Genomic DNA, 144,179 nt, shown 5'->3' on the forward strand with positions numbered 1-144,179 from the left:
AGAAGCCCCAGATAAGCAAAGCACTACTGAAAAAGAAGAAGAAAGTGGGAGGCCTCACTTTACCTGACTTCAGAACCTATTATACAGCCACAGTAGTCAAAACAGCCTGGTATTGGTACAACAGACACATAGACCAATGGAACAGAATTGAGAACCCAGACATAGATCCATCCACGTATGAGCAGCTGATATTTGACAAAGGACCAGTGTCAATTAACTGGGGAAAAGATAGCCTTTTTAACAAATGGTGCTGGCATAACTGGATATCCATTTGCAAAAAAATGAAACAGGACCCATACCTCACACCATGCACAAAAACTAACTCCAAGTGGATCAAAGACCTAAACATAAAGACTAAAACGATAAAGATCATGGAAGAAAAAATTGGGACAACCCTAGGAGCCCTAATACAAGGTATAAACAGAATACAAAACATTACCAAAAATGATGAAGAGAAACCAGATAACTGGGAGCTCCTAAAAATCAAACACCTATGCTCATCTAAAGACTTCACCAAAAGAGTAAAAAGACCACCTACAGATTGGGAAAGAATTTTCAGCTATGACATCTCCGACCAGCGCCTGATCTCTAAAATCTACATGATTCTGTCAAAACTCAACCACAAAAAGACAAACAACCCAATCAAGAAGTGGGCGAAGGATATGAACACACATTTCACTAAAGAAGATATTCAGGCAGCCAACAGATACATGAGAAAATGCTCTCGATCATTAGCCATTAGAGAAATGCAAATTAAAACTACGATGAGATTCCATCTCACACCAGCAAGGCTGGCATTAATCCAAAAAACACAAAATAATAAATGCTGGAGAGGCTGCGGAGAGATTGGAACTCTCATACACTGCTGGTGGGAATGTAAAATGGTACAACCACTTTGGAAATCTATCTGGCGTTATCTTAAACAGTTAGAAATAGAACTACCATACAACCCAGAAATCCCACTCCTAGGAATATACCCTAGAGATACAAGAGCCTTCATACAAACAGATATATGCACACCCATGTTTATTGCAGCTCTGTTTGCAATAGCAAAAAGTTGGAAGCAACCAAGGTGTCCATCAACGGATGAATGGGTAAATAAATTGTGGTATATTCACACAATGGAATACTACGCATCGATAAAGAACAGTGACGAATCTCTGAAACATTTCATAACATGGAGGAACCTGGAAGGCATTATGCTGAGCGAAATTAGTCAGAGGCAAAAGGACAAATATTGTATAAGACCACTATTATAAGATCTTGAGAAATAGTAAACCTGAGAAGAACACATACTTTTGTGGTTACGAGGAGGGGAGGGAGGGAGGGTGGGAGAGGGTTTTTTATTGATTAATCAGTAGATAAGAACTGCTTTAGGTGAAGGGAAAGACAACACTCAATACATGGAAGGTCAGCTCAATTGGACTGGACCAAAAGCAAAGAAGTTTCTGGGATAAAATGAATGCTTCAAAGGTCAGCGGAGCAAGCGCGGGGGTCTGGGGAACATGGTTTGAGGGGACTTCTAAGTCAATTGGCAAAATAATTCTATTATGAAATCATTCTGCATCCCGCTTTGAAATGTGGCATCTGGGGTCTTAAATGCTAACAAGCGGCCATCTAAGATGCATCAATTGGTCTCAACCCACCTGGAGCAAAGGAAAATGAAGAACACCAAGGCCACACGACAACTAAGAGCCCAAGAGACAGAAAGGGCCACATGAACCAGAGACCTACATCATCCTGAGACCAGAAGAACTAGTTGGTGCCCGGCCACAATCAATGACTGCCCTGACAGGGAGCACAGCAGAGGACCCCTGAGGGAGCAGGAGATCAGTGGGATGCAGACCCCAAATTCTCATAAAAAGACCAAACTTAATGGTCTGACTGAGACTGGAGGAATCCCGGCGGCCATGCTCCCCAGACCTTCTGTTGACACAGGACAGGAACCATCCCCGAAGACAACTCATCAAAAATGAAAGGGACTGGTCAGCAGGTGGGAGAGAGATGCTGATGAAGAGTGAGCTAATTATATCAGGTGGACACTTGAGATTGTGTTGGCAACTCTTGTCTGGAGGGGGGATGGGAGGATAGAGAGAGAGGGAAGCAGGCAAAATTGTCAAGAAAGGAGAGACTGAAAGGGCTGACTCAAGAGGGGGAGAGTAAGTGGGAGTAGGGAGTGAGATGTATGTAAACTTATATGTGACAGACTGGATTTGTAAACGTTCACTTGAAGCTTAATAAAAGTTATTAAAAAAAAAAAAAAAAAAAGAAGCAAGAAGTCATTAAAAAGACCAGAGATAAAGTAGAGACCCAGATGGATGTTAGAAGAGACTCTGAAATTTGTTTTGGAATGTCGAGTAGCCAAAGCAAAAGGAAGAAATGGTGGACTAAAATTGCTGAACAGAAGATTTCAAAGGACAGTGCAAGAAAACTAAGGTATTATAATAACATGTGAAAAGAGCTGGAGATAGAAAACCAAAAGGGAACATGTTCAGCATTTCTCAAGCTAAAAGAATTGAAGAAAAAATTCAAGTCTGGAGTTACAATAGTGAAGGATTCCATGGAGAAAATATTGAATGATGCAGGAAGAATCAAAAGAAGATGGAAGGAATACACGCAATCTCTACACGAAAAAGAACTGATTGATGTTCAACCATTTCAGGAGGTAGCATATGATCAGAAACCAACGGTACTGAAGAAGAAAGTCCAAGCTGCACTGAAGGCACTGGCAAAAAATAATGCTCTGGGAATGGAGAGAATACCAATTGAGATGTTCCAACGAAAGGATGCAGCACTGGAGGTGCTCACTCATCTATGCCAAGAAATTTGGAAGACAGCTACCTGGTCAACTGACTGGAAATGATCCATATTTATGCCTATTCCCAAGAAAGATGATCCAAAGGAATGCAGAAATTATCAAACGATGTCATTAGTATCACACCAAGTACAATTCTGCTGAGATCATTCAAAAGTGGCCACAGCAGTACATCAACAGGGAACTGCTGGAAATTCATTCCGGAAGCAGGGGAAGACGTGTAACCAGGAATATCATTGCTGATGTCAGATGGATCCTGGCTGAAAGAATACCAGAAAGATGTTTGCCTATGTTGACTGACTACGCAAAGGCATTTACCGTGTGGATCATAACAAATTATGGATAACATTGCACAGAATGGGAATTCCAGAACACTTAATTGTGCTCAAGAGGAACCTATACATAATTCAAGAGACAGTTGTTCAAACAGAACAAAGGGATACTTTGTAGTTTAAAGTCAGGAAAGGTGTGCATCAAGTTTGTATCCTTTCACCATATTCAATCTGTATGCTAAGCAAATAATTCAAGAGCTGGACTCTGTGAAGAACAGGGCATCAATATTGGATTGGAGGTTGGGTAATCATTGTTATCTATTTACTACATTTCATTCATCTGTTCTTGAATATTTTATGGTGTTTCCATTTTTTTGCTATTGTGAATATGCTGCAATGCACACTGGTGTAAAAGACTCTGTATTCGTGTTTTCAATTCTTTTGGGTACAGAGCTAAAAATAGGCGGAGTTATATGTGGTTCTGTTTAGCTTTTTGAGTAACTAGCCAACCTGTTTTCCACAGAGGCTATACCATTTTGCATTCCTACCAGCAATGGATGAGGGTTCTAGTTTGTTCATATCCTTGCCAACATTTGTTTTCTTTCTCTCTCTCTCCCCTCCCTCTCCCTTTTTCTTCATTCTGGGGTGAAGTATCTCAATGTGGTTTTGATTTGCATCTTCCTAATAACATTGAGCATCTTTTCATGTGCTTGTTGGCCATTTGTATATCTTCTTGGTGAAATGTCAGTTCAAGTCTTTGCCTATTTTTGAGTTGTGTCCTTTTATTGCTGTGATGTAGTTCATATAGTTTAGATACTAAACCCTTATGAGGCACTAAGTTACAAATAATTTGTGTTTTCACTTTTTTTGATGAATCCTATTGATGGAAAGAAGTTTTTAATTTTGATGAAGTCCAGTATATCCACTTCTTTCTTCCGCTGCTTGTGGTTTTGGTGTCATATCTCAGAATCTATTGTGAAAAAACAAGTACTGACAGGAAGCCAAGATGGCTGACCAGGTAGAAGCTGCCATGGATCCCTCTTGCAACAAAGACTCAGAAAAACAAGTGAATCAATCACATACATGACAATCTACGAACCCTGACCAACAAACACAGATTTAAAGAGTTGACCTGAGTGACAGACCGAGAACGAACAACTATGGGGAAGCAGCGACTGTTTTCGGAGTCTTGAGCCAGTGTCCCAGCCGAGGAACCTTGGCGTGGGGCTTTGGACTGAGCGCAGGGGAGCTGAGCACTGCATCCCGTGAGGGCGCTAACACAGGGCACAGCCCTGCCCCCCTGAACTGACCTCGGGAGGGGGCCCAGCCGGTCCGTGCAGACGGCGCGGCGACGTGGCTGGTGGGAGAAGTCGCCGGGAGGCAGCGACTGGTATTGGAGCCGGGAGTGCAGCATCCCAGCCGGGGAACCTTGGCGCTGGGATTTGGACTGGGTGCAGGGGAGTTGAGCTCAACATCCTGTGACAGTGCAAACACGGGGCGCAGCCCCAGCCCCCTGAACTGACCTAGGGGGGCCAGCAGTCCGCGCAAACGGCGCAGCAATGCGCCTGGCAGGAGGAGAAGTCAGCGGGAGGCAGCGACTGGTTTTGGAGCCGGGAGTGCAGCATCCCAGCCGGGGAACCTTGATGCTGGGCTTTGGACTGGCAGCGGAGGAACTGACCGCGGCTTCTGCGGGCCTGACTCTCGGGGGCAGTCTCTACCCAGCCTGCACACACAGTCGACACGCCCCTCCGGAATCTAAGATAAAACAGTCATCCCAAGCAAGATAAGTAACTGTCTATATTCCAGGGTGCTACTCTGTCCTGTTTTTCTGAACTCTACCCTCCCCTTCCCAGGAGGCTTCATTAACATTGGAATTTCCTGAGCCAGAGGGAGAACTGCTCCGCAGTTTTTCTTTTCCTCCTTTTTTTTTTCTTTTTGGTCTTTTCCTAACCCATTCTTCTGGCCTGAGAGAAGCAACCACAAAAAACCCAGGGACCAAAAATCCTTCCCTAATTGGACTAAAAACACAGAACCGGCCAAGCATATGTGATCCACAGTCTTGGGCTTTCATCCCTACAGGGAACAAGGTGGCTATTATAATGCAAAGGCATTTCTGATAGGGATCTGACTGCAATTGTTTTAGCGGATTTACTGGAAAGACAAGTTTCCCAGGTCTGATATCTCTGCATATTCAACAGAGCCCTCACTGATCCACAACAGGGAACTGAGGGCTGAAGCTCCCCCCAGACCACCTAGCCTCCTGCCTTAGGGGTCTAAGGAGGGTGACACCTACCAATCTGTAGAGGTACTTGCATTGGGGGCCTAAGGTATAGCTGGAGAGCCCCACCACCAAGGTGCTTTAGGAATAGAGACACACCTACCTCACTGACATTTGGGGGAAGCCTGTCAGCATCCTGCCGCCTCTGGAGTGTGAACTCCAGCTGCTACTAGAATATGGTGCACACAATTATCACCACTACTTCTCAAGGTGGATAGGTGACAGTGTGCATCACACACTTGATGACCCAAAATCAGATTCTACTCAAGAATAGTGAATGGGCTCAGGCTTATATATCTGGTAACAGCCCAAACCAGCTGGTAATAGGTCATAAGCAAGTCAAGGGCTACAACAATCAAGACAACGCAATCTAGTAGCCCATCCACGTATATTGAAAGAAAACAAAACAAGTTAAGACTCAGTGAGCAAATCAAGAATAAATCACTACAATATCTTAGTGATGGCTCGGAGCAGCAGTCGATATCAAACCACATAAAGAAGCAGACCATTACTGCTTCTACAACCCCCCAAACAAAAGAATCAAAATCTTTCCCAAATGAAGATACAATCCTGGAATTAACAGATACAGAATATAGGAAACTAATTTACAGAATGCTTCAAGACATCAGGGATGACCTCAGAGATGAAATAAGGCAATCTGCAGAAAAAAGCCAAGGAACACACTGATAAAGCAGTTACAGAACTCAAAAAGATTATTCAAGAACATAGTGGAAAAATTAATAAGTTCCAGGAATTCACAGAGAGACAGCATTCATAAATCCAAAAGATTAACAATAAAATTACAGAATTAGACAATGCAATAGGAAGTCAGAGGAGCAGACTTGAGCAATTAGAATGCAGACTGGGAAATCTGGAGGACCAAGGAATTAACACCAATATAGCTGAAAAAAAATCAGATAAAAGAATTAAAAAAAAAGAAGAAACCCTAAGAATCATGTGGGACTCTATCAAGAAGGATAACTTGTGTGTGATTGGAGTCCCAGAAGGGGAGGGACAACAGAAAACACAGAGAGAATAGTTGAAGATCTGCTGACAGAAAACTTCTCTGACATCATGAAAGACCAAAGGATATCTATCCAAGATGCTCATCGAACCCCATTTAAGATTGACCCAAAAAGAAAAACACGAAGACATATTACCATCAAACTTGCCCAAACCAAAGATAAACAGAAAATTTTAAAAGCAACCAGGAATAAAAGAAAGGTCTCCTACAAGGGAGAATCAATAAGTTCAGACTACTCAGGAGAAACCATGCAGGCAAGAAGGCAATGGGATGACATACACAGAGCACTGAAGGAGAAAAACTGCCCGCCAAGGATCATATACCCAGCAAAACTCTCTCTGAAATATGAAGGCAAAATTAAGATATTTACAGATAAACACAACCTTAGAGAATTTGCAAAAACCAAACCAAAGCTACAAAAATTACTAAAGGAAATTGGTCAGAAAACCAATACCAGATACCAACACAACACAAGGTCACAGAACAGAACATCCTGACATCAACTCAAATAGGGAAATCAGAAAAACAAATTAAGATTAATTTAAAAAAAAGCTCAAAACAGGGAATCATTAAAGTCAATATGTAAAAGACCACAATAATCAAAAAGAGGGACTAAATACAGGTGGCATAGAACTGCCATATGGAGAGGGATACAAGGCGATATAGGACAATACAAGTTAGGTTTTTACTTAGAAAAAAGGGGTATATATTAAGGTAACCACAAAGAGGTATAACAACTCCATAACTCAAAATAAAAACCAAGAAAAACATAATGACTCAGCAAACATAAAGTCAAATACTATGAAAATGAGGAACACAGAATTTACAAAGAAAAACGTCTCAGCAAAAAAAGTGGAAAAATGAAATTGTCAACAACACACACAAAAAGGCATCAAAATGACAACACTAAACACATACTTATCTGTAATTACGCTGAACGTAAATAGACTAAATGCACCAATAAAGAGACAGAGAGTCTCAGACGATAAAGAAACACGATCCATCTATATGCTGCCTACAAGAGACACACCTTAGACTTAGGAACACAAACAAACTAAAACTCAAAGGATGGACAAAAATATATCGAGCAAACAATAAGCAAAAAAGAGCAGGAGTAGCAATATTAATTTCTGACAAAATAGACTTTAAAGTTAAATCCACCACAAAGGATAAAGAAGGACACTGCATAATGATAAAAGGGACAATTGACCAGGAAGATATAACCATATTAAATATTGATGCACCCAATGACAGGGCTGCAACATACATAAAACAAATTTTAACAGAACTGAAAAGTGAGATAGACACCTCCACAATTATAGTAGGAGACTTCAACACACCACCTTCAGAGAAGGACAGGACTTCCAGTAAGAAGCTCAATAGAGACACGGAAGACCTAATTACTACAATCAACCAACTTGACCTCACTGACTTATACAGAACTCTCCACCCAACTGCTGCAAAGTATACTTTTTTTTCTAGCGCACATGGAACATTCTCTAGAATAGACCACATATTAGGTCATAAAACAAACCTTTGCAGAATCCAAAACATCAAAATATTACAAAGCATCTTCTCAGACCACAAGGCCATAAAAGTGGAAATCAATAACAGAAAAATTAGGGAAAAGAAATCAAATACTTGGAAACTGAACAATACCCTCCTGAAAAAAGACTGGGTTATAGAAGACATTAAGGAGGGAATAAAGAAATCCATAGAATGCAACGAGAATGAAAACACTTCCTATCAAAACCTCTGGGACACAGAAAAAGCGGTGCTCAGACGCCAATTTATATCGATAAATGCACACATACACAAAGAAGAAAGAGCAAAAATCAGAGAACTGTCTCTACAACTTGAACAAATAGAAAGTGAGCAACAAAAGAATCCATCAGGCACCAGAAGAAAACAAATAATAAAAATTAGAGCTGAACGAAATGAGTGAGAGAACAGAAAAACAATTGAAAGAATTAAAGCCAAAAGTTGGTTCTTTGAAAAAATTAACAAAATTGATAAACCATTGGCCAGACTAACTAAAGAAATACAGGAAAGGAAATAACCCGAATAAGAAACGAGATGGGCCACATCACAACAGACCCAACTGAAATTAAAAGAATCATATCAGATTATTACGAAAAATTGTACTCTAACAAATTTACAAACCTAGAAGAAATGATGAATTCCTGGAAAAACACTACCTACCTAAACGAACACAATCAGAAGTAGAACAACTAAACAGACCCATAACAAAAAAAGAGATTGAAACGGTAATCAAAAAACTCCCAACAAAAAAAAAGCCCTGGCCCAGATGGCTTTACTGCAGAGTTCTACCAAACTTTCAGAGAAGAGTTAACACCACTACTACTAAAGGTATTTCAAAACATAGAAAATGACAGAATACTATCTAACTCCTTCTATGAAGCCAGCATTTCCCTGATACCAAAACCAGGTAAAGACATCACAAAAAAAGAAAATTACAGACCTATATCCCTCATGAACATAAATGCAAAAATCCTCAACAAAATTCTAGCCAATAGAATTCAACAACATATCAAAAAAAATAATCCACCATGACCAAGTGGGATTTATACCAGGTATGCAAGGCTGGTTTAATATTAGAAAAACCACTAATGTAATCCACCATATAAATAAAACAAAAGACAAAAACCACATGATCTTATCAATTGATGCAGAAAAGGCATTTGACAAAGTCCAACACCCATTTATGATAAAAACTCTCACCAAAATAGGAATTGAAGGAAAATTCCTCAACGTAATAAAGGGCATCTATACAAAGCCAACAGCCAACATCACTCTAAACGGAGAGAGACTGAAAGCATTTCCCTTGAGAACGGGAACCAGACAAGGATGCCCTTTATCACCGCTCTTATTCAACATTGTGCTAGAGGTCCTAGCCAGAGCAATCAGGCTAGACAAAGAAATAAAGGGCATCCGGATTGGCAAGGAAGAAGTAAAAGTATCTCTGTTTGCAGATGACATGATCTTATACACAGAAAACCCTAAGGAATCCTCCAGAAAACTACTGAAACTAATAGAAGAGTTTGGCAGAGTCTTAGGTTATAAGATAAACATACAAAAATCACTTGGATTCCTCTACATCAACAAAAAGAACAGCGAAGAGGAAATAACCAAATCAATACCATTCACAGTAGCCCCCAAGAAGATAAAATACTTAGGAATAAATCTTACCAAAGATGTAGAAGACCTATACAAAGAAAACTACAAAGTACTACTACAAGAAACTAAAAAGGACCTACATAAGTGGAAAAACATACCTTGCTCATGAATAGGAAGACTTAACATAGTAAAAATGTCTATTCTACCAAACGCCATCTATACATACAATGCACTTCCGATCCAAATTCCAATGTCATTTTTTAATGTGATGGAGAAACAAATCACCAACTTCACATGGAAGGGAAAGAAGCCTCGGATAAGTAAAGCATTATTGAAAAAGAAGAAGAAAGTGGGAGGCCTCACTCTACCTGATTTCAGAAGCTGTTATACAGCCACAGTAGTCAAAACAGCCTGGTAATGGTACAACAACAGGCACATAGACCAATGGAACAGAATTGAGAACCCAGATATAAATCCATCCACGTATGAGCAGCGGATATTTGACAAAGGTCCAGTGTCAGTTAACTGGGGAAAAGATAGTCTTTCTATCAAGTGGTGCTGGCATAACTGGATATCCATTTGCAAAAAAATGAAACAGGACCTCACACCATGCACAAAAACTAACTCCAAGTGGATCAAAGACCTAAACATAAAGACTAAAACGATAAAGATCATGGAAGAAAAAATTGGGACAACCCTAGGGGCCCTAATACAAGGCATAAACAGAATACAAAACATTACCAAAAATGACGAAGAGAAACCAGATAACTGGGAGCTCCTAAAAATCAAACACCTATGCTCATCTAAAGACTTCACCAAAAAAGACCATCTACAGACTGGGAAAGAATTTTCAGCTATGACATCCACAAAAAGACAACCCAATGAAGACGTGGGCAAAGGATATGAACACGCACTTCACTAAAGAAGATATTCAGGCAGCTAACAGATACATGAGAAAATACTCTCAATCATTAGCCATTAGAGAAATGCAAATTAAAACTACGATGAGATTCCATCTCACTCCAGCAAGGCTGGCATTAATCCAAAAAACACAAAATAGTAAGTGTTGGAGAGGCTGCGGAGACATTGGAACTCTTATACACTGCTGGTGGGAATGTAAAATGGTACAACCACTTTGGAAATCTATCTGGCGTTATCTTAAAAAGTTAGAACTACCATACAATCCAGAAATCCCACTCCTCGGAATATACCCTAGAGAAATAAGAGCCTTCACACAAACAGATATATGCACACCCATGTTTATTGCAGCTGTTTACAAAAACAAAAAGCTGGAAGCAACCAAGGTGTCCATCAACGGAAGAATGGGTAAATAAATTGTGGTATATTCACACAATGGAATGCTACGTATCGATAAAGAACAGTGACGAATCTGTGAAACATTTCATAACATGGAGGAACCTGGAAGGCATTATGGTGAGTGAAATTAGTCAGACGCAAAAGGACAAATATTGTATAAGACCAGTGTTATAAGATCTCGAGAAACAGTATAAACTGAGAAGAACACATACTTTTGTGGTTACGAGGTGGGGAGGGAGTGAGGGTGGGAGAGGGTTTTTTACTGATTAGTTAGTAGATAAGAACTGCTTTAGGTGAAGGGAAGGACAATACTCAATACATGGAAAGTCAGCTCAACTGGACTGGACCAAAAGCAAAGAAGTTTCTGGGATCAACTGAATGCTTCAAAGGGCAGCAGAGCAAGGGCACGGGTTTGGGAACCATGGTTTAAGGGGACTTCTAAGTCAACTGGCAAAATAATTCTATTATGAAAGCATTCTGCATCCCACTTTGAACTGTGGCATCTGGGGTCTTAAATGCTAACAAGCGGCCATCTAAGATGCATCAATTGGTCTCAGCCCACCTGGATCAAAAGAGAATGAAGAACAACAAAGGTCACACGATAAGTAAGAGCCCAAGAGACAGAAAGGGCCACATGAACCAGAGACCTACATCATCCTGAGACCAGAAGAAGTAGTTGGTGCCCGGCTACAACCGATGACTGCCCTGACAGGGAGCACAACAGAGAACCCCTGAGGGAGCAGGAGATCAGTGGAATGCAGACCCCAAATTCTCACAGGAAGACCATACTTAATGGTCTGACTGAGACTAAGGGAATCCTGGCAGTCATGGTCCCCAAACCTTCTGTTGGCACAGGACAGGAACCATTCCCGAAGACAACTCATCAGACATGGAAAGGACTGGACAGTGGCTAGGAGAGAGATGCTAATGAAGAGTGAGCTATTTGTATCAGGTGGACACTTGAGACTGTGTTGGCATCTCTTGTCTGGAGGGGGGATTGGAAGATAGAGAGAGTTGGAAGCTGGCAAAATCGTCACGGAAGGAGAGACTGAAAGGGCTGACTCATTAGGGGGAGAGCAAGTGGGAGGATGGAGTAAGGTGTATATAAACATATATGTGACAGTCTGACTTGATTTGTAAACGTTCACTTGAAGCTCAATAAAAGTTAAAAAAAAAACAAGTACTGTCATTTTACCATGTTTTTATGGTTTTATTTCTTATATTGAGGTCATTGATCCAATTTTAGTTATCTCTTCATATATGATGTGAGGTACAAATCCAACTTCACACTACGCGAAGATTCTGTTGAAGAGATTATTTCTGTATTGAAGAGACTATTCTTTCCCCACTAAATGGACCTGGTACCCTTGTCAAAAATCAACTGACCATAGCTAGGTTTCTGGACTCTTGGGTCTATCCCATTGGTCTTCATGTCTGTGCTTATATCCGTATATTTTTTACTACTATAGCTTTGTAGTACATTTTGAAATCAAATAGTGAGAGTTCTCCTAATAATCTGTTCTTTTTCAAGACTGCTTTTGGTATTCAGGTGCTTGGTAATTACATTATGAATCAGGATATTTTCCATTTCTGCAAGAAAACTTTACTGGAATATTGATAAGAGCTATTTAGAATCTGTAGATAACGCTGGAAAGAACTATCATTTTTAACAAGAATGTTTTGTTTAATCCACATAGATGTCTTTCCATTTTTTATTTCTTTTGGTAATAATCTGTAACGTTCAGTAAACACCCTTGTTTAAATTTATTCTTAAGTAATGCTATTGTAAATGAATTGTTTACTGTTTTAACATACTTTTTCAATTGATTATTGGGTATAGACATACATCTGATTGTTTGTATCCTGCAATGTTGGTGATGTTTATTAGCTCTATCAGTTTGTATGTGTATATTTAGGGTTTTCTAGATGTGATCCGCAAATCCTTCTGATTTGAATGCTTTTAATATTTTTTTTGCTTATCTAATTCCTCTGGCTAAAATTTCCAGCATTCTGTTACAAAGAAGCGGTAAAAGCAGGCTTGTTCCCGATATTAAGCGGAAAGCTTTGTTTTGCTCCGTTGAGTATGACGTTGGGTTTGGGTTTTCACTAATGCCTTTTATCATGTTGAGGAATTTCCCTGGTATTCCCTGTTGTGAAGTGTTTTTTTATCACAAAACAGTTCAGATTTTGTCAAACGCCCTTCCTGCATCAATTGAGATGATCATGTGGTTCTCTTCCTTCATTCTATTAATGTGGTATATTCTAAGACGATTAGCCTCCAAAACTAAAAACCAATCCCACGGCTGTCCATTCCAGCTCATGGTGACCACTTGTGTTACAAAGTAGAGCTGCTTCATAGGCTTTGTTTGGGTGTAATCTTTATGGAAGCAGATCGCCAGGCCTTTCTCCTGCAGCACCACTGGGTGGGTTTGAACTGCCATGGTTTAGATTAGTAGTCAACTGGCAACTGTTTGCACCACCCAGAGATCTTTGATTGGCTTCCACGGTTAAAAAAAAAAAGGTTATTCCATGTTTTTGCTACTCTACGGTTGTTTCAGTGGAGAAAGAGGTTCTTGAATCTCTCTCTTTGCCATATTCTATAACCCTCAAACTCTACTTTGAGTCTTACCTGAACAGTTTTAACAACTAGTTTTCTCTCAAGCTGTTTTTCTAGAGAGTAAGAGCCTGCTTGGTAAGACTGAGTAAGCCTGAAGTTCTTTTATTCATCAACCAGTAATAAAAAGATGAATCATATGAACAAGTATCCCTTGATTTCAATACCTACTCAGTTCTTAGGTTCATATTGTTAGCATATGTAGGTAGGCCTACATATGCTAAGGCTAGCTGAGATTGGAAATATTCTTTGTAGTTTTTCAAAGCCTTGCCAGAAGCTACACTGTAGAAATATTCTAGAAAAATCCACATAAAGGAAGAAAAATGTATTAACAACTCTGGCCTAATAAAATGAAAATTTTATTCCCCAATAAGTGAGTATATCCCCACCCTGCTTAAATTGTGCAATAATTAACATTTTAAGACCTGAGAAACCAGCTATCTATAAAAAAAAAACTTTGAACTTGATGGTTATCATAAATTTAAGTTACCCTATTTATAAAAAATACACAGAGGCTGTTAAATTAATCAAATATGTATTTATTTAACCCTAACAAAACTGAGTAGATAAAACCAGATTTCCGTTACTGAAAAATCTGTACAAATTGTCTTTGAAGAACAAAACAAGATTTGCCTCTTATCAATCTGTCTTTATGAAACATGTGGGCTGTAAAAATAAAGCAGTGTGTTTAACACTGTAAACTTTTTCAGTTATTTTCATTTACAGTCTGTAAGAGGTAGGTTTTTCTGCAACACCTGAGAATTGAACTGTAATAACCAGGTGTACTAAGATAGTTGCATTAAAAAAAAAAAAAAACTAGAAACTGCTGGTATGAAGATCAAGCAACTTATCACTGCAAGTCTGATAATAAAATGGTTTGCTATCTAAGGCCCAAGCTTTTTGTATACCTCAGAGTCACTGCCAGTATAGATACTACAACTCCAGAAGATTCCATGATGATGCAACAAACACAGTTTAAATAAATTAAAAATTTAAATTTTTCCTATGCCAGCTACAATGTTCTCAGTCAGGCTATGACAAACTTAAAGGGACAGAAAGTATTTTACATTTACGTAGTTGTAGTACAAAAGCAGTCACAGACAATACGTAAATGATTCAAAAATAATAGGCTTGGTTGTGTTCCAACAAAGTTATTTTGCAAAAGTGGCTAGCCTGGGCTGTAGTTTGCTAACCCTGTTGTAGTAAATAGCATAGACTGGGCATGCCACAAAGCTACAACACTGGTCTGCTCAAGTAACTGCTGATTAGGAGGAAAGCCTTCTAAAAGGGGTCTGCTTTTTTTTTTTTCTCATTTTTCACTTGGTAACACAGGAAAAAATCTGAAAGAAAACTAAGTGTATGTCTAACAAAATAAATATCCCTTTAATATATTATTCCACACAGTAATATCTAACACAGTATGCCAAAAACAGGAGGCTAAGAATGCCATGTACAGCAGCCCAACACTTATCTTCCATACACAAGTACCACAAAGTAACATGGTGGGCCACACAAATGTCTTAATAAAATGCTAAGTGCTTACATCCACAGAGCTTTTGTGAAATATACTCACTAGGAATATAGAGTCCAATATTTCATTTAGTAGCTAAAGATGATGTTTCTAAAAGGCTGTTTAGGGAGACATTCAGTTTTACTTTGCTTATTCTGGCATAGTAATTAAATTTTTCAAATTTCATATGAATTTCTTTTCTTCCACTGTCTGGGACCCGGTATATATTATCCTATACTACTTTGAGAGATTCAAGAGTTGTGGTCATCTCAACTGTCAAGGGGAATAAGTATTATCAAAAAGTTAACCTAATTCAAATACCTTATACATGTTTCTGATCCAAGACTAGATTTTATTTTTTACTTGGCATTTAAATGGGCTACTGGGCAAAACTAATCATCTTTATATTTTTTTCTTTTTGAATTATGTTAATAAGCTAGAGCATTTAGTATTTCTTTTTGCACCAAGGGACCATTTTCAAAGTCTCATTTTATGATAACTATCTACAAGGAGCAAGACAATGAAATGAACACATTGAAAGAACAAAGCAATGCACATATACCTGAATTCCAAGAAAGAGGGAAATAAGGAAAATGTGCAACACAGACAAAGATTAAAACAACCCAAAACTGCTAAACAGCCTCTTATACCATTTAAGTCCAGTAGTTCTAAGAAAATACAGATATGGTAGAAAAAGTAAGGAAAATTTCATAACAAAACCAACAGTTACTATTAACAGAGAAAGTTATACACAAAATACATCTTCTAACACAGTGATCATACTTTGTTTTAGTCAAATGATTCAGTGCTTAGAAGAAATCCTGTGGAAAGGGTCTTTTAAACAACGTTTTGTTGTATTTGATGCTTTGGGTCCCATGTCCAGCTGGTCTCCTGGATCTCTTTCAGAGCAAGTTCTCAGTTCCTTTGCAAGAACCAACAACAACACAGGAGTGTAACACAGGCACTGCTGGATCCACATGTGCTGCTTTTACAGAGACCTGATCTTTAAGGACTTCCATCTTTTCACTGAGCTCATTTCTTTCCATTTGAAGAGCTCTACACAGCTTCTCTAGCCTTTCTAGTTTTATTTGAAAGGCATTATACTCTTTATCACAAATAGCTTTCTGTTGGAAAAAAACAGCAAAATTTATGTAATCTCATTAAATATAAATTAGGTTTTTGTATATAAAGTTAGTAAGTCAAAATGAAAACTACTTGTTTTATCATCTCTTGAACAATACCAATTAATATTTAAAAATTTAAATTATTCTAGAGCAATGCCACAAAATTGTCATTCTTTAAGCAAAATCAATTTCTTGACTTTAAGAAACATTTCATACATATAATATTGAAGAATTCAGGATCTGAACCTAAAATGACAGTAATAAGAATTAAAGACAGAGAAGTTTGTACTTCCACATGAATTTCTATTTCCTTCTACCAGTTCGGAGAAGAGAGTACTACATGTGCTCCAACATCTTCTCTTCTGAAATATTACAAACAACTCTTATTAAAGTTTCTGAAAGTGAGGAATCTAATAATTGCAAATAGAATATGTCTTATTTGTATTTATAGCAAACCTGGCAAAAAGAACTTTTGTTGTCTTTTGGAAAAGAATAAGTTAAGGTAACAAAGCAACTGAATTTCTGGTTTGTGTACTCTCCACTGGAAAATCAGAATAAAATTATCTTTCCTGTGGAGCAGCGGGTCTCAAAGTTGTGGTTCTTGAACCAGCAGCATCAGCATGACCTAGATATAAAAATACAAACTGAGGGGAGTGAGGGTAGGAAAGCATACCAATTTTAACAAGCCTGATTCTGTGCAAGCTCTAGTTACAAAATAAAATCTAGAAACTTTATACCTGTTCACAACACAAACCTGGGCTAATAAATTGGGAGAAAATAAATTCAAATGAATACCCATTATTTAGTCAAGTAAAACCATCTCACCTCTTCAGCCATTTGGAGAAGTATTTTATTATTATTTTCCCATTTGGTACGCCATATTATGGTTTCTTTTTCCAGTTTTTTAATTTTCTTTGTCATCTGTGAATAAACACAACTGCAAACTTAAACTCTAAGTTCCACTTACTATCCCATGACAAAAACAAAAACATCTGCTTAATGTTCCTGCCTCACTCCCCCTGCCTCAACCAGTTGACAAGACACAAACATCTACGCCACCACCTAAGATACAACCATTGGTCTCATCTGGCCAATGCCAAAGAGAAACTAGTGTACAGGACTAACCACAGCCTCACTTTACCTTAAGAACAGAAGAAACAGACATGCCTGGCTACTAGTACCAACCTTTCAAATTAGGGCCACAATAGAGGAACCCTGATAGAAGGAGAGAAAAATGTGGAACAGAACTCAAATTATTAAAAAGTCCAGACTTAAATGGACTGGGTGAGACTAGAGGACTCCTTGAGATACTCCATAAACTTTGAACTGTAAATACTCTGAGGGTACCTTTCAGCTAAAAAACACTTAATTATAATTACAGCAATTATACCAGTGAGTACTGTACACCTTTAAGATATCATGTATGTGAGACCAAATTGTCAACAGTTAGACAAAAGCAAAGACGAAAAGGTAAGTAATGTAGATGCAAGGCAAGCAGAAAGGAATTAATAAGAATGTTAACAGATTGTGAAAAATGGAACCCATGTCTCTGAACAATATATGCAGTAACAGTTAAATGGAAATTTGGTACATAAACTTTCACTGAAAACACAATAAAATTAAAAAAAAAAAAATAGCTATGCCTAAGTCTTAGTAACAGAGCTTATCTCAGAAACCACTAAGGTAGCAGTAGCAGCAAATAAAGCTGGGGCTTCATTTAAGAGAAAAATAAATTTGATCCTCTCAATTTCAAATTACAAACTATAGATAACACTGTGAAGAATGGGAATTCCAGAACCCTTAATTGTGCTCATGAGGAACCTTTACATAGATCAAGAGGCAGTTGTTCAGACAGAACAAGGGGATACTGATTGGTTTAAAGTCAGGAAAGGTGTGTGTCAGGGTTGTATTCCTTCACCATACCTGTTCAATCTGTATGCTGAGCAAATAATCCGAGAAGCTGGACAATATGAAGAAGAACAGGGCATCAGGATTGGAGGAAGACTCATTAACAACCTGCGTTATGCAGACGACACAACCCTGCTTGCTGAAAGTGAAGAGGACCTGAAGGACTTACTGATAAAGATCAGAGACCACAGCCTTCAGTATGGATTGCACCTTAACATAATTATGGCACTGGTGAAGAATACTGAGTGTACCATGAACTGCCAGAAGAACGAACAAGTCTGTACTGGAAGAAATACACCCAGAGTGCTCCTTCAAAGACAGTGGACATGTCACCAGGAGGTGCTGTGAGTCAGAAGCAACTCCGTGGCATCTAACAACCACCACCCACCTTGACATAAAACAAAAATCCTCACAACTGGACCAATAGAGAACATCATGATAAACATACTTTTGACATGTTACCAGGAGGGACAGGTCCCTAGAGAAGAACATCATGCTTGGTAAAGTAGAGGGTCAGTGAAAAAGAGGAAGAGCCTCAAGTAGATAGACTGACACAGTGGCTACAAAAATGGGCTCAAGCACAGCAACAATTTTGATGCTGGCACAGGAGAACGCAGTGTTTCACTCTGTTGTACAGAGGGGTCATTATGAGTCAAGCCCAACTTGATGGCAATTTCTAAGGAAGTATGTTATGGAGGAAGCTCTCAGATACCATACTGTGAATTCTCTCAGTTAAGGCTGTAGTACAGTCGTTTATTACAATTGGCAGTAGCAAGAAATTAAAGCTCTTTTCTCTAAATTCTATGAAAACATGTCCCTGTTTCTGAGTTTTCTAAAGAAATAGCCCATTCAACGAATTTTACCAGATTCTTAAGATGGGGATTTGTGGCCCCGAAAGAGAATAAGATTCTGAGGCCTCAACAGTTTCAGAACTACAGGGAGCATAATATAAGATTCTAGTCCTTGTGAGTTTGCATAACTGCACACAATACTATAATACAAAACTAACTGAAACAAAGATCCTAGGGAAGAGGTCATGAAAGATCTAGGTTGTGTGTTGGCTGACAGTGATCTCTACAGAGATGACGGCAGAGAGAATATGTTCCAATCCAGAGAATTCTCCAGAAGGAAGGCTATTTTGTCTTCACCTGGTGTCACTAGCTGGTGCAAGCAGCTAAGCACTTAGTTACTAACCAAAAGGCTGTAGGTTCAAATCCTTCCAGAAGCATTTTGGAAGAAAGACCTGGTGATCTAATTCCAAAAACTCAGCCAATGAAAGTCCTATGCATCACAGTCCTACTCTGACATACATGTAGTTGCCCTGAGTCAGAACCGGCTCAACAGCAACAGGTTAATTATAGTAAACTGGAATCTCACATGAAATGATTAAAAGAAAGAACTAATCTGCTGCTCACTGAATTTCAGAATACTGGGTCTAAAGATAAAAGGAAGTAGTAATTTGAACACTTAAAAATGTGCCAAACACTGTTTGAAACATTATTTTATGAAGGGTAGGTATTTTTGTTATCCTCTTTTTAACATGAAGGAAAAGAAATGCACAGAAGAGTTAAACTTTCCACAATCACACATTACATGACTGACAAGAAATTAGCCCAGGATATTTAACTAAATAAAGAGCACACACTCTTTTCACCAAAAACCTATTGTCAGTTCTGACTCATAGCAACCCTATAGAACACATAACTGCCCCACAGAGTTTCCAAGGCTGTAGATCTTTACGGAAGCAGACATCTTTCTCCCACTGAGTGGCTGGTGGGTTCACACTGCCAACCTTTCAGGTAGCAGCCAAGCACTTTAACCAGTGAGGTACCAGGGGTCCTAATACTCTCTCAACCACTACATAAAATCTAGTAATAATCGTAATTTACATCTACTAAATGCTTACAAAGTGCCAGGCACTACTGAATTTACCCCCAGCTTGCTCTATTTTTTAAAATCACCTATTTTAAGGGGGAGATGTAAGATAAATAACTTGCTCCAAGAAAGTGATACAAATAACAGAGCTCTGTTCCAGAGTCCATGCTCCAAACCAATGCATTATTTTTTATCCTGCGTTAACCTGAAGACCCTGAATATTTTTCTACTTCTAATTTTAGTGACTGATATTTAAATTTTATACACTGTATGGTATATAAAGTTCAAATTTAAAAGAGTAAAAATATTTCGGTCATTAGATAGACCTCAGAAATAATCTATTCAACCAAAGTATATCACTTTTCCTGGCTTGGATTTTTGAAAAGCACTTTATGTAAGACTTTCTGGGTAAAACTGGGGAGCAGTTTACTTCCAGTGGTTTTGGGGAGAAAAAACATCTATTTCTAACAAATTGTCTTTTAAATAGAGGCACCACCATTAATAATAATAAACTTTTAAGGATAATAAGACAGGGGTACTCTAAGGGGAAAAGGCCAGATTGTGACAATGTCAATCATAAAAGATAAAATTAAAATACTACCAGAGTGAATGAACTCATCCAAGTATTAATCCTGCTTAAAATAACTTCTCATGTGATTTCCTTTTTATGTAATACTTTACTAAAAATATGTAAATACCTTTTCCGTTTCCTGCCTGAAGGTTGTAAAAAGTTCATTGCTTTTTGCCATGGTAGTCCGGAATTCTTCAAACTTATCCATATACACAGAAAGCTAGAGAAAAATGTATTAAATATTCTGAGTTTTGGGTAAGCAATTCAAAATTCTGAAGACTTTAAAAGAACATAACATGGTTAAACATTAATTACTACTAATTACTTGAAATAAGAACAAATGCACATCCAATCCTTAAACAAGAGACATGAATAGCTGAAATTCTTATGGCTCACTGAAATGCATTAAACTTTGAAATTCTGTTGACTTCATCATCTTTAAATGAGTTAAAAATGTACACTCACTCCATTCCATCGATTCTAATTTTACAGATATTATAGTAGTATAAATAAAAATTTTATACTTTAATGCTTCATGAGGTATTTCTCTACTTATATTTTAAAATTGTTCTAGGATAAATATCTTTATTTAGAGTATCACCTACATACTTCTTAGCTTGATATCAAGGATATCTCTTCCCTTAACACAGGCTAGAAAATGAAACAGAAGCCAAAGAAATGATTTGTCTGGTGCAAAAACAATCAACAGGAGTACAGTTAAGAGAAAAAGAAAAGCTAAAAGAGGTAGAAACACCAGAGGTAGGGTTTTAAATCCTTCCCGTCAAGAACTTTCATCCTAATATTTAAAGTAATGCTAAGCAGAATACAGAATGCTGAGTCTGTTTTTTAGGAGCTGAGAAAAGTAGGAACAGGAGAGCAGAGAAGGTTTCAGATTAATAAGCCTGAAGTAGGTCTCAAGGATGAGATGAACAATTTTAGACCAATAGGGAATCGGAAATCATTTAATGCAGTCAGGATGAGGAAACAGAGGTTCAGAGGAACAAACCTGAAGATTATAGAATATGTATTAAAACAAAACAAAAAAACTAAAGAAAACAAAAGAAAATCAGAAGCCAAGAAACAGTATAAACAATGCCATAACTTTTAAGCATGATGTATCACAAATACTGAACATCACCTGAACAGGGCAGGGACAAATGACAGAACTAGCCTACCCACAAGTTGTCTGGTGAGACAGGCCACACAGGAAGTGCTTAGAAGAAAGTTCTGCTTCACGTAGGAGGAGAAAACAGATGGAGAGTAGCATTGCTAATGATGTTCGCTATCCTACAAGAAAGGACTGCAAGACAGTCAAATCACATCTGCAGAAAGGTGAGGGCACAGACTAGGATACCAGCAGGAAGAGAAATTTAGGATTAAATTTTATGAGAATGCATAGGGTGGAACAAGAGGCACCTGTTGAGAGTACCTCTAAGGCTACTGGCCCAGAGTTGAGAACAATGGTGATGGCTCAAGCAGTATTAATAATGGGGTGCTCTTGTAGCAGTTGAGGGAGATTAGAATTATAGGCTTTTAGCATTATACATTTTCACTGAAGATGGAACATTCATGTAGAGACTATCCACCTGACAGGTCAACAGTAACCCACATCTACCATCATACCTGGAAATATGTGGCTGGTCAACTAACTAGTCAGGCAATAGTGGATATGACTAACAAATAATGAAAAAGGACATGGTAAGAGCAAAGAATGGAAGTAAGTCTTGGGAAGGAAAACCACTTAAAATAGGAAAAAGACCAGTTGATGACAGCAAAGGAAATGAAATAACACATAGGCAAACTCAGGCTTATGAAACAGGCGATAGGCAACAAAATTACACAGTACAACAGAATCTGTGATGGATTGTAAGCTTGGCAAAAGGCCCTTCTGTTGATTTCTACTGAACATATTATGAATGAAAATGAAAAAACATCTTCTAAAAGCCTTATGAGCATCTTCACATTGATTCTCTTGTCCATTCTCATGGGCAAATGAATTTATAAAGATCATAAGAAGAGATTCAAATTTCCAGAAGCATTTTCTTGAAGCATGATCGTTAACTTATGGCAGATGATTCAAAAGATTTCTGGTTTTTGACATCTATTAAATTTTCACTATAAATTAGGCTTCCTTTATAGAAACATTTTAAAATAGATTACATGCTCATAAAACAAAATTACAAAGGTATTAAAGAAAACATATGGCATAGTGGGAAGAGACACAAGGAAAGCTCTAGGCAAAGTCAGGATAAGTTGGTCTCCTGAAATGAGGAGGAAAGTATGATGGTGGAGATATAATCTATTTCAGTTCTGGCTGGCTCTAGCTGACTCTGGCTAAAAGAAAGCAGAACTACTTATACAAGATTCAAGGTATGTATCTACAAATTCTACTATCCCACATAGTAAAATTACCTGATGTTTTAGCTGTGCTTCTTGCTGTTTCATTTGTTCATATTTGTGTCTTGATTCTGTTGCTTCCCTTAATAACTAGAAAACAGAAACATTCTGGCAAAATACTAATAATAATTATACACATAACTAAAATGTCAAAAGACCATATACTTAGCCTTAGCTCATCCACTAAAGTCCTTCCATGCACTACTTTAGCAAGAATCACAAGTCTTAGAATAGGATTAAACATTTTATTAATTACTAATTACCTATATCCTTCATCTGTTCCACTTTTTTGTACTTAAAAACGTAGAAATAGTTTTATTACTGGTTAAGTATGAGAAGCACCCTGGAGGCCCAGGTTTGTAGAACTCGGGGTTAAATTGCTATGTTTCATGTTACTTAGATTTCTGGATTTATGAGCAGAAAACATGACTAGGAATACTAACGTCATCTGAATAGTTGAGAAAACCTTTCTATTCCATGACAGGCATGATATTCAAGTTCAAAGTATATGCCTTATGCAAACCAGTGATTCATCTACGCATGTATCTAGAGAGAGAGAGACACTGTATCAAGCATATGGCTCATGCGGGTGTATAGCCTGGCAAGTCCCAAGTCTATGAGTCAGGCTGGAGGCTTCTCCTAACTCATGTAGCTGCCAGGACTGGCAAACCTAAAATTATCAGGTCAGACAAGAGGACTCTGGCTCACAGACTGCGGAGACTGAAAAATACCAAGATCAACAGATTAACTGGGAAGCCCCTGGCTCATACGCTGTGAAGGCTGACAAATCCCAAGATAGGTAAGCTGGCAGACTGCTAGCTCAAGTCCTAAGAACCAGAAGTCAGACAAAGAGGAGCTAGCTGCAGGATCCACAAGCAAAAGCCCAAAAGCCTTGACAGAAAGTCCACCTATACTGGATGCAGATCATACCTGCCAATGAAATTCCATTTGAACTGACTGGCTGCTCGTAGCAGATTCCATCATGGAGGTGATCACATTATAGTAGATCTCATCAGCCGATTGCCACACTATGTCATAACTGCCAAACCACTGAGAATCATGGCCCAACCAGTTGACACACAACCTTAAAAATCACAATCCCCTGTACACATGTCCTTCAAACCATAATCTCTGAATAAAGAGAATTATAAAGTCCCACTTCTGCCTAACATGATACCACTGCCACGTGTATAACTGAAAACACACTAGTTCTGTTTAAAATTTATGTTTTGTAAGTGAAGAAAACAAAAATATTTGATGTATGCATACAAGGAAGAAATTCTCATAACAACTAATGTTTCTGCAACTGGACATCTGGTCACAGATGGTATTTAGAACTACCTACTTCCACCACCCACTGTGTACTCTCCTTGCCCTCAGCAAGCACTTCAGCTGGTCATGGTTCTTTACCTGGTATGGTGACCCAAAACTTCATTCCTGAAGAGTCCAGGTCTCTTAGTAGTCAGGTCAGAATTAGGTTGCTCACCAAGGGGCTCAAGCATCATAATGACTGTGAGGATGACACAGGCTTGGGCAGTGTTTCATTCTATTGTACACAAGGTCAGTATGAGTTGGAACCAACTCAACGGCGCCTAACAACAGTTTTCCATTGACTTTAATCACAGGGCACAGTAGTACTAAGAGATGCCCTAAGGATATCAGGATCATTTACACCTGCCAATATGGTATGCTGATGCAGAGGCATGCGGAGTCCAAAGCTGGCAGTTAAACGGAATCAGTGGTGTCTCCTGGTGGGAGCATTTCTCCCTTTGGAACCAAGGCCTCTCAACCCACAAACCCGTGTTGCACGGACAGGAAGCAAAATTTTGCAATGGATCACTAGGAGTAATAGCGAATGATGCAACTCCCGTTTCCACTCCTTGATTCTTGGGCCCATGAATCCTGGCTGTGAGAGATGCAGCATCATAAATGAACACTGGTTTAGGGCATATACAGCCTCCTGGAGAACAATGTGCTAGCCCTGCAAGGTACTGCCACCTAGCTGGTGCCATAATTGTGTCTTCTGAAGGCCATTCCATTATTCCATCAAGCTAGCTACTTTGGAATGATGGGGAACATGGGAAGACCAGTGAATTCCATGAGCATGGGCCCACTGCCGTGAAATGAGTCCTCTGATTCCACACAATGCTATGTGGGATACCATGACAGTAGATATGGCATTCTGTAAGTCCATGGATGGTAGTTTTGGCAGAAGTATTCCACACAAGGAAGGCAAACCCACATCCAAAGTTAAGTATCTATTCCAGCACGAACAAGTGCTACCCTTTTCATGATGGAAGTGTTCCAATGTAATCAACTTGCCACCAAGTTGCTGGCTGATCACCTCAAGGGACAGTGCCATATTGGGGACTCAGTGTTGGTCTCTGCTGCTGGCAGACTGGGTAGAACCACTCCCCAGTCTGCCAGCAGCCAGGTCACTCTGTTCATAAGCCATCTGGGAAAGACAGAAGTGTCTGGGGAAAGAGGATGACTGTTTTCCACAGAATGCACCATCCTATCCATTTCACTTTTGAAATCCTCCTCAGCTGAGGTCACACTTTGATAAATGTTTCACAAATGTCCTCACTTCTTTGATCCATTCAGAAAGGTTTATCCACATGCCTATTCCCCATCACTCCTTATTACCAATCTTCCTTACAAATCCTGACCATCCAGCCAAATCAGTGGCCACAGCCCAAGAATCAGTATATTATCGCACATCTGGCCATTTCACCTTCCAAGCAAGGTGAACAACTAGGTGCACTGCCTGATGTTCTACCTGCTGGGAGGATTTCCCTTCACCACCATCATTCAGGGAGGTCCCAGGAAGGGGCTGTACTTCTGCTGTTGTCCACTTTCAAGTTGTGCCTGCGTATCATGCAGAACCATCTGGAAATCAGGCATGAGTTTTCTCTTCCTCAGTCAACTGGTGATAAGGAACTCATTAGGCCATAGGTACAGACTGGGAGATGGAAGGTAATGTGACAAAAATGGAGACCATGAGCATTTATTTGTGGCACTACTGCATGCATTTTACTTATGCTTTCAGGTCCTACTTGGGCTCAACCATTTAATGATGGAGTGCTGCTGTGCACATCAGCATACAATACCCAGTTCATGATGGGCAAGCTGCATGGTGACTTGGTGCCCGATGGTTAAGCATTCAGTCTCTACTAAAGGCCAGTAACAAGCAAAAAATTGTTTTTCAAAAGGAGAGTAGTTATCTGCAGAGGACAGCTGGGCTTTGCTCCAAATCCTAAGGGTCTGCTCTGTGATTCAACAAGTTCCCACCAAAGACTCCAAACAGCATCTCTATCTGCCATGGACACTTCAAGAAGCACTGGGCCAAGTAGCAGAGTTGCTTGTACAACTGCCTGCTGCAAAGCCTTTTCTTCTGTGAACCCACTCAAAACCAGCAGCTTTTCCAGGCACTTGATAAACAGATAGAAACCCTGGTAGAATAGTGGTTAAGAGCTACGGCTGCTAACCGAAGAGTCAGCAGTTCAAATCTGCCAGGCGCTCCTTGGAAACTCTATGGGGTAGTTAGTTCTACTTTGTCCTACAGGGTTGCGATGAGTCGGAATTGACTCGGCAGCACTGGATTTGGTTTCTGGTTGATAAATAGGCCAGAGTAACATGCCCAAATAAGTAATATGTTGCCTCCAAAACCCAAAAACACCACTAGGTGTTATGCCTCCTCTCAAGTTGTGGGGAGGGCCAGACACAATAACTTGTCTTTCCCTTTAGAAGGACTATTTCAACATGCAAATGCCACGGGACCACTAGAAATTTCACCCAGATGGAATATGCCTGAATTTTTGTTGGATTATTTTTCCACTTTCTAGCATGCACATGTTTTACCAGTAAGTCCAAAGTCACTGATGCTTTTTCCTTACTAGGTCCAATGTCATCAATGCAGTGGAAGTGTAGCTTCCCGTGAAATGGAAAGGTGATCAAGGTCCCTGCAGATTAAATTACAACCTAGGGCTGAAGAGTTGATACACCCCTGAGGTAGGGCACTGAAGGTATACTGCTAACCTCGTCAGCTGAAGACAAACTGCTTCTGGGATTCCTCTGAATCCAAAGTCAAGAATAAGGCATTAGCCACATCAATAGCTACATACTAGATACCAGGAAATGTATTAATTTTCTCAAGAGATGAAACCACATCTGGAACAGCAGCTGCAATTGGAGTCACCACCTGATTAAGTTTTTCATAATCCACTGTCTTTCTCCAAGATCCATCTGTTTTTTTGCACAGGTCAAACAGGTAAGTTAAATGGGGAGGTGATGGGAATTACCACTTAGCATCCTTCAAGTCCTTGGTTATGGCATTAATCTCTGTAATCCCTCCAGAAATGCAGTATTGCTTTTGATTTACTATTTTCCTAAGTAGGGGCAATTCTAATGGCTTCCACTTGACTTTGCCTACCATAGTGACCCTTACTCCACATGTCAAGGATCCATTGTGGGGATTCTGCAAGTTGCTGAGTATATTTATTTCAATTATGCATTCTGGAATTGAGGAAATCACTACAGGGTGAGATATGGGACCCACTGTACCCACTGTGAGACAAAGCTGGGCTAAGACTCCATTAATAACCTGAGCTCCAGACACCTCCACTCTGACTAAGCAGGCCACAGTGACACTTTGGGTTTCCTGGAATTAGTGTCAGTTCAGAGCCAGTATGCAGTATTCCCTGAAATGTCTGATTATTTCCTTTTCACCAATGAACACTCACTCTCGTAAAAGGCCATAAATCCCTATTGGGAAGCCTGGGAGAAAGATTAATGGTATAAATTTTTGGCAGTGTAGTGGAGTCCTTCTTTAAGGAGGCCCAGCCTCCCCTTCCATCAAGGGATTGTTGGTTTGTAAACTCATTTAAGTCTGGGAACTGACTGAGAGGCCATGACTCTATACTGATGATTCAAGTTTGACTGCTGCTCACTTGACCTGAAATTCTTCCGATCATACAGACCAAATAAATAGTAAGTTTCCCATCTGTTTAACTGCTAGGAACACCATGACTAAGTTGCCAGTGCCATAAGTCCCTATGAGTCAGACTATTCTGCATACTGCTCAGACTTCGCTGTCCATTACAGTAACCATGCCCACCTTGTCTTTGTTGATTGAGTTCAGCCCCTTGGCCCCTACTACCATGGGGTTCCATCAGCCCCATTGTAGTCAGGTGTCTTAATTCAGTTAGGGTAGGTTACCACTGTCAAATATGATTTACATAAAACAGTAATCACAGCAGTCTTCAAGTATGCTGGAGTATATGCACATGTAGATGTATGTACTCCAAGTTGGAAATGGCAACTATTTCTTCAGTTAGGCACTGGATACCACTGTCTGTTTGCAGTGAAGGCCCTGCTGTTTAAAAAATGCATCTCTCTAAATACTAACCTCATAGTTAGCATGATGATCACACCTTGAGGATCACTCAGGAACTGAGTTTTCCATGCCATGCTCATCTTAAAGTCTAGGCTATTTGAATGAAATGATGAATGGAACAGTCCTCATTATTACTACCATTCTATTACTTCGCCTATTTCCTTTTTTATAACACATATGGTTGAGATTATATATGTTAAATACACATATTAAATGAGATTCCACTGCATTCACAATTATCGACAGGCAAAATTACTTGATCTTGTATTCTAGGAAGTATCCTGAAGAGATGTGGGTATAGACATAACACATATGGTTGAGATTATATATGTTAAATACACATATTAAATGAGATTCCACTGCATTCACAATTATCGACAGGCAAAATTACTTGATCTTGTATTCTAGAAAGTATCCTGAAGAGATGTGGGTATAGACAATTGTCAAAAATTTTTATTAGGAAATTATCTCACAGTAAGTAAACAAATAGTTTTTATATTTTCAATTTACCTTTTTCAAAATGAAATGGAATAGTATGTAAGAGACCTGTGTTTAGCAAATCTGATGTTAAATAATTGGTTCAATTTTTGCATCCGGTGAAAAATGAAATAATTATCTAAGTATTAAAAAAAAATGAGTGCAGATGTTTCCATTAACTTTGTCTAGCATCTCAAGTACGTTGTTTATATAAAAAAGGGATTAGAAATAAATCAAATATTTTCTAACACATATACACATCCCCACATAGAGAGTAAAAAAATCAAATAGCATGCCTTACAGCTACAACAAATATAGATTAAGTTTAAATATATTCAGTACTTTGGTTGCAAATTTTGCTAATAATTTCATTTTTAGGAAACAGGACTTACAAACTCTCTCTCTCTCTGATGTTTTTCATCAGCTTCCTTTATGAGCTGTGTCGTCTGCTGAAGTCTGGCATCCAAGAGCTGTTGTTGAAGTTCCTTATGTTTGAACAATTTGTTGATATGCTACAGGAAAAGGCAAATGTCTTCCATTATTACTCCATTATTTCCATTGAGGGCACATAACAAAAGTTAAAACATCTTACTTATCTTGTTTTCTCTGTTAGTACCACCACAGCTAATGTAGTTGGCTATGTTCACACTCTTGCAGAAGAGCCTACTTTACACTAACCTGCATCCATGCTGCACTTATAGTGAACAACAATACCCTCTCACTACCCTATGCCTATCCCTGTTGGAGGTAGGCTATTCCCACCAATGCTTTGTGAGCCACAAGCTCTGTATTTACTATTTCAGCCTTACACCAAAAATAAGGCTCAAATTATATCAAGATTAAGATAAGTAGATCAAACTATTAAACCCATTTACCATATACATAATTCCTGATTATTTTTTCTCCATTAAATTTCCCCAAATTTCTTAGTTGTAGGCAGTATGGTAGGAATGGCCAGGGTTTAGTCCTGGCTCAATGTCGTCACGGGTAAATTCTCTGAATCTCAGTTCTCTTTATGTTAAACAGGATAATTACACATAATATGCAGAGTTGTTACTGTTGAACTATGCAATGTGCTTGGTGCCTCGCATGTATTAACATTTAATAAGAGATCAGTATTATCTCCAAAATAAATTTTCAGTGGTTATTTTTGTAAAGTCGTAACTGAATTTCTTCTCAGACGGAGAAACAGTAAACCTTCTAGTTACAATATCCTATATGAGAGAAAAAATGCTATGTGATAATAGGTTGATCTAACTAAATATTATGGAAAGCACAACAGATAGTCTCCCTTTAACTGCAAATAATTTCAATATAGTTAAATTACACTGACCTTCCAAAAAAAAAAAAAAATCCAGACTTTCTGGAGCCATGGATGCTGGATGAACACTCAAAACTATTGCCCTGAGATAATCTTTAAACCAAAAATATCCCTGAAGTCTTCTTAAAACCAAACAGTTTAGCTTAACTAGTAAAGAATGTTTGCCTTCAACATTGTGCTCCTTTAACATCTGTCTATGTAGAGTCAAACTGACAACCAAAACCAAACCCGTTACTATCGGAGTCAATTCTGACTCATAGCAACCCTACAGGACAGAGTAGAACTGCCCCACAAAAAATAAACATTTCAAGCCTTGTAGGCCACATACTGTCACATATTCTTTTTCTTTTTAAATATAACATTGATGTAGACCCCTAATCTAGATAGTGGGATACTATAGCAAATAAAACGGGCCCTGGTAGCACAGTGGTTAAAGCGGTCAGCATCTAACTGAAACTTCAGCAGTTTGAATCCAGTAGCTGCTCCATGGAATAAAGATGTGGCACGAAGACTTACACTACTGGAAATCCTATGGGGCAGTTCTACTCTGACCTATAGGATCACTATGGGTCACAACTGACTTGGCTACAGTAGGTTCTTACAGCCAATCAAACATCAACCTGTAAGTGCTGCAAAAAAGATGATTCACTGCACAGGCCAAATAAAGTGTCTTCAATAAATATTACACAGAGAAAAACGGAGAGGGAAACCTATATGTTACAAAGGCTTGAGTCATACCAATCAAAGAAATTATTATAATTAGGCATCGTGTAGTCAGTTCTGATTCACAGTGACCTTATGTACAAAGAAGGAGACACTGCCCAGTCCTGTGTCATCCTCACAATCATGGTTATGCTCGGGTCCATTGCTGCAGTCACCAAAGAAACAGATCTTATTTGGATCTTGACTCAATCTTAAAAGAGAGAGACAAGAAGACAGGACTCTGAAAAGGACTTGCTATTTGATTAAGTAGTTACTGTTAAATGTTTTAGGTAAAAATGGTGTTGTGGTTATGCTTTAAGAGAAGTCCTTGCAATGCAGACAAAATGGTGGCATAAGCAGCTACACACTCACATCCCCCCACAATATAAAAAATATCAAACAAAAATAGGTTGATGGATCTCTGGTCTTAGAATTTTGTAAACACTCAAAGAATTACCACACTGAAGTGAATGTCAAACTAAGAAAAACCTCCTTTCAGACACAGATGATGTCTCCCACCTCCCCTACCACTGTTGTACTGTACACTGTGGCAGAGGCTGGTGCTGTGGTGCTGTGATGACTGCCAGGTAAGGCCATACTTCCTTGCTCAGGAGTATGTGGAACAGACCTTACTTTGACCAATGGAATGTTGTGTTTGCTGTTCATATCTGTCTGGGGCTGCCTAAAGGACAGAGGAAGCAATCTTCTTGGGTAAGACAGCATCTGCACTCTGGTGGAACTTGGGGTCCAACATCAAATATACCTCAGGAAGAAGTGCCTACACTAATCACACAGTATAATTACTGTTCATGAAACATACCAAAGTACAAACTTGGCTTCTAAAGGCTGAAAGAGAAGAGTTAGTATGAGAGTGTCCTGCAGAATCTAGAATTGATGGACTAGGGAGTGCTAGAACAGCATTCCTCAACTTAAGTAACAATAGCACTGAAAAGATAAATTGGAATTAACTATTTTGGGTTTTTGAGAATCAATCTGTCACTTCAACCAAGTGCTGGATGAAGAGACAAGCTACTCTCTGGGAACAATATAACTGATAAGGGTCTAATATCTAAAAAATACAGAAAATTTCTACAACTTAACAACAAAAAGACAAATAACGCAATCTGAAACTGGGCAAAGGACATTAACAGGTTATCAAATACCCAAGAGACACATGAAAACATGCTCAACATCATTAGCCATTAGAGAAATGTATATCAAAACCACAATGAGATACAATTTCACTCCCACTATGATGGCCAATATAAAAAAGAAAACAGAAAATAACAAGTGTTAGAGGGGATGTATACACATTGCAACCCTCATCCACTGCTGTTGGGAATCCAAAATGGTACAGTCATTGTGGAAAACAGTCTGGTGGCTCCTTAAAAACTAGAAGTAGAGACTGCCATACAACCCAGCAAATCCACACCTAGGTATATATTCTAGGGATCTAACAGAACTGAGACGAACAGGTGTATCTACACACATTTTCTTGCAGCATTATTCACAAAAGCAACAGGATGTAATAACCTCAATGACCATCAACAGATGAATGGAGAAGTAAAATGTGATACATACATACGAGAGAATACTACAGAATCATAAAGAACAATGGTTAAGTCCTTGAAATACGTAATAACAGGGATAAAAGAATATAAGTTCCAAAACATCTTATAACGTGGATGGACCTGGATGACATTATGTTGAGTGATATAAGTCAATCACAAAATACAAATATTGTACATTGTCTCACTTTTATGAAATGACATTAACAAGCATATACATATACAGAAACTAAAGCTCGTTAGTGGTTACCAGGTAAGGGGTAGAATCAGGGAATTTAGTGTCTAGATAGCAGACACCTGTTATTTTTGGTGATATAAAAGGTAACATTGAATAAGGGTGCAGTGTACACACCTTGATGAATGTAAAACATGTCACTAAAAAGGACACAAAAAAAATGACACACGCCCAACTGGCTATGGCATATATAATTGTAAACCAACAGCAAAACATACATGTGGACAAATATGTATGAACACAGGCATATATGTATAGGTTAAGTGCATAGGTGTGTAGAATACAGATACATGCATGTGTATATACATCTGTGTGACTGTACACACAGGGGACACAGTTGTGGCAACTGCTTGGATATCATGGGATTAGGTCGCTGGGTGTGAAGGATTAGGACCATAGTGTTGTGGGACGTCTTGGTCAACTGGCATAATATAATTAGGTTCTACATCATAGTCCAGTGAGTAGTGTCTAGGGTCCTAAAAGCTTGTGAGCACCCACCTAAGTAGACTAAGTAAACTATTGATCTCTACTCATCCAAAGTAGACACTAAGCAAGAAACTAGGGCTAAGACTAAGAAGGAAGCCAAGGATTCAAAAAGACTACTCCATAGGACTAACACTCTACATGAACTATATAGCTTGAGACTAGAAGAGGTACATGGTGCCTAACTGCCACTACTGACCATTCTCATCAGGACCACAATAAATGGACCCCAATAGAATGGGATAAAAACATGGAACAGAATCTGAACTTAAACTAAACAAAAAAAGACCTTGGACCAAAACTAACTCATGAAGTCACCTTGTAGCTAAATAACAAACTGGCTCACAAAATTTAAAAATTTCACCCTGAGTAATGTGCTAATTAAAAAGATCATCTACATAAGACCAAACGGTCAATAATCACTTTAAAACAAAGATGAGAATGTAAGGGGACAGAGAAACTAGATCAATGGAAACAGAACATCCAGAATGGAAATTACAGGAATATTCACATGCTGTGAAGAATGTAACCCATGTCACTGAACACTCTGTGTAGAAACAGAATGGGAACCTAAACTTCCATGTAAACCATCACCAAAAACACAATTAAAAAAAAAAAAAAAGACAAGGCTACTAATCGCCCCTATGTGAACCATGTGCACCAACCAACCAGCTGCCATCCTACACTTCTCAGCCCCTTCATAGTGTAAGAGTTGGTGATTACTGTTCCAAGGATTATTAGCTGGTGCCAGGGGTTGGGTAGCCTTTTTCTCCAAGAATCTGAGGTTACACACTGTGAACAGTTGGGATTGTCTGGTAGTGCCCTGAGCGACAGGTACGGACCGCAGGAGCCGTAGCAGCTGCGGTATTCTCTCAGCCTATTCCCAAGAACGGTGATCCAACCGAATGTGGAAATTATAGAACAATATCATTACTACCACATGCAAGCAAAATTTTGCTGAAGATCTTTCAAAAACAGCTGCAGCGGTATATTGACAGGGAACTGCCAGAAATTCAGGCCAGATTCAGAAGAGGATGTAGAACCACGGATATCATTTCTGATGTCAGATGGATCCTGGCTGAAAGCTGGGAATACCAGAAGGATGTCTACCTGTGTTTTATTGTCTATGCAAAGGCATTCCACTGTGTGGATCACAACAAACTATGGATAACACTGTGAAGAATGGGAATTCCAGAACTCTTAATTGTGCTCATGAGAAACGTTTACATAGATCAAGAGGCAGTTGTTCAGAGAGAACAAGGGGATACTGATCGGTTTAAAGTCAGGAAAGGTGTGCTGTCAGGGTTGTATCCTTTCACCATACCTCTTCAATCTGTATGCTGAGCAAATAATCTGAGAAGCTGGACTATATGAAGAGGAACAGGCCATCAGGATTGGAGGAAGACTCATTAACAACCTGCATTTTGCAGATGACACAACCTTGCTTGCTGAAAGTGATAAGGACTTGAAGCAATGAAGATCAAAGACCACAGCCTTCAGTATGGATTGCACCTCAATGTAAAGATAAAGAATTTCATTTTACTTGGATCCAGGATCAACAACCATGGAAGCAGCAGTCGAGAAATCAAAACACGTACGAAAAAAAAGTACTGCACTGCATAAATCTGCTGCAAAGGACCTCTTTAAAGTGTTGAAGAGCAAAGATGTCACCCTGAAGACTAAGCTGTGCCTGACCTAAGCCATGGAATTTTCAGTCACATCATATGCATGTGAAAGCTGGACAATGAATATCGAAGACCGAAGAAGAACTGACACCTTTGAGTTGTGGTGTTGGGGGAAAACATTGAATATACCACGGACTACCAAAACAACGAACAAATCTGTCTTAGAAGAAGTACTACCAGAACGCTCCTTAGAAGCAAGGATGGCAAGACTGTGTCCCACGTACTTTGGACATGTTGCCAGGCGAGATCAGTCCCTGGACAAGGACATCATGCTTGGCAGAGTACAGGGACAGCGGAAAAGAGGGAGACCTTCAACGAGGTGGATTGACACAGTGGCTGCAACAATGAGCTCAAGCATAACAATGATTGTAAGGATGGCGCAGGACGGGGCAGTGTTTCGTTCTGCTGTGCACAGGGTTGCTATTGAGTTGGCACCTAACAACAACATTTTCTTAAACCAAGTACAACCAATGGTGAACTGAACTAACTTATGATGAAAATGGGATGCCACGTAGAGACCAAAGTGTATGAATGCACGAAGAGCCAAAAACTACTAAGTAAGGAATGATTTTAGGCCTAAAACTATAAGAACAAGATACTGTTTGTATTTTATTTCATAAATCTTAAATTGAAACACAATGTTTGATAATCAATGTCTGAAAAAAAAGTCACAGAAGAAATTGGATTTTCATCTTAAAATGGGCCATTTTAGTTTATTCATTCATCAGTGGTTCTTACTGTCATGGAAAGGCCATTTCTTTTCATGATTTTAAAAATCCATATGAAACCCACCCTGAAAGCTGGGATTCCTCTTTCAGTTGCCATAATGTTCACTTTGATCTGAATTGCAACAGTAGAGATAGCTTGATTTTGTTTCCTTCAAGAAATAATACACTTAGTCCTTCTCCAACTCAGGTCATTTCGTTTTGAGTCCACAACATGTATGTTTTTGCAGAGCCCTTTTTCCAGCTCCATTCAGATGGATGACCTTCCCATCTCAAATTCTCTCGCTGCCAATCTGTTGCTTGTTTCTACAGCCCTAGACTTCCAGTTTGAAGTTGGCACATAGGACCTCAGTTAATTCCTGCCATGATCCTAAAGGGTTCTATGATTTAGATTTAAACTCCAAAACTATGCACAATACAATCAATGACTGGCTGGTTCTAGTAAAGAGGTTGCAAAGTTTAAATATGAGGTGTACAAGAAGCAATGATCTTTTTGTATGCTCAAAATCATGATTAAAGTGACTTATCATTATTGATCAAAGACACTGTCCTTCATGAGACAAAATTAGAATATAAAATAAGCAGACCTATCATAGCTTAAGGAAACCCTGGTGGCCTAATGGTTAAGAGCTTGGCAGCTAACCAAAAGGTTGTCAGTTCAAATCCTTGGAAACTCTAGGGGCAGTTCTACTCTGTCTTACAGTGTCACTATGAGTCAGAACGACTCGACAGCAACGGGTCTTTTTTTTTAAATGCAGCTTAATGGTTTCACTTAAAATGGGCTGTTAAGGTTTTCACATTCGACTTCTGAGTCAAGAACGACTGTGTATCAGTTTTGTTTTGTTTACTCCTACAAATAAAAGACAGGGTCAGAAGATGACTGAACAGAGATTGCTATCAATAGGTACTTGATGCCATTAATCCAGTGCAGGCTTCTCTTTGTTTAGACTTCCAACGAACAACTCAAACAGAAAAAACACAGGTTCAATTGTTTACTTTCCAATTACTGGAATACTATCAAACTCAAATCATGACTTCTCGACTATGGCTTGTACATTTATTATATAAATATGATCAAAAGTAACATTTTAACGCTGTTGAATGAGAGTCAATGTCATGGATTAAACTGTGCCCCCCAAATATGTGTATAAACTTGGCTAGGCCATGATTCCCAGTACTGTGTAACTGTCCATCATTTCTGTCATCTGATGTGATTTTCGTACATGTTGTAAATCCTACCTCTATGATGTAGGATTAGAGACAGTTATGTTAATGAGGAAGGACTCAATCTACAAGATTAGGTTGTGTCTTAACTGAATCTCTTTTGAAATGTAAAAGGCAGAAACCAGCAGAGAGATATGGGGACCTCAAACCAGAAAGTACCAGGAACATAGCACATGCCTTGGACCTGCGGTCCCTGCAATGAGAAGTTCCTCAATCACGGGAAGATTGATGACAAGGACCTTCCCCCAGAACCTGGTGCCCTGAATTCATATCTCTAGCCTCCTGGAATGTGACAGAAAAAATTTCTCTTGTTCAAGTCACCCACTTGTGGTATTTCTGTTATAGCAGCACTAGATAACTAAGACAGCGAATGAGGCTGAAATTCATTTGCTTCTGGAAATGTCACAAGGCATGCTATACTGGAACATTTTTACACAATTTCGCTATTTCCACACGTTATGTGTGTGTGCATGTTATTTATGTGGGTGCGCTATTTGAGAAAAAATACAGTAATCTGTTAAGTAAAACAAAAAATTCATTGGAAAGTGTTAACAATGGATATGAGCTGCCAGAAGAAAAAGACGGTGAATGAGAGGAAAAGATGTTTAAATTACTGACACAGAAGAACAACAGAAGAGAAAGTTAAAGAAGATGAAGAAAACTCTAATGGAATTGCAAATTAAAATATGTATAATGGGAAACCCGGGCGGGGAAGGGACAAAAAAAAAATTTGAAGAAATGATGGCAGAAAACTTTCCAAATCTGAGTAACAACATGAATCTAAACATGTGAGATGTGTAAAATCCCAGTAGGGTAGGCTCAAAAATATGGAAGCCAAGACATATTAAAATCAGGCTCTCAAAAACAAAATATAAACAAAGGATCCTGAAAACATCGAGAGAGAAACCAATAGTCAAATACAAACCCGAAACCAAACCCGGTGCCATAAAGTCAAATCTGACTCATAGTGACTATATACAAAAGACACTCAAAAAGATTAAATGTTGATTTCTCTTTAGAAACTTTGTAGGTCACTGGCAATGGAATTACATACTAAAAAAAAAAAAGACCTGTTGCCATCAAGTCGATTCCAGCTCAGCAACCATACAGGACAGCCCCGTACAGTTTCCAAGAAGCAGCTGGTTGGGAGATTCAAACTGCTGACATTTTAGTTACCAGGTGCACTGTTAACCACTGCATCACCATGACTCCAAACATATACGTGCTGAACAACAAACTGTCAACCAAGAACAGGCTATCCAGCAAAACTGTCCTTGAAGAATACAGGCAAAATTAAGACAAAAGCCAAGCAGTTCATAACCATTGGACCACCCCTAAAAGAAATGCTACAGGGAGTCCTTCAGGCTATTACAGAATATTAAAGGATATTACAAAAGAACCCAAAGTCATACACAGAAAGGTCTCCACTAAACATGCAGGTAGCTTTGCTTGATGATTCTAATTTTCTATGTTCTTTGTGTTTTATAATGATAAATGCAAAAAAAGTAAGTACAAATTTACTTTACAAGCCACACAGTATATAAAGAGATAACTAAAACAAACAAACAAACCCTGTTGCCATCGAGTCAATTTCAACTCATAGTGACCCTGTGGAACAGAGCAGAACTGCCCCACTGGGTTTCCATGCAAGCGGCTGCTGGATTTCAACTTCCAACCTTTTGGTTAGCAGCTGTAGCTCACCATAGCTCTTAGCCACTATGGCACCAGCGTTCCAAAGACATAATAGGTAACAAAATAGGGGGTGGGCAGGGTAGCATAGGAATTGATTTTTGTACGTTACTGAAATGAAGTTGGTATCACTTTAAACCAGGTGATTATAAACGGAAATGTTAAATATAATTACCATGGTGCCACACTAAAAATTAAGAATTTAAGAAACACACTGAGAATAAGAATATCCAAATTGGTCCCCACGAAAAAAAAAAAAAAAAAAACACCTTAAAATACAAAAGGAGGCACTATTGGAGGAAATAGGGGACAAAGAAGATATAAAAATACACAGAAAATCAAATAGAAAAGCAGCAGAAGGAAGACTCTCCTTGACTATTATGAACGTAAACAAACCAAATGCCTCAATTAAGAGGCAGAGACTGCCAGAGTTTTTAAATAAACAAGATTCAAACATATGCTGTCAAGAAGAGACCCATCATATATACAAGGACAAAATAAGTTGGAAAAAAAAAATGGAAAAAATGTTCCATGCAAATAGTAACCCAAAGAACTGAGGTGGAAACTTTAATGAGACAAAAGATACCTTAATCCCAAATCTGTTAAAAGAGACAAAGATTGACATTATATAAAAAGGACAATTCATCAAGATATAACAATTATAACTATAAATCACCCAGCATCGGAGCCCCAAAACATATAAGCACTACCAGAACTGAAGAGGAAAATAGACAGTTCTGCAATAATCGTTGGAGACTTCTAAACTAATTTCAGTGACAGATAGGAAACCTAGAAAAAGATCAATAAAAACACAGAGGGCACAAGCAATATCATGAAACAACTAGACCAAATACTATACACAAAAATTTAACTCAAAAACATTTCCAGACCTAAAACCATAAAACTTTTAGAAGAAAACACAGGGGCAATGCTTTGGGACTCAGTATTTAAGAACAGATTCTTAGATATGACAACTAAAACACAAGTAACAAAAGTTAAGACATAAATGAGGTCTCAGCAAAAAGGAAAACTTTTGTTTCACGAATGGCTTTATAAACAAAGAGGCAAGCTACAGACAGAAAATTCTGAGAGACATATGTTGGGCAAATAATCAGAATATGTAAAAAGAATTCCTTCAACTTAAGAACAATCAAGAAATGTGCAAAGAACTTGCATAGACATTTCACCAGAAGAAAATTAAAAAATGGCCAACAACCACATGATACGTTGCTCAATGTCATCAATCATTAAATCTGATGTGGTCCAGTTCATTCTGACTCACAGCAACCCTAGACGACAGAACTGCCCCATAGGGATTCCAAAACCATAATCTTTACCATAATCATCCTTTTTTTAAAAATTGTTGATTGGAAAAGTTGGAACCAAAGAAAAAGGAACAGTAGTTAGAAAATGTGGCCTTGCTGATAAAAATGGTGTCAAATATCACAGGATAGCATTTTGCAAGACCAACAACTTTTTCACCACACTTTTTTTAACCAACATATACAGTGACTATACACATGGACCTTGTGAGGTGGCATACACAGGAATCAAATCGACTACATCTGTAGAAAAAGATGATGACATTTGTGGAAACAGATGATGGAAAAGCTCAAAATCATCACAAAACCACCAAGTGCTCATATGCAAGTTCCAGATGAAGCTGAAGAAATCACAAGAGCTAAAATATTACCTTGAGTATATTACACCTGAATTCAGAGACCATTTCAAGGACAGAATGGAAGAGGTCATTAAAAAGATAAGAAAGAAAAGACCAAAATGGATGACAGAAGATACTCTGAAATTTGCTCTTGAACGTCAAGTACCTAAAGCGAACGGAACAAATGATGAAATAAAAGAAACAGAAGATACCAAAGGGCGGCTCAAGAAGACAAGGTAAAGTATTATACTGAAGTGTGCAAAGACCTGGAGATAAAAACCAAAAGGGAAGAATATGCTGAGCATTTCTCAAGCTGAAACAACTCAAGAAAAAATTCAGGCTTCAAGTTGCAATACTGAAGGATTCCACAGGGAAAATACACTACGCAGGAAGCACCAAAAAAAGATGGAAGGAATAGAGAGTCACTGTTACCAAACACAAATGGTCAGGATCCAATCATTTCATATAATCAAGAACCAATGGTACTGAAAAAAGAAGTTCCAGCTGCACTGAAAGCACTGCTGAAAAACAAGGCTCCAGGAATTGATGGAATACCAGTCGAGATGTTCAACAAACGAATGCAGAGCTGAAGGTGCTCTATGCCAAGAAATCGAGAAGACAGCCACTGAGCTGAAGAGATCCATATTTGTGCCCACTGCAAAGAAAAGTGATCCAACAAAATGCAGTAATTACCAAGCAATAACATGAATATCACACAGAAGTAAAATTTTGCTCAATATTGGCTGAAGCAATATGTTGACAAGGAACTGTCAGAAATTTAAGCCAGATTCAGAAGAAGATATGGAATGAGGGATATCACTGCTGATGTCAGATGGATCCTGGCTGAAAGCAGAGAATACTAGAAAGACGTTTACCTGTGTTTTACTGATCCTGCAAAGACATTCAGCTGCGTGGACTATAACAAATTATGGATAACATTATGAAGAATGAGAATTCCAGAACAATTCATCGTATTCATAAGTAGCCTGTACAGACACCAAGAGATAGCTGTTTGAATAGGACAAGGGGATAATGAATGTTTTAAAGTTAGGGTTGTATCCTTTCACCATGCTTATTCAACCTGCATGCTGAGCAAATAATTCAAGAAGCTGGACAATATAAAGAACAGGTCATCAGAATTGGAGAAAGACTGATTAAAAACCTGCAATGTGCAGATGACAAAAACTTGCTTACCAGAAGTGAAAAAGACCTGAGATACTTACTGACGAAGATCAAAGACCATAGCCTTCAGTATGGATTACCCCTCAACATAAAGAAAACAAAAATCCTCACAACATAAAGAAAACAAAAATCCTCACAACTGGAACAATGAGCAATGTTACGATAAACACAGAAAAGACTGAAGTTGTGAAAGATTTCATTTTACACGGACCCATAATCAACACCCGTGGAAGCAGCGGTCAAGAAGGAATATCACTGACTCTCCTACTCTACTGACAACCCTCATTAAAATGTGTTTTTAACACAGAATGGTTTGTGATGCATACAGTAACACTGTAATATTACTTAATAAAATACTTTATGAAGCTCCAAAAAATCATCACTTCAACTCACTACTCTCTTGCTCCCTCTAAAAATATTATTCATTAATATGAAGAGATTCTTTATAAGCCTGCATGTTGCTACGGTGAATAAAGAATAAACTCCTCTATTTTATCTCTACAGTTTGTGTGACTTAGAGAATAGGAGCTAATGATGCAATGATTTACCTTTGATTTTGTCCACCTGTTTCCTGAGAGCAGCAAGTTGCTTGCATAGAAGAAGCAGTGTGGTGTTCAGCTGAACTCCCTTAGCTTTCTGGGAGACTAACAGCACTTCAAAATTTAAAATGGAGGGAATCTTCTTTGCACGGCTTTGGTCACTCTGCATCTCAGTCAAGTGCTGCTGCAGACACAGGCACACCAGGCCACTCTTTTTCCATAGGGAAACATGGTAAAGCCAACAACCACTGGCCCAGGAGTTGGCAGATCAGCAATCAGGAGGGAAGCCCTTCAAATCTCTTGTGCTTAAGGCCACCTCCACCTGCAAATATTTCAGATGAAATGCCAGGCTTAAAGTGCTACTGATTCTCTTCATGCACAGGGAACAAGGCCCTTGGGAAGGTCTTCAGAAGAGTTCCTGAAATGAGCCTATCTGGGCATTCCACATACATGGCCTATTTTTTTGTTTTGTTTTGTTATTTTTATAATCAGAACTACCCTGTGGGAAATCAAATGACATACTGCAAATCTGCTGCAAAAGATCTCTTTAATGTTAAAAAGCAAATATGCCACTTTAAGGACTAAGATACGCCTGACTCAAGCCATGGGGTTTTCAATCACCCATTCCCACGTGAAATCTGAACAATGAATAAAGAAGACCTAAGAATGATGTCTTTGAATTATGGTGCTGGGGAAGAATACTGAATATACCATGGACTGCCAAATGGGGGAACAAATGTGTCTTAGAAGAAGTGCAACCAGAATGTTCCTTCGAAGCGAGGATGGCAAGACTTCGTCTCACATACTTTGGACATGTTGTCAGGAGAGATCAGTCCCTGGAAAAGGACATCATGCTTTGAAAGGCAGAGAATCAGCAAAAAAGAGCAAGACCTTCAACGAGATAGACTGACACAGTGGTTGCAACGATAGGCTCAAACGTAACAGCGACTGTGAGGCTAGCACAGCTCTGGGCAGTGTTTCGTTCTGTTGTACACAGGAGTCAGAAAGGACCTGATGGCATCTAAAAACAATGCCCAGAAGAACAAATCTGTCTTGGGAGAGGTACAGCCAGAATGCTCCTTAGAAGCAAGGACAGTGAGACTGTCTCACATATTTTGGACATGTTTTCAGGTGCAGTCAATCCCTGGGGAAGAACATCATGCTTGGTAAAGAAGTAGATGGTCAGTGAAAGAGAAGAAAACCCTCAACAAGATAAACTGACACAGTGGCAACAACTATAGGCTCAAGCACAGCAATGATTGTGAGGATGGCGCAGGGCTGGGCAGTGTTTCATTCTGTTGTACACAGGGTCACTATGAGCCGGAAACTATCAACAGCAATCTTTACTGAAGCAGACTGCCGCATCTTTCTCCCGTGGAGCACCTGGTGGGTTTGAACTGCTGATCCTTCAGTTAGCAGCGGAGCACTTAACCAATGTGCCATCAGGGGTTCACCATATGTCATTACGAAATGTAAGTCAAACTGACAATCAGGTATACTTCATATCCACTAATATAAATATGGCTAAAAAGAAGAACAACAATAAAAACTAAAAACAAATGTTGGCAAGGGTTTGGTGGTAAAAAACCAAACCAAACTCATTGCTGTTGAGTCAATTTCAACTCATAGGGACCCTACAGGTCAGAGTAGAACTGCCCCACAGAGTTTCCAAGAAGCACCTGGTGAACGTGATCTGCTGACGTTTTGGTTAGCAGCTGTAGCTTTTAACTACTATACCACCAGGTTTTCCTAGGAGTATAAAAAATATAAAGATGCTACAAAAAACATTTTTGCAGTTCCTCAAAAAGCTAACCACTAAATTACCATACAATCCAGAAATTCCACTTCTAAGCATAAACCCAAAAGAATTGAAAGCAGAAACAAAAACAGATACATGTATACCAATGTTCACTGCAGAAGTATATACAATAGCCAAAAGGTGAAAAACAAGTGTATTTCCATAACTGAATGGATAAACAAAATCAGCTATACACAGCCAAAGAAATATTATTCACCCAATAAGAGTAACGAAGTTCTGACACATGCTGTAACATGGAGGAAATCTGGAACTATCATGATGAGTGAAGTAAATCATCACAAAGGAAAAATGTGTAATCCCACATAAGAAATATATAGACTAGGTGTCTTAGTTATCTTGTGCTGTTGTGACAGAAATACAAGTGGGTAGCTCTACTGTATTTAAGAGGCTAGAAGTTTGAATTCAGTGTGCCAGCTCAAGGAGAAGGCTTTCTCTCTTTGTCAGATCTAAGGAAAAATCCTTATTCCCTGTTGCCTTGGTGTTCTTCATGTTACTTGGCATCTTTCTTCCTCCATGTCTGCTTGCCCAATCCACTCTTTTCTTCACTTGTAAGAGATTAACTCAAGACACATCCTACACTAATCCTGCCTCATTAATATAACAGAAAACTCATTCCCAAATGGGATTATAACTACAGGCATAGAGGTTAGGATTTATCAACACGTACTTTTGGGAGACACAATGCCATACATATCACCAGGCTAATGTTTAGAAGCCAAAGTTTGTTTTTGGTACAAGAAGAAGGGGAATTTGTGAGCCACTGCTTAGGGGGGCTTTTACCTTCTGTTAAAGGAAATGAAAAAATATAAAAATGAGTGGCTGCACATCACTATGAATATAACTAATGTCACCGAACTGTATATGTAAAAAAAAAAGTTAAAATGGCAAATACACATTTACTACTGCAAAAAAAAGAAAAAACTATCACTCAACATAATAAAGGGCATTTATACAAAACCAATGGCCAACATAATTCTTAATGGAAACAGGCTAAAAACATTCCCCAAACATTCCCCTTGAGAACAAGACCAAGACGACGACATCCTTTATCACCACTCCTATTTAATACTGTGCTGGAAATTCTAGATAGAGCAATAGGCAAGAAAAAGAAATAAAAGGCATCCAAATTGGTAAGGAAGAAGTAAAACTGTCCCTGTTTGCAGAAGACACGATGCTATACATAGAAAATTACCAGAGCCGACAGAAAGATTCACCAGAGCAGCAGGGATTCAAGATAAATATACAAACGTAAGATAGATTCCTACATGCCAATAAAAAAAACGATGACAGCAAATCAGAAAAACAATACCATTTATATAAGCCCCTAAAAAAAATAAAATATTTAGGAATAAATCTAACCAGGGATGCAAAAAACCTATCCAAAGAAAACTACAACACACTACTGCAAGAAGCCAGAGATCCGCATGAATGGAAACATACTTCACTCCATACACAAAAACTAATTCAAAATGGATCAAAGACTTAAATATAAAACTAAAGACTATAAAGATCACAGAAGAAAAAAATGGGTCAGCCCTAGTACATGGCATTAACAAGACACAAACTATAACGAGCAATACAGAAACTCTAAAAGAAAAGCTAGATAATTGGGATCTTCTAAAAATTAAAACACTTAACGTTCATCAAAAGACTTCACCAAAAGAGTAAAAAAAGAAACTACAGACTGGGGGAAAAAAATGTGGCTATGACAAATCTGACAACGGTCTAATCTCTAAAATCTACAGGAAAATCCAACATTTCTACAACAAGACAACAAATAATCCATTTAAAAAATGAGCAAAGGAAATGAACAGACACTTCTCCAAGAAAGGCATTCAAGAGGCCAACAAACGCATGAGCAAATGCTTGCAGTTGCTAGCCATTAGAGAAATGCAAATCAAAATCACAGTCAGACACTATCTCACCCCAGCATTACTAGAATGAATCAAAGAAACAGAAAATAACAAATACTGGAGAGGCTACGGGGAGGCTGGAACTCTTATGCACTGCTGGTGGGAATGCAAAATGGTTTGACAGTTTTGGAAAAACGATACAGTGCTTCCCTAAAAATCAAGAAATACAAATACCATAGGATCTAGCAATCCCACTCCTAGGAATATATCCTAGAGAAATAAGAGCCCTCACATTAACAGACATATGCATGCTCATGTTCATTACAGCATTGTCCACAACAGTAAAAAGATGGAAACAACCTAGACGAATGGATAAACAAACTATGGTACATAGTCAAAATGGAGAACCACGCAACAACAAAGAACAATGAAGAATGTACTAAGCATAACATAACCTGGATGAATCCGGAGGGCATTACGCTGAGTCAAATAAGTCAACCACAAAAGGGCAAATATTGTATGAGACCACTAACAAAAAATTCACAAAAAGGTTTACACACCAAAAGAAACAACCTTTAACGGTTACAAGGGAGTAGGTAGGTGGAGATGGAAAAACACTAAATAGACAATAGATAAACTGTAACTCTGATGACGCATAAGAGAGTACACAATACTGGGGAAGCCGGCACGACTTGTGTAAGGCAAGGTCATGACAGCTCCATAAACACATCCAAAGTCCCTGAGGGACTGAACTGCTAGACTGAGGGCTATGGGGGCCATGCTCTCAGCAAACGTCTAGCTCAACTGACATAACATAACTGATAAAAAAAAATGTTCTACATTCTACTTTGGTAAGTAGTGTCTGGGGTCTTACGAGCTTGGGAGCAGTCATCTAAGATACTCCACTGGTCTCATCCCTTTGGCGACAAGGGAGAATGAAGAAAACCAAAGACACAAGGAAAATATTAGTTCACAGGACTAATAGACCACATCTACCACATTCTCCACCAGACTGAGTCCAGCACAACTAGATGGTGCCCAGCTACCACCACTGACTTCTATGACAGGGATCACAATAAAAGAAGGTCCCCAACAGAGCTAGAGAAAAACACAGTACAAAATTCTAACTTGTAAGAAAAGACCAGACTTACTGGCCTGACAGTGACTGAAGAAACTGGGAGCATATGGCCCCCAGAAACCCTTTTCTCTCAGTAATGAAGTTATTACTTAGGCTCAACCTTCAGCCAAAGATTAGACAAGCCCTTAAGTGAAAACAAGACCAATCCAGGCACAAGGACTAGAAGGCAGAAGGGGACAGGAAAGCTGGTGATAGGGAACCCAGGGTAGAGAAAGGAGAATGTTGACATGCGGCATTGGTAACCAATGTCACAAAAAAATGTGTATTACTTATTTAGTGAGAAGCTAGTTTGTTCTGTAAACCTTAATCTAAGTTAAAATTTTTTTAAGAAAAAAAAAAACTCAATAATGATAGAGTTCTCATTGTTCTGAGATACAAATTCAAATAGTGATAAAATAATATGATGTCTTGATTTGCTTAAAAATAAAGGAAACAAGATGTTACTAAAAACAAGAGTACGTAACTGGTGAAGACAAGAGATATATTTTACCTCTTAATTTTCAATTTTGTATAATAAAAAGTAAAAAGCATCCACCAACAGATGAATGGATACACAAAATTTGATATCCACAAGCATACCTCCTTTTATTGCATTTTGCTTTACTATGCTTTGCAGGCACTGTGTTTTTTACAAACTGAAGGTTTGTGGCAACCCTACATGAGCAAGCACCATTTTTCCAAGAGCATGTGCTCACTCTGTGTTTCTTTGTCGTATTCTGGTAACTTTCTCAGTATTTCAAACTTTTTCATCATTATCTATCTGTTGAAGTGATCAGTGATCTCTGATGTTACTACTCTAATTTTTTGGGGTGCCATGGACCACGCCCACATAAGACAGTGAACTTAATCCATAAATGTTGTGTGAGTTCTGACTGCTCCACTGACTAGCCATTCCCCTGTCTCTCTCCCTCTCCTCAGGACTCCCTATTCGCTAAGACAGGACAATATTCAAATTGGGCCAATTAATAACCATACAATGGCCCCTAAGTGTTCAAGTGAAAGGAAGAGTTGCACGTCTCTTACTTTAAATCAAAAACTAGAAATGGCTCAAGCTTAGCGAGGACTGTTTGTCAAGAGTAAAGATAGCCAAAAGCTAGGCCTCTTGTGCCAAACAGCTAAGTTGTAAATGCAAAGGAAAAGCTCTTGAACACAATTCAAAGTCCTACTCTACTGATAAACTCAAGAATGATAAGAAAGCATAACAGCCCTATTACTATTACGGAGAAAGTTTTAGTGGTCTGGAAAGAGGATGGAAGCAGCTACATTTCCCCCAGCCAAAGCCTAATCCATAGCAAGGATTCAAATTCTATGATGACTGTGGGAGAAGGAAGCTACAGAAGAAGAGTGTGAAGCTAGCATCAAAGGCTAGGCTGACCCTCTTGCTAGGGGCTAATGCGGCTGGTGAATTTTAGTTGAAGCCCCTAAGAATTATGCTGACTCTACTCTCCTGTGTTCTATAAATGGAACAAAGCCTGGATGATAGCACATCTGTTTACAACATGGCTTACTGAATGTTTTAAGTCCACTTTTGAGTTGATTCTCAGAAAAATAAAAGAGATAAATGTTGTTTTCATGCCTACTAACACAACATCCATTCTGCATCCCATGGATCAATCTTACTATTTAAGAAACACATTTTGTAAGGCTATAACTACCACTGATAGTGATTCCTTTGATAGATCTGGGCAAAGTAAACTGAAAACCTCTGGAAAGGATTCATCAGTTCACATGCCATTAAGGACGTTCATGATTCACAGAAGGAGGTCAAAACATCAACATTAACAGGAGTTTGGAAGAAGTGGATTCCAGCCCTCACAGGTGATTTTGAGGAGTTCAAGACTTCAGGGGAGGAAGTAATGGCAGATATAGTGGATATAACAAGAGAACATGAACTAGAAGTAGAGCCTAAAGATGTGACTGAACTGCGGCAACCTCATTACAAAACTTTTACAGATGTGAGCTGCTTCTTATAGATGAGCAAAGAAAGTGGTTTCTTGAGATGGAATACACTCCTGGTGAAGATGCTGTGAACCTTGCCGAAATGACAACAATGGATTTAGAAAATTACATAAACTTAGTTTATGAAGCAGTGGCAGAGTATCTTAGTTATCTAAATGCTGCTATAACGGAAATACAAGTGGATGGCTTTAACAAAGAGGAATTTATTTTCTCACAGCCTAGGAGCCTGAAAGTCTGACTTCAGGGTGCCAGCTTCAGGGGAAGGCTTTCTTCCTCTGTTGGCTCTTGGGTAAAGTCCTTGTCATCAATCTTCCCTTCTTCTCAGAGCAGGAATACTGGAACCAAAGAACATGCTATTCTCCTGGCTCTTGTTTCTTGGTGGTATGAGGTCCCCCTGTCTCTCTGCTTGCATCTCTCTTTTATATCTCAACAGAGATTGATTTAAGACACAGCCTAATCTTGTAGATTGAGTCCTGACTCATTAAGATAACTGCCTCTAGTCCTGCCTTATTAACATCACCGACGTAGGATTTACAATACAGGGAAATCTAATCAGATGACAAAATGGTGGACAATCATGCAATGGTGGGAATCATGGCCTGGCCAAACTGATACACCCTTTTGGCTGACACAAGTCAAACCATGACAGTGTTTGAGAAAAGTGACTCCAATTTTTAAAGAAGTTCCAGTGTGGGCAGAATGTTATCAAACAGCACCACATGCTACAGAAAAATCTTTCAGGGAGAGTCAATCACGCAGCAAACTTCCTTGTTGTCTTATTTTATGAAATTGCTACAGCGATCCTAACCTTCAGCAACCACTGCCTTGATCAGTCAGCAGCCATATACATCGAGCCAAGATCCTCCACCAGCAAAGAATTAGAACTCACTGAAGGCACAGGTGATGGTCAGCATTTTTTAGCAGTACAGAATTTTTAAATTAACACATACGTACCTTTTTTTGGACATACTACTGCTGAACACTTAACAGACTATAGTATAGTGCAAACGTAAATCTGAGTTATACCTGTACATACAGTGGAATACTACTCAGTTGTAAAAAGAAGTATGATACATGCTATAACATGGCTATGACATGAAAACGTTGTGCTGAGTGAAGTCATACAGAAATGACCAAATAGTGTATGATCCTACTTATATTAAATATCTAGAATAGGCAAACTATGGGGAAATGGGTTCCTTTATTTGGCCTTTTTCCTTGGTTCCTTGGAAAAACAGCTTGAGAAGACTGTCCCCCTAAGTCATGAGTAGTTACCTTTGCCCTAGTTTTCTAGCCTGGACAGTTTGTTACTTTTGTCCAGGATGACTGACATTTCCTGGGAAGCTGTAAACAACTTGTGGTTTGCTACTTTTTGTCTGGTCTTGGGCTGCAGCCTGTCCTGTGATTAGTATGCACATGGCAGGGAATGGTCAAAAGACTATCCAAGTGAGGTGATTATGGACTATGCAAATGAAGTGACTACAGCCTGCTATGTGAAGGAAGTGTCTGTGGCTGGCTGAAAGGAAAGTGGGCAGTTTGTGGGTCCCCCAGTGGAAAGGGCCATGTCTTGAAACTGACAAGGAACTGCATATATATGCAGGCAATTCCAAGAGGTTTTTCATAAAGAAAGAAGCTGGAAAAAGCAGAAAGGAAAGACAAAAGAGAAGAAGCACAGAGAAAGGAGGTAAGTAACTTCCTACAAGTTGTAATACTGCTCAAGGACTGTAATGCTGAAGACAGTGATGGGCCCAGAATGGGCCCTGTGGCAGAGTGGGTAATGAAACAAAGCATGGTCAACAGGAGCCTTTCCTCAGGGGGCCAGGAAAAGTCTATCTTGATGAGGCTGAGAAGATGTCTGCCCTGAGGGGGCCAAAAGGAGCTTGTCCTGATGGGGCTGAGGAGTCTGTCCTTATGAGACTGACGGGGAACCTGTCTCCACGGGGCCTGCATGACCTAGAGTAGCTTAGAGAGCTGTCATGCACTGATGGAAAATTGTGCCTGTGCACTTCCTGATCCTGAGTTTGTACCCTGTTGCTTCCAATGGATTATGGAACCCAGCAGAGAAGTAGAGTGCTGTGGGAGGGATGGCTGGTGTCAGAACTGGTAAAAAGGGTGGAGGGTGGAGATATGTCTGACCTCTATCTCATGGGAATCAGCCTTGTACTGATCTTGATTTTTATTACCACCCCTGAAGACAGAAAGGTTCTGACAGTACTACTCCCACCACTACCCACACACTCACAGAGACAAAAGTTTGTTTGTGTTGGGGTAGTGGTTGTGGAGACTTATCACTTCGGAAGTTTCTGTTTAAGAAAATGAAACTCATTTTGAAACGGACCGTGGTGATGGTGGCACAACATGGTAATATAATTAACATCACCGAATTGTTCGATTAAAAATGGTGAAAATGGCAATTTTTTATTACATACATTTCACAATATATTTTAATTTTCAAAGATTTAAGAAGAATGGCTTAGAAAATGCTCAGAATCTTTAAAAAAAAAATGAAGTGCTGAAAGAGCTGTATGTAAAACCACAAATAATGATCAGTTTGAAAAACTGAACTCGAAACTGCAAATGCCACAATCTTTTTTTCTTTTTGTCACTTTTGTTGTAAAATAAACATATAATAATATTGACCTTTTTAACCATTTTTAAGTGTCCACAATCTTTTTTAACCACCATTTTAATACGTTTATAGACCACAACATATCTGCTGTGGATTGACTTATGTGTACCCCAGCCCCAACTGTGTCAGAATCCTAAACCCCATACCTGTGGATATAAACCCATTACGAAATAAGACTCCTTTTTTATGCTACTGAGGTTCCATCAAGTGTAGGGTGTGTCCCAAAACTATCACTGCTGAGTGATACAAACAGCAGCATAGACTCAGACAGTGGCAAGCTCTAACTGGGAAGACAGCTGCGAGGAACCAAGGGACTGAGGAAAACTGGGGCTAGAGAAGCTGAGACAAGGATTTTTTCCCCCTGAATTCAAACTTCTAGCCTCTCAAACTGTGAGAAAATAAGTTTCTATCCTTTAAAACTACCCCTTTGTATTTATTTCTGTTACAGCAGTACTAAGAAACTAAAACAACACCTAAAAGCATAACATTTTACTAGCTTAAAGCATTATAAATGCAGGAGATGTACCCTTTCAAAAAGCCAAAGCTTCTAACATGACTCATTTGACTTCTAGAAGTGAAGAAACAAACAGGTTACCACTTACGTTATTGTTTTTTATTGTGGTGAAAACATATATAACAAAACATAAAGCCAACTCCACATAATATGGTTTTAATCTTGATACCATCTCTAAACTTCCAGACTAACTTGACTAGCTTCTAATAACTGCAACAGCCTAGATCTTACTCCCAATGACCAAAGGTCAGTAAGCACAGATTCTTCCAGTAAATATTTTACATCTGTGGGTGTGTAACTAGGTTCTTCTCCCAAATAGTATAAAATCCCTATTTTTATAGTAGCTATAATGTAATAGACATAACACAATGGTACTATACATGTACAGGTTATCACAGAAGTCTAAGATACAGAGGCCAAATACCTATTATTAGTCTGGAAGAGGAAAATTCATTTGTATGCTAAAAATATGTTACTGCTATGTTAAAAATTATCATCTTTTAGTATCAAATGACAGACATGTGGTACTTATGTCCACTAAAAATCCCTTCCCTAATGCCACCAAATTAACAAACTCCTGGACCACTGGATGAAGGTCACATGGTATCTTATACAAAAGCTCCAGAATGTCCTGTAACAATAGTTACAAATTACTAATAAACAGCAAAAAGTGTTTGCTAATAACTGTGGCTGTCTAAATAAACAAACGACATGTCTTTACCTCTTCCCTCAGTGCATACTGTTCAATAAGCTTCTTCAGTTTCTCCCCCAGTTCAATGTTTTCCTGGCGAAGTCTGGTATTATGTACATCACGCTGTTGCAGCTGTGTCTCAATTTCATTTAAACTAATTTGGAAATGTGCCACTGCTTCTTTACGACTTTCTTCTTCTTCTTGAGCTTGGTGCATATTTTCTTCCTTATTAACCAAAATAATTTCTGTTAACAGTGTAAACCCACAGATAGGATGTTCCCCCAAAAAATGTTTCCAATGTGTGGGTTTACTTCTAAACTAAAATTTTTCCTCCTTATTTGTAAGTAGAAGGTAAGTTGCTTTTCTTAAGGATAGAATGCAATCAGAGATATAAAGTACACTGGTTTAAAACGAGTATTCTGTGATCAACTACTAGTTCACTGCGCTAAATTAAAATTAACTGGCTTCTCCATATTATTTCCACAAGTACTTTCTTCAATGGTAAAGCAGAACATTATGTTAGATCAGCCTAAAGAGATGTAACTCCAGCTTACTTTGTGAGTCACATCTCCCATTCCCCTGAGGGAAAGGGATGTATGGAATCCTTATTTTAAAAAGTGTATTTTGAAATTTTTGTAGGATACAAGTGTCACAATATTTTTACATAAACAGTAATCAGTCCAATCATAATGTTAGGTTGCTATGGAAAAAAATACTACCTCTTTTATTATACCTAAGTCCAACGTTCAAGAGAAAAATAACCCCTTGCATTAGGTAAGGACCTATTTTACAGATAAATGGTCCTATATTTTAGGGCCTTGGCTGAGGTAGGATATTTGATCAGAGGCCCTGTTTAGTCAAAATCATAGTGTAACTGTACACCTGCTCAGTTATAACACAAAGGTAGGAACACTCCTGTTATAGGTAGGGTAGGCAGATGGTTTCCAGTGTCTTTGATCTTTTTACTGTTTTCCCAATGATACTAATTAATCTTTGGTACCTGCTCTCTGTCTGTTTATAATTGGTTATGGCTTAAGTACTATTACATAAGCACTTAGCAAATGAATAGCTAAAGATGGACTTGGGAAGTTTGGTAATCTAGCCCATTAACATCCACAGAGGGGAGCCCTGGTGGTACAGTAGTTAAAGTGGTTGGCTGCTAATGGAAACATCAGTGGCTGGAACCCACCGGTACTTCTGCAGGAGTAAGATGTGGCAGTCTGTTGGAATCAACTCAAGGTCAGTGGTTTGTTTATTCTATTTTTTGTAACATCCACAGAAGAACTGAACAGCTTGTTGTTCCTTGTCAAACTCACTATGATTCAAGATTGCTACTACTAGTTTCTAATTTTACCTCAGCTTTCCATCCTTTACCTGAGGGAGACCTGTAAATCAAGTACGTCAGTGGCTGGCACAAAATGTACTTCCTTTTAGCTTCCTTTCAGCAGGAAAGCTTGAATATAAACATCAATTTCATTCCCTATAATCATATATGAGGCTATTCCTTGAATAAAAACCGAACTTATACAGCAAAAAATGGTCTAAGATTTACAGTGCATTCATACATGCCTTCAAAAAATACAAAGCAAAGTATTATTTCCCTCATCAAGGATACTACGAATGTACCTGTGATTTATCAACCAGAATCCATCCTTACAACTGATTTCCATAAAACAAGAAGAGACAAGGATTTACTTCAAATAGATAAAAGCTGATCATAAAACTTTGTTAAACACAGCGTATGAACTAACAAACCTTTAATGTCTTATTGTGACGCTGAAGTTCCCTACAAAGAGACTCCAGTTTGCCCCTTGTCAAGACAGCCTTGCTGTGTTCACTCTGCAAACGAACTTTCTCTTTCACAATCTCAGCTTGCTTCTTCTGCAGAATCCTCATTTGCTTCTGATTATTCCTGCTTTCCTCCAACTAAAATTAACAAAGATTTTAAATTTAGGAAGAAAATAAGAACTTTTGGGTTGTAACTTAAAGAATACAATAACAGCCAAGGAAACTTTTCTACTTCTTTATTTTCCAGTTGTGATATGCAAAACAATTCTAATGTCTTATTTGCTTACTGAAAACAAGAACATATTTTTCTGCAAAGTTTCTTAGGAATCAACATTATCTAGTTTTACTTTTCTAAAAGAATACACAAAATCCATTAAACAGCCATTGAAGTTAGAACTTGGTAAGTAGCACTCAGAATTCTTTGTTAGTAAGGAAGGGAGGTTCAGATTTACAGCAAATTATTCTATTTTAAGGTTAACTCAACACAAAAAGACAATATAGCAACCTTACTGAGACTACAATAAAATTTTTATGAGCAATAAAATGTTGACCAGTAAAACATTTCAAGAATAACAGTGATACAACAAAAAACCTACCAAGCATCATTACAGGTATTATGTTTACAGCTATGAAAAACATTTTAATTGAAATTCTTTCAGGAAAAAAAATTTTGTTTTTGAAATTTTGCTTTTGTATCTTACTATAGGCTATATATTAAAAAAACACTGCCATCAACTTCATTATGACAAACTACAAGTCTTTGAGACAAATGTATTAAACATGCTCAAAAAATTAAAGGAAAACATGAACAATAAACTAGAGGAAATACGAAAACGATGCATGAATGAAACAACAATACCAATTAAAAAATAAAAAAAAGACACTATAAAAATGAACCAGACTAAAGGACTGGAACTGAAAACAACAATAATTGAAATAAAAACTTCCTGGAGGAAATCACATATGAAAAACTAATGAAGAAAAGTTAATACACTGTAAGGGAACATACAATATCACAGGAATCCCAAAGGAGGACATACAGAGAAAGAGAAAAGAAATGTAACTAAAGCTAAATGGGAATGAAATGACAAATTTAAAGTGCTAATGCTAACCAAGAGTACTGTAACTGGCAAAACTGTCTTTTGACAATGGGGTAAAATTAAGACATTTTAAGATAAACAGAGCTGAGGAAGTTTGTCAGACTACACCTGCCCTAAAAGAAAGCATAAAGGAAATACTATAGATTGAAAACTAGATAGTAACTCAAAAGGTATATATAAAAATATATTCCCAATAGTTTCAAAATATCCTTGGTTTGTAACTCTACTTCTTATATCATGCATGATTTAAAACAAATGCACAAAAAATAAGCATAAATTCAAGTCACTGGATACCATGTGGGTATATTGAAACAAAACAAAACAAGAAGATAAGACTCTGTGAGCAAATATAAAATAAATCATAATATCTTATAGATGGCTCGGAGACAGCAGTCATTATCAAATCAAACAAAGAAGCAGACCGTGATTGCTTCTAAAAACCCCCAAATCAAAGATTCAAAATCTTTCCCAAAGGAAGAAACATTCCTGGAATCATTAATGTATAATGATACAATTTGTGATTTAAAAAAAAAAAAGAACATGAAGGAGGAGGAGTATAACAAGAGAGTTTTTGTATGTTACTGAAATCACATTAGTTATCAATTTAAAGGAGGCTCTTCTAAATTCAGGATGTTAAATATTAATCCTCATGGTACTCATTGAAAGAATATTTTAAAAATATACACAAAAGGGAAGCTATGTCATATAAACATACAAGAGGATCATACTAAAGGAAACAAGGAATCAAAAAGGAATAAGATATACAAATAACAGACATGACAGAAGTAAAGCCTTCCTTGTATGTAACTACAACTGTAAACAGAAAAAAAACTCTTCAATCTAGAAGCCAAGACTGACAGAGCACACTAAAAAGAAAAAATGATTTATCTATACACTGCTTATAAAAAAAACCAAACCAAAGCCACTGCTATCAAGTCAATTCCGACTCATGGTGACCCTATAAGACACACTGTGTATAAGTGACGCATTTTAGACTCAAAGACACAAGGAGGTTGAAACTAAAAGGATGGGGAAATATATTCCCTGCAAATGATAATCAAAAGAAAGCTGGGATAGGTACAGTAATACCAGACAAACAAACTTAAGTCAAATCTGTCAAGACATAAAGAAAGGCATTATTTAAAAATAAGAAAGTGAATACCATCAAGAAGATACAATTAAAAGAGTATGCACCAAACAATCAAGATAGCACAATCTTGTAGCCCATCTGGTATACTGAAACAAAACAAAACAAGAAGGTAAGACTCAGCGAGCAAATATAAATGAAATCATAATATTGTATAGATGGCTCGGAGACAGCAGTTGATATCAAATCACATAGAGGAGACCATGATTGCTTCTATAAACCCCCAAATCAAAGAATCAAAATCTTTCCCAAATGAAGAAACATTCCTGGAATTGGAAGATGTAGAACGTAAAAAACTAATATACAGAATACTTCAAGACACCAGAGATGACCTCAGAAATGAAACAAGGCAATCTATGGAAAAAGCCAAGGAACACACTGATAAAGCAGTTCAAGAAATCAAAAAGATTATTCAAGAACATAGTGGAAAAATTTAATAAGCTGCAAGAATCCATAGAGGGACAGCATTCAGAAATCCAAAAGATTAACAATAAAATCACAGAATTAGACAACTCAACAGGAAGTCAGAGGAGCAGAATTGAGGAACTGGAATGCAGAGTGGGGGAGTTGGAGGATAAGGCAATTAACACCAATATAGTTGAAGAAAAATCAGATAAAAGAATTTTAAAAAATGAAGAAACCCTAAGAATCATGTAGGACTCTATCAAGAAGAATAACTTGCGTGTGATTGGAGTTCCAGAACAGGGAGGGGTAATAGAAAACACAGAGAGAGTAGCTGAAGATCTGTTGGCAGAAAACTTCCCTGGCATCATGAAAGACAAAGGATATCTATCCAGGATGCTCATCAAACCCCATATAAGATTGATCCAAAAAGAAAATCACCAAGACATATTATCATCAAACTTGCCAAAACCAAAGATAAACAGAAAATTTTAAAGCAGCCAGGGATAAAAGAAAAGTCTCCGGAGAATCAATAAGAATAAGCCAGACTACTCAGCAGAAACCATGCAGGCAAGAAGGCAATGGGATGACATAAATAGAGCACTGAAGGAGAAAACCTGCCAGCCAAGAATCATATATCCAGCAAAACTCTCTCTCAAATATGAAGGTAAAATTAAGGCATTTACAGATAAACGCAAGCTTAGAGAATTTGCAAAAACCAAACCAAAGCTACAAGAAATTGTAAGGAAATTGGTCAGAAAATCAATAATACCAGATACGAACACAACAGTCACAGAACTGGACATCCTGATGTCAACTCAAATAGGGAAATCACAAAAACAAGATAAGATTAATTTAAAAAAGAAAAAATGCTCAAAACAGGGAATCACTGAAGTCATTATGTAAAAGATCACAATAATCAAAAAGAGGGACTAAATACAGAGGTACAGAGGCACAGATCTTCCACATGGAGAGGAAAACAAGGCAACACAGGACGATACAAGTTAGGTTTTACTTAGAAAAATAGGGGTAAATATTAAGGTAACCACAAAGAGGTCTAATAATTTCATACTTCAAGTTAAAAACCAAGATAAATGTAACAACTCAGCAAAAATAAATTCAACTACTATGAAAATGAGGAACACAATTTACAAAGAAAAACTGCTCAGCAAAAAAAAATCAAGTAGAAAAATGAAACTGTCAACAACACACACAAAAAAGGCATCAAAATAACAGCACTAAACTCATACTTATCTATAATTACGCTGAATATAAATGGCCTAAATGCACCAATAAAGAGATAGAGAGTTGCAGATTGGACAAAAAAACACGATCCGTCTATATGCTGCCTACAAGAGACACACCTTAGACTTAGAGACACAAACAAACTAACACTCGAAGGATGGAAAAAAATATATCCAGCAAACAACAATCAAAGAGCAGGAGTGGCAATATTAATTTCTGACGAAACAGACTTTAAAGTTAAATCCACCACAAAGGATAAAGAAGGACACTATATAATGATTAAAAGGACAATACACCAAGAAGATATAACCACATGAAATATTTATGCATCCAATGACAGGGCTGGAAGATATACAAAACAAACTTTAACGGAACTGAAAAGTGAGATAGACACCTCCACAGTTATAGTAGGAGACTTCAACACACCACTTTTGGTGAAGGATAGGACATCCACTAAGAAGCTCAATAGAGACACAGTAGATATAATTGCCATAATCAACCAACATGACCTCACAGACTTATATAGAACACTCCACCCAAGAGCTGCAAAGTATAATTTTTTTCTTCTAGTGCACGTGGAACATTCTCTACAGTACATCACACATTACGCCATAAAACAAACCTTTGCAGAATCCAAAACATCGAAATATTACAAAGCATCTTCTCAGACCATAAGGCCATAAAAGTAGAAATCAATAACGGAATAAGAAATCAAACACTTGGAAACTGAAGAATACCTTGTTCAAAAAAGACGGGGTTATAGAAGACATTAAGGAGGGAATAAAGAAATTCATAGAATGCAATGAGACTGAAAACATTTCATATCAAAACCTTTGGGACACAGCGAAAGCAGTGCTCAGAGGCCAATTTATATCAATAAATGCACACATACATAAAGAAGAAAGAGCCAAAATCAGAGAACTGTCCCTACAACTTGAACAGATAAAAAGAGCAACGAAAGAATCCGTTAGGTACCAGAAGAAAACAAATAATAAAAATCAGAGCAGAATTAAATGAATTAGAGAACAGAAAAACAACTGAAAGAATTAACATAAGCCAAAAGCTGATTCCTTGAAAAAATTAACAAAATTGATAAACCACTGGCCAGACTGACTAGAGAAATACAGGAAACAAATAACCTGAATAAGAAATGAGATAGGCCGTATCACAACAGACCCAACTGAAATTAAAAGAATCACATTACTATGAAAAACTGTACTCTAGCAAATTTGAAAACCTAGAAGATATGGATGAATTCCTAGAAACACATTACCTTACCTAAACTAACACAAACAGAAGTAGAACTAAACAAACATAACAAAAAAAGAGATTGAAAAGGTAATCAAAAAACTCCCAACAAAAAAAAGCCCTGACCTGGATGGCTTGACTGCAGAGTTCTACCAAACTTTCAAAGACTTAACACCACAAATACTAAAGGTATTTCACAGAGCATAGAAAAGGAAGGACTACTACCAAACTCACTCTATGAAGCCAGCATAACCCTGATATCAAAACCAGCTGAAGACAGCACAAAAAAACGAAATTACAGACCTATATCCCTCAGGAACACAGATGCGAAAATCCTCAACAAAATTCTAGCCAATAGAGTTCAACAACATTTCAAAAAAATAATCTACCATGACCACGTGGGATTTATACTAGCTATGCAAGGTTCAATATTAGAAAAACAATTAATGTAATCTACCACATAAATAAAACAAAAGACAAAAAGACACATCATCTTATCAATGGATGCAGAAAAGGCATTTGACAAAGTCCAACACTCATTCATGATAATAACTCTCAGCAAAACAGGAATAGAAGGAGAATTCCTCAACATAATAAAGGGCATTTATACAAAGCCAATAGCCAACATCATCCTAAATGGAGAGAGCCTGAAAGCATTTCCCTTGAGAATGGGAACCAGACAAGGATGCCCTTTATCACTGCTCTTATTCAACGCTATGCTGCAAGTCCTAGGCAGAGCAATTGGGCTAGACAAAGAAATAAAGATTGACAAGGAAGAAGTCAAATTATCTCTATTTGCAGATGACATGATATTATACACAGAAAACCCTAAGGAATCCTCCAGAAAACTACTGAAACTAATAGAAGAGTTTAGCAGAGTATCAGATTATAAGATAAACATAAAAAAATCAGTTGGATTCCTCTACATCAACAAAAAGAACATCGAAAGGACATCACCAAATCAATACCATTCACAGTAGCCACCAAGAAGATAAAATACTTAGGAATAAATCTTACCAAAGATGTAAAAGACCTATACAAAGAAAACTACAAAGTACTACTGCAAGAAACTAAAAAGGACCTACTTAAGTGGAAAAACATACTTTGCTCATGGATAGGAAGACTTAACATAGTAAAAATTTCTATTCTACCAAAAGCCATCTATACATACAATGCACTTCCGATCCAAATTCCAATGTCATTTTTTAATGTGATGGAGAAACAAATCACCAACTTCATATGGAAGGGAAAGAAGCCTCAGATAAGTAAAGCATTACTGAAAAAGAAGAAGAAAGTGGGAGGCCTCACTCTACCTGATTTTAGAACCTATTATACAGCCACAGTAGTCAAAACAGCCTGGTAATGGTACAACAACAGGCACATAGACCAATGGAACAGAATTGAGAACCCAGATTTAAATCCATCCATATATGAGCAACTGATATTTGACAAAAGCCCAGTGTCAGTTAATTGGGGAAAAGATAGTCTTTTTAACAAATGGGGCTGGCGTAACTGGATATCCATTTGCAAAAAAATTAAACAGGACCCATACCTCACACCACGCACAAAAACTAACTCCAAATGGATCAAAGATCTAAACATAAAGTCTAAAATGATAAAGATCATGGAAGAAAAAACAGGGACAACTTTAGAAGCCCTAATACAAGGCATAAACAGAATATGAAACATTACTAAAAAGGCCGAAGAGAAACCAGATAACTGGGAGCTCCTAAAAATCAAACACCTATGCTTCTCTAAAGAGTTCACCAAAAGAGTAAAAAGACCACATACAGACTGAGAAAATATTTTCGGCTACGACATCTCTGGCCAGTGCCTGACCTCTAAAATCTACATGATTCTGCTAAAACTCAACCACAAAAAGACAAACAACCCAATTAAAAAATGGGCAAAGGATATGAACAGACGCTTCGCCAAAAAAAGACATTCAGGCAGCTAACAATACATGAGGAAATGCTCTCGATCATTAGCCATTAGAGAAATGCAAATCAAAACCACAATAAGATTTCATCTCCCTTTCATCTCCCTCAAACATTAATCCAAAAAACACAAAATAGTAAACGTTAGAGAGGCTGTGGACAGATTGGAACACTTATACCTTGCTGTTGGGAATGTAAAATGGTACAACCACTTTGGAAATCGATTTGGTGTTTCCTTAAGAAGCTAGAAATAGAACTACCATATGATCCAGCAATCCCACTCCTCAGAATATATCCTAGAGAAATAAGAGCCTTTACATGAACAGAAATATGCACATCCATGTTCAATGCAGCACTCTTTACAAGAGCAAAAAGATGGAAGCAACCAAGGTGCCCATTAATGGATGAATGGATAAATAAATTATGTTATATTCACACAATGGAATACTACGCGTCGATAAAGAACAGTGAGGAATCTGTGAAACATTTCATAACATGGAGGAACCTGGAAGGCATTATGCTGAGTGAAATTAGTCAGCTGCAAAAGGACAAATATTGTATAAGAGCACAATTATAAGGTCTTGAGAAATAGTTCAAACTGAGAAGAACGCATTCTTCTCAGTTTGAACTACTGCGGTTAAGAGAGGGGGTAAGTTGGGAGGGTAGGAGAGAGGTATTTACTATTAGATAAGAAGTGCTTTAGGTGAAGGGAAGGACAATACTCAATACAGGTGAGGTCAGCACAACTGGACTAAACTAAAAGTAAAGAAGTTTCCTGAATAAACTGAATCCTTCAAAGGTCAGCAAAGAAAGGGCAGGGGTTTGGGGACCATGGTTTCAGGGGACACCTAAGTCAACTGGCATAATAAAATCTATTAACAAAACATTCTGCATCCCACTTTGAAGAGTGGTGTCTGGTGTCTTAAATGGTAGAAGCAGCCATCTAAGATGCATCAATGAGTCTCAACCCACCTGAATTAAAGGAGAATGAAGAACACCAAGGTTACAAGGTAATTACGAGCATAAGAGACAGAAAGGGCTACATGAACTAGAGACCACATCAGCCTGCGACCAGAAGAATTAGATGGTGCCAGGCCACAACCGATTACTGCCCTGACATAGAACACAACAGAGAACTCCTGAGGGAGCAGGAAAACAGTGGCACGCAGACCGCAAATTCTCAAAAAAAGACCAGATTTAACGGTCTGACTGAGTCTAGAAGGACCCTGGTGATCATGGTCCCCAAACGTTCTGTTGGCCCAGGACAGGAACCATTCCCGATGCCAACTCGTCAGACATGGATTGTACTGGACAATGGGTTGGAGAGGGATGATGATGAGGAGTGAGTTACTTGGATCAGGTGGACACCTTAGACTATGTTGGCATCTCATGTCTGGAGGGGAGATGAAATAGTAGAGGGGCTTAGAAGCTGGCAAAATGGACACGAAAACAGAGAGTCGAAGGCGGAAGCGGGCTGTCTCATAGAGGGGAGAGTAATTGGCACTATGTAGTAAGTTGTATATACATTTTTATGTGAGAGGCTAAGTTGATTTGTAAACTTTCAGTTTAAGTGCAATAAAAGTTATTAAAAATAAAAAAGTATATGCATCTAAGATCAGAGTCCCAAAATATACAAATATGTGATCAAACGAAACAATGACAGGAAAACTAGATAGTTCTATATAGTTGAAGATATCAGTGTACCACTTTCAATACCAGACAGATTCCTAGAAAGAAAATCAGTTTAAAAAAAAAAAAAAAAGATTTAAACAGCATTATAAGGCAAACGGAGCCCTGATGGTGCCGTGCTTAAGCACTAAAGCAACCTAATAGACAAATAAAGAACATGCTATGCAACATCAGGACACACACTTTCTCCAGTACACACAGATAATTCTCCAAGATAGACAATATGCTAGGTCACAAAATAAACTTACCAGATCTTTAAAAATTGAAATTGTATACCTTACATTCTCAGAACACAAAGAAATGAAACTGAAAATCAGTAACAGAAAACTGGTAATTACACAAGTACACAGAAACTAACACACTTTTAAGTACGCAATGGGTCTAAGAAGAAATCAAGAGGGAAATCAGAAAATTCTTAATAATGAATAAAAATGAAAGCATAATATACCAAAACTTATGGAATGTCAAGAAGGCAGAACTCAGATGGGTGTTTACAGCAATAAGCACCTACATTAAAAAAGTAAGATCTCTAATTGATAACCTAACTTTACAACTTAAGGAACTAGAAAATGAAGAATTAAGCCCAGATTTACCAGAAAAAACGAAATTCAAAGTATGGCTAAACAAAATAGTATATTCAAAAATAACAGAGAGATCAATGATTGTATCTTTGAAAAGAAAGAAAATTGACAAGGCTTGAGCTAGACTAACAAGAAAAAAAAGGAGAAGATGCAAAGAACTAAAATCAAAAATGAAAGTGGAGAGATTATGTCAACCCTATAAAAGTAAAAATGATTATTGGAGAATATGAACAACAGGAAGTCAAAAAATTTCCAGGATAAACTTCTAGAAAACCATCAACTACCTAAACTGACTCTAGTAAAAGTACAAAAATTCCACAGATGCATAACAACTGAGGTGATACAGTAATTAAAAAGTTCCCAGCAAAGAAAAATCCTGTGATGCATTCATTGGGGATTTCTATTAAACATTTTAAGAAGAGCTGACACAAATCTTTCTTAAAATCTTCCAAATAACAGAAAAGAGAACAAAACTAACTCATTCTACAAGGCTAATGATACCAAAGCCAGACGAAGAAAAGATAATTACAGGCCTGTGTCATTGTACTTGGCTGCTAGCCAGTCGGTTCCAACTCACAGCAACCTTATGTACAGCAAAATGAAACACTGCTCAGTCCTAGGACATCCTCACAATTGTTTTTATGCTTAAGCCTCACAATCACTGTTATGCAAACATTGTTGCAGCCACTGTGTCAATCCATCTCACTGCAGGTATTCCTCTTTTTCACTGACCATTAACTTTACCAACCATTATGTCCTTCACCAGGGACTGATCCCTCCTGACAACATATCCAAAGTATGTGAGACATAGTCTCACCATCCTTGCTTCTAACGAGCATGCTTGTACTTCTTCCAAGACAGATTTGTTGGTTCTTTTGGCAGTCCACAGAATATTCAATATTCTTCTCCAAAACCACTATTCAAAGGCATCAATTCTTCTTCAGTCTTCTTCATTCATCATCTGGCTTTCACATGCACAGGAGCCAATTAAAAACATCACGGCTTGGGTCAGGTGCACCTTAGTCCTCAAAGTGACATCTTTGCTTTTCAACAGAGGTCTTTTGCAACAGATTTCCCCAGTGCAGTACATCTTTTGATTTCTTGACTGCTGCTTCCATGGGGTTGACCGTGGATGGAAGTAAAACAAAAATTTTAACTTCTTCAGTTTTTTTTTCATTTATCATGATGTTATTTATTGGTCCAGTTGCGGGGATTTTGTTTTCTTTATGTTGAGATGTAAGAAGGCTGTGGTCTTCGATCTTCATCAGTAAGTGCTTCAAGTCTTCTTCACTTTGAGCAAGATTGTGTCATCTGCATAATGCAGGTTGTTAATGAGTCTTCCTCAAATCCTGATGCCCCATTTTTCCTCACACAGTCCAGTTTCTTTGATTATTTGCTCAGCATACAGACTGAACAGGTATGGTGAAGGGATACAACTCTGAACACATACCCTTCCTGATTTTAAACCACTCCGTATCCCCTTGTCCTGTTTGAACGACCGCCTCTTGATGTATGGACAGGTTTCTCAGGAACACAATTAAGTGTCCCAGAATTGCCATTCTCCTCAATGCTATCATAATTTGTTATGATCCACACAGGCCAATATTCCATATAAATACAGATCAAAAAAAATTCAACAAAGAGCTAGCACACTGAATCATCAGCATAAATGTCTTAAGCTGGATTCTCTAAAGAGGCAAAACCAGTGAGGCATGTGTACATATATATAATATACATCTATATAGACAGAAATTTATCTCTAGGAAATGCCACATGCAGCTGCAGAGGCTGGCAAGTCCCAAGTCTGTGAGTCAGACCCCAAGCTGAAGGCTTCTCGTAACTTACACAGCTGCAGGGGCTGACAAACCCAAGATCCACAGGTCACATGGGAGGGTACTGATTTGTGGCCGCGAAGGCTAACGAATCCAAGATCAGCAGGAAGATGGCAGGCTGTTGGCCCCAGGCCCAAGAACTGGATGGTCAGGCGCTAGTGAGCCAAACACAGGACTCAGAGCACGGCAAAAGCCAGCAAGCTTTGCCAGAAAGTCTACCTACACTGGATGCAGGCCACACCTCCAAGAAACTCCCTTTCAACTGACTGGCTAGTCACAGCAGATTCCATCATGGAGGGGATCCCATTATGTCACATTGCATCATAGAAGTGATTACATCCTTATACGGCTGTCAAACAACTGAAAATTACAGCCCAGCCAAGTTTGCACACAACCTTAGCTACTACAATATTAGAAGATTATATACCACAACCAAATGGGATTTATCTCTTGAATAAAAAGTTAGTTGAACACAAGAGAAATGAAGAAAAGCAACCACATGAACGTCTCAATCAACAAAGAAAAAACGTGACAAAATTCAACAACTCTTCAGGATAAAAACACCTAATGAACTAGAAGCTGAAAGGAAATTTCTCCATCTAATGAAGGCCACTTATGGAAAACCCACAGCTATTATTATATTCAATGGTGAAGATCAGGAAAAAGTCAGGAACAAAACAAGGATGCCAGCTCTCACCAGTGCTATTCAATACTGTACTAAAAGTTCTAGCCATAATAGTTAGACAGCTAAATAGAAAAAAAGAGGGTCTTAAATGCTAGCAAGCAGCCATCTAAGATGCATCAATTGGTCTCGACCCAGCTGGATCAAAGGAGAATGAAGAACACCAAGGACACACGGCAATTAAGAGCCCAAGAGACACAAAGGGCCACGTGAACCAGAGACTACATCATCCTGAGACCAGAAGAACTAGATGGTGCCCGGCTACAACCAATGACTGCCCTGACAGGGAACACAACAGAGAACCCCTGAGGGAGCAGGAGAGCAGTGGGATGCAGACCCCAAATTCTCATAAGACCAGACTTAATGGAAGGACCCCGGTGTCATGGCCCCCAGACCTTCTGTTGGCCCAGGACAGGAACCATATCCAAAGCCAACTCTTCGGAAATGGATTGGACTGGACAATAGGTTGCAGAGGGATGCTGGTGAGTAGTGAGCTTCTTGGATCAGGTGGACACTTAAGACTATGTTGGCATCTCCTGCCTGGAAGGGACATAAGGGGGTTAGAAGCTGGCAAAATGGACACGAAAAGAGAAAGTGGAGAGAGAGAGCGGGCTGTCTCATTAGGGGGAGAGTAGCTCGGGCTATGTAGCAAGGTGTATATAGGTTTTTGTGTGAGAGACTGACTTGATTTGTAAACTTTCACTTAAACCACAATAAAAATTATTAAAAAAACAGAGAGGAAGGTAGGGAGGGTGGGAGGGAAGAAGAAAGAAGGAAAGACAGGAAGGAAGAGCAGGGAAGGAAGGTATCCAAATCGTTAATGAAAACGTAAAAGAACGTCTTATTACACATGACAAGCTATACATACAAAATTCTACAGGGTCCACAAGAAAGTTATTTAACTAATATCTAAATTCAGCAAATCAACGTACAAGATTCACACAAAACAGTTGTGATTCTACATATCAACAATGAATGCTTAGAAAAGAATATTAAGAAAAAAAACCCTATTACAATAGCATCTGATAGAATGAGATACTTAAGAATGCAAAATGATGAATACGAAGGACTTGTTCATTGAAAAGTATACAACATTGCTGAAAAAAAATAAAGATGACCTAAATAAATGCAAAGACATCCCATGTCCACTGAGTGGGAGAATATTGTTCAGATGTCAATACTGCCAAAAACGATCTAAAGATTCAATGCAGTTGCTATCAAAATTCCAACAATCTTTTTTGCAGAAACGAGAAAGGCAATCCTCAAAATACATATGGATGTGCAAGAGGACCCTAAGAGCCAAAGCAATCTGAAAAAGAAGACCAAAGTCAGAGAACTCACATTTCCTGATTTTAAGACATACTATTAAAGCTACAGTAATCAAAACAGCATTGTATGTGTATAAAAACAGACATATAGACCAATGGAACAGAACTGACACTTAAACCCATATATCTCTGGTAAACTGAAACAAACACAGACTGAGCTGAATGGAGAACTAGACAATTCAACAATAAAAGCTGGGAGAGTTCAATACATCACTTTCAATAACAGAGCATCTAGGCAGGAGAAAAACAAGCAACTAGAGGATATGAACTACACTATGAATCAATTAGACCTAATACAGAACACTTGACCTGTGAATAGAAGAATATACATTCTTCTAAAGTGCACATGGATTATTCTCTAAAATGAAGCTTATGCTAGGCCACAGGTCAAATCTCAACAAACCTAAAAAGACTGAAATCAAAGTCTCTTCTCTGACCATAATGGAATAATACTGGAAACCTTCAGAAAAAACACAGGAAAATCCACAAATATATGGAAATTAAACGTAACAATCCTGAACAACTAAAGAGTCAAAGAAAAGATGACAAAAGAAATTAGAAAATACAAGGAGATCAATAAAGAAAATACAACATAACAAATTTGATGGGATGCATGAAGGAGATTTACAACTGTGAAAGCATACTTAAAAAAAAAAAAACACAAAAATCTTATGTCAATAACCTAGCTTCACACCTTGAGGAACTAAAAAAAAAAAAAAAAGAGCAAGTTAAACTGAAAGCTAGCAGAAAAAAGGATGTAACAAAGATTAGAGCAGAAATAAATGAAAAGCAAAAAAAGTTCAGACTCAAAAAAGCAAAGTTATTTTTCAAAAAACTTTAGCTACATTAATAAAAAATAAAAGAAGATGCAAATAATTAAAATCAGAACTAAATGTAAGAACATTATTACAAATTTAATAGGAATAAAAGGATTACATGAGAATAATATGAAAAATCTTAACACCAACTAATAAGACAATCTAGATGAAATGGACAAATTCTTAGGAACAGATAAATTAACCCAAAATGGTTCGAGAAGAACAACCAAATCTCAGTATACCTACAAGCAAAAGGATGAAATCGGTAATAAAAAAAAAAAAACCTCTCAACAAAGAAAAGACTGGGACCAGATAGCTTCATTAATGACCACCACCAAATATGAATAAAAATCTTTGGCAAACTCTTTCAAAAAATAAGAGGGACTACTTCCTAATTTATTGTATGAGGCCAGTATACCCCTGTTACCAAAACCCATTGCCATAAAGTCAATTCTGACTCACACTGACCCTACAGGGCAGAGTAAAACTGCCCACAGGCTTTCCAAGGCTATAATCTTTACAGAATACTGCGACTCTTCCTCCCATGGAGTGACTGGTAGGTTTGAGTGGCAGACCTTTTGGTTAGTAGCCAAGTGCTTAAGCACTGAGCCATCCTGTTACCAAGACCAGATTAAAAATAGCACACAAAAAAAGGAAATTCCTCATTGACATATATTATAAATACACATGCAAAACCTTAAAAAGAAAAACAAAGTAGGAGGACTCACAACTTCCTGATTTCAAAATGTACTATAATGCTACAAATGAACAAGTTCATTCAATGGAGAAAAGTCTCTTCAACAGGCTGTGCTGAGACAACTGAATATTCCTATGTAAAAGAATAAAACTGCACCCATACGTCACACCACATATGAAAATTAATCAAAATGAATCAATGGCCTAAATATAAAAATTAAAAGCTTCAGAAGAAGATCTAGGAATAAAACCTCAAAACCTTGTTTTTACAGTGGGTTCTTCAATTTGATATATCAAAACCAAAATGAAAAAAAGATAAAACAGACAGATTAAATGTTGTTGATATTTAATACAGAGAAAACCTATAGACTGGAAGAAAATTTTTGGAAACCACGTAACTACAGTGTATAAAGAACTCTTACAACTCAACAATAAAGAAAACAACCTAGTTAAAAAATGGGCAAAGACTTAAATACACATTTCATCAAAGAAGATATATAGTGACTAATAAGCACGTGAAAGGATGGCAGCATCTTTAGTCATTAGGAAAATGCATATCAAAACCACAAGGAGACACATCACACCCATTTATTATCAGGGAAACAAGTAAATTGGCCACGATGTTAAGAAACCAAAATCTCATCGAGTACTGGTAGGAATGCAAAATGGTACAGTACCCAGCAATTTCATATCCAGGTATATTCTTAAGGTACTTCAGAACAGGGACTTAAACGGATCCTTATATACCAATGTTCACTGCAGCATCATTCACTAAACTCAGAAGGTAGAAACAACCCTAGTGATAATTAAACAGAATGCACTAAAAACACAATGGAATATCATTCAGCCATGAAGAGAAATGGAGTTCTAATACACAGTGAATTTAGTATCACATAAAAATCACTAAAATGGCAAACTCTGTTCTATTTTGCCACAATAAAATTTCACAAAATGAAAAAGAAAAAAATAGATACAAAAGCTTCAAGAAGACTCCAGCCAACATGGTGCTATAAAGAAAAGCACCATGCCATCCCTCTACAGCAAAAACCCAAAAAACTAAGTAAAAAACATAAAACATCAATCCTGGAACCCTAAGCAGCATATGACAGGATGATGATCTCGTCAAGACAGAATCAGCCAGATACCAACATGGGTAATGAACTCTGAAGAATAAAACAAAATTAAAAGATTTACAACAGGGAAGTAGAAAATTCAACCTATAATTAACAACCACATTAGAAAAATAAAAGAGGAAATAAACCACTTAGGTACAGAACTTTAAAATGGAGAGGAAGTCAAGATGATGTTAACTTAAAAAAAAAAAAAACTGCTTTAAACTTAGGAAGTTAGAGGTAAATTTCAACGCAACAAAGAAAGTTAACAGAACTACTACTCAAAATTAAGAAGAAAAAGTCTCAGTAAACACAACATGTACAAAAATGAAAGAAATGAAAAAAAAATTCCACAAACAAAAGAAATTCAGCACAGGACAGTGAAAGAACAAAGAAAACATCAGCACCACAAAAAAAGCACTACAAAATGACAGCAATGAGTTCACACCTATCAATAATCACTGAGTGTAAATGGCTTAAATGCACCCATAAAGAGACAGAGATTGACAGAATAAAAACAGGACCCATATATATGCTGTCTACAAGATACACACCTTAGAAATGAAGATATAAACCTATTAAAAATCAAAGGATGGAAAAAAACACATCAAGCAAACAGCAACCAAAAAAGAGTAGGAGTGGCAAAACTAAGATAAAATGTACTTTAAAACAAAATCCATCATAAAAGACATGGGACGATATTAAATAATGATTAAAGGGACAATCCACAAGACACAGAAGATCTACACACCACAATCAACAAACTTAACTTCGCAGACATATACAGAACACTTCACGGAACAGTAAGCAGCAAAGTATACATTCTTTTCCAAAGAACATAGAATGTTCTCTAGAAGAAAGCACATCTGAGCCACAAAGCAACCTTCAACAACATCCAAAACATTAAGATAACACAAAGCATCTTCTGTGATCACAAATTCCATAAAAGCAGAAATTATTAACAGGAAAGGTAAAAAAAAAAAATCAAATACATGAAAATTGAGTAACACCCTCCTTAAAAACCAGAGTATTAGAAGACATCAAAGACGGAATAAAAAATTCCTAGAATCAAACAAGAAGGAAAACACATATCAAAACCTTTGGGACACAGCAAAGGCAGTGCTCAGAAGTCTAGTTAAAGCAACAGACGCACACATCAGAAAAGAAGAAACAAAATCAAAACATTAGCTATGCAACTTGAGCAGAGAACAGCAAAAGCAGCTCACAACCACCAAAAGCAAATACCAAGCCCACTGCCACCTAGCTGACTCCAACTCATAGTGGCCCTATAAAACAGAGTAGAACTGCCTCAGAGGGTTTCCAGGGAGTGGCTGGTGGATTTGAACTGCTGGTCTTTTTGGTTAGCAGCCACAGCACTTAAGCTGCTATGCCACCAGGGCTCCACAGCCACCAGAAGAAAGGAATTAATAAAGATTAGAGCAGAAATAAATGAAGTAGGGAATAGAAGAACAGAAAGAATCAACAAAGCCTAAAGATGTTTCTTTGAAAGGATCAACAAAATCAGAAAACACATGGCCAAACTGACAAAAGAAAAACTGGAGAGGACGCAAATAACCCAAACAAGAAATGAAATGGAGGACATTACAATAGATTGAACTGAAATAAAAAGTATCGTGACAGAGTACTATGAAAAACTATACTCCAACGAATCTGAAAACCTTGAGGGAATGGGCAAATTTCTAAAAGCATACTCCCTACCTAACCTAACACAAACTGAGGTTGAAATTCTGAACAGACCCGTAACAACAGAAGAGATTCAACCGAACCCACTGCCATCAAGTCAATTCCAACTCATAGGTAGTTAAAAAACTCCAACAAGAAAGGCAGTATTTTCCTTGTTGTTGGGAGTTTTTTTTTTTTTTAAACCACATTTCAACCTCTTCTCAAATACACCCATGTGTCTGTCAGTTTCTTGTAATGCTGGGGCTTGCAAGTTGCTGTGCTGCTGGACACTATGTCACTGGTATTCAAATACCGGCTGGGTCACTCATGGCGCAAAGATTTCAGCTGAGCTTCAGACTAGGATACACTACGAAGAACTGCCTGTTGGTGTGCTTTTGAAAAGAATTAGCCAGTGAAAATCTTATGAATACCAGCAGAACATCACATGACATAGTGCCAGAAGATGAGCCCCTCACACTGGAAGGCACTCAAAATAAGACTGGGGAACCATCAGCCTCCTCAAAATACAGCCGATGTTCATAACGTGGATGGAGTCCAGCTTTCAGGACCTTCATCAGCTGATGTGGCACAACTCAAAATGAAAAGAAACAGCTGGAAACGTCCATTAATAATCAGAACCTGGAATGTACAAAGTATGAATCTAGGATCGTCAAAAGTTAAATGGAATGCATAAATATCGCTATCCTAGGCAATAGTGAGCTGAAATGGACTGGTATTGGCCACCTTCAATCAATCATATGGTCTACCGTGGAAGGACGGTAGTATCTATATCTACAACTTGGATGAATGGGGTTTCATTCTTCATCAAAAAGAACATTTCAAGATCGATCCTGAAGTACACGCTGTCAGTGATAGGGTAATATTCATATGCCTACAAGGAAGACCAATTAATATGACTATTATTCAAATTTATGGACCAATCACTAAGGCCAAAGATGAAGTAACTGAAGACTTTTCCCAACTTCTGCAATCTGAAAATGATCGAACATGCAATCAGGATGCACTGATGATCACTGGCTGGGGACAAAGAAGAAGGATCAGTATCTGGAAAACATGGGCTTAGTAACAGAACCAATGCTGGTCATCACATGATAGAATTTTTCAAGACTAATGACTTCATTGCAAACACCGTTTTTCAACAACATAAACTGCAACTATACATGTGGTGGAATACCCGGGAATCAATTTGACTACATCTGATGAAAGAGAATATGCAAAAGTTCAATATCCTTTGTCAGAACAAGGTCAGGGGCCAACTGCAGAAAACACCATCAACTGGTCATATTCAAGTTTGAGCTGAAGTTAAAGAAAATTAGAACAAGTCCATAAGATCAAAATTATGACCTTGAGTATTCCCACCTGAATTTACAGACCATCTCAAGAACAGGTTTGACACATTGAACATTAATGACTGAAAACCTGCAAGTTGTAGAAGGACATCATACATCAAGAAAGCAAGAAGGGATTGAAAAGAAGAAAATGGATGTCAGAAAAGACTCTGAAGCTTGCTCCTGAACATAGTGTAGGTAAAGCAAATGGAAGAAATGATAAAGAACGAAAGATAAGATTTCAAAGGGCAGCTCAAGAAGAGAAAGCAAAGGATTATAATAACATGTGAAAAGACCTGGAAAAACCAAAAGGGAAGACCATGCTCAGCATTTCTCAAGCTAAAGGAACTGAAGAAAAAATTCAAGCCTTGAGCTGCAATACTGAAGGAGTCTATGAGGAAAATATTAAACGATGCAGGAAGCAACAAAAGTAGACATAAGTAAAACACAAAGTCCACACACCGAAAAAAATTGGTCAATGTTCAACCATTTCAGGAGGTAACAAATGATCAGGAACTGATAGTACTGAAGGTAGAAGTCCAAACTACATTGAAGGCAAGGGCAAAAAACAAGGCTCCAGGAACTGATGGAATACCAGTTGAGATGTTTCCACGAACAGATACAGTGCTAAAGGTGCTCACTTACCTACGCCAAAAAATTTGGAAGGGAGCTACCTGGCCAACCAACTGGAAAAGATCCATATTTACTCCCATTCAAAAGAAAGGTGGTCCAAAAAATGCAGAAATTAACGAACAGTATCATTAATAGCACATGCAGTAAAATTCTGCTGAGGATCATTCAAAAGTAACAGCAGCGGTATATCAACAGGAAACTGCCAGAAATTCAGGCCGGTTTCAGAAGAGGACGTGGAACCAGGGATATCATTGCTGGTGTCAGATGGATCCTGGCTGAAAGCAGAGAATACCAGGAGGATGTTTTCCTGTGTTTTATTGACTGTGCAAAGGCATTTGACTGTGTGGATCATAACAAACTATGGATAACACTGGAAAGAATGGGAATTCCAGAACACTTAATTGTGCTCATGAGGAGCCTTTACATAGATCAAGAGGCATTTGTTCGGACAGAACATGGGGATACTGATCGGTTTAAAGTCAGGAAAGGTGTGTGTCAGGGTTGTATTCTTTCCGCATACCTATTCAATCTGTATGCTGAACAAATAATCTGAGAAGCTAGACTATATGAAGAAGAACGGGGCATCAGGATTGGAGGAAGACTCATTAACAACCTGCGTTATGCAAATGACACAACCTTGCTTGCTGAGAGTAAAGAGGACTTGAAGCACTTACTGATGAAGGTCAAGGACCACAGCCTTCAGTATGGATTACACCTCAACATAAAGAAAACAAAATTCCTCACAACAGGACCAATAAGCACCATCATCATAAACAGAGAGAAGATTGAAGTTGTGAAGGATTTCATTTTACTTGGATCCACAATCAATATCCAAGGAAGCAGCAGTGAAGAAATCAAAGGATGCACTGAATTGCGCTAATCTGGTACAAAAAGCCTCTTAACAGTGTTCAAAAGCAAAGGTGTCACTTTAAAAATTAAAAACTAAAGTGCCCCTTGCTCAAGCAATGGTGCTTTCAATCTCCTCATGTGCATGCAAAATGTGGACAATGAATAAAGAAAACAGAAGAACTGATGTTTTTAAATTACGGTGTTGTGAAGGATACTGAATATACCACGGACTGCCAAAAAAATGAATAAATCTGTCTTGGAAAAGTTACAACAAGAATGCTCCTTAGGGGAAGGATATGTTACGTCTCACATACTTTGGACATGTTATCAAGAGGTATCAGTCCCTGGAGAATGACATCATGCTTGGAAAAAGAGCCAGCAAAAAAAGAGGAAGATCCTCAACAAGATGGATTGACACAATGGCTGTAACAATGCTCAAGCATAACAACAATTCTGAGCATGGCACAAGACAGGACAGTGTTTTGTTCTGCTGTATACAGGGTCACTATGAATCAGAACTGACTCAACACCAAATGACAGCAACAACAACAAAAAACAAATTCCTGTTCCTAATGGCTTCACTGCGGGGGGGGGGGGGGTCTACTAAACATTAAGAGAAGAGCTTACACCAGTACTACACAAACTATTTTAGAATGCAGAAAAGCAAAGTATACTTCCTAATTCATTCTATCAAGCCAGTATAACCCTGATATCAAAACCAGGTAAAGATACCACAAAAAAAAAAAAAAATTACAGATAAATATCTCTCATGCATATAGATACAAAAATTCTCAAAAAAATTCTAGCCAACAAAATCCACCATTGTCAAAAAAATAACAGAGTAGCAGGATTCATACCAGGTATGCAAGGAGGTTTCAACATTAGAAAGTCAATCAACATAATCCACCAAATAAATAATTGGCTCAGAAAAGGTTCTCGATCAAGTCCAAAACCCATCCCTGATAAAAACTCCAATAAAATAAGTACAGGAGGTAAATTTATCAACATAATAAAGGGCATCTATACAAAACCAACAGCCAACATCACTCTTAACAGACGTAGGCTGAAAACATTTGCCTGAGAACAGGAAAATGACATGGGTGCCCTTTCTCACCACTCCTATTTAACCATGTGCTGGAAGTTCTAGCTAAAGCAATAAGGCAAGAAAAACAAAGGGCATCCAAGGGGAACACGAGCTGGTTGAATGGACACAGGAAATACAGAGTGGAAAGGAGTGCACTCTCACATCATAGGAAGAGCAACTAGGGTCACATAGCAATGAGTGTATAAATTTTCATATGAGAAACTGACTTGACCTGTGAATTTTCACATAAAGCACAACAAAAAAAACACTAAAAAGAGTAAATAGAGAACCTACAGACTGAGAAAAAGTTTCTGTTTATGACAAATCCAACAAAGATCTAATCTCTAAACTCTACAGGAAAATCCAACACCTCGTCAACAAAAAAACAAATAATTCAACGAAAAATGGACAAAAGATATGAACAGTCATTTCATTTCACCAAAAAAAGGTATTCAGGCAGCTAACAGACACATGAGGAAGTGCCTGCAATCACTAGCCACTAGAGAAATGCAAATCAAAACCACAATGAGATACCACCTCACTTGGACAGTACCGGGACAAGTCAAAAAAAATAGAAAATAACAAATGCTGGACAGGCTGTGGAAGACCAGAACTCTTATGCACTGCTGGTGGGAATGTAAAATAGTCAATGGAATGGAAAATGATATGGAATTTCCTTAGAAAGCTAGAAATAGAAATACTATAAGATCCATCAATCCCACTCCTAGGAATATATCTGAGAGAAATAAGAGCCGTCACATGAACAGATATATGCACACCCACGTTCACTGCAGCATTATTCACAACAGCAAAAAGATGGTAACAACCTAGGTGTCCATGAACAATGAATAGATAAAGAAACTGTGGCATATAGATTAAGTGGAACGCTATGCAGTGATAAAGAACAATGGTGAATCTACAAAACATCTTACAACATGGATGAATCTGTAGGACATTATGCTAAGTAAGTCAATCACAAAAGGACAAATACTACATGAGAAATACTGTATTAGAAAAACTCATGAGGTTTACATACAGAAAGAAACAATATTTTAAGGTTACGCAGAAGGGGAGGGTTAGAAAGAAACATACTAACTAGACAATACATAAGGGTTAATCTCGGTGAAGGGAAGACAGTACACAATATTTGGGGACTCAGCACAACTTGTCCAAGGCAAGATCATGGAAGCTTCACAGATACATACAAACTCCCTAAGAGACCAAATTACTGTGCTGAAGGCTGAGGACCATGGTCTCGGAGGACACCTAGCTCAACTGGCATAACACAGTTCATAAAGGAAATCTTCTATATCCTACTTTGGTGAGTAGCATTTGGGTCTTTTTCTTTTTTTTTATAGTGCTTTATGTGAAAGTTTACAATTCAAGTTAAATTCTCATACAAAAACTTAAACACACATTGTTTTGTGACCCTAGTTGCTCTCCCTATAATGTGAGAGCACAGTCCCCCCTTTCACTCTGTATTTCCTCTGTTTACTCAACCAGGTCCTACCCACCTCTCCCTTCTCATGTTCCCTCCAGACAGGAGCTGCCCATGGAGTCTCATATGTCTACATGAGTTAAGAAGCACATTCCTCACCAGTATCATTTTATATCTTACAGTCCAGTTTAGTTTTTGTCTGAAGAGGTGGCTTTGGGAATGGTTTTAGTTTTGAGCTAACAAAGAGCCTGGAGGCCATGCCCTCTGGGCTTCCTCCAGTCTCAGTCAGACCATTAAGTCTGGTCTTTTTACTAGATTTTGAGTCCTACATCCCACAATTCTCCTACAAAACAAAATTCTAATTCACAGAAAAAGACCTGACTTCTTGGTCTGAGAGAGACTAGAGAAATTACAAGAGTATTGGCCCCAGACATGCTTTTAACTCAGTACTTAAGTCCCTCCTAAGGGTCATCCTTTAGCCAAGAAGTAGACAAACCCATAAACCAAAATGAGACTAAAGGAGCACACCAGCCCAGGAACAAGGACTAGGAAGCAAGAGGGAGCAGGAAAGCCGGTAACATGGAACCCAAGGTTGAGAAGGGGAGAGTGTTGACACGTCATGGGGTTGGCAACCAATGTCACAAAATAATATGTATATTAATTGTTTAATGAAAAACTAATTTGTTCTGTAAACCTTCATCTAAAGCAGAATTTTAAAAAAAGATGTTAAAAAAAAAAGTCTCAATAAAATACAGTGAAGCCTGCAAGAATTCGACAGGACTGCCTTGTTTCTGAGGGTCTCACAAGTCTTCTACCATTGAGAGGGTGCAGTCTTAACACTTTTCTAACTCTCCTTTTTTGTGGGAAATAAATTTGAGTATCCCTTCTCTGACAGGTTTCTTCCTCACAGAGGTTCTGGCTTTCACAGGTTTTACTATACTACAAACTAAATCTGACAACTATGAAATGATGACCACATGGGATTTATCTCAGGGATACCAGGATGGTTCAACAGTGTAAATACTTTACCACATTAACAGAAGGAAGGAAAAGAGCCACAAAATCATCTCAATGCAACCAGAAAAGACGCTGGGCAAAATTTAACACCCATTCACAATAAGAACAATAAGGAAACTAGAACTACAGAAATTCTGAAATATGATAAAATACTTTGATGAAAAATGTACTCAGTAAGGTTTGAAAAAACAGAATAAAGACTAAAAGCTTTATGTCTAAGATCATGAAGGCATACTTTTGTCACTTCTATAAAAATAACACTGGAACAATTCGGAAAGAAATAAGCAGTAGTCAGAACGATTTGGAAACAAGAATACATTTAAAAATACACAAATTGCAAAGAAATAAAATGTCCCCTACTTGCCACTGAAATGATCTCATGTCTAAAAAAAAAAAAAGGCATAAAACTGTCAGAGCTAATAAATTCAGCGAAATGCCAGGATTCAGTATTAACATGCATAAGTCACCTGTATTTCTATCACAAATGATCAATCACAAAAAGAAGTTCAGAGTTCAAAACTTACTAAAACAGACAGGGTCAGTGAAAAAACGGAAGGTCGTAAGTGAGCTCGGGTGACACAATGGCTGCAGCAACGGGCTCAAGCGTAACTGGTCAGTGTTCCGTATTTACTGCAGCATTAAAAAAACCGTACAAGTAAACTTGGACACTGAGAAGTAAAAAATATTGCTGAAAGATGTTAAAGAAGATCTAAATAAATTCAAAGATGTCCATGTTCATGGACTAAATGGCATAATACTGTTAAAATTTCAAAACTTCCCAAGGCAATCTCCAGATTCAATGCAAACTCTATGAAAATTCCAACAGCTTTTAAGCAAAAATAGAAAAGCTGTCCTAAAACTCATGTGGAATTTCAAGACATCCTAAACATCAAAAAAGAAAAAAAAAAAAAACTTGAAGAAAAAAGAGAGATCTCACTATTCCAGACTTCAAAACACACTACAAAGTCACATTAATCAATACAATGTAGTACTGTCATCAGAATCAACATACAAATTCAACAGCACTGACAGAGCTCAGAAATAAACCTATATGAAACCAAAAAACCAAAAAGAATGTCAACTCAATCCTGTGTCATAGCTACCCTAATTATCTATGCTCTATGGCCGACTGATGTTGAATATCATACCAAATCTATTCAAGTGGGAAAGAATAGTCTTTTCAACAAGTGGTGCTGAGACAACTGGATTTCTACATACAGGGAAGTGAAACTGGACTTGTACTTCACACTATATAAAAAAAGTACTCAAAATGAATCAATAACCTAAATATAGGAACTAAAACATAAAACTCTTAGAACACAACAAAGAGGCAATTCTTTGAGACCTTGTTTTTGAGAACAGCTTTTAAGATATGACAAAAACCAAAAGTAATGAAAGAATATTGAATATACCACGAACTTCCAGAAAAACGAACACATCTGTCTTGGAAGCAGTACGGCCACAGTGCTCCTTTGGATATGTTATTAGGAGTGACTAGACCCTGGAGAAAGACATCACACTTGGTAAAACAGAATGTCAGTCAAAAAACAGAAGGTTGTAAATGAGCTGGGGTGACACAATCACTGCAGCAATGGGCTCAAGCGTAACTGGTCAGCGTTCTGTTCTGTTGTACATAGGGTCACTATGAATTGGAACCAACACATCAGCACCTAACAACAACAAAAGAAAAGACAAATAAATTGGACTTCATCAAAATTAAGAACTTTGTGACTCAAAGGACTTTATCAAGAAAGAGAAGAGATAACGCATAGAATAGAATACTCAGAAACCAAATGCCTGAGAAGGATTTTATATCCAAAAAATACAAAAACAACTCCTAAAATTCAGTGAGAAGAAAACAACCCAACCAAAAAAAAAAAAGGGAAAGGACTTGCATCAACATTTCTCCAAAAATATAAACATGGCCAGTAACCACATGAAGAGATGCCCAATCTCATTAACTAATTAAAAAACAAAAAAAAACCCCAAATCCATTACCATCAAATCAATTCCAACTCATAGCAACCCTACAGGACAGAGTAGAACTGCTCCAAACAGTTTCCAAGGAGCAGCTGGTAGATTCAAACTGCTGACCTTGTGATTAGCAGCCAAGCTCTGAACTATAATTAAAAACCACTATGAGACAACACTGCATACACACTGGGCTGACAATTATCAGAAACATGGAAAAATAACAAGTACCAGTGAGGATGTGGAAATTCTGGAACCCTCACCTACTGCTGATGGAAATGTAAAATCACAAAGCCACTGGGCGAAAGAGTTTGGTGATTCTTCAGTAAGAACCAAAGAACTATCATATTACCCAGCAATTCTACTCCCAGGCATAGACCCAAAAGAACTGAAATCAAGGGCTCAAACATATACTTGTATACCAAAAATCAAGGCAGCTTTATTCACAATAGACAACCCAAATCCCCACTGACAGGAGGCTGGATAATCAAAATGTGGTGTAAGTGTACACTGAAGTACATTTTCATCTAAAAATATTTTGGATTCATGTTACAGCAGGAATAAACTTCAAAAACGTTGAATGAAATAAGCGAAACACAAAAGAAGAAATACTATATGAATTCCCTTACATAAAATATCTCAAATAGGCAAGTTCATACATGCTCGAAGTTGACAAGAGGTTGCCAAAGCTTGCAAGGAGGGAGACAGAGGGAGTTACTGCTTAATCAGTGTAGTTTCTGCTTTACATATACCAAAAGGCCGTTGTTTGAACAGAACAAGGGGATACTGATTGGTTTAAAGTCAGGAATGGTGTGTGTCAGGGTTGTATTCTTTCACCGTATCTATTTACTCTGTATGCTGAGCAAATAATCTGAGAAGCTGTACTATATGAAGAAGAACGGGGCATCAGGATTGCAGGAAGACATTAACAACCTGCATTATGCAGATGACAAAACCTTGCTTGCTGAAAGGGAAGAGGACTTGAAGCACTTACTAATGAAGATCAAAGACCACAGCCTTCAATATGGATTGCACCTCAACATAAAGAAAACAAAAATCCTCACAACTGGACCAATGAGCAACATCACAACAAGCAGAGTAACGACTGAAGTTGTCAAGGATTTCGTTTTACTTGGATCCACAATCAAGAGCCGCGGAAGCAGCAGTCAAGAAATCAAAGGTTATATTGCACTGGGGAAATGTGCTGCAAAGGACCTCTTCAAAGTATTGAAGAGCAAAGATGTCACCCTGAAGACTAAGGTGGGCCTGACCTAAGCCATGGTATTTTCAATCGCGTCATATGCATGTGAAAGCTGGACAATGAATAAGGAAGATTGAAGAAGAACTGATGGCTCTGAATTGTGGTGTTGGCGAAGAATATTGAATACCATGGACTGCCAGAAGAACGAACAAATCTGTCTTGGAAGAAGTGTGGCCAGAATGCTCCTTAGAGGCAAGGATGGAGAGACTGCATCTTAAATACTTTGGACATGTTGTCAGGGGGGATCACTCCCTGGAGAAGGACATCATGCTTGGCAGAGTACAGGGTCAGCAGAAAAGAGGAAGACCCTCAGTAAGGTGGACTGACACAGTGGCTGCAACAATGAGCTCAAGCACAGCAACGGTTGTAAGGATGGCGCAGGACTGGGCAGTGTTTCATTCTGTTGTGCACAGGGTCGCTGCGAGTCGGAACCAACTCAATAGCACCTAACAACAACCCCACTGCCTCTTCCTCACCCTGTTACAGCCCACCCCAGACATACTTTAAGTTTTCTTTTCAGATCTACTGAATCTGAATCTGCAACTGGACAAGATTCCCAGTGATCTATGTGAATTTGAGTACCTAGGTCACTATATTATACTATGCTACTCAATTTGCTCTTTTTCCTCCTAACCCTGTCATGGCTGTTTGCAGCTGTCACATCATGAAATCGCCCACTTAACCTTCTGTTCTGCTGCCTACATTTCACTCCTTTCCCTATTTTTGTATTTCTTTCTTTGTTTCAGACTTTCTTTTCTACCATCTATCACATGATTCTCATAATGTGAATGAATCAGTAAGAACTGGATTCCATACTTGATGGAAGCAGTCCTTTCCATAAGCCCAAATTCCACAGTTTTCTGCCATCTTTGCACTTGGACAGTTCTAGACCATTTTCAATGATGTTCAGAGTTTTGTGCTATATCAGAGAATGTGTCAGTCTGCTAAGAGGCATATACAGGGACTAGTTGAGGGAAAAGAAGCTACAATTCTTTGAGCTCTATTTTTACATGTAATTGACAAAACATGGCACTAAAAAGTATTTATGATATGGAATAGCTACATTAACAACAGGAGAAAATGCACAAAAATTGTCCGTGATAACTCACAAAAGGCAAGAATTTTATAAGAAATTCTTCTATGAGGTATACTTCTTTGAAGACAGAAAAAGGGAACACCACCTGGAACATAAGACCAAGAATAATACCTGTTGACAACGAGTCAATTTCAACTGACAGCAACCCCATGTGTCACTGAGTAGAACTGCTCCAAAGGGTTTTCTTATCTATAATCTTGGCAAACGCTCAGCCAGACCTTTCTTCTAAAGAGCTGCTGGGTAGGTTCCAGTAGTCAACTTTCAGGTCAGCAGCCAACAGTAGAGGCTTGAAAAATATCTCCTGAGACACAATCTTATTTACTAGATTGTTTCAACTAACTCTTAATGTTAACCAAAATGGCTAGTCTTTATCTCTAGAATTCCACTTAAAAAAAAAAAAAAAAAGAATTCCACTGGGAATTGTTAAAATGGGCATCTAAGATATCAAAAGAATACCACATCTCAGAAACCATTTATGATATACAACTAACAAAAAGTCATAAGAAATCAGATTCTTCAATTTTGGAATGAAATGTAATTTTACACTTAAAGCTGTATCAGTATAATACTTAAAAAGCTTATTAAGCACACATACATTTTGCTATATTTTTATAAGGCCTTAGTCCCTCAATTAAATACTCACAAGATCGGCATATTTCTTACAGAGAGCTGCGAGCTTCTCCTCTGGAGTTGAAAGGGTGTTTAGGGCTTGCATTAATAAGAAAACTTCTTTTCCTGATGATTAACAAGATAAAAAAAATTAAGTCTCAGAAGACATATGAAATCACTTCAATCTGTAAAGTCTGTGTAAAAGTTTATATGTTCCAACATCTAGAGTAAAATAATTTACAGTTAAAAGAGAAATAGATGTTTAACTGCTAAATTAGGAAAGCTAGTATTTTTAAAGTTTGATTTAGCAAGCACCAAGTCCTCCTGCCCTACAAATTTCTTCACTCATCAACTAACACTGCATTTTAGTACCCAAATGGTAAGAAACACAGGGTTACTGAAAGCTTCAAATTATTCTTGTCTAACCACTGATTCCAATTTAAGACATATTACCAAAGGACAAAGAATATTTTTTAAAGTTTCCTTCTAACCAAGTACAAATACAGAAGCAAGTTCAAAGTGGTACTCTCTGTCTATCTAAGGTGCACATAACCACTTTTGATACGTAACTTTTCCTATGAGGAATAATTTAAGTAAGTTACTGTTTTCTGATGATTTACTAGCATACTCCAAGTGTTGAGCAAGTTTACTGTAAAGAAAAGTACATCAAAATAGCCTTCCTTTGTGAGAAAGTTTTAAAAGAGTGTTTTAATAACTCTGGCAGGGAGAAACAGGTGGCTGACAAAGAAGAGGGCAAATGGTGCTTTGAAATATGTAAAAAGCTTCTACTTCTTAACCTAGGGATAGTACCTTTTTGTTTTTTGAAATATTCACTCTTACAGTAAGATACTTCACTAAAAGGGTATCTTCCAAAGGTGTTAAGATTTACAAAACAAAATGGTAATAAAATCTTTTCTCACTCAATCCAAACCCAAGAATAAAAGACAGAAAAGTAAATACTATTGAAAGTGTTAGGACTAACAATGCTATAACTGACAGTTCTATGAAGACTTTTAATTGAAACTATTTTCAACTATTTAAACTACTCTAACCTCAAGTTATGTTTTACACATATAATTGGAACTGTTGATGTTGAAGATATTTGTCTTGTTTGGAAGGAATTAAAGTTAATTTTCATACTGCTACGAATGTTTATGTCTTCCGTGGTATTGGAAAATTTAGTAAGACGGAACTTCAGTAACACTGAAAATTCCGTTATAGTCATATACAGAAAGAAGGCAAGTGCTGTACACAAGTATAAAAACTGAGGGGCAAAAAGTAAGAATAAAATAAAACATTTCTAATTTCACCCCTAAGATGTAAGACATCGTGGTCTTACTCCTAATTCTTAAACTAAACATCACAAGAGAGAAAACATACCCTGAAAGCCAGTCTTATTAACCTACATTCTAAAATACAGGGAATATTACAGTGATTTCAAAGTTTTGTGAATAATCTTTAAATAAACTATATACACTTTCCACAGTCATTTTTGGTAAAGCTACTTTAATGATAAAAACACTGAACACTACTGCTGTCAACTGGAGACCATGGTAGTTTACTGGTAGTTTTCTCACCTTCCATATGATAGACCTGGCTTTGATTTCCAGTCCATATACATCATATATAGCCACCACCCATCCATCAGTGGATGCTTGCATGTTGCTCTGCTGCTGAAACGTTTCAGCAGAGCTTCCAGACTAAGGCAAACAACGAAGAAAGGCCTGGCAATCTACTTCCAAAAAGCAGCCAGTCCAGTCCCTAACTAATCCTGGGTATGGCACTGGAGTGGACAGCAGTTCACTCCACAGGAAATTGGGTTACCACGAGTCAGGGATCGACTAGTTGTCAAACTGGTCCCTCCCCTTTTTTTTTAAGACTGTTCTTGAATGTAGTTCAGAGAGAAATAACTAAGCTTCAAATTCTGTTATTTTCAACTTCTGCAGACAGGTAGATTGATTCAACAAAAGATAAACTGTATATCAGCTCAGCAACATACACCTCAGAACTAGCCATGTTCTAAAACTACCCTACCAAAAGATATAAACAAAATGAGCAGTACGTAAAAATGTCCAACTACCAAGCCAAAATTATTACCAAAAGTTTTTTCTTTGTTGCTGTTGTGCTCTGAAACCTGCCGACCATCAGGGATATCCGCCTGAGCATGCTGGACAGAGGTTTCCTCTCTTGGGCTCACCAAATTCCTATTCTTTGTTACAAATGTAACGTCTTCATTTTTGTCCAATGAATGTTTGTTATCTGTGCTACCACAACTCGAGTCTTGACAATGACGAATATTATCTGATTGAGAGTTACACAACATATTTGCTTTCACAGCTAGCCCATAAATTCCAACTTCTTCCATTGTGCCAATTACAAACTACAGGAAAAAAAGAAGAGGAAAACAGAAAGGAATTACATGAAATGTAATCAATAGGGAAAACTACACAGATGAAAAAAAAACACAGTTTCTGATCGCACTTTGCTCATACATAATTTTACTGTTGAGTAAAGTGTATAATTAATAGCCATATTATAGTTGCACACTTCTTTTTTTTTTTTTACCTTTCATACTGGTTTGTAAAACAATACTTCATGCAATAGAAGTAAAAATAGTATTTTCTATGTTTCACAGAGATGGTCTAATTGTAACATACATTAAAGATACTAAAATTACAACAAATGATAGGACATCACTGAAAATGGTGAAGAGACCTGAGGGATCCATTCCTCCACAAAAACAAATAATAAGTTATCAAATTCTGTGAGAATTAAATTTTGCAGAACTTGGTAAGCTTTAAAAAAAAAAACAGCATAAGGCTTTGTGAATAAAGCAGCAGCTGCTCTAAGTGAGTGGTGTTATATTTTAAACTGCCAACATAACATCCCTCACACTATCGACTGGCAATGGCCATGATCATTTAAAAAAAATGAAGTTAATACAAACTGCCCATTGGAAAACCCAGGAATAGAAATTGCTAGACAAAACCTTTAAATCAACTATCTGTCCAGCACAAAGCCCAGGGACTGAAGCTGCTAGATAAAAACTTGAAATCAACTGTCTTAAATATGATAAATTGTGGTTATAGGTTTTGACCTGTCTGGTACATTAATGAGCAATCGCCACAGTAGTTTTCTTTGTTTTGCCCAACCGTGCCGACTGTCCCAGGCCTGGGATGGCTTCCTATGCAGCTCTACTTTTCAAAGTCAATAAAGGCACAACTATTCCCCAAAATAGCCTGGGGCAAGATAAGTCAATCAGAGCAAAAAAAAACAGACCAAAAAGCTAGGGAATAAAGAGGCTGGGAAAGCTGATACATGGAAAAATATGAGTTATTAAAAGTGCCTACATAAATGGGGGAAGCAGGAGGCCATGTGCATACCCAGGGATATGCACATGCTAAGAAAAGGCTTAGGAACACAAAATTTTCGCCTCTGCATAGCCTGCACGTTACAAACAGCAGGAAGTGAAGTCTAAATCAAACTTGTAAACAGACTGGCTGTGCATTCCAGGAGTGTTCCAACACAGAGCTAATCTGCAAAGATGGGAGAATGTTTTGTCCTCTTTTCTTTATTTTCCTTTTTTCAAATCAAGCTGTTTACGGAAACTCTGCCAGAACACTTGCTGACTGCAAAACTAACAGAAAACAGCCAATAACAACAACCCAGTGGCAATGAAAAACATCAGGGAGGTGAAAATACATGATTTCAAGAGTTAAAACATTACATTATTCAAAAGATCCAATTTTCAATTAAAAAAAAATATCATGAGACATGCAAAGAAACAAGAAAATATGATCAATTCACAGAAAAAAGAGAAGTTAATAGAAACTATCCATTAGGAAGCCCAGACGAACTGCAATTGCTAGACAAAAGCTTTAAATCAACTGCCTTAAATACAATTTTTTAAAAATGTAAAAAAAATGGACAAAAGAATGACGTTTCAAAAAACAGAAAATAAAAAAATTTGTACAAATGAACCTAATGGAAATTCCGGAGCTTAAAAGTCCAGTAACTGGAAAGAGAAAATAGAGGGATTCAACAGCAAATGTGAGCCGGTAGAAGAAACAATCAGGAAACCTAGAAGTAAGTAAATTGAAATTATCCAGACTCAATAAAGACTGAGAAAGTAATAATAAAAAAAACTCCCAACCAAAAACAGCCCAGGCCAAGATGGCTTCACTAGAGAATTTTATCAAACATTCAAAGAGCTCATAGCAGTGCTACTCAAACTATTTCAAAGCATAGACAAGGAAGCAATATTTCCCAACTCACTCTATAAAGCCAGCATATCCTGATACCAAAGCAAGGCAAAGGCACCACAAAAAAGAAACACACAGACCAATATCTCTCATAAATAAAAAAAATTTCTTAAAAACCTGTAGGACCCTATAGGATAGACCAGAACTGCCCAACGAGGTTCCCAAGGATAGGCTAGGGGATGCAAACTGCCAACCTCTTGGTTAGCAGCCATGCTTTTAATCATAACATTAGGGGCCCTAATATATGGCAATAATAGGATATAACCATAACTACCAATGCACAAACACCAGAAGATAAACTAGAATACTCGATTTCCTAAAAATTAAATGCTTATGCCGTTAAAAGACTTCACCAAAATAGTAAAAAGAGAACCTACAGACTGGGAAGAAATTTTTGGCTATGACATATCTGACAAAGGTCTACTCTCTAAACTCTATAAGCTACTCCAACACTGCAACAATAAAAAGACAAATAATCCAATTTAAAAATGGGCAAGGGATACGAAAAGGTATTTCACCAGAGACACATCAGAAAATGCTCACATTCCTTAGCCATAGTGAAAATGCAAATCAAAACTACGATGAGATACCACCTCACCATCACGTCACTGGCATAATGGCATGAATCAAAAAAAAAAAAAAAACCCTCAAAATATCAAATGTTGGTGAGGTTGCTGGGAGATGGGAACTCTTACACACTGCTAGTGGGGATGTCAAATGGTACAACCACTATGGAAAACATTACTGCACATTTTTAAAAAGCTAGAAATAAAAATATTGTATGATCAAGCAATCCCACGCTTAAGCAATGTATCCTAGGGAAACAAGAGTTATCACATAAATAGACAAATGCACACCCATGTTCACTGCAGCATTATTCACAATAGCAAAAGGATGGAAACAACCTAAGTGCCGATCAACAGATAAATGGATTAAAAAAACAGAATGCTATGCAACGATAAAGAACAAAGATGAATCCGGGAAACACGTCAACATGGATGAATCTGGAGGGCATTATGCTGAGTGAAATAAGTCAATCACAGAAGGACAAATACTATATGACACCACTACTACAAAACCTCAAGAAAAGGTTTATACACAGAAAGAAACAATCTTTGACGGTTACAAGGGAGGGAAGTACTGGTGAGGGGAAATCACTAACTACAAAGTAGGTAAGTGGAAACTGTGGTGAAGGGAAAGACAGTACACATTACGGAGGAGGTCAGCACACTGTGAACAACTCAAAGCCATAGCAACGGCAAAGACACATCCAAACACCCCATGTTACTGGGCTGAGTGCTGGGGATCATCGTCTTGGGGGCCATCTAGGTCAAATGGTTCATAAAGAAAATGTTCTACATTTGACTGTGATGAGTAGTGTCTGAGGTCTTCAAAACTTGCAAGCAATCATATAAGATAGATTTACTGGTCCCATCATGTCTGGGGCAAAGAAGAAAACCAAAGACCCAAGGGAAATGTTACTCCAAAGGACTAATGGGCCACGAATACCACAGCCTACACTAGTCTGAGCCCCGAATATCTTAGATGGTGTCCGCCTACCACCACAAACCACTCTCATAGGGATCACAATGGAGGGTGGAACAAAATGTAAAACAAAACTCAAATTCACACACACAAAAAGACCAGACTTACTGGTCTGACAGAAACTGAAGAAAGCCAGGGCTGTGGCCCCAGACGCCCTTTTAACTCATAACTGAAGTCACTCCCTAAGATCACCCTTTAGCCAATATTACACAGGTTTATAAAATGAACAATAACACAGTTGAGGAATGTAAATGAGACCCAATGGGCAACACCTGCCCGAAAGTGAAGGCAAGAAGGGATAGGAAGTTGGAAAGATTGGGAACAGGGACCCGGGGGTGGGGAAGCAGAGAAAGTTGACACATCACAGGGATTACAACTGATGTTATAAAACAATTTGCGTATAAATTGTTGAATGAGGAACTGATTTGCTCTGGAGGCTTTCACCTAAAACACAGTTAAAAAATAAAAAGGGGGGAGGGATGGCAAGAGGGAGAGGAGGAGGAAAAGAGAAGGTTGGTCTGTAAAATAAACTATGGGGCTGTTATTCAAAAATCATACATAAATATCATTAAGATGGCAGTGTTACTCAAAGCAGAAACCCTGGTGGCATGGTGGTTAAGTGCTACGGCTGCTAACCAAAGGGTCGGCGGTTCAAATCCACCAGGCGCTCCTTGGAAACTCTACGGAGCATTTCCACCCTGTCTCATCGGGTCACTATGAGTCGGAATCGACTCGAGGGCACTGGGTTTGGTTTGGTTTTTTATTACTCAAAGCAATCTAGGATTCAACACAATCCTACCGAAATTTCAACGGTCTTTTTTGTGGAAATAGAAAAGTGAATATTCAAAGGCATGATGAATAGCTGTTGTTGTTAGGTGCTGCTGAGTCAATTCTGACTCAGAGCGACCCTATGTACTACAGAACAAAACACTCCCCCGTCCTGTGCCAACCTCACAATTGTTGTCATGCTTGAGCCCACTGTTGCAGCCACTGTGTCAAGCATCTCATTAAGAGTCTTTCTCTTTTTCATTGACCTTCTACTTTACCAAGCAGGATGTCCTTCTCCAGGGACTGATCCATCCCAATAACATGTCCAAAGTAGGTGATATATAGTCTCGCCATCCTTGCTTCCAAGAAGTATTCTGGTTGTACTTCTTCCAAAGCAGATTTATTCGTTCTTTTGGCAGTTCATGGTATATTCGATATTCTTCATCAACACCACAATTCAAAGGCATCAGTTCTTCTTCTATCTTTTTTATTCATTGTCCAGCTTTCACATGCACACAAGGTGACTGAAAACACTATGGCTTGGGTCAGGTTTACCTTAGTCTTCAAGCTAACATCTTTGCTTTTCAACACTTAGAGAAGTTTTTTGCAGCAGGCTTACCCAATGCAATGTGTTTTTTTAATTTCCTGACTGCTGCTTCCATGAATGTTGATCATGGATCCAAGTAAGATGAAATCCTTGATAACTTCAATCTTTTCTACGTTTATCACGATGTTGCTTATTGGTCAAGTTGTGAGGATTTTTGTTTTCTTTATGTCAAGGTGTAATCCACACTGAAGGCTGTGGTCTTTGATCTTTATGAGTAAGTGCTTCAAGTCCTCTTTTCTTTTAGCAAGCAAGGTTGCATCATCTGCATAATGTAGGTTGTCTCTTCTTCCAATACTGATGCATAGTCCATCGTCTCTGAATATCTGCTCATTATACAGACTGAACAAGTATGGTCAAAGGACACAACCCTTAAGCACACCTTTCTTGACTTTAAACCATGCAGTATCCTCTTGTTCTGTTCGAATGACTGTCTCTTGATCTACGTACAGGTTTCTCATTAGCACGATTAAGTGTTCCGGAATTCCCATTCTTTGCAATGTCACCCATAATTTGTTATGATCCATACAGTCAAACAGCTAGAGTTGTAGAGAGTGAATACGGTGAATCCACAGAGTTGAATAGCTAGAGGCCCTGAACAGCCAAAACAATCCTGAAAAGGATAAACAAAATGGCAAGACTTGTGCTGTTTTCAAAATGTAGTATAAAGCTACAGGAATCAAAAGTCCAAACAAAATTCTATAAGACCAATGCTTTATTCATCAGAAATACTTTTCACCAATAATACAAGTCAGTGCCTATACACGTGGACTTAGCCCGATGGGTTTTACAAAAACCAAGATGACTACATTTGCAAAAGAGATAATGATGAAGCTTAATATCATCAGTCAAGACAAAGCTATGACCTGACTGAAGACAGATAATTGCTCATGTGCAAATTCAAACCGAGGCTGAAAAAATCTAAGCAAGTCCACGAGAGCCAAAAATTACAACCTTGAATACATCCTGCCTGAATGTAGAGACCATCTCAAAGTAGATTTGATGCACTAACCACTAATGATCAAAAACTAGAAAAGTTGTGGTAGGACATCGAGGATATCATAAAAGAAGAAACTAAGGAAAGAAGGAATAGAACAAAATGGATCTTAGAAAAGACTCTCCATATTCAAGGGATTCACATCTACAGATTCAACCAATCCACAGATTTCTGATCAAAAATATTTGGGGAAAAAAATTCCAAAAAGCAACACCTGAATTTGCTGCACACTAAGCACCATGCTGAATCCATCTGAATGAAATGATGAGTCGGCATATCCTGCTGAAGCCTCCCACCATCTCACAAATCCTCTGTCTCTCTCTACTACTCATTAGGCATTGTTAATCTCCTATCTTATTATTCTCTAAACAATATAGTACAACTACTATCAACATAGCATTTACACAGCATTGGAGCCCTGGTGGTACAGTGCTTAAGGGCTCTACTGCTAACTAAAAAGTCGTCAGTGTGACTCTACCAGCTGATCCTTGGTAACACTATTGACCAGTTCTACTCTGTCCTGTAGGTCGCTATGAACTGGAATCGACTCATCAGCAATAGGTTTGGTTTGATTCTGGCTTATACTGTTTGAAATATTCTAAGTGGTGGCACAGTGGTTAAGAGCTACAGCTTCTAACCAAAAGGTTGGAAGTTCGAATCCACCAGTAGTTCCTCAGAAATCCTACGGGGCAGTTCTACTCTGTCCTATAGGGTCGCTACGAGTCAGAACTCACTCAACGGCACCCAACAACCACAACAACAAAAAAGAGATTACTTGAAGTATACAAGAGTATATTTGCAGGTTATATGCAAATAGTACATAATTTTATACAAGAAATTGGAACCCCAGTCCCCTACGGATACCAAGGGACAACTGTATTCTCCATTGGTCAGGGTGTTGTTTACAGGCCCAGTTGTGGGGATTTTTAATTTTTTCAAGTTCCATACAAACTATATAACTTAAAGGAAATTAACAAATTCCTAGAAAAACAAATTTCCTACACTCAGTGAAGAAAAAAATAAAACATCTCACCAGAGTCAAAACAAGCAAAAACATTAAATTAGTAGTCAAAAACATCCCAATAAAGAAAGGTCCTGGACCAGATTTCAAGGAATTCTATCAAACACTGACAGAAGTTATCCCTAGCCTTCTTAAAGGAGTTACTCTAGCTTTCTTAAGAGGATAAAACTTATTCTATTGTCTAGCTTAATTTTAAAAGGCCGAAGAACCACAGAAAATTACAGGCCAACATCCCTTCTGAATATGGATACAAAACTCCTCAACAAAATACCAAGAAAGGGAGCCCAAAAGCATACTACAGGATTATACACTATGACTGAGTAGGATTTACCTAAATAACGCGGTTTTTTCAACATCAGAAAATCAAACAATGTAACACACCACATTAAGAGAACAATGGAAAGGAATTATCATCCCCGTTATATTTGACAATCCTATAATTTTTCACGATAAAAACACTCAACAAACAACCAATAGAAGGGATGTTCCTTAATACAATAAAGAGTATGAAAAATCCACAGCTAATATCATACTCAATGAAAAAGACTGAGAGCTTACCCCTTAAAAATCAAGAAAAAGAAAAGCATGTCCACTCTCATGGTGCTATGCAACTTGGTATTGGCAATCATGACTAGAGAAATTAGACAAAAAAAGGAAGGGAAGGAGGAGAGTAAAAAGGGAAGAAGGTGGGGGAAGGGTAGGAGTAGGAACAAAGAAGAAAAAGAATCCACATACGCAAGGACAAAGTAAGATTATTCCTATTTGCTGATGACAGGGATCTATATACAGAAAACCCCGGAGATTCCACAAGAAAGCTACCAGAGCTAATGAGCAAATTCAGCAAAAGTGGAAGGGTACAAGGTCAACATATAAATATAAGCTGGGTTTTCAACTCTTCAGACAGGGATTGGACTGCTATGGGATAGAAAATGACACTGGTGAGGAGTGGGCTTCTTGGATCAAGTAGACACAAGAGACTGTGTGGGCAGCTCCTGTTTGGCGGGGAGATGTGAGAGCAGAAGGGATCGGAAGGTAGCCAAATGGACACAAAAATAGAAAGTGGAGAGAAGGAGTGTGCTGTGTCATCAGGGGGACAGCAATTAGTATATACCAAGATGTATATAAATTTTTGTATGAGCAACTGACTTGATGTATAAACCTTCAGTTAAAGCACAATATAAAATAAATTAAAAAAGTCAGCTTTCTACACATCAGCAACAAGCATTCTAAAAGAAAATTAAGAAAACAGTTCCACTGACAACAGCATCTAAAAGAATAAAACATCTAGAAATGAATTTAACCAAGGAAGTAAAAGACTTTTACACTGAAAACTATAAGTCATTACTGAAGATATCAAAAGCCTAAATAAAGTAAGCGAATTCTCTGTCTATGGACTGGAAGACCTAGTATTTTAAGATGTCAAAGCAGATTCAAAGCAATCCCCATGAAAATTCTACCACCCATCTTTGCACAAATGGAAAAGCCAATTCTCAAATGTATACAGAGCTGCACAGGCCCCTTACGTCCCCCTTTGAAAAAGAACGAAGTAGGTGGTGTGACACTCTCCAATTTCAGAATATATTACAAAGCTACGGTAATGAAAACAGTCTGGTAATCATATGACGACAAAATATAGACCAAATGAATAGACGTCAGAGTCCAGAAATAAACCCAAATATCTATGATCTACTGATTTTTGATAAGGGTACCAAATCCACACAATGGGGAAAGAAAACACTCTTTAATAAATACTGCATATTAAAATGAGTACACAAAATGACCAAGTAGGTTTATCCCCGGGATACAAGGGTGGTTCAACATAAGAAAACTAATCAATATAATACACATGAATAAAAGGGAGAAAAACTCCCATGATCATGTCAAATTAACACAGAAAGGCATCGGACAAAATTAAACACCCTTTCATGGTAAAAGTACTCAGCAAACTAGGAGCAGAAGGAAAATTAATGAACAAGATAAAAACCCATTTCTAAAAAACTCACAGTGAAAAAACTTATTGGAAAGACTGAAAGCCTTCTCCAGAACGTCAGGAATAAGGACACCCACTTTCACCACAGCTATTTAACATCATGGAGCCCTTGTGCTGCAATGATTAAAAGCTCGGCTGCTAATCAAAAGCAGTTCAAATCCACCAGACACTCCTTGGAAACCCTATGGGGCAGTTCTACTCTGTCCTATTTGGTCGCTATGAGTCAGAAACGACTTAACAGCAATGAGCTTTTGCTTTTCTTTATTTAATACGGTACTCGAAGTTCTAGCCAGAGCCTTAGGAATGAAAAAAGTATAAAAAGCATACAAACAGGGGAAAAAAAAAAGGTGAAAGTATCCCTCCACATGGTTTTCAAACTGCAAAGGTGGACTGCCAGGCCATTCTTCTACAGTGCCAGTGGGCAGACTATGAAATGCCAACCTTTTGGTTAGTAGCCAAGATGCAAACCGTTTGCATCACACAGGGACCTTTCACTCTACTACAGTGGATTATCAGAAAAAACAAAAAATAGTAAGAGTTAACAAGGATATGGAAAAATCCCAACAGTTGTACACTACTAGTTGGAACATAAAATGAGGTAGCCTTTGTGGAAAACAGTTTGATAGTTCCTCAAAAAGTTAAACATAGAATTACTGTATGATGAAGCAATTCCATTCCTAGACACACACCTAAAAAGATTTGAAAGCAGGGACTCGAACAGACACAAGTACACTAATGTTCACTGCAGTACTATTTATAAGGTTCCAGGGTGCAAACAACCCAACTGGCCAACAACAGACTAATGGTTAAACAATATGTGGTACAGACAAACAGTAGACATACTAATCAGCTTTAAGGAGAATTGAAGTTTTGACACCTTGAAAACATGGTAAATGAAATAAGCCAGACATAAAATGACACATACTGTATGATCACGCTTATGTGAAGGGTCAAGAATGGGGAAACCCACTGAAGCAAAGATTAGTGGTTACCAGAGAAAAGGGGAAAGGGAGAATGCTGTTGGCTTTCAAGTCAGCACCCAACTCATGGCAGCCCCATGCATAATGGAACAAAATGTTACCCCATCCTACACCATCCTAATGATCAGCTGAGGATTAACAGTTGTGATCCATAGGGTTTTCACTGGCAAATTTTTAGAAGCAGATTGTCAGGCTCTTCTTCCTAGTCCATCTTAGTCTAGAAGCTCCACCAAAACCTCTTCAGCATCACAACACACAAGCATTCCTGGACATATGATGGTGGCTGTGCTTGAGATACACTATCCAGGAATAGAACCCAGGTCTCAAAAGGAGGACAGAAAACGAAAAAAAAAATTGAGTGTAATATGGTATATGCATGCAGCACAATATTATTCAACTATAATGAAGTTCTGAAACAAGTTATAACAAGGATGAACATTAAATAATTATGCTAAACAAAATGTCAGGCACAAAAGGACAAATATTACCCCACTTACATGAAATACGTACAACAGACAAATACATAAAGAAAAAAATGTACTGGTGACTACATCCACACGCTGAAAGAAGAGGGAAAAGGAGAATGGTTGCTTAAGAGGTACAACACGGTGAATGTAATTAACATCACCGAACTATGTGCTTAAAATGGCTAAAATGGCAAATATTTTGTTATACGTATTTTATCACAATAAAAAGAATGGAAAGCTCCACCTTAAGCATAAAAGATATCAATGGATTTTGACATAAAAATTTGCGAGAAAGTTCATTGATAGCTTTCAGATTCTACAATGAGGTCCTCAGTAATTTTTCAAGTCTCCAGAGGCCAAAGTTTGAGAACTGCTGCCCTAGGTGTGATAATAAAAACAGGGAAGCCAAGACATTGTCTAGGTACCCTGGCACCTATTATATGGCAAATTCATTTTTATGGTCCAAATGGGAAACAGAGAAAGGAATGTCCCTTCCTTTTGGTCAATTATACCTAATAATCCATAGGTACAGTTCCCCCAACCCTTTCTTTTTATTAAGTCATTAGTATAATCCAAATGGATCAGCATAAAACAAATGGGTGATGAGAGAGAACTGGTATAAAGCTTTTTCCCTATTCTTTATAGTTTTGACTCACTCAGAAGCCTTCTACAACAGTAATTTATATACTCCCTCACTTAATCTTCATAATTAATTTAAAAAAAAAAAATTGCTGTCAAGTCGATTCTGACTCATAGTGACCCTACAGTACAGGGAAGAACTGTCCCATAGAGTAAACAAGGAATGGCTGGTGGATTCAAACTGCCAACTTTGTGGTTAGCAGACGAAGCTCCTAACCACTGCACCACCAGGGTTTCCAAATACTTTACAGTCAGGTATAATGAACAGTGTTAGCGATAAACTAATTTTAAATAATTTGCCCAAGCTGCTGGATACAGAACATGGAAAACAAAGCCTGAACTATTACCTATATCTGTAACATTCCAGAGACTATGGTCTCCCATAGAAACAATAGGAGTACATATGAGAGACATAAAATGGAGGCAAGATAACATTCTAGGAGTTACTGCAACTCCTGGCAGCAAAATAACCCAGACTAATTGTTGTAGTACGTAAAACTACACACACAGACACTGACAGGCAAATGAGAAGTAAACCGGTGCACTTAACTTAGGGACAAAAGAACCTCTTATTTCCAACCAACAAAAAAGTTAGAAAGTGTAAGCAAGTCTTAACAACAGCTAGTTTTGATTCATTCTTGTTTGGTCTCATAGTATCTATACTAGTACAAAGTTAAGCTAGATAATGGGTAAGTAAGACTGAAGAAGAATTCATGCCTCTGAATTGTGGTGTTGGTGAAGAATATTGACAATACCATGGACTGCCTAAAGAACGAACAAATCTGTCTTGGAAGAAGCAGAACCAGAATGCTCCTCAGAAGCAAGGATGGCAAGACTGCGTCTTACATACTTTGGACATGTTGTGTCAGGAGGGATCAGTCCCTGGAGAAAGATGTCATATTAGATAAAGTAGAGTGTTAGTGAAAAAGACGACCCTCGATGAGATGGATTGACACAGTGGATGCAACAACGGGGTCAAGCATAACAATGAGGGTGGCACAGACCAGGCAGTGCTTTGTTCTGTTGTACACGGGGTTGCTGTGAGTTGGAAGCAACTCAACAGCACCTAACAACAACAACAACAAATACCATGACCAGAAGCCCTGGTGGTATAGTGGTTAAGAACTACACTGCTAACCTAAAAGTCGGCAGTTCAAATCTCCAGCCACTCCTTGGAAAACCTACAGGGCAGTTCTGCTCTGTCCTATAGGGTTGCTGTGAGTCAGAACCAACTTGACAGCACCCAGCAACAACAACAATAATCAGGTAGAATTTATACCAGGTAGCTAATGCTGGTTCAACAAAATAAAATCAATCAGTGTAATAAAAAACCAAACCAAACCCAGTGCCGTCGAATCAATTCCAAACCACAGCAACCCTACAGGACAGAGTAGAACTGCCCCGCAGAGTTTATAAGGAGTGCCTGGCGCATTCAAACTGCCCACCCTTTGGTTAGTAGCCGTAGCACTTAACCACTACGCCACCAGTGCTTCTGTCAGTGTAATACCGAATATTAATACACTGAAGGAAAAGAACCATATAATCATCTAAGGCATTTGAAAAAATTCAAAACCCTTTCATGATAAAAACTATCAGCAAATTAAGAATATAAAGGCAAGTCTTCTACATGATGATGAGCATTTATGAATAACCCACAGGCAAAATCATATACAATGGAAAAAGACTGAAAACTTTCTATCTAAGATGAGGAACAACACAATGATGCCTGCTTTCACCACACTGTATTAGGACATTACACTGATAGTTCTAGTCAGAACGACAGGCAAGAAAAAGGAATAACTGGCATCCAAAACATGTATGAAGAACTAAAACTAAGCCTATTTGTAGATAACATGTTCCTAATAGAGAAAATCCCAGAGAATTCACAAAAACTACTAGAACTCATAAGAGAATTCAGAAAAGTCACAGCATACAAAATCAGCTGTTTCTACACTTCAGCAGTAAGCAGTCAGGTAAAGAGATTAGGATGAAAGTATTCAATTTATAAAGCAGCCAGAAGAATAAATTACCTAGGAATGTTTAACTATAGAAAATAAAAACTCGTACACTAAAAACTACAAAATACATCTAAAAGAAATTAAAGATCTAAATAAATACAAAGACATCTCAGGCTCATGAATTAGAAGACTTAATACTTTAAGATGGGAGAACTACTCAAAGCATTCTACATATTCAACACAAAACTAATCAAAATTCCAACATTCTTTGCAGATATCAAAAAGCCAATCCGCAAATTCAAACAGAATCTCAAGTGGCTCCAAACAGTCAAAACCATCTAGAAAAAGAACAAAGGAGGATTCACACTTTCCTATTTCAAAACTTACTATAAAGCTAAAATAATCAAAACGGTGTGGTACTGGCACAAGAATACATGTATAAACCAATAGAACATCACTGAAAATCCAGAAATAAAGCCTCCACTATGGTCAACTGGAAACCCTGGTGGCATAGTGGTTAATGGCTACAGCTGCTAACCAAAACGTCGGCAGTTCGAATCTACCAGGCACTCCTTGGAAGCCCTATGGAACAGTTCTACTCCGTCCTATAGGGTCGCTATGAGTCAGAATCAACTTGACAGCAATGGTTTGGTTTTTTTGGGGGTATGGTCAACTGATTTTAAACAAACGTACTATGCTCAGTTGATTTCTCAGCAAGGGTGCAAAGTCCATCCACTGGCAAAACAATGGTGTGTTCTATAAATGGTGCTGGGACAACTGGACCTCCACATGCAAAAGAATAAAGCTGGACTCATAACTCACACAAGACAGAACGGTTAATTCAAAATAAATTAAGGCTCTGAAAAGCTACAACAAAGGAGTGACTGGCATATTTTAACTGCTAACCTTAGAAGAAAATAGAAGAAAAACTGTTTTGGGACTTAGTTTTTGACAATAGTCTTAGATATGACACCAAAAGCATGAGCAACAAAAGACAAAATATATAAAACAAACATCATCAAAATTAAAAACGTCTGTGCATCAAGGGACCTCAACAACAAAGGACAACAACAAGAGTAACAACAATATTTGGGAACCATGTATCTGATAAGGGTTTAATATACAGATTACAGAATGAATTCCACAAAGAACCCAATCAAAAAACACAAAAAGAACTGAATAGACATTTTACCAAAGAAGAAATACAACTGCCCAACAAGCGCATGAAAAGATGCTCAACGTCATTAGTCATTACTGGAAAAAAAAAAAAAAAAAAACCCACTGGCAATGAGTTGATTTTGACCCAACAGGACAGAGCAAAACACCCCATAGTTTTAAAGGAGCAAATGATGGATCTGAACTGCCAACCTTTTGGTTAGCAGCCAAGTTCTTAACCATTATGCCAACAGGGCTCCCATTATTCATTAAGGAAATGCAAATCAAAACCACAATAAGATCCTACTTAATACCATTAGGATGGCTTTTACTAGAAAAATGGAAAATAAGTGTGCTCAAGAACACAAGAAACTGTAACTTCATCCAGTATTGGTGGGATTGGAAAATGGTAGCCGTTGTGGGCAAGTATGGCAGTTCCTCACAGGATTATATATAACCCTGCAATTTCATTCCTAGATATACCAAAAACACTTAAAGGCAGGGACTCAAATAGAGACTTCTACACCACTGTTCACTGCAGCATTATTCTACAAAAATGTGGCAACAACCTGAGCATCTACCAGGAGATGAATAGATAAACAAAATGTGGTACAAACATACAAGGGAATAAAGACAAATGAAGTTTACACACGCTATGACAGAGACATGCCTTGAAAGCATTACATGGAGTGAAATCATTCAGTCACAAAAGAACAATTACGATATGATCCCACTGATTGAAAAACCTAAAACGGGCAAATGTACAGAGACTGAAGTTTATCAGTGGTTACCGGAGCAAGGAGGAGGAAGTAAAGGACAGTCACTGTTTAGGGAGCCTTGAGTTCATGGCGATTTAACAAGTACAGGTGATGGTTGCACACACGAGTAATGTAATCGATGTCACTGAACTGTACACATAAAGGGGCAAAAAAGCTGAATTAGCAAATGTGTAAATTTTTTTTCCCACAATTTCAAAAGAAAGATCAAGCTTAGGTAAATAATTCTGTAAGAGCTAACATAAATGAGCCGGTCAAAAAATGTCTGGAATGCCTAAGAAATAACATTCGCACAGCCTATTGCTTTAGACCAGTGATGTCCAACAAGTTTCTTTAACGATGGAAATGTTCTGCAACTACACTGTCCAATACAGCAGCCAGCAGACCCATGTGACCACTAAGCACTTGAAATGCAGCTAGATAAGTAAAAGCTCAGCTGCTAACCAAAAGGTCAGCAGTTCAAATCCACCAGACAATCCTTGGAAACCCTACAAGGCAGTTCTACTTTGTCCTACAAGGTTGCTCTAAGTCAGAACCAACTCAAGAGCAATGGCTTTGGTTTTGGTTTTTGTGACTAAGAAACTAATTTGTTAACTGGTTCCATTTTTGTTAACTTTAAATATTTAGATGTGGTCAGTGGTTACCAAAGGAGACCAAGTGGCACACTGGCTAAACACTTGGTTGCCAGCCTAAGAGTTGGTGGTTCGAACACACTAGCCACTAAGGTCACATAACAAAGTATGTATAAATTTTTGTATGAGAAAGTAACTTGAGCTACAAACTTTTACTTTAAGCACAATTAAAAAAACAAAAAAAGTTTTCATAAAAATAAAAAAGAATACCATGACAGAATATTTCAAATTTTTTGTTAAGTAAATGATTAAAACCAGGAAAAAATAAAACCCATTTCCAACTGAAAATATTTAAGAAATATCAACCTCAGGAAACCATTCAAATGAAGGCCTTAGGAAACAATACCATGGTTCCCGGACTCTGTTAACCCAGAACTAAAACCATGCCTGAGGCCAAGTCTTAAGACAAAAGATTAGATGGGACTACAAGACATAAAACGATACTGGTGAGGAGCGTACCTCTTAGTTCAAGTGGATACATGAGGCTAAATGGGCAGCTCTTGTCCAGAGGTGAGAAGAGAGAAAGGGACATAGGCTGGCTGAATAGACACATGGAATCTGGGTGGAAAGGAAGAGTGCCCTGTCAAATTACAGAGAGAGCAACTAGGGTCACATTAAGAATGTGCGTACAAATTTTTGTATGAGAAACTAAGGAGCTATTTCACTTTAAGCACAATTAAAAAAAAAGTTTTCATAAAAATAAAAAAAGAAACAATATCATGATAGAATATTTCAAATTTTTTTATTAAGTAAATGTTAAAACCAGGAACAAATAAAACCCATTTCCAATTGTATGTCACTTCAAGGCCCATAATGTGACCAAAAAGAATAGCAGAAGAGTCACTTTCCTGTTAATTACTTAATGTTTTTAAAATAACACATTAAGAACTATTTCATTTTGGAAAAAAAGGTCAGAGATTAAAATTAAGGAATACTTTTTTCAAGTCAGTAACCACGAGGAAATAAGGTTATAAGGGTTTAACTTTGTAGTGATTTTGGCAAACATCAGATATTTACCTGATTTTTTTTTTAATGGAAATTCAAAAACTAATACTTAGCCATGTATTTCAAGTCCATGCCACAGTCCGTTGAGCAAAGACAGGAAACAAATCAGAAGAAAAAAAGATACACAAAGAAGAAAGGAGTATGCACCAAATATACCAAAGTAGATTCTATTTCTATCCAGCTGTTAACCAGAGCTCTCTGTCTCAAAGTGTTTAAAATGCTTTAAATATTTAAAATGCTAGTTCCTAGTTTCTTTCTTATCCCATCAGCATAAACAAGAACTTAAGTGCTCATCACATACAGTAGCTTTTTATATGAAGAGGCCTATGAAATCAAACATTGAGATTGGTCCTCCACCACCAAAGGATAAAGGAAGCATTCAAAGTGACAATGCTGAAACCCTAGTGTATGTTTGATCCACAACTTCTTTATCAATCCTGTAAATACTGGATCTTCCTTTCAGAGTTAAAAAAAAAAAAAATTAGTCCTTGAGAATAACAGCCTCATGCAGATAGACTTGAAAATACCTGACTTAAAAACAGGCCCCAAAACCATGTGTACTGCTAGAAATATAAACTGGCACAGCCTCTGTGGAAAACAATTTTGCAGTTCTTCAAAAAGTTAAACAGTATTACCATATGATCCTACAATTCCAAATTCCACTCCTAGGTATACCACAAAAGAATTGAAAACAAGGGATCAGACAGATAATTGCACACCAGTGGTCACTGAAGCACTTTCACAGTAGTGAAAACAACTCAATTTTCATCAACAGATGAATGCATGAACAAATTGTGGTGTAGACACACAATGAAATGTTACTCAGCCATTAGGAGAAATGAAATTCTGATGCCTGCTGAAAACATTACGCTGAATAAAGTCATTCACAAATGACAGATGTTGTATGATCTCACTTATAAGAAGTATCTAGAATAGACAAAAGGACAGAGACAAAAAATTTAGTAATAATTACCAACAATGGAAAGTCCCTGAGTGGCGAAAACGATCTGCGCTTATCTACGAGCCTAAAAGTTGGCAGTTCAAAGCTACCTAGTGGCACCACGGAAGAAAAGGCCAGAAGGGCTTCGACATTTTTTGGGTTTTCTTTGGGACAAAGGGTAGGAAAGGAGGAGTCAATGCTGAGGGCACTGAGTTTCTGTTAAGGGTGATGGGAAAATCTAGGAACAATTTAAAAAAGTACAACATGGTGAACATAATGTCACTGAACTGCAGGCCTAAAAATAATTAAATGGTAAATAAAGGTTTTGTTATATTCTACCAAAATAAAATAAACTGGAAAATTTTGTTGTATGTATATATTTTTAAGGCCCAAAAAGGCTAATTTTTGACACTTAGATGTAAACGAGGCATTTGTTCTCCCTTTGAAGTTCATGAAATAATTAGAAAAATATTTTATAATTTCATAGAAGAGTGACTTTCAAGAGTATTTAAAAGCACAATTAATATTAAATAACCCTAACGAACAAAGACGTGAAGATCTACTTTGGAAAGTCAGACAATGAAAATCCTACAGGTAACACGGTCATACCCAGCCCTACAAATCCCAAGATCAGAGTCGCCAGAATTAATGGATTGGCGAAGCAGGACCCGGCTGATGGCGTTTTGCATGTGGTTGTCAGGAGTGCAGCGGAAATAGCCCAAAGCGATCAAAGAAAGCGTTCAATAAATTGAACGTTTTAATCTGTGCAACTGAAAGAAAAATTAAGAAGGTTTCCACTTTGCGAGGCCCTTGCAGCTTTCCCTTCTTGTGCCCTGACAAGCCTTTTATCCCATTCGTTGTGAGATCTTTTTTCCCACACATTGATGCCCCAAACATCTCCCATCCTGATGGAAGTACTGTATCCAGAAAGACACTGAAAACTAGCCTGTTACCCAGATAATAGATCAAAGGTTAGGATTCAAGAGGTACTATCTCTCTCTCCCTCTGTATCTCTCTCACACACACAGAGTAAAGGAAGAGGGAAAAGAGATGAAACCAGAAAGGGAAGAAGTAATACTGCTCCCCAAATCTTCGGAAGTGAAGTCCTCGGCAACTTACCCCGATCTCCGGAACTACGTGCAGCCTAAACCCCAAGTGCCACGAAGAGAGCCCTAACCAAGACACCTCGCGGCCACTCAGAACTCGGCGGCACTTGCCCGCCCGCACAGCAGCAGAAATCAAAATAAAGCCGGCGTGAAGGCAAGTAGTGCAGGCCCGGCTCCAAGCCCGTTATTTCACTGGACTCGGCGGCACTTGCCCGCCCGCGCAGCAGCAGAAATCAAAATAAAGCCGGCGGGAAGGCAAGTAGTGCAGGCCCGGCTCCAACCCCGTTATTTCACTGGACTCGGCGGCACTTGCCCGCCCGCACAGCAGCAGAAATCAAAATAAAGCCGGCGGGAAGGCAAGTAGTGCAGGCCCGGCTCCAAGCCCGTTATTTCACTGGACTCGGCGGCACTTGCCCGCCCGCGCAGCAGCAGAAATCAAAATAAAGCCGGCGGGAAGGCAAGTAGTGCAGGCCCGGCTCCAACCCCGTTATTTCACTGGACTCGGCGGCACTTGCCCGCCCGCGCAGCAGCAGAAATCAAAATAAAGCCGGCGGGAAGGCAAGTAGTGCAGGCCCGGCTCCAACCCCGTTATTTCACTGGACTCGGCGGCACTTGCCCGCCCGCGCAGCAGCAGAAATCAAAATAAAGCCGGCGGGAAGGCAAGTAGTGCAGGCCCGGCTCCAAGCCCGTTATTTCACTGGACTCGGCGGCACTTGCCCGCCCGCGCAGCAGCAGAAATCAAAATAAAGCCGGCGGGAAGGCAAGTAGTGCAGGCCCGGCTCCAACCCCGTTATTTCACTGGACTCGGCGGCACTTGCCCGCCCGCGCAGCAGCAGAAATCAAAATAAAGCCGGCGGGAAGGCAAGTAGTGCAGGCCCGGCTCCAACCCCGTTATTTCACTGGACTCGGCGGCACTTGCCCGCCCGCGCAGCAGCAGAAATCAAAATAAAGCCGGCGGGAAGGCAACTAGTGCAGCCCCGACTACAAGCCCGTTATTTTACTGCGCAATACGCTCGCCTGCGCATATCTGGGAACACCCTGCAGCGCGGAAGCTTACCAGCCCGAGAAGAAGAGGGCGACTTCACGACCCCTGTCAACCGGTCGAGGGCAGCGCACAGCTTGGGGATGTTGTGGACTCAAAGAGAGGAGACCGGGCGCCAAGGCCCTGACCGCACCTGGCTGTTTATACTTAGTGCTCCTGTGCCTCAGATCCATTCCCTCATACCAGGGTGCGCCCGCTGATCTCCGTCCTCCTGTCTGCCCCTCGTCCCCAAGACCCAAACGTCGCCTCCTCCTTCCAAACTCACTCGCACTCGTCACAGCACGGGAGGAAGAGGTCTGAATGTACGTTCAGCGGTGAAGGTAACTGGGAAAAGTAAAGAGATGGCCCCTAAAAAAAGAGTACACAGAACACGCCTGCCGCGATGCGCGATGCAGGGTCTTCTGTCCCGCCACAATCGACTTTTGCGCACCACCGCCTTCACCTCCCTTACCTTCCGCTAGCCGCGTCGCCACGAGGTGACGGCAGCCGCCTAACAAGTTACAGAGCCTGCGGCTTGGAACGGCCCACGCTTCGCGCCGCGCCCCCAAGCCACTGCAGCCAGTCGTATCAAGGGACGGCTACCACGTGACCGGACGAGGTTGGCCCCGGTAGAGAGGGAGGGAAGTGGGGAGGACAAGGCTGAACTCTAAATGGGGTTTCGCTTATCCCGAAGGGCGCTAGGACGGAGAAAGCGCGAACGTTCCCCGATGGGGAAAACTGGTAGTATGGAGCGCACTACATATCCCAGCAGGCTTGTCGCCTATTGCAGCATTCTGAGAAGAGGAGCATAGGGTCAGTGCTAGGAGTGCAGCCTAGTGGGACTAGTAGTTTTCTGGGGCAGTGTATGTTCCGGGGAAAAAGGTTAGAAGTGTTTCGGGGTTTGGGACGAAGCGATGTCAGAGTCAAGGGAAAAAGTTTTGTTCTTGTCGCCTCCTATGGTCAGCCGGCTGTTGTTAGCCCCAAAGATTTGGGAAAGAAGGGAAGTACTTCGCGTGTTTGACGTGCAGGACTCAAGACACCTGCTGAGCCTTAGGCTTTCACCGCTTGCTTATTCCTCCAGCCCTTGTTGCTTAGATTTATAACAAACTGGCTTTGCTGAATCAATTTTTTTTTTTATATGAAAGGTAGGTGTGAGGGAGACATCCTGAAGAGTATTATTTATTTACATCTGGTGAAATCAGATTACTAATGATCATACTTTTCTTTGAGATAAAACTGGCATACTATGTAATCAAACCCTTTGATTACTTAGTAGTTTTTACTACGTTCACAACGCTGTGCAAAATCACTGCCATCTAACTGAAACATTTTCATCACCTTCCCCCTCAAATACCATACTCGTGAACACACATCCTGTTTCACGTTCACCTGCCTTCTGTCGCTAAATCTCCCTAGGTTGTACATTTTATATGTATATAACCATAATGGGATCTTCCCTGCCGTCGTCTACCACTTCCGTAATGATTTCAGGGTTTTCAGAAGCAAAAAGCATTCTAATTTTGTGAAAGCCAAATATTCCTTTTTTTTTTTTTTACATGTCCTATCCAAGACGACAAAAATTTACTTTTTTTCCTAAAAGTTCTGTGGTTTTAGAATTGTTTTGTACATCTTTGCGCGATTTTTAGTTCATTTTTTAAGAAGAATGAAAGTAAATTTGTTATGTGTTAAAAAAAAGAAATTAAAACAAGGTTAATTCTAAGCCGTCATTCTAATGCATGTAGGAAGAAGCTTTCACCTCTGAAAACAAGTGGCGCAGGGTAGATTAGCTACAATTTTTAAAAAATAAACATTTGAATTAGTTGAAAATCATATAATATCTGGTTTTTCATAATTTAATAAACATTTGCAAATTGGAGGAGTATGAGAGAAAATAAAGCAGTCCTGAGAATTGGAGACTTAACTGAAGTTTAGGTATTTTTTTCTTAATGAATACAAGCTTGCATGGTGACCCAGTACTTAATATTTTTTCAGAGTTAGCCTTCAAAAGGCAATTCCTTAAGGTTTGGCCCTCCACCCAACTTCAGCCATGAGACCTCTTGGAATTTAAATTAGAGAAGACCACTATCTTTTTCATTAAATCACAATGTAATGTTTTGTTACTGAATACAATTCTGTAGCCAGAAAGACAAATTTACAGTGATAGGGGTGGGAGGGAAAGTGTCAGTGCTTTTGCAGTTTAGGTTAGACTACTTCTATGATGAATTTTTTTTTATTTCTTCGGTAAGAAAAATCCCTAAAATCTAAGTAAGATGTCTGGTTTTTTTTCTTCTTTCAAAGGAGGAAATCTGTATTTTCACATGTATAATTTTTAAGTGCTGATTTTTAAGTACATAAAATTTACCATTGTGAACATTTTAAGTGTAGACTAAGACCCAGTCATTGAAACAGAACAACAGGATACTGCACGGTTTAAAGTCAGGAAAGATGCACATCAGTGTTGTATCCTTTCACCATACCTATTCAGTCTGTATGCTGAGCAAATAACCTGAGAAGCTGGGCTATATGAATAAGAACGGGGCATCAGGATTGGAGGAAGACTCATTAACAACACGTGATATGTGACTCAATTTTGCTTGCAGAAAGTGAAGAGGACTTGAAGCACTTACTGATGAAGATCAAAGACCACAGCCTTCAGCATGGATTGCACCTTAAAAAAAAAAAAACAAAAATCCTTAGAACCAGACCAATAAACAGTTGCTAGGTTCTGCTTGGTGTGACTCCGTCAGGGAATAAAAAGACAGAGCACAAGCTGCGGAGAATGAAATGCAACTTTATTGATCAGCCAAGCAAGGAGACAGTTGGGGCTAAGTGCTTTCTAAGACTGCTCGCAGGCAGCTTGCTGAGGCTGGTTTATATAGGCAGAATCCGTTTCAGAATACAAAGTGGTGCACTACCAGGTACGGCATCTTTTAGAGTGAGTAAGCATTTTCTAAGGTCTGGGTGTGATTCCCTACACGGGAGGAAGATAGCCATTTTTGTTTATTAGTATTTTAGCTCTCCACCCAAAGGCAGAGAACTAACCACAGGTGAGGCAGTTAATGAGCTAACTGTTATCTGGGGTGCCAAGATGGAGAGCAGAACCTGTTTCAACCAGTACTGGCTAGCCAGTGCCTATTTCTTTTCAAAGAAGTTCTGAAGAGAAAAACAACTGTAGGAAATGGGCTAGTTGAGCGGCTGTCCTGAGGAGACAAGGATTTTAAGCAAATGACTCAGGGCCTGTGTTATTCCCTCCTTTTCTTTTGACCTAACAGCTATTACTTAGTGGCAAGATCAGTAAAAGGGAGACAGGGCAATGACTCTTTGAACTGATTCCTGCTGAGAAGGGGCAGTGATCCAGGAGGGGGTAGCTCTAGAAGTTTACAGTTCTCCCTCTTGCAACTTTTGGAGAGCGTCCAGCCTAAGATCTTAAAGTGAGGGTGACATGGTTTGATAGCCTGGCCATCAAAAACCAAAAATATTTTTAAGCCTTCTAAACATTGTATTGCCCAGGGATAGGGTTTAGGAGGTAGGTTTGGGATTAGGAATTCTGGATGTCTTGTACCTCCACAAAGAAATACATAGCCTGAAAGGGCACAAAGTGCATCTGCTCCTAAGTCGTTATTTGGAAAGGAATGGTCTGGTTCATCCGATTAAACCACAGCTCACTTACTGAGTTGTACATAGATAATAACCTTCAGCTAGTGGTAGAATGCAGCTGTCTGCAAGAGGTGGTGTGGGTCTTTGTTTTGTAGTGCCCATCTGTAAGCTGTTGGATAAACCAGGGATTATGCAGGAGTTCCATCATCCAATCCAATCAGTATAGTTGTCAAATTTCGACTCTATTTCCATAGCAGGAACAATTTCGTTTTGCCATTTAGACATCATCTACCTCCGGGTGTTGGGTTACGTTAAAACAAGGGGCCCAGGTCTGGGGTGCCACAGCTTGATACATATAGCTTCCTTAAAGCTTGCTGTAAAGTTGATGGTGGCATTAGGAACTAGGCTATACATGTACACTGGAACTGCTCCACTGATTGCTGTCGAGTCAATTCTGACTCATAGCAATCCTATAGGACAGAGCAGAACTGCTGCATAGGGTTTGCAAGGAGTGCCTGGTGGATTCAAACTGCTGACCCTTTGATTAGCTGCCAAACTCTTAATCACTTTGCCAGCAGGTTTCTACTGGAACTGCTAGTGGGTCAGAATTTTCCTGGCTTAACTTTGGCAGGGGGTGGCAAATCCAGCACTTAGTCATGTTGGTTGAGCCTCCTACTGATCAGGCTAATTTGACAAAAGCATTTTTCTACCAAGACCATGTGAGGGACAGAGTTACAAGAAGAGTCAAGATGAGGTACCACAACTTCATATTTGCATTAAATAGGGTCTAACTATCTTAAAACAGCTGAAACATAAACAGGAAGGAAAAAAAAAATCGTAGTTAACAGAATTCAAACATTGAAGGTTAAACTCATACTCTCTGGGTTGAAAACTCAGAGTCTCTTTAACAGGTATTTCAGGTCTTTAATGACTCACAGGTCCAGTTGTCCTGAAGAGTTGTTACAGGGTTGGAATTTGGAGCAGGTGTTACTACTTAGTAACAGCTGGCACTAGTGGTCCCAAACAAGGGAGTGTCACGGCTGAAACTCACATATTATGAAGAAGGCAAAAGTACAGCTTACCCCCAAGACCTTGGCAGCACTTACTGACATACTAGGGATACCAATGAGATGTGTACTTAAGGTCCTCTACGTGTGTACAAGTCCAGTTTTACTGATTTGGGGAAGTTTGTCGATGTCTAGTGGGTGCTCTTTTTTTCTGGTGTAATGAATCAAGGTGCTTAGTCTACTGACTTTGACCACAGTAGGCAGTGGTGAGGAGAACTTCAGAGGTCCCAGTGCACTTTTCCTCTATGATGTCAAACTTCCAGGTTTTGATCAGGACCCAGTTAGTGGGCTGAATAGAGCATAGAGGGACCTCAGGTGCTGGACTGGGTTTGCGGAGATGAGTGTGCCTGTGGAGAGAACACAACATACTCAACAGAGATTGCAGGTATTTTTTAAAGAACTGAGCACATTGTTCACGTACAGAGCTGGCTCCTAAATCTAGGAGTGTGCCATATGCTCCTGGGGTTTCTATCTCAGGGTTCTCTAGCACAGGACAGCCATACATCAGCTCAAAAGGACTGATTTTTAATTTGGACCCACAGGCAGCCCAGGACCAAAGCAAAGCCATGAGGAGTCCCTTAGTCCAAACTAACTTTGTTTCCTGGCATTTTGAGCTGCCCGTTAATTCTTTCAACTTATCTGCTGAATTGGGGTCTCCGTGTTGAATGCAGATTCCAATTGATATCCAAGGTGGTCGCCACATCTTGAGAAATTTTTGCAATAGAATGAGGCCCATTGTCACTTTTATGGGATCAGGGCAACGCGAACCTTGGAATGATTTCTTCTAAGAGTCTTCTGACTACCTTGTTGGCCTTTGTTCAGCATAGAAAAGCTTCAATTCAGTTGGTGAAATTATCTGCAAATAAAAGTAAATAAGTGTGATCTCCAGGCACTCTGGGCATCTCAGTGAAATCTACTGCTAGGCTTCTCCAGGTTGTGTCCGTTTTCATTAGGTCCCAGAGGTGTAGCAATGCTGTTTTGGGGGTTATTCTTGGCACAGGTGACAAATTGTTATACTACAGTTTCAATAGCCTTGTAAATTCTGTCTGATCAAATGTCTTTTTACCCAGCTGTACAGGGCATCACACCTGTGTTGAGTGGACTGCTGGGCTTCCCGTAAAACCAAGGTGAGTGGTACCTTGAAAAGGAAAATCTTCCTCTCCGTGGTGTACAACCAGCTCTTTTTCTTTTCTGTGGTGTCCGATCATTCTGCCACATACCTGTCCTTTTTACTGTAGGGTGGTGATTGATCTCATGGCAGCATTCAAAGACACCAGCACCTCTGGTTCCTAGTCCTAGCGACCTCATTAGCTGCCTGATCCACCTTGTGCAAGCACATATTGCAATAACATGCCATTTTTAAGATAGTCCTCACAGATTTCTGGCTAGAGCCAAACCAAAAAGGGTTGGTGAATTTTTGAACCCTTGGGGAGCACAGTCCAGCAAAATAGCTGTTTTTGCCTGGTATTGGGATCTTCCCACTCAAAGGCAAAGATCTCTTGGTGTTTATGTTCAGGGGGAATACAGGAAAAAAAAAAAAAAAAAACACCTTTTAAATCTAGCACTGTGAGCCACTTAAAAACTGGTGACAGTATTGATAGCAGGGTGTAAGTGTTGGGCATGACAGGGGAGCAATCACCACTACCTGATTGATAGCCCAGAGGTCTTGTGTAAACCCAGAGTTTCCATTCTTTTTCACAGGTCAGATCAGGGTGTTGAAGGATGACTGGCAAGGTCTAAGGAGACCAAAAGCTACATACTTCTGAATTAGCTTTTCAATGCCCCCCTGGGCCTCTCCTGATGGGGCACTGTTTTAGCCAGGCTGTAACAATCCCAGGGAGCAATTGTACATGATGGGAATGGCGTTTTTCACCTTTCCAGGGGACCCTGCTGCCCAAACCTCGATGTTTACCTCGGAATCCTGTCCTTCATTTAAGAAGGGCAGTGCGCCCCATGGGGCAGTTGACAAAGATACTGGCTAACACAGCAGGAACCAGTCTCACCGACGTTGCTTCACTGGCATGTCTGCATGCATTTCTCCATTCTGAAATGAGATCTCAGTCTATGGTTTACATAGTAGCCCTCGTCCTAACAGTGGGGCCAGGCAATTTGGCGTGTATAGGAATGAGTGAGTGTTCTTCCAAAGAAGATATCATATATACAATTTGCACAAATTTTTTCCTAATTTGCGGGGTGTCTGCTCACCTTTTATGATGATGTCCTTTGATGCACCATAGTTTTTAATTTTGATCAAGATTAATTTATCAGTATTTTCTTTTGGCACCTGTACTTTTGATGCCATGTATAAGAAACTATTTCCAAATCCAAGATTATGCAGATTTTCCCTGTATGTTTCCTTCTAAGCTGTTCTATAGCTTTAGCTCTTATATTTAGGTCTTTGGCCCATCTTGACCCAATTTTTATCTGCAGTGTAATGTAAAAGTCCAAATTCATTCTTTTGCATTTGGATACTGTCAAAGAAAAATTGCAAAGGATAATGCTAAAACAGGTAAATGTGACTTGATTTAAAAAGATTATTGTAAAAGAGGAGAAAGGACTAAGGGAAAAGAGGGAAAGGACAACGTCAATAAGAGGATGGATATTGCAATAGTAGAGAGAAAGACCAGAGAGAATCAAAAATCTCCTAGTCCCCTAGAACAAAGAAGTGTGAGCTTTCCAAAAGAAAGTCAGTAGGGGTTGATCACTGGAATGGGTGAGTGATTTACTGGTCATTTGTTTAAAAATGTTTTTCTAATAATGTCACCTCGATCCTGGAAGATGTATGGAGGGCATGGGAGGCAGGAGAGTTAAGGGATTCTCTGGTTAATGCTAGACATAATAAAGATTCAGTATAATATTTAAACAGAGGAAATCAGGTAGGCCATCTTGATCAGTTCTCTGTAATAAGCCCAGTTTGTGAACACAAAAAGATAGGGGGGCTTTTTTAACCTTTGCTTTTTTCCAGGATCATAGGGCTCAGATAAATTTTAACTTTGTCAGCATCATTTCTTAAAGAGACTATTCTCCTGTTGAATGGTATTAGCACCCTTGTAAAAAATCAATTGACCATGCATGTAATGGTTTATTTCTGGACTCTGTTTTGTTCCACTGGTTTATATGTCTATTCTTATACAAAAATCAAAACAGTATTAACTGTTTTGATTATTGTAGTATTAAATGTTCAAATTCAATTAATAAATTTGGCTAACCTTACAGTAACCTTAGGGATTTTCTCAGGGCTGTTTCTCAAAGCAGCACCAAGTTTCTGCTAGATGTCCTGAACAAAGTCAGACCTCTCACAGCAGATAGTATACCATAACCTGTGGAAGATACTAATTGACATCCAAGGAGCGTAGTTAATATCAGTTTGTTAGTTAGAGGCAACCAAAGCCAAACTGATCGTAAGGAAAGAATTTCCCAAAGTATCCAGTGAATTATCTTTCCCTGCTTTATAATTCCTTTCCCAAAATCAAAGATTTCTTATTTAACCAGCCACTTGGAATTTCTTTCTTAGAGAATTTTTCTCACCCTTTTTTTTCCTTTCTGACAAGGAGTTTCACGTCAATTTTGGGCTGAATGTTCCTTTGCTAATCTAGTTACATAATAAATATTTGCTTAAAGAACTCTACCTTTTTTTAATTCAACAGTAGCTTTCTAATGACCTTTGAAATTTTGATGTGTGAATCCTCCTACCTTGCTCTTCGTCTTCAAGATTGTTTTTGTTATTCACAGTCTCTTCAAATTCCAAATAAATTTCATAATGGATGTTCAATTTCTGCAAAAAAAAAAGTTGGAATTTTAATAGAACATGCATTGAATCTATATATCCCTATATGTAATTAATCATCTTAATAGTGAGTCTCCAGTGCATGAACATGATATCTTTCCAGTTATTTTTAATTATGCCAGTTATACCTATTGCCTTTTAGTTAACTCTGACTCATGTTGACCCCATGTGTGTCAGTGCAGAACTGTTCACCACAGAGTTTTAATGGCTGATTTTTTGGAACTAGATTGCCAGCCTTTTTTCTGAAGGCTATTTATTTAGACCTTCTTTCTTTTACCAGTGTTCCGTACTTTTCTGTATAGAAGTTTTCACCTCTCCAGTGTGACAGGTTGCTTTTGTGTAGCCTTCTTCACCATGGCCTTGTAACTTCCACCCAGGTGATTAAATGGGACTGTGAACATAGGGGTTACCCAGGGATTAGTCAGTTTTGCCATCCTGCCAGGCTTGAAATTAGCCATGCCAGAGGTGGAAAAGAGAGAATCCCACCACCACCAAGAAAGAACAGCCAGGAACCAGTGCATCCTTTGGATCTGGGATCCCTGCTGGAGACAGAGAGCAAGCTATAACCCTGAAGTTGGCAAAACGCAGTGGCAGCAGAGACCTGGCAGCAAAGCCCCAGCTGCAGGAGACAATGTAGTGGGCTTCCCAGCCCGCTGAGCGAAGAAGCTGAGGTCTAAGGGCTGGAGATAGGTGTGCCCATAAGGACAGCTGAAAAGAGGTTGCCCTGATGGGAGAAATGTATCCTGAGCATTCCTCAGCCTGAATTGTAACCTGTTACTTCTTTAATAAACCTCATACGCATGAATATGGTATGTGAGTCCTATGTGGTCATTGCAGAATTACTGAACGGGGCAGAAATGTAGAGAGTGCTGTGGGTGGGATGGTTGATGTTAGAACTGGTTAAGACGTGGAGAGAGGAGGCATGCCTGACCTCTGCTTCACAGGAACCAGCCTTGGGCTGTTGATCACAATTCTCCTTCCCCCTCATGAGGTTAGAGGAATTCAGACACTGTGGCTACACCTTTTTTACAACCTCCTTGGTTAAATTTTTTCCTTAGTATTTTATTCTTTTGGATGATGATTCAGAAACAGAGAGGAGTTGCCAGATCTGAATCACTGAGAACACTTAGGCACCATTCCCAGGAGCAGCTGCGGGGGGCTGGTGGTAGCATTTGGCCGCAGTTTCCTCAGGGAGAAACAGCCAGCCACACAGCCTACTCACACCTCCGGAACCAGAAAAGAACATTGCTTTCGGTAAAAGCTAAGTACTTACATAGATTTTACCACATCCCCAGTCTCCAGGCCTGCTTCAGTGGCTGGTGATTTCCTGGGGCCTGAGATAGGTCTGCTGAGCATCCTGAGCCATTCTCCCTGTCTTGGAGAAGGAATAAATTCACGATTGGGGGAAAAGATAATCTGCCAGCTCCACTAAGCTGGGGAGCTCAGGACAGAAGCGGCTCCTGTCCAGGCATAAACTGTCCGTAGACTTTAAATAACTTTCCCCCATGCAGGGACCTCTGTGGGCATATTCCAGGGAAATATGCCCTTATTGGCAGACTGCAATTGTTTCAGCTGTGCAGTGGAAAGGTGGGTGTATGATGTTTGACACTGCTTTGCCTATTAAACAGGGTCATCACCTACCTGCATCAGGGGCCTAAGGACTGGTGGCTCCACCCATGTCACATAGCCACCCACCACAGGGGTCCAAGGATAAGTGGTCCCTCCCAGTCCTTACAACCAAATGCACTGGGTGCCCATGGTCCGTCTGCAAAACCCACCCACCTGTGAGCTCCAGAGAACAGGGACTGGCTTTCCTCACAGATACGGAGAGGATGGTTGTCAGCCCCCTGCCTTGTTCATAGCGTGACCCCTGCTGCAATTAGATACCTGTACCTATACCAATCAAACCTACTCCTCTAAGTTTGTAGGACAGAGCCTGTACCATGCATTTGATGACCAACTACCTGGACACCTGAGCTGAATCCATACAAGAAAAGTGAATGGAATCCTAGACTCGTATACCTGATAACAGCTCTAGCCATCTGGTGACAGGATGTTAGAGCTTCAAAGACAAAAATAATAAAACTAGCTCACTCAAGCCGTCCATTTGGGCATATCAAAACAAAACAAAGCAAGAAGCTAGTATATAGTGAGCAAACATAAAATAAACTAATTCCATAAATTATAGATGGCTCAGAGACAACAGTTGATATCAAATCACATAAAGAAGTACACCATGATCGTTTCAATAAGCTCTCAAAACAAAGAATCAAGGGATCTTCTGGATGAAGGTGCCTTCCTGGAATTATCAGATGCAGAGTACAAAAGATTAATATACAGAACTCTTCAAGACATCAGGAATGAAATCAGGAAGGAGATCAAGTAAAATGTGTAACAGGCCAAGGAACACACAGATAAAGCAGTTGAAGAAATTAAAAAGGTTATTCAAGAACATACTGAAAAATTTAATAAGCAGCAAGAATCCATGCAGAGACAGCAATCAAAAATTCAGAAGATTAACAATAAAATTACAGAATTACACAACTCAGTAGAAAGTCAGAGGAGAATTGACCAAGTGGAAGGCAGAATTAGTGAGATTGAAGATAAAACACTTGGCACCAACATATCTGAAGAAAAATCAGATAAAACATTCTGTGAGCTATTATGGTCACATATTCCCCACTTTTGAAGCTTGGGTGGCCATATACATCTATTCCAAGTTTCAACCTTGTCCCTTAGGTCAGGATATGGTAACACTTTCTTTATATGTTTAAAAATGGTGAAATTTCTGAAAGCCTCTAAAGGAGTACAAACCCCAATGAGACAGGACCTGAGGGCAAAGTTGGCATGTAACCCCCCATCCAGACAGAAATCAGTAACTTTTAACAGTTCTCTAGCAACATAGATCCAAAAATTTTCATCCTTTAACAAAGGATCAGGGAAGTGTCTATTTCAGGGATAAGAATTTCCTGGGTAGAAGTCTCTCTGGTACCTAACAGTAATCCCATCTAAGTTAGTACATCACAAACATTTTCACTTTTTAACTACAAAATTTTAACTTCAAGCAATTGACGGGCTGGGCTTTCCACTCCTTCTTTTCATTATATGCTGGGCAGAGCTAAACACAGGAATTCTGGATACATGGTTTAACTCATGTAAGTTTCATGGCTGTACTTCTGAGTAGTATGGTGAAGGGTCCAGTCCACTTGGACTGTAAAGGAAGGTCCTTCCATCTTCGTAGAGGAACTTGATCACTGGGCTAGAAAGAGTGTGCCATTATCTCAGGAGGTAACTTCTGCTGGGTCCACACTGCCTGATGTAATCGGGAAAGAATTTTGGTAGAGAAAGCAAATACATAGGCATCATTACATTACAGGGCTGAATGGATGACTGTGGGGAGAGCTGGTTGAAGCAATATTCTCCCATAAATTATTTCAAAAGGGCTGATGTTAAGTTTTCCCTGGCGTGTGGTCAGAAATTCAGAAGATTAACAATAAAATCACAGAATTAGACAACTCAATAGGAAGTCAGAGGAGCAGAATTGAGCAAGTGGATGGCAGAATTGGTGAACTTCAAGATCAAACATTTAGCAACAATATATTTGAAGAAAAATATGATAAAAGAATTTTTAAAAAAATGAAGAAACCTTAAGAATCATGTAGGACTGTGTCAAGAGAAATAACCAACATGTGATTGGAGTACCAGAACAGGGAGGGATAACAGAAAATACAGAGAGAATTGTTGAAGATTAGTTGGCAGAAAATTTCCCTGATATCGGGAAAGATGAAAGGATATCTATCCAAGATGCTCATCAAACTCTACGTAAGGTAGATATTATAAGAAAGTCACCAAGACATATTATAATCAAACTTGCTAAAACCAAAGATAAAGAGAGAATTTAAGAGCAGCTATGGAGAAATGAAAAGTCGTCTACAAAGGAGAGTCAATAAGAATAAGCTTGGACTACTGGGCAGAAACCATGCAGGCAAGAAAGCAATGGGGTGATTTGTATTAAGCATTGAAGGAAAAAACTACCAGCCAAGAATCATGTATCTAACAAAATTGTCTCTCAGATATGAAGGCAAAATTAGGACATTTCTGGATAAACAGAAGTTTACGGAATTCATACAAACCAAACCAAACAACAAGAAATACTAAAGGGAGTACTCTGGTTAGAAAATCAATGATATCAGATAGCACCCCAAGACTAGACACAGGACACAACAACCAGGTGTCAACCCAGATAGAGAAATCACAAAAATAAACCAAGATTAAAAAAAAACTTAAAATAGGGAAACAGCGATGCCATTACGTAAACATTAAAACAATAAAGAGGGACTAAGAAATGTATTCATAGTTCTTTCATATGGAGAGGAAGACAAGGTTATATAAAGAAATAAAAGGTTGGTTTAAGCTTAGAAACTCTGGGATAAATATTAAGGTACCCGCAAAGGAGACTAACTATCCTACTTATCTAAATAAAACACAAGAAAAAAAAAAAAACTCAGCAGAACAGTATCAAAAACAACAAATAAGAGGAAAAGGCTATGTTTAAAGATAAACTACTCAACGCAAAAACTTAAATGGGAAAAAGAAACTGTCGACAACACACAATAAAAAAAAGACATCAAAATGACAGCACTAAACTCATACCTATTCATAATTATGCTAAATATAAATGGACTAAATGCACCAATAAAAAGACAGAGAGTAGCAGAATGGATAAAAAAACTTGATCCGTCTATATGGCGCCTACAAGAGATACACCTTAGACTCAGAGACAGAAACAACCTAAAACTCAAAGGATGGGAAAAAAAATATATATTGAGCAAACAACAATCAAAAAAGAGCAGGAATGGCAACATTAATTTCTGACAAAATAGACCTTAAAGTTAAATCCACCACAAAGGATAAGGAGGACACTACATAATGATTAAAGGTACAATATACCAAGAGAATATAACCATATTAAATATTTACGCAGCCAATGACAGTGTTAGAAGATACATAAAAAAACTCTTAACAGCACTGAAAAGTGTGATAGACAGCTCCACAATTATAGTAGGAGACTTCAACACAATACTTTTGCTGAAGGACAGGACATCCAGAAAGAAGCTCAATAAAGACATGGAATATCTAAATGCCATGATCAACCAACTTGACCTCATAGACATATAGAGAACACTCCATGCAACACCAGCCAAGTATACTTTCTTTTCCAAAGCACAAGGAACATTCTCTAGAATAGACCACATATTAGGTCATAAATCAAGCCTTAGCAGAACCCAAAATGTTGAAATATTACAAAGCATCTTCTCTGATTATAAGCCCATAAAAGTGGAAATCAACAACAGAAAAAACAGGGAAAAGAAATTAATACTTGGAAACTGAACAATACCCTGCTCAAAAACAACCGGGTTATAGAAGACATTAAGAGTGGAATAAAGAAATTCATAGAATCCATTGGGAATGAAAACACTTCCTATCAGAACCTTTGGGAGAGAGCTAAAGCAGTGCTCAGAGATCAGTTTCTATTAATAAATGCAAACATACAAAAAGAAGAAAGGACCAAAATAAAAAAAGTTATTCCTACAAATTGAATGAACAGAAAGAGAGTAACATAAGAAACCCTCAAGCACCAGAGGAAGGCAAATAATAAAAATTAGAGCAGAATTAAATGAAATAGAGAACACAGAAGTAACTGAAAGAGTTTAAAAGACCAAAAGATGGTTCTCTGAAAAAAATAACAAAATTAATAAACGATTGGCCAAACTGGCAAAAGAAAAACAGGAGAGGAAACAAATAAACCACATACAAAATGAAATGGGCGATATCACAACGGACCCAACTGAAATTAAAAGAATCATATCAGGTTACTATGAAAAATTGTACTCTAAAAATTTGAAAACCTAGAAGAAATGGATGAATTTCTAGAAAGACACTACCTACCTAAACTAACACATACAGAAGTAGAACAACTAAATACAACCATAACAAAAGAAGAGATTGATAAGATAATTAAAAGCTCCAAACAAAATAAGCCCTGGCGTGGACAGCTTCACTGGAGAGTTCTACCAAATTTCAGAGAAGAGTTAACCCCACTACTACTAAAGGCATTTCAAAGCATAAAAAAGGATAGAATACCCCCAGACTTGTTCTATAAGGCCAGCATATCACCGATACCAAAATCAGGTAAAGATACCACAAGAAAATTACAGACTTATATCCCTCATAAACTTAGATGAAAAAATCCTTGACAAAATTCTAGCCAATAGCGTTCAACAATATATCGAAAAAATAATTCACCATGAACAATTGGAATTCATACCAAGTAAGCAGGGAGGCTTCAACATTAGAAAAAAATGTATTCCATCACATAAATAAAATGAAAAGTGAGAACCACATGATCTTATCAATTGATGCAGAAAGGGATTTGACAAAGTCCAATGCCCATTCATGATATAAACTCTCAACAAAATAGGAATTGAAGGAAAATTCCTCAACATGATAAAGACATTTATACAAAGCCAATAGCCTACATCATCCTAAATGGAGAGAGTCTGAAAGCGTTCCCTTGAGATCGGGAACCAGACAAGGATGCCCTGTGTCACCATTCTTATTCAACATTGTGTTGGAAGTCCTAACCAGAGCAATTAGGCTGGATAAAGAAATAAAGCGTCCAGATCGGTAAGGAAGAAGTAAAATTATCTCTATTTGCCAATGACGTGATCTTATACACAGAAAATGCTAAAGACTCTTCAAGAAAGCTACTGAAACTAGTAGTATTAGGATAAAAGATAAACATACAAAAATCAGTTGGATTCCTCCACACCAACAAAAGAACACCAAATCAATACCATTTACAGTATCCCCCAAGAAGATAAAATACGTAGGACTGAATCTTACCAGAGACGTAAAAGACGTATGCAGAGAAAACTACAAGGCAATACTGCAAAAAAACAAAAGAGACCTACATAAGTGGAAACATACTCCTGGCTCATGGATTGGAAGACTTAACTTGTGTGAAAATGTCTATTCTACTGAAAGCGATCTGTAGATACAGTGCAATTCCAATCCAAATTCTGACATTTTTCAATAAGATGGAGAAACAAATCACCAAGTTCACATGGAAAGGAAAGAGGCCCTCGATAAGTAAAACATTACTGAAAAAGAAAAACAAAGTGAGAGTCTTCACACTACTTGATTTTAGAACCTATTATAATGCCACAGTAGTCAAAACAGCCTAGTACTGGTACAACAGATACATAGAGCAATGGAATAGAATTGAGAATCCAGACGTAAATCCATCCACATATGAGCAGCTGATATTTGACAAAGGCCCCACATCAGTTAAATGTGGAAAAGACAGTCTGTTTAACATTTGGTGCTGGCATAGCTGGATATCTATCTGCAGAAAAATGAAACAAGACCCATACCTTACCATGCACAAAAATGAACTCAACATGGATCAAAGACCTAAATATAAAATCTAAAATGTCAAAGATTTGGAAAAAAAAAATAGGGACAATGTTCGGAGCCCTAATACATGGCATAAACAGTGTACAAAACATTACTAACAATGCAGAAGAAAAACTAGGTAACTGGGAGCTTCTAAAAATCAAACACCTATGCTCATCCAAAGACTTCACCAGAAGAATAAAAAGATTACCTACAGACTGGGAAAAGCTTTTTAGCTATGAAATTTTTGATGAGCACCTGATCTCTAAAATCTATATGTTACAGCAAAAACTCAACTACAAAGAGACAAATAACTCAATAAAAAAATGGGCAAAGGGTATGAACAGGCACTTCACCAAAGAAGACATTCAGACAGTGAACAGATACATGAGGAAATGCTCACAATCATTGGCCATTAGAGAAATGGAAATCACAACTACAAAGAGATTCCATCTCACTCCAAAAAGGGTAGCATTAATCCAAAAAACACAAAATAATAAATGTTGGAGAGGTTGTGGAGAGACTGCAATGCTCATAGAGTGCTGGTGGGAATATAAAATGTTACAACCAATTTGGAAATCAGTTTGATGCTTCCTTAAAAAGCTAGAAATAGAACTACTGTATGATCCAGCAATCCCACTCCTTGGAATATATCCTAGAGAAATAAGAGCCTTTACTCAAATAGATATATGCACACCTATGTTCATTGCAGGATTGTTTACAATAGCAAACAGAAGGAAACAACCAAGTTGCCCATCAACAGATGAATGGATAAATTATTGTATATTCATGCAATGGAATACTATGCATCAATAAAGAACAATGATGAATCTGTGAAACGTTTCATAACATGGCGGATCTGGAAGGCATTATGCTGAGTAAAATTAGTCAGCTGCAAAAGGACAAATATTGCACGAGACCACCATTATAAGAACTTGAGAAATAGTTTAAACAGAGAATAAAATATTCTTCGATGGTTATGAGAGTGGGGAGGGAAGGAGAGAGAGGCATATTCACTAATTAGACAGTAGACAGGAACTATTTTAGGTGAAGGGAAAGACAACACACAGTATAGGAGAGGTCAACACAACTGGACTAAACCAAAAGCAAAGAAGTTTCCTGAATAAACTGAATGCTTCAAAGGCTAGCATAGCAGGGGCAGAAGTTTGGGGACCATGGTTTGAGGGGACATCTAGGTCAATGGCATAATAAAATCTATTAAGGAAACATTCTGCATCCCGCTTTGGAGAATGGTGTCTGGGGTCTTAGACACTAACGAGCAACCATCTAAGATGCATCAGTTGGTCTCAGCCCACCTAGAGCAAAGGAGAAAGAAGAACACCAAGGACACAAGGTAATTAGGAGCCGAAGAGACAGAAAGGGCCACATAAACCAGAGACTACATCAGCCTGAGACCAGAAGAACTAGATAGTGCCCCGCTACAACCAATGACTGCCCCAATAGGGAACACAACAGAGAACCCCTGAGGGAGCAGGAGAGCAGTGGGATGCAGACCCCAAATTCTCATAAAAAGACCAGACTTAATGGTCTGACTGAGACAAGAAAGACCGTGAAGGTCATGCTCTCCAGACATTCTGTTAGCCCAAGACAGGAAGCATTCCCAAATCCAACTCTTCAGACAGGGATTGGACTGGACTATGGGATAGAAAACAATACTGTTGAGGAGTGAGCTTCTTGGATCAAATAGACAGATGAGATTATGTGGGCAGCTCCTGTCTGGAGAGGGGCTGAGAGTGGAGAGAAGGATTGTGTTGTCTCATTAGGGGGAGAGCAACTGGGAGAATATAGCAAGATGTATATAAATTTGTATATGAAAGACTGTTTTGATTTGTAAACTTTCACTTTAAACACAATAAAATTTTTTAAAAATGCCACACACAGGCACAAAAAAGGACTCATTGCATTGGGCAAATCTGCTGCAATAGACTTCTTTAAAGTGTTGAGAAGAAAAATGTCACCTTGAGGGTAAAGGTGACCTTGACTCAAGCCATGGTGTTTTCAATCACCTCAAATACATGGAAAATCTGGACAATGAGCAAAGAAGGCTGAAGAAGAATTGACACCTTTGAATTGTGGTATTGGTGAAGAATATTGAATATACCATGGACTACCAAAAGAACAAACAAATTTGTCTTGGCAGTGCAACCAGAATGCTCCCTAGAAGCAAGGATGGCAAGAGTAGGTCTCATATACTTTGGACATGTTATAAGGAGGGATCAGTCCCTAGAGAAGTATACCGTGCTTGTCAGAGAACCCCCCAAAAATAAATAAATAAACCCAATCCTGTCAAGTTGATTTCAACTCATAGTGACCCGATAGCGGGGAGTAGTACTGCACCATAGAGAGTACCCAAGGAGTGCCTGCCGGATTTGAACTGCTGACCCTTTAGTTAGCAGTCGTAGCACTTAACCACTACGGTACCAGGGCTTGGCAGACAGTCTGTGAAAAAGAGGAAGATTCTCAACGAAATGGATTGACGCAGTGGCTGCAACAATGGGCTCAAGCATAGCAACAATTGTGAGGATAGCGCAGGACCAGACAGTGTTTGATTCTATAGTGCATAGGGTCGTTTGACTCGACAGCGCCTATGTGTGTGTGTGTGTTTTATATATATGTATGTATTTGCCATCTGCAAATAAAGATAGTTTTATTTTTTCCTTTCCAGTTTTGATGGCACGTATTTTTCTGCCTTGTTGCTGTGGCTTAAACTTCCAATACTTGGTTGAACATAAGCAGCAAAATTGTATGTCTGTGTCTTGACTCTCGTCTCAGAGGGAAACATTTTATTATTTCATCACTAAGTAGGATATTAACTCTGGGCTTTTCATAAATGCAGTTTATCATTAATTGAGGAAGTTCCCTTAAATTTGTAGTTGGTTGAACGTTCTTACTGTGAAAAGGTATTGGATTTCTGTCAAATGCTTTTCTGCATCAATTGAGATGATCATGTGGATTTTTTTTTCCTTTATTTTATTAATATGATGTGTTACATCGGCTGAATTTGTATGGTGAGCCACCCTTGCATTCCTTGGTTAAATCTGACTTGCTCAGAATGTAAAATCTTTTTTTTTCTTTAAATAATGTTTTATTGTGTTTTCTGTGAAGTTTTGTACAGCAGTTTAGGCTCTCACCCAACAATTCTACACGAATTGTTCAGTGACATTGGTTACATTCTTCAGAATGTGCAAACATTCTTATTATTTCCATTCTGGTTCTTCCGCTTCCGTTAATCTCATTTCCCTGCTCCCTTACATTGTCATCTTTGTTTTAAGGCAATTATTGACCATTTGGTCTCACGTAAGAGATTTTTTAAAAGAGTCCCATACATAGAGTTAATACGTAGCTACAGGATGACTTCAGAGGTTAGTTTTGATTCAAGATCTGAAGAAAATTTCAGGGCAACAGTCTCAGGGAGTCCTCTAGTCTCAAATAATTCAGTAGTTTTGTTTGTTTGTTTTGGAATTTGAAATTCTGTTCCATGTTTTTCTCCTATTCTGTCAGGGTCCAGCTATTGTGGCCCTGGTTAGACCAGTCGGTAGTGATAGCGGGTCACCACCTAGTTCTTCTTTTCTCAGTGTAGACGAAGCTATGCTTCATGCAGGCTACTTGTCCTGCAGATTAGTTTCTTCTTTGAGTTTTTCCTTCTTTCTCTTTATCTCCACTTGAGTGGACACCAATAATTGTTTCTTTGATGGTGACTGACAAGATTTGAAGATTCCAGACAGACACTACTCACCAAATTAGGATGCGGAACATAAATCTGTGAACTATGTTATGCCAATGGACTAAGATGCCCCATGAGACTATGGTCCTAATCCTTCAAACACATAAATCCAATCCCACGAGATATTTGCTTATGTCTAAGAAGTATCCATAACTGTGCCACCTACTGGTTTATTGTATATATGTATGTGTGTGTATGTATACACATTATGTATATATACACATATATGTATGTGTATATACACATATGCCTATGTACACATGTGTGCACATGTATATATATATAAAAAACACACATATATGCATACACCTAAATACACTTATATATAAACACACATATATACATACCTATACATATATATGCTTACATACGTACATGTACATATCCACATATATTTTTTGGTTGTTGTTGCTGTTGTTTCAAAATTATATATGCCACAGCAATTATCAGCAGGTTGTATAATCCTTTTAATATGCTGCATGACTCAGTTTGCTAGTATTTTGTTGAGGATTTTTACATCTGTATTCTTAAGGGATATTGGTCTGCAGTTTTCTTTTTCTTTTGCATTCTTCTCTGGCTTTGATATAGAGGCAAGGTTGGCCTCATAGAATGAGTTAGGAAAAGTTCTACTGTTCTTTTTTTCTTGTTAAATAATTTGAGAAGGTGTTAAACCTTTCGGTGTTTGGTAGAATTCATCAGTGAAACCATCTAGTCCAAGGTTTAATGTTTTTGTTTACTGGTCAAATGTCTTTCGTTGCTATAGTTCTGTTTAGAACTTCTACTTCTCAAGTCAGATTATGAAGTTTTTGTGTTTCTAGGAATTTAGCCATTTCACATAGATTTATCTAATTTATTAATACAGTTGTTCATATTATTCTGTTTTACTCCTTTTTATTTCACTCGAGTTGGTAGTAATGTTTCCTCTTTTATACCTGATTATAGTAATTGACACCTACCCAACTGTTAATTTGTCATAGAGTGGGAGCTAGTATGTTGCTGTGATGCTGGAAGTTATGCCACTGGTATTCAAATACCAGCAGGGTCACCTGTGGAGAAGAGGTTTCAGCTGATCTTCCAGACTAAAACACATTAGGAAGAAGGACGCTGCTGTCTACTTCTGAAAAGCATTATCCAGTGAAAACCTTATGAATAGCAGCAGAACATTGTTCGATGTACAGTTGAAAGATTAGCCCCCCAGGTTGGAAGACCCAAAATTCGACTGGAGAAGAGCTGCCTTCTCAAAGGAGAGTTGACCTTCATGGCATGGATGGGTTAAAGCTTTTGGGACCTCCATATGCTGATGTGGCATGACTCAAAATAAGAAGAAACAGCTGCAAACATCCATTAATAGTCAGAACCTGTAATGTACAAAGTGTGACTCCAGAGAAATTGGAAATCATCAAAAATGAAATGGGCTCCATAAAGATCAATGTCTTAGGCATTAGTAAGCTGAAATGAACTAGTATTCGTCACTTTGAATCAGACAATCATATGGCCTACTATGCCTGGAATGATAACTTGAAGAGGAATGGCATTACGTTTATCATCAAAAGGAACATTTCAAGATCTATCCTGAAGTACAACGCTGTCAGTGATAGGATAATATACACATCCCACAAGGAAGACCAGTTAATACAACTATTGACGCACCAACCACTAAGGCCAAAGATTAAGAAATTGAAGATTTTTTTACCATCTTATGCAGTCTGATATTGATTGAACATGCAATCAGGATGCACTGATAATTATTGGTGATTGGAATGCAAAAGTTGGAAACAAAGAAAAAGGATCAGTAGTTGGAAAATATGGCCTAGGTGCTAGAAATGATGCTGGAGATCACATAACTGAATTTTGCAAGACCAAAAATTTCTTCATCACAGATACATTTTTCACCAACATAAACCGTGACTATATACAAGGACCTCACCAGGTGGAACACAGGAATTAAATGGACTAAATGTGTGGAAAGAGACAATGGAAAAGCTCAATATCATCAGTCAGAATAAGGCTGGGGTCCAACTGCAGATCAGAACACTAATTACTCATATATAAGTTCAAACTGAAACTGAAGAAAATCAGAACAAGTCCACAAGAGCCAAATTGTGAATTTGAGTATATCCCACCTGAATTCAGAGGTGATCTCAAGAATAGATTCGACACGTTGACCGCTAATGACCAAAGACCAGACAAATTGTGGAATGACATCAAGGATATCATATGTGAAGAAAGCAAAACGTCTTGAAAAAGACCAGAGAGAAAGAAAAGACCTACATGCATGTCAGAAGAGACTCTGAAGCTTGCTTCTGGACATTGAGTAGATAAAGCAAAAGGAAAAAATGATGACATAAAAGAGCTGAAAAAAGATTTCAAAGGGTGGCTGGAGAAGACAAAGTAAAGCATTATGATGACATTTGTGAAGACCTGGGGGAACAAAATCAAAAGAGAAGAACATGCTCAGCCTTTCTCAAGCAGAAAGAACTGAAGTAAAAATTCAAGAATTGACTTGCAATACTGAGGGATTCTGCAAGGAAAATACTAAATGATGCAGGAAGCATCAAAAGAAGATGGAAGGGAGGTGGAGCCAAGATGGCAGAATAGACAGATGATTATGGCGAGCCCTCTTTACAACAAAGACCCGAAAAAACAAGTGAAACGAGTATATTTGTGACAAGCTGGGAGACCTGAGCATCAAAGGCAAGCTTAGACAATGAACTGAGGGGCAGGGAGAGGAAGAGGCCACTCAGAAGCGGAAAGGAGTTACCGGACCTGAATTGCAGGGAGCCCTCAAGCACCATTCCCAGAGCGGCAGTGGCGGTGGTGGGCTGGCACTAGCCTTGGGCCTCAGTTTACTCAGGGAGAAGCAGACAGCCACACAGCATACTCACACCTCTGGAACCTGAGGAGAACAGCGCTCTCGGCAAAAGCTAAGTACTTACCTGCATTTTACCATATCCTCCCCACCCCCAATCTGGCTTCAGCAGTTGAATCCCTGGGCCTGAGAGAGACACTGGTGAGCACCTAGACCCCTCCTCCTAGCCTTGGGGCAGGAAAAAATTTGCAATTGGGTGAAAAGATAGTTTGCTAGCTCCATTACCGGGGGAACTCAGGACAGAAGTGGCTTCTGTCCAGGCATAAATCGTCCAGAGACCTTGAGCACCCTTCCCTTCTGCATGGACCTGTGTGGGCCTACTTCAGGAGAATAGGCCCTTGTTGGCAAACTCCAACCATTTCAGCTGTGCGGTGGAGAGGCGGGGGGTTGATGTTTCACATTGCTTTGCCTATTAAACAAGGTTCTCACCTACCCACAACAGGGACCTAAGGACTGGTAGCTCCACTCAGGTCACCCAGCCACCCACAACAGGGGTCCAAAGATAACTGGTACCTCCCAGTCCTTATAACCCAAAATTTTGGGTGCCCGTGATCCCTCTGCAGAACCCACCGACAGTATGCTCTAGGGAACACTTGGGGGCTGGTTCTTAGCCCCCTGCCTTGTTCAGAGCATGACCCCCTGCTGCAATCAGATACCGGTATATATGCCATTCACACCTGCCCCTCCCAGACTGTAGGACAGAGCCTGTACCACACACTTGATGATCAGCTACCTGGAAACCTGAGCTGAATTCATACAAGAAAACTGAATGGGCTCCTAGACTGATGTACCTGATAACAGCTCTAGCCAGCTGGGGACAGGACACCAGAGCTCCAAAGGTGAAAATAATCAAGCTAGCTCACTCAAGCAACCCACAGAGGTATAACAAAACAAAACAAAGCAAGAAGCTACGACACAGAGAGCTAGCATAAACTAATACAATAACTTATAGATGGCTCGGAGACAACAGTCAATATCAAGTCACATAAAGAAACAGACCATGATCACCTCAACAGGCTCTCAAAACAAAGAATCCAGGGATCTTTTAGATCAAAGTGCATTCCTGGAATTACCAGATGCAGAAAACAAAAGTTTAATATACAGAACCCTCAAGACATCAGGAAAGAAATGAGGCAACACACGGAACACGCCAAGGAACACACAGATAAAGCAACTGAAGATATTAGAAAGATTATTCAGGAACATAATGAAAAGTTTAATAAGCTGGAAGAACCCATAGACACACAGCAATCAGAAATTCAGAAGATTAACAATAAAATTACAGAATCAGGTAACTCAATAGAAAGAGGAACAGAATTGAGCAAGTAGAAGCTAGAATTTATGAACTTGAAGATAAATCACTTGGCACTAGTATATTTGAAGAAAAATCAGATAAAAGAATTTTAAAAAAATGAAGAAACCTTAATAATCATGTGGGACTCTATCAAGAGAAATAACCTACGAGTGATTAGAGTACCAGAACAGCGAGGGATAACAGAAAGTACAGAGAAAATCATTGAGGATTTGTTGGCAGAATACTTCCCTGATATTGTGAAAGATGAGAAGATATCTATCCAAGATGCTCATCAAACTCCACATAAGGTAGATCTTAAAAGAAAGTCACCATGACATATGATAATCAAACTTGCCAAAACCAAAGATAAAGAGAGAATTATAAGAGCAGCAAGGAATAAATGAAGAGTCACCTACAAAGGAGAGTCAATAAGAATAAGCTCGGACTACTGAGCAGAAACCATGCAGGCAAGACGGCAATGGGATGACATATTAAAAAATGGAAGGAAAAAAATTGCCTGCCAAGAATCATATATCCATCAAAACTGTCTCTTAAATATGAAGGTGAAATTAAGACATTTCCAGATACACGCAAGTTGAAGGAATTCATAAAAACCAAACCAAAACTACAAGAAATACTAAAAGGGGTTCTTTGGTTAGAAAATCAATAGTATCAGGTATCGACCCAAGACTAGAACACTGGGCAGAGCAACCAGAAGTCAACCCAGACAGGAAAATCAAAAAAAAAAAAAAAAAAAAAAACAAAGCAAGATTGAAAAAAAACCAACACAGGGTAATGGCAATGTTATTATATAAAAGAAGACAACATTAAAATAATAAAGAGGAACTAAGAAATGTAATCATACACCTTCCATATGGAGAGGAAGACAACGTTGATACAAAGAAATAAAAGTTAGTTTTAAATTTAGAAAAATACAGGTAAACAATAAGGTAACCAAAAAGGAGGCAAACTATCCTACTTATCAAAATAAAATACAAGGGAAAAATACAGACTCAGCAGAAACAAAACCAACAACAACAAATGTGAGAAAAGGACAATATATAAAGAAAGTCTACTCAGCACGTAAAATTAAGTGGGAAAAAGAAACTGTTAACACACAAAAAAGACATCAGAATGATAGCACTGAGTTCATACTTATGCATTATTACCCTGAATGTACATGGACTAAATGCACCAATAAAGAGACAGAGAGTGGCAGAATGGATTAAAAAACAAGATCCATCTATATGCTGCCTACAAGAGGCACACCTTAGAGACACAAACAAACTAAAACTCAAAGGATGGAAAAAAAAATATATCAAGCAAACAACAATCAAAAAAGAGCAGCTGGCAATATTAATTTCTGACAAGATATACTTTAAAGTTAAATCCATCAGAAAGGATAAGGAAGGACACTATATAATGATTAAAGGGACAATACCCAAGAAGATATAATCATATTAAATATTTATGCACCCAATGACAGGGCTAAAAGATACATAAAACAAACTCAATCAGCATTGAAAAGTGAGATAGACAGCTTCACAATAATAGCAGGAAATTTCAACACACCACTCTCAGTGAAGAACAGGACATCTAGAAAGCAGCTCTATAAAGACTGGGAAGATCTAAATGCCACCATCAACCAACATGACCTCGTAGACATATACAGAACACTCCACCCAGCAGCAGCCAAGTATATTTTCTTCTCTAGTACACATGGAACATTCTCCAGAACAGACCACATATTAGGCCATAAAGCAAGCCTTAGCAGAATCCAAAACATTGAAATATTACAAAGCATGTTCTCTGACCATAAGGCCATAAAAGTGGGAATCAATTACAAAGAAAGTAGGGAAAAGAAATCAAACACTTGGAAGCTGAACAATACCCTCCTCAAAAAAGAGTGGATTATAGAAGACATTAAGGATGGAGTAAAGAAATTCAGAGAACCCAATGAGAATGAAAACACTTCCTATCTGAACCTTTGGGACACAGCAAAAGCGGTGCTCAGAGGCCAATTTACACCAATAAATGCACACATCCAAAAAGAAGAAAGGGCCAAAATCAAAGAATTATCCCTACAACTTGAAAAAATAGAAAGAGAGCAACAAAAGAAACCCACAGGCACCAGAAGACAGCAAATAATAAAAATTAGAGCTGAAATAATGAAATAGAAAACAGAAAAGCAATTTGAAAGAATTAAAAAGAACAAAAGCTGGTTTTTTGAAAAAATCAACAAAATTGATAAACTACTGGACAAACTGACAGAAAAACAGGAGAGGAAGCAAATAGCCCAAATAAGAAATGAGATGGGTGATATTACAACAGACCCAACTGAAATTAAAAGAATCATATCAGATTACTATGAAAAACTATACTCAAATTTGAAAACCTAGAAGAAATGGATGAATTGCTAGAAACACACTACCTACCTAAACTAACACAAACAGAGGTAGAACAACTAAATAGACCCACAACAAAAGAAGTGATTGAAAAGGTAATCAAAAAACTCCCAACAAAAGAAATGCACTGGTCCAGACAGCTTCCCTGCACAGTTCTACCAAACTTTCAGAGAAGAGTTAACACCACTACTACTAAAGGTATTTCAGAGCATAGGAAATGACAGAATACTACCAAACTCATTCTACGAAGCCACCGTATCCCTGATACCAAAATCAGGTAAAGACACCACAAGAAAAGAAAATTGTAGACCTATATCCCTCATGAATGTAGATGCAAAAATCCTCAACACAATTCTAGCCAGCAGAATTCAAGAACATATCTAAAAAAGAATTTACCATGACCAAGTGGGATTCATACCAGGTATGCAGGGATGGTTCAACATTAGAAAAACCGTTAATGGAATCCACCAAATAAATAAAACAAAAGACAAGAATCACATGATTTTATCAATTGATGCAGAGAAGGTGTTTGACAAAGTTCAACACTCATTCATGATAAAAACTCTCAGGAAAATAGGAATAGAAGGAAAATTCCTCAACATAATAAAGGGCATTTGTACAAAGCCAACAGCCAACATCACCCTAAATGGAGAGAGCCTGAAAACATTCCCATTGAGATCGGGAACCAGAGAAGGATGCCCTTTATCACCACTCTTACTCAACATTGTGCTGGAAGTCCTAACCAGAGCAATTAGGCTTGAAAAAGAAATAAAGGGCATCCAGATTGGCAAGGAAGAAGTAAAAGCATCTCTATTTGCAGATGACATGATCTTATACACAGAAAACCCTAAGGAATCCTCCAGAAAACTACTGAAACTAATAGAAGAGTTTGGCAGAGAATCTGGATACAAGACAAACATACAAAAATCAGTTGGATTCCTATACACCAACAAAAAGAACATGGAAAAGGAAATCACCAAATCAATGCCGTTTACAGTAGCCCCCCAAAAGATAAAATACTTAGGAATAAATCTCACTAGAGATGTAAAAGACTTGTACAAAGCAAACTACAGTATACTTCCACAAGAAACCATAAGAGACTAACATAAGTGGAAGAACATACCTTGCTCGTGGATAGGAAGACTTTTAACATTTTAAAAATGTCTATTCTAAAAGCGATCTATATACTTAATGCAATTCCTATCCAAATCCCAAGGACATTCTTTAATGAGATGGAGAAACAAATCACAAACTGTATATGGAAGGGAAAGTGGCCCTGATAAATAAGACATTACTGAAAAAGAAGAACGAAATGGGAGGCCTTACTTTACCTGATTTTAGAACCTATTACACCGCCACAGTAGTCAAAACAGCCTGGTACTGGTACAACAGATACATGGACCAATGGAACAGAATTGAGAATCCAGACATAAATCCATCCACATATGAGCAGCTGATATTTGACAAAGGCCCCAAACAGTTAAATGAGAAAAGACAGCCTTTTTAACAAATGGTGCTGGCAGAACTGGATATCCCTATGCAAAAAAAAAAAAAAAAGAAAAGAAACAAGACCCATAACTCGCTTCATGCACAAAAATGAGCTCAAAATGGATCAAACACCTATATATAAAATCTAAAACAATAAAGATCATGGAAGAAAAAATAGGGACAATGTTAGGAGCCCTAATACAAGGCATAAACAAAATACAAAACATTATAAAGAATGTAGAAGAAAAACTAGATAACGGGGAGCTCCTAAAAATCAAACACCTATGCTCATCCAAAGACTTCACTGAAAGAGTAAAAAGACTACCTACAGACTGGGAAAAAGTTTTTAGCTATGACATCTCTGATCAGCACCTGATCTCTAAAATCTACATGATACTGCAAAAACTTAACTTGCAAAAAGACAAATAACCCAATTAAAAAATGGGCAAAAGATATGAATAGACACTTCACTAAAGAAGACATACAGGTAGCTAAGAGATATATGAGGAAATGTTCGCCATCATTAGCCATTAGATAAATGCAAATTAAAACTACAATGAGATTTCGTCTCACTACAACAAGGCTGGCATTAATCCATAAAACACACAATAATAAATGTTGGAGAGGCTGTGGAGAGATTGGGACACTTCTACACTGCTGGTGGGAATGTAAAATGGTACAGCCACTTTGGAAATCAATTTGGCGCTTCCTTAAAAGCTAGAAATAGAACTACCATCCGATCCAGCAATCCCACTCCTTGGAGTATATCCTAGAGAAATAAGAGCCTTTACATGAACAGATACATGCACACCCATGTTTACTGTAGCACTGTTCACAATAGCAAAAAGATGAAAGCAACCAAGGTGTGCATCAACAGATGAATGGGTAAATAAATTATGATATTGTCACACAATGGAATAGTATGCATTGATAAAGAACAGTAAGGGGTTTGTGAAACATTTCATAACATGGAGGAACCTGGAAGGCATTATGCTGAGTGAAATTAGTCAGCTGCAAAAGGACAAATATTGTATAAGACCACTATTATAAGAAATTAAGAAATAGTTTAAACTGAGAAGGAAAATTTCTTTTGTGGTCACGAGAGTGGGGAGGGAGGGAGGGTAGGAAAGGGGCATTCACTAATTAGATATTAGATAAGAACTACTTTAGGTGAATGGAAAGAGCACACAATACAGGGGAGGTCAGTACAATTGAACTAAACCAAAACCAAAGAAGTTTCCTGAATAAACTCAATGCTTCGAAGGCCAGATTAGCAGGGGCAGGTGTCTGGGCACCATGGTTTCAGGGGACATCTAAGTCAATTGTCATAATAAAATCTATTACGAAAACATTCTGCATCCCACTTTGAAGAGTGGCATCTGGGATCTTAAACGCTAGCAAGCAGCCACCTAAGATGCATCAACTGGTCTTAACCCACTTGGATTAAAGGAGAATGAAGAACACCAAGGACACAAGGTGATTACAAGCCCAAGAGACACAAAGGACTACATCATCTGAGACCAGAAGAACTAGATGGTGCCCGGCTACAACCAATGACTGCCCTGACAGGGAACAGAAGAGAGAACCCCTGAGGGAGCAGGAGTGCAGTGGGATGCAGACCCCAAATTTTCATAAGACCAGACTTAATGGTCTGACTGAGACTGGAAGGACCCCAGTGGTCACGGCCCCCAGACCTTCTGTTGGCCCGGGACTGGAACCATTCCTGAAGCCAGTTCTTCAGACATGGATTGGACTGGACAGTGGGTTGGAGAGGGATGCTGGTGAGGAGTGAGCTTCTTGGATCAGGTGGACACTTGAGACTATGTTGGCATCTCCTGCCTGGAGGGGAGATGAGGGGGTGGAGGGGGTTAGAAGCTGGTGAAATGCACACGAAAAGAGAGAGTGGAGGGAGGGAGCGGGCTGTCTCATTAGGGGGAGTAATTGGGAGTGTGTAGCAAGGTGTATATGGGTTTTTGTGTGAGAGAGTGACTTGATTTGTAAACTTTCACTTAAAGCACAATAAAAATTATATTTTAAAAAAAGAAGAAGATGGAAGGAATACACAGAGTCACTATGCAAAAAGAATTTGTCCGCATTCAGCCATTTCAGCAGGTAGCATATGATCAGGAAGCAAATGTACTGAAGGAAGAATTACAAGCTACAACGAAGGATTGGCAAAAAAAAAAAAAAAAAACAGAAACAGGGCTCCAGGAATGGACAGAATACCAATTGAGATATTTCAACAAACGGATGCAGCACTGGAAGTGCTCACTCATTTATGCCGAAAAATTTGGAAGATAGCTACTTGGCCAAACAAGTGGAAGAGATCTGTATTTATTCCTATTGCCAAGAAAGGTGATTCAACTGAATGCAGAAATTATTGAACAATATTATTAATAGTACCTGCAAGCAAAATTTTGCTGAAGCGCATTCAAAAGCACCTGCGGCAGTATATTGACAGGGAACTACCAGAAATTCAAGCCAGATTTAGAGGAATAAGTGCAAAAAGGGACATCATTGCTGATGTCAGATGGATCCTGGCTGAAAGGACAGAACACCAGAAGGATGTTTACCTGTGTTTTATTGACTATGCAAAGGCATTTGACTGTGTGGTTCATCACAAATTATAGATGACATTGTGGAGAATGGGAATTCCAAAACACTTAATTGTGCTCATGAGGAAGCTTTACATAGATCAAAAGGCAGTTGTTCGGACAGAACAAGGGGACCACTGATTGGCTGAAACTCAGGAAAGGTGTGTGTCGGAGTTGTATTTCTTCGCCATACCTCTTTAATCTGTATGCTGACCAAATAATACGAGATGCTGGACCACATGAAGAAGAACGGGGGCATCAGGATTGGAGGAAGACTCATTAAGAACCTGCATTGTGCAGATAACATAGGCTTGCTTGCTGAAAGTGAAGAGGACTTGAAGCACTTGCTGATGAAGATCAAAGACCATAGCCTTCATTCTGGATTACACTTCAGTATAAAGAAAACAAAAATCCTCACAACTGGACCAGTAAGAAAGATCACAATGAACAGGGAAAAGATTGGAGTTGTCAAGGATTCCATTTTACTTGGATCTACAATCAACACCCACGGAAACAGCAATCAAAAAATCAAAAGAAGCATGGCATTAGGGAAATTGGCTGCAAAAGTGTTGGAAAGCAAAGATGTTCTTTGAGGATTAAAGTGTGCCTGACCCAAACCATGGTGTTTTTAATCACCTCATATACATGGAAAAGCTGGGCAACGAATAAGGAAGACTGAAGAAGAATTGACACCTTTAAGTTCTGGTGTTGGTGAATAATACTGAATATATCGTGGTGTACCAAAAGAAGGGACAAATCTGTCTTGTAAGAAGTATAACCAGAATGCTCTTTAGAAGCAAGGGTGCTGAGACCATCTCACATACTTTGGACATGTCATCAACAGGGATCATTCCCTGGAAAGGGGCATCATGCTTGGTAGAGGGTCGTCAAAAATTGGCTTGACATGGTGGCTGCAACAACGGGCTCAGGCATAGCAATGATTGTGAGGATGGTGTAAGCCTGGGCAGTATTTCATTCTGTTATGCATAAGGTTGCCACGAGTTGGAATCAACTGGACAGCACCTAACGACAACAACATAGAAACTGAAGTCTTCTACCCTTTTTTCTAAGTCAATTTACCTAGAGTTTTATGCATTTTGTTGATTATTTCAAAGAAACAAACTGGTTTATCAATTTTCACTATTGTTTTTCTAATCTCTTTGTCATTTATCTCTGCTGTAATCCTTATTTCCTTCTGTCTGTTAGCCTTCAGTTTAGTTTGGTCTTCTTTTTGTAGTTTCTCATTGTGGAAAATTAGGTTTTGATTTAAGATCTCTTCTCTTTTTTAATGCAGTTGCTTGGTACAGATTTCTGTCCAAGCACTGCTTTTGCTGCATTTTCTAGGGTTTGGTATATTGTGTTTTGTTTTAATTTGATTGAAAGTATTTTCTAATTTTCACGGTTATTTCTTTATCAATGCACTGATTGCTTAAGAATATGTTATATAATTTCCATATAATCACTACCAATCGTCCATTTGCCTTCTGTTACTTATTTCTGGCTTCATTCCATTGTGGTCAGAGAAGACACATCGTTTGATGTTAGTCTTCTAAAATTTGAGACTTGTTTTGCAAATTAGTATATGTTCTGTCCTAGAGGATGATTCACATGAGAAGAATGTATATATTCTGCTCTCCTTAGGCTGAGTGTTAGATATATATTAGGTCCAGTAGGCTGATAATGTTCAAGTTTTCTACTTTTAATTTCTGCCTGGTTGTTCGATCCATTATTGAAAGGGGCTTTTGGTGCCTCCAATTAATATCGTAGAACTTTCTATTTCTCCCTTCAATTCTGTCCATTTTTGCTTCATATATTTTGGTGCCCCGTGTATGGTTACCAAAGTGTTTATAGTTATTACTCTTCTCTATGGATTGACTCTTTTAATAAGATACAACATGTTTCTCATAACAATATTGACTTAAAGTCTATTTTGTTACTAACTCAATATTTCTATTTGTTATAGTTCTGCCCAGAACTTGAGATTAGTATAGGCACCTCAGCTGTATTTTAGTGACTACTTCATTGAATTTTTCCCATATTTTTACTTCGATTTATTTGTCACGGGATTCAAAATGAGTCTTGTGTAGACAGAATAGAGTCAAATCATTTTTAAAATCTATTCTGCCGTTTTCTGCCTTTTTATTAGGGAGCTTAGCCCATTTTCCATGTAAAGTAATGGCTGATAAGAAAGGACTTACTTCTGTCATTTTGTTATTTTTTTTATGTATATCTAGATTTTTTTTTCATTTCTGAGTTCCTCTGTTACCGCCTTAATTCGTGTTTGATGTTTTGTGGTATGTCATTTTGATCTCATTTCCTTTTCTGTAGATTTTTTAGTTGAATTAATACCAAGTTAGCTTTTATACAGCAACTCTTATCTTTACAGCACTATCCTTCTCCCAGGACAGAACATACACTAATTCACAAAACAAGTCTCAAATTTTAGATGACTAACATCATACAATGTATCTTCTCTGACCACAGTGAAATGAAGCCAAAAGTCAGTAACCGAAGGGTTTGTTGCTAGCAGACATGTTATTAAGAAAGGCTAAAGGGAGTTCTTCAACCTGAAATGAAAAAAAGAAAGAAACTCAAAGACATATAAAGAAATAAAGAACACTGGTAAAGGTAACAACTGCATGTTGTTGTTGTGGTTGTTAGCTGCCGTCGAGTTGCTTCCGACTCATAGCGACCCTATGCACAACAGAACAAAACACTGCCCGGTCCTGTGCCATCCTTACAATCGTTGTTATGCTTGAGCTCATTATTGCAGCCACTGTGTCAGTCCACGTTGCTGAGGGTCTTCCTCTCTTCTGCTGACCCAGTCCTCTGCCAAGCATGATGTCCTTCTCCAGGGACTGATCCCTCCTGACAGCATGTCCAAAGTTAAGACAGTCTCTCCATCCTTGCCTCTAAGGAGCATTCTGGCTACACTTCTTCCAAGACAAATTTGTTCATTCTTTTTTTTTTTTTTACGTGTATTAATTGTTTAATGAGAAACGAATTTGCTCTGTAAACCTTCATCTAAAGCATAATTAAAAAAAAAAAGAATATGATTACATGAAAAAAATTATACAATATAATGTTATTAACATAAAATTTGAATATTTAAAGTTGAAGCTCCTCTGCAAAATCAGGAGCTCCACATAGATGCATAAGCCAAAAGGAAATATCAGTGATTATTCAGCCAGTTTATAATCTTATTATCAGGGCTAGGGAAATGCAAGGTCATTTTATCTAGTTTTTTTTTTTTTTGAGAAACAAATATGAAAAGCTTGCCAAGTTCTTCCAAAGTTTTCCACCCTAGCCCATATTCTTAGTCCCCTGAATTTTTTTTTTGTGTGTGTGTTTTTTTTTTTTTTAATTTTTATTAAGCTTCAAGTGAACATTTACCATTCCAGTCTGTCACATGTAGGTTTACATACATCTTACTCCCTTGTCCCACTTGCTCTCCCCCTATTGAGTCAGCCCTTACAGTCTCTCGTTTCGTGCCAATTTTGCCATCTTCCCTCTCTCTCTATCTTCCCACCCCCCTCCAGTCAAGAGTTGCCAACACACTCTCCAGTGTCCACCTGATTTAATTAGCTCACTCTTCATCAGCATCTCTCTCCCCCCCACTGACCAGTCCTTTTCATGCCTGATGATTTGTCTTCGGGGATGGTTCCTGTCCTGTGCCATCAGAAGTTCTGGGGAGCATTGTCTCTGGGATTCCTCTAGTCACAATCATACCATTAGGTATGGTCTTTTCATGAGAATTTGGGGTCTGTATCCCATTGGTCTCCTGCTCCCTCAGGAGTTGTCTGTTGTGCTCCCTGACAGGGCAGACATCGATTGTGGTCGGGCACCAACTAGTTCTTCTGGTCTCAGGATAATGTAGGTCTCTGGTTCATGTGGCCCTTTCTGTCTCTTGGGCTCTTAGTTGTCATGTGACCTTGGTGTTCTTCCTTTGCCTTTGCTCCTGGTGGGTTGAGACCAATTGATGTATCTTAGATGGCCGCTTGTTGGCATTTAGGACCCCAGGCGCCACAATTCAAAGTGGGATGCAGAGTGTTTTCATAATAGAGTTATTTTGCCCATTGACTTAGAAGTCTCCTCAAACCAAGTTCCCCAGACCCCAGCCCCCGCTCCGCTGACCTTTGAAGCTTTCATTTTATCCCGGAAACCTCTTTGCTTTTAATCCAGTCCAATTAGGCTGACCTTCCTTGTATTGAGTGTTGTCTTTCCCTTCACCCAAAGCAGTTCTTATCTACAGATTGATCAATAAAAAGCCCTCTCCCTCCCTCCCTCCCTCCCCCCTTTGTAACCACATAAGTATGTGTTCTTCTCCGTTTTTTCTATTTCTCAAGATCTTATAATAGTGGTCTTATACAATATTTGTCCTTTTGCAACTGACTCATTTCGCTCTGCATAATGCCTTCCAGATTCCTCCATGTTATGAAATGTTTCACAGATTCGTCACTGTTCTTTATCGATGCGTAGTATTCCATTGTGTGAATATACCACAATTTATTTACCCATTCATCCATTCACGGACATCTTGGTTGCTTCCAGCTTTTTGCTATTGTAAACAGAGCTGCAATAAACATGGGTGTGCATATATCCGTTTGTGTGAAGGCTCTTGTATCTCTAGGGTATATTCCGAGGAGTGGGATTTCTGGGTTGTATGGTAGTTCTACTTCTAACTGTTTAAGATAACGCCAGATGGATTTCCAAAGTGGTTGTACCATTTTACAATCCCACCAGCAGTGTATGAGAGTTCCAATCTCTCCGCAGCCTCTCCAACATTTATTATTTTGTGTTTTTTGGATTAATGCCAGTCTAGTTGGTGTGAGATGGAATCTCATCGTAGTTTTAATTTGCATTTCTCTAATGGCTAATGATCGGGAGCATTTTCTCATGTATCCGTTGGCTGCCTGAATATCTTCTTTAGTGAAATGTGTGTTCATATCCTTCGCCCACTTCTTGATTGGGTTGTTTGTCTTTTTGTGGTTGAGTTTTGACAGAATCATATAGATTTTAGAGATCAGGTGCTGGTCTGAGATGTCATAGCTGAATATTCTTTCCCAGTCTGTAGGTGGTCTTTTTACTCTTTTGGTGAAGTCTTCAGATAAGCATAGGTGTTTGATTTTTAGGAGCTCCCAGTTATCTGGTTTCTCTTCATCATTTTTCGTAATGTTTTGTATTCTGTTTATGCCCTGTATTAGGGCTCCTAGGGTTGATCCTATTTTTTCTTCCATGATCTTTATCGTTTTAGTCTTTATGTTTAGGTTTTTGATCCACTTGGAGTTAGTTTTTGAGCATGGTGTGAGGTATGGGTCCTGTTTCATTCTTTTGCAAATGGATATCCAGGTATGCCAGCACCATTTGTTAAAAAGACTATTATTTCCCTAATTGACTGACACTGGTCCTTTGTCAAATATCAGCTGCTCATATGTGGATGGATTTATATCTGGGTTCTCAATTCTGTTCCATTGGTCTATGTGCCTGTTGTTGTACCAGTACCAGGCTGTTTTGACTACTGTAGCTATATAATAGGTTCTGAAATCAGGTAGGGTAAGGCCTCCCACTTTCTTCTTCTTTTTCACTAATGCTTTGCTTACCCGGAGGTTCTTTCCCTTCCATATGAAATTAGTGATTTGTTTCTCTATCCCCTTAAAGTATGACATTGGTATTTGGATTGGAAGTGCGTTATATGTATAAATGGCTTTTGGTAGAATAGACATTTTTACTATGTTAAGTCTTCCTATCCATGAGCAGGGTATGTTTTTCCACTTAAGTATGTCCTTTTGAATTTCTTGTAGCAGAGTTTTATAGTTTTCTTTGTACAGGTCTTTTACATCCTTGGTAAGATTTATTCCTAAGTATTTTATCTTCTTGGGGGCTACTGTGAATGGTATTGATTTGGTTATTTCCTCTTCGGTGTTCTTTTTGTTGATGTAGAGGAATCCAATTGATTTTTGTATGTTTATTTTATAACCTGAGACTCTTCCAAACTCTTCTATTAGTTTCAGTAGTTTTCTGGAGGATTCCTTAGGGTTTTCCATGTATACGATCATGTCATCTGCAAATAGTGATAGCTTTACTTCCTCCTTACCAATCTGGATACCCTTTATTTCTTTGTCTAGCCTAACTGCTCTGGCTAGGACTTCAAGTACGATGTTGAATAAGAGCGGTGATAAAGGGCATCCTTGTCTGGTTCCCGATCTCAAGGGAAATGCTTTCAGGTTCTTTCCATTTAGAGTGATATTGGCTGTTGGCTTTGCATAGATGCCCTTTATTATGTTGAGGAGTTTTCCTTCAATTCCTATTTTGGTAAGAGTTTTTATCATAAATGGGTGTTGAACTTTGTCAAATGCCTTTTCTGCATCTATTGATAAGATCATGTGGTTTTTATCTTTTGTTTTATTTATGTGATGGATTACATGAATGGTTTTTCTGATATTAAACCAGCCTTGCATACCTGGTATAAATCCCACTTGATCAGGGTGAATTATTTTTTTGATGTGTTGTTGGGTTCTATTGGCTAGAATTTTGTTGAGGATTTTTGCATCAATGTTCATGAGGGATATAGGTCTCGAATTTTCTTTTTTTGTAATGTCTTTACCTGGTTTTGGTATCAGGGAGATGGTAGCTTCATAGAATGAGTTGGGTAGTATTCCGTCTTTTTCTACGCTTTGAAATACCTTTAGTAGTAGTGGTGTTAACTCTTCTCTGAAGGTTTGGTTGAACTCTGCAGTGAAGCCGTCTGGGCCAGGACTTTTTTTGTTGGAAGTTTTTTGATTACCGTTTCAATTTCTTTTTTTGTTATGGGTCTATTTAGTTGTTCTACTTCTGAATGTGTTAGTTTAGGTAGGTAGTATTGTTCCAAGAATTTATCCATTTCTTCTAGGCTTTCAAATTTGTTAGAATACAATTTTACGTAGTAATCTGAAATGATTCTTTTAATTTCATTTGGTTCTGTTGTGATGTGGTTCTTCTTGTTTCTTATTCGGGTTATTTGTTTCCTTTCCTGTATTTCTTTAGTCAGTCTAGCCAATGGTTTATCAATTTTGTTAATTTTTCCAGAGAACCAGCTTTTGGCTTTGTTAATTCTTTGAATTGTTTTTCTGTTCTCTAATTCATTTAGTTCAGCTCTAATTTTTATTATTTGTTTTCTTCTGGTGCCTGATGGGTTCTTTTGTTGCTCACTTTCTATTTGTTCAAGTTGTCGGGACAGTTCTCGGATTTTGGCTCTTTCTTCTTTTTGTATGTGTGCATTTATCGATATAAATTGGCCTCTGAGCACTGCTTTTGCTGTGTCCCAGAGGTTTTGATAGGAAGTATTTTCATTCTCGTTGCTTTCTAAGAATTTCCTTATTCCCTCCTTGATGTCTTCTATAACCCAGTCTTTTTTCAGGAGGGTATTGTTCATTTCCCAAGCATTTGATTTCTTTTCCCTAGTTTTTCTGTTATTGATTTCTAGCTTCATTGCCTTGTGGTCTGAGAAGATGCTTTGTAATATTTCGATGTTTTGGATTCTGCAAAGATTTGTTTTATGACCTAATATGTGGTCTATTCTAGAGAATGTTCCATGTGCACTAGAAAAAAAAGTATACTTTGCAGCAGTTGGGTGGAGAGTTCTGTATAAGTCAATGAGGTCAAGTTGGTTGATTGTCTTAAGTAGGTCTTCCGTGTCTCTGTTGAGCTTCTTACTGGATGTCCTGTCCTTCTCCGAAAGTGGTGTGTTGAAGTCTCCTACTATAAATGTGGAGGTGTCTATCTCACTTTTCAATTTTGTTAAAATTTGATTTATGTATCTTGCAGCCCTGTCATTAGGTGCGTAAATATTTAATATGGTTACGTCTTCCTGTTCAATTGTCCCTTTTATCATTATATAGTGTCCTTCTTTATCTTTTGTGGTGGATTTAAGTCTAAAGTCTATTTTGTCAGAAATTAATATTGCTACTCCTCTTCTTTTTTGCTTATTGTTTGCTTGATATATTTTTTTCCATCCTTTGAGTTTTAGTTTGTTTGTGTCTCTAAGTCTAAGGTGTGTCTCTTATAGGCAGCATATAGATGGATCGTGTTTCTTTATCCAGTCCGTGACTCTCTGTCTCTTTATTGGTGCATTTAGTCCATTTACATTCAGCGTAATTATAGATAAATAAGTTTTTAGTGCTGTCATTTTGATGTCTTTTCATGTGTGTTGTTGGCCATTTCATTTTTCCACATGCTTTTTTGTGCTGAGACATTTTTCTTAGTAGCTTGTGAGATCCTCATTTTCATAATGTTTAACTTTGTGTTTGTTGAGTCGTTACGTTTTTCTTGGCTTTTTTCTTGAGTTATGGAATTGATATTCCTTTTTGTGGTTACCTTATTATTTACCCCTATTTTTCTAAGTAAAAACCTAACTTGTATCCTTCTATATCGCCTTGTATCACTCCCCATCTGGCAGTTCAATGCCTCCTATATTTAGTCCCTCTTTTTGATTATTGTGATAGTTTATGTATTGATTTCCATGATTTCCTGTTATGTGTATTATTTTGTTTATTTATTTATTTTTTAGAATTAGTCTTAATTTGTTTTTGTGCTTTCCCTATTTGAGTTGCGTTGATATCAGGACGTTCTGTTTTGTGACCTTGTATTGTGCTGGTACCTGATATTATTGGTCATCAGGCCAAACAATCTCCTTTAGCATTTCTTGCAGTCTTGGTTTAGTTTTTGCAAATTCTCTAAACTTGTGTTTATCTGTAAATATCTTAATTTCTCCTTCATATTTCAGAGAGAGTTTTGCTGGATATATGATCCTTGGCTGGCAGTTTTTCTCCTTCAGTGCTCTGTATACGTCGTCCCAGTCCCTTCTTGCCTGCATGGTTTCTGCTGAGTAGTCTGAACTTATTCTTATTGATTCTCCCTTGAAGGAAACCTTTCTTTTCTCCCTGGCTGCTTTTAAAATTTTCTGTTTGTCTTTGTTTTTGGCAAGTTTGATGATAATATGTCTTGGTGATTTTCTTTTTGGATCAATCTTAAATGGGGTTCGATGAGCATCTTGGATAGATATCCTTTCGTCTTTCATGATGTTGGGGAAGTTTTGTGTCAGGAGT

General features: G+C 38.4%; 1 protein-coding gene across 1 annotated transcript; it reads right to left on the reverse strand.

The window, feature by feature from the left end:
* Positions 1-14,011: 14,011 nt before the first annotated feature.
* On the reverse strand, positions 14,012-104,986 carry LOC135229024 (gamma-taxilin-like). Its single transcript, XM_064278764.1, has 11 exons — positions 104,829-104,986; positions 88,842-88,926; positions 85,024-85,306; positions 82,961-83,052; positions 54,087-54,257; positions 52,362-52,556; positions 29,108-29,227; positions 22,859-22,933; positions 20,574-20,666; positions 16,918-17,013; positions 14,012-16,092 (listed from the first exon to the last, which is right to left on the reverse strand). Exons 1-11 carry the CDS (start codon positions 104,984-104,986, stop codon positions 15,871-15,873), a joined length of 1,590 nt encoding a protein of 529 aa, XP_064134834.1. The 3' UTR covers positions 14,012-15,870.
* Positions 104,987-144,179: the final 39,193 nt, after the last annotated feature.

The sequence above is a fragment of the Loxodonta africana genome, chromosome Y (genome assembly GCF_030014295.1).
Source record: "Loxodonta africana isolate mLoxAfr1 chromosome Y, mLoxAfr1.hap2, whole genome shotgun sequence".
Lineage (NCBI taxonomy): Eukaryota > Metazoa > Chordata > Mammalia > Proboscidea > Elephantidae > Loxodonta > Loxodonta africana.

What these genes read in the sequence shown, in the direction of transcription:
- LOC135229024 (XM_064278764.1), bottom strand. Translation starts at nt 104,986, where the DNA reads ATGGATCTGAGGCACAGGAGCACTAAGTATAAACAGCCAGGTGCGGTC. An exon ending in AAGCACAGCTAAAACATCAG is followed by an intron (nt 20,667 to 22,858) that starts GTAATTTTACTA and finishes ATTTTTCTCTAG; the next exon opens with CTTTCTGTGTATATGGATAA. An exon ending in TTCTCCAAATGGCTGAAGAG is followed by an intron (nt 16,093 to 16,917) that starts GTGAGATGGTTT and finishes TTTTTCCAACAG; the next exon opens with AAAGCTATTTGTGATAAAGA.